The 144,179-nt window shown below is 38.9% G+C and overlaps 1 protein-coding gene and 1 long non-coding RNA gene across 6 annotated transcripts; both read left to right on the forward strand.

Annotated features, from left to right (window-relative positions):
- The first annotated feature begins 10,056 nt into the window (after window positions 1-10,056).
- Window positions 10,057-87,080, forward strand: prkd1 (protein kinase D1). 4 transcript variants are annotated; one of them, XM_082516534.1, is made up of 22 exons: window positions 11,146-11,255; window positions 12,203-12,296; window positions 27,453-27,591; window positions 41,953-42,084; window positions 42,173-42,342; window positions 42,426-42,449; window positions 42,747-42,957; window positions 45,680-45,757; window positions 47,858-48,059; window positions 48,145-48,268; window positions 49,191-49,268; window positions 49,614-49,781; window positions 53,710-53,821; window positions 54,716-54,768; window positions 57,972-58,044; window positions 58,988-59,094; window positions 61,520-61,681; window positions 62,876-62,974; window positions 70,275-70,435; window positions 70,681-70,787; window positions 76,875-76,960; window positions 79,158-87,080. In XM_082516534.1, exons 1-22 carry the CDS (start codon window positions 11,194-11,196, stop codon window positions 79,386-79,388), a joined length of 2,673 nt encoding a protein of 890 aa, XP_082372660.1. In that variant the 5' UTR covers window positions 11,146-11,193; the 3' UTR covers window positions 79,389-87,080. The 4 variants fall into 4 exon arrangements, with proteins under 4 accessions (XP_082372659.1, XP_082372660.1, XP_082372661.1 ...); XM_082516535.1 differs by lacking the exon at window positions 11,146-11,255 and adding an exon at window positions 14,098-14,150 and having other exon boundaries at window positions 12,279-12,296; XM_082516533.1 differs by lacking the exon at window positions 12,203-12,296 and having other exon boundaries at window positions 10,057-11,255.
- Window positions 87,081-89,855: 2,775 nt separating this feature from the next.
- LOC309695975 lies at window positions 89,856-92,954 on the forward strand. Of its 2 annotated transcripts, XR_014273278.1 has the most exons (5): window positions 89,856-89,895; window positions 90,017-90,632; window positions 90,991-91,143; window positions 91,508-91,598; window positions 92,204-92,954. It is a non-coding gene; the product is annotated as an uncharacterized lncRNA (long non-coding RNA). The 2 variants fall into 2 exon arrangements; XR_014273279.1 differs by having other exon boundaries at window positions 89,865-90,632.
- Window positions 92,955-144,179: the final 51,225 nt, after the last annotated feature.

Below are 144,179 nucleotides of genomic sequence, written 5' to 3' on the forward strand. Positions count from 1 at the left end.
ATTTTGCCACAATGGTGTGTGAATAACTGAGAGTAACCAAGTGGTGCGTGAGTGTGTTTTGAGGTGTTGCAGGAAGTCCAATCATCCTGAGGTTGCTCAGTGGAGCGAGGCAGACATCTACAACTTTGAAGGAGAGAGAGGGACAGGAAGGAGTCCCTGTCATGTAAAAGCAAAGACATTTACATTTCATTTTATTTGTTCAACAACTTGTGCACCCTGTTACCTTTTGTTTTTGACAATTTCTTTTTGTCGGCACCTCCTGCTGAGTATTTGTTTGGGGTTTCACACATTGATGTACATCCTTGGTCTTTTGTTTTTCCAGGATGATTGCTTGTAGAGTCAGAGGGACTTAAAAAACAAGCAACTGCTGTTTGTGATGATGCAACACGGTTGTCTTATTCGTTTTGTCCATATTCTGTACATTTTTACACATCAGACTCAACTTAGTTTTGTTTGTTTCAGCCTCTTGGTCAGTTCATGGACTTCTGAACCATACTGCGGACTCACTTTAAGCCAACTACTCAGTGGTTGCCCCCTCTCGAAAAGAAAAGAAAAAAATATATATAACAAATAGGAGAGGTTTCACTGCTCACAGCCAGAGGTACATAACTGAGAATAATGTTTTCACTGACATTATAAAAATTACTTTCATGTATGCTGACCTCATAACGTAAAACTTTGTCCACGTTTAATATGAGCTTCCATTATTTTAGCAGTGAAATAAGAAAGTGCACAGTTGCAATAGTATGACAACTTTTGCCAAGTAATTGTTTGTTTTCATCTGTGCATCCCTTCCATGATAGAAAGGGTACCTTATTTTCAACTATAACTATATGCAATTTTGTGTGTTATATAATGGGATATAATTAGCTTAGCACGAGCCTTACTTGAAGAAAAAAGGTGAGTGTGAGCAATGGTGTTTACATCAGGCAGTGCCCCTGAAATAAAATCCCTAGTGTAGTTAGCAAATGTCCAATCCATGTCAAGTTCCATGTTTATTTTTCTAAATTATAACAAACATTCAAAATGGTTCATTTAAAAATCACATCACTTTTTTGGGATGTAATTGAATGCAAAGCTAGTTCCAAAGAAAGTGCACCAACTAAACCAGAATTCTCCCATAACAGGCTTTATTTGGTTCTCTGTGCGGAATCAGGGAAATTCCCACCCCCTGCTGCTCTTCTTGTCCTCTTTCCAGCCTTTTGTTCAGTTTGTTTGATGCACTATAAAAACACCTTCAGAAACACATTTCGCTCAAACATGCACATCTCTCTGGTTTTTCATTCAATAAGGTAAGACCCCCTTGTGTCACATTCAGCTCCACACTAAATGAAACTTGCAGCGGGATTCTTGTATCACTCCATGTGGTCCAGTTTCACCCTGGTGGCTCTAAGTTGTGACTCTCAGCCGACATGTTTTCACACCGTGGGCCTCAGCTGCTGATTTCAGGTCCTGTCAACTTTTTGGGCCCCCAGATGGACCGAGAGAACTCAAACAAACATATCTGCTCCGAGTTGTTAATGTCACAGTGTGCTTCACACATTATATGATAGTGACCATGGAGGAGACAGTTCAGTGTCCAGAGCTGCTACAGTGTTGATCTCACTTTACTATGGAAACAGTGGACAAATCTGAGATACTAGTGTAACTGATTTGTTGGTTGATTGGTTTTAATTGACTGACTGAGTTTTTCTTTAGCAGTTTTGTATATGAAACTGATTTATAAGCTGTTGAGGAAATGGCAAACAAATTATTAGCATATAAAGGTAACTGGAAGTAGATAGCTTTGCTGATGGGGAAGACACATTCTGTTGTGGGCATGCATGTATTAAGCTATTTTTATAACGCACGCAAAAAGTGAGTGGGTCACTGAAGGCAAGTATTCAGGAAGAGCTGTCAGGCTTGGAGTGGGAGGATTTCCTAAAAGCAGACTGTCGAGCTGCTGACTCACCTCGTATTATGATTCAGTTAGAAAGATTCTTTCATTTGTCTCTAACTCAGAAAACAAATGTGTTGTCGAGTTCAGGGAATAAATCTATGGCTTTACAGTTAAAGACAGTTGGTAGGGCTTAGGAGATGGAAATTATGGAACAAATTTGGATCATATGGTTTATTTTCTGTGAATATCTAATTTCGAGTTGACCCTTGGTAAAATGCAAAATGTATATTTGTGCTGCTGGACATAAATGAACTGTCTCAAGAGAGAGCTGGATGGTCCAAGACAGAACCTCACATTATTAATGAACCTATTTCACATCATTCATGGACAGAGGTTACCCGCTCTGTCCATGAGTCTTCTCCTCATTACCCTTTGAGGAGTTGGTAGATCAGTACCATAAAACATTAAGAAATAACTTTATATTAACAGAAAATCACCATAGAAATGTTCAGAGAGGCCATAAAGAAACAATGTTTCTAACTTTTATATAAGTAATCTACATTTTTGAATGCACAACTTGTAATTAGCTATTTTCATATTGTAATCAGCTTATTGCATATACCTTTTATTTATATACTGACCAAAATATAGAAAATGATCCAATCGTTGTCTGAAATACTGAATATTACCTTTAAAGGTAAAACTCTGGGAGTGGGGGCAGACAGAAAGGCAAGCACAAAGCACACAGAGAGGAATTTTAATGAAACGAACACAGAGAAGGGAAGCTACAGTTACACCATTTCTACCACCTTATAACAAATGTGAGAGACAAGTAATTTCAGCAGCCAACTTAAATAGAACATGGAAAATAGGAAATCCAGAGGTCAAACAAAAAATTATATTAATATTTTTAAACTAATCACAGTTTATTTGGGGGAGATTTTAAACCAAAATGAATTCTTAAAAGTGAGTCAATGCTTTTTCTTATATTCTGTCAAATATAAACACATTGGTTAACGCTCATAATTAATAAGGCTGAAGTTTAAAATAATGAAATCAATGTGGATATAAGTACACCCTGAAGCCACACTGCTTCACAAACAAGGGTAACCACTGCAAACAAAGTATGCATATTTCACTGATAAAAGCTACTTTAGGCTTTCCCCTATTTATAAAGTATCACCTGATATGTAAAGAGGAAAATTGCTCCAGGATGTTTAAAAGTCTGGGATTTTTTGGCATCAGAATTATTGTCTAAAGGCAAAGAAAGATGCCCAACGGATTTACTTTACCAAATCGACCAACCCAGCCTTGCAGTATTCGTCTATTTGATTCACCTTTTATTGTTTATTTTATTTTAACCTGCTAAATACGGGACAGACTTGACTGGGGAAAAGAAAGGGGAGAAAGAAATGGGGAAAGAAAAACAGCGGGGAAGAGGAATGGTGATAAAGAACAAAAACCAACAAAATAAGCAGACAAAAAATACATATATCAATCACCTGGATCACCTATTGAGAAAGAAAAAAGAGAAAAAAAACAAATGATCTCAGTTCCTTTGATCTCAGCTGTCAGGCAAGTCAGCGTCAAGTCAGTTTAAATTCTAATTATGTAAGTTAGGCATAGTCTCTTCCTCTAGCACAGTGAAAACTCAGAGCAGCTCCTCGGGTAACGAGGTGACCAGGCTCCTGGGGTGGTTAGCCACCTGCTTCGTCATTGAGAATCGCAAAGCAATTTAGATAAGAAACTGAGCTTCAATGGAAATGCCACGACAAAGGAAGACGCCTTTAAATCTGGTCACCTCCTTACTGTGAGGAGCTGCTCTGAGTTTTCATTGTGCTGGACAAGGAGACCATCCCTGCTTTGTTCATTTCAGCTGAGTTTAATCCAGGAGCACTTTGGAACTAAACCAGACTGAACACTGACTTGTTTGACTAAAGCCAGCTATAATAAGTCGTTATAAAACCTCCACTAACACACTCACAAAAAAATAGGTATAAATGTGCATCTAAAGACATTGTTGAACCATTAACAGCTCATAAATAAAGTTTTTTGCAATTTATATAATATTTTATTAAGAAATTGCTAAAGTATAAAAATACTGACATTAAAATGTAATATAAAAAGCAACACCAAACTATGATTATATCCATTTATATCCATGTTTTTAACTGACATACTGAGAAGGAGTCATGCTTTATAAATGATGAAGTATTACTAATACCTTATTAATGATTGTAGTTATCATAAAATGTTACCAACTTCTCCCATCGTGAAGTTTTCTGCCAAAGCATCATCTGCTACGAGTCATCAACATTGTCCTGCTTTAGCAAATGTTTCTAAAAATACAGATTCTTGCAAACTGTGCATTTTCAGCCTGGATGGATCCACGGGGAGATGAACTCTGGCACAGTGAATCGCTTGCAAGTAAACGCAGAGTGGAAAACAACATGCCAGAGCTGAGTATGATTTTAGAGATTTGTATTTATGACTGTTAAAGATGAAATGTTGTTGGATGTCACAAGCATTCTTAGCAGAACTTGTGATGTAGTCATAGCTGGACAGCACGTCCTCTCTGCCAGACTGAAAATGTAATCTAATCATTCCCTCTTAGTTCATTTGTCCTTCATAAGGGACACAGTGTACCTGGATCCATTTACTTTTAAAAATGATTTATAACAAATACCCAATTCTGGAACAAACTGTTTGCTTCTGTGAATTTGAATATGCTGTGTGAGTGTCATTGTTCTTTACTGTGCAGAGCAAAGTTTGGCTGAAATTCCAAAACTGTCTGGGAAGTTGCTCCTGTATGGGCACGTTTCTCAGTGAGCCTGAGCCCTTGTCATGCCAGCTCACCAAAACATTGACCTGCTCGGGGATGTTCTTGGAAACTCAGAGTGTGTTGGAGTTTCCCACAAACTCCAACACCCCCTTGCTCTAAGAACTTACTTAATACTTTCCTGTTTTTATAGGCTCCGACACTAGTTTTTAGTGCTACGGGATGCAACATGATACCTATTTTTTTAAATTGTGGTCCTTTTTAGGACAAACAATGATTGTAAAATTTACTTTGTGATTGAGAAAAAATCAGTAACTGTGCTGTGACTTTCAGTTTAGATCCAAGCTTGTCTTTTTACATCATTTAAAAACCTTTAAATGGTTTTCATGGCAGAGATGAAAACGCTCAGTTTAAGGATCACAATGGAACATTTCAGCAGGTTACATCACTGAGTCTTTCTCCATCTTTTGGTATTGCTTACAGTGAGTGTATTTTTTCTCTTAACCCCTTACATACATTTAGACTTCTGGTTGTAGCTGTCATACACAACTGCTGCCAATTATCAATTCAGGCCTACTGAATTCATAAATGACACTTGCCTCAGTTTTGTTTGACTTATTTTGTCTCCTATTGTTGTTTTCCTTGTGTTGTCATGTTCCTAGTGGTTGCTGTTTTCTTTCTGCCTGCCTCTAAGCCTGAATTTAGCATAGCATGACTTTTCCTGCCTCCCGGCTGTGCATGCATTAGACCATACTTTCAGCTCTCAAAACATGACAGTTTTTAGCTTGATTTTATAATTGGGTTATAAAACACTGTTAGAGACTGCAAACATGCTCAGTAAAAATATTGGGTGTGTAACAGACTCTTATTACTGCACACGTTCTGACACGTCAGAGCAGAAAAAGGATAATCAACAAAATGAAACTAAAATTATGCAATTTAAGACTGCTGGCTACTTGTGGTTCCAAAGGCATTTAAAAATAGAATGGGAGGCAGGGCCTTCAGGCTAAAGGTTTTTCAGCAAGAAACACACCCTTCCTGATTTTGTTTGTTTTTTGCATATTTGTCACATTTAAATCACCAGAAATTGCATATCAGACAAAGATAATCTGAATAAATACAAAATAAAGGGAATAATTTACAAAGGGAAAGGCTGTACAAACCATCCTGGCCCTATCTGAAAAAGTAATGCTAATGGACTGATTCTTAAATAGCGCTTTTCTACTCTCCCGGAGTACTCAACGCGCTCTATAGAACATGCCAAATTCACCCAGTCTAACTTTCTTAGGGCTTTCATACTTCGATGAATGCATCGGAGGGCAATTTGGGGTTAGTATCTTCCCCAAGGATACTTGGCATGCAGAGGAGCCAGGGATTGAACCACTAACCTTCTAATCCGTAGATGACCTGCTCTACCTTCTAAACTACAGCCACCTCAATTGCCCACTCTTTCTAACTAATGAATTAACTCTGATTAACCTCTGTTTTTTTTTAAAAGTTGAGTTAATTTTAATTGCCACAGCAAGGCCTCATTACTCCCAGAACTGTTGAAGACATCGCTTAAATAAAGCGTGTCTGGAAAAATTCTGGAAAGGGTTAATCAAAGTATTTCAAAGGCTAAAACCTGGAACAGAAGTGAACCTTTCCAGGAACCTACCAAATTAGTTCAGACCAGGAGGTCACAAAAAACCCTTGTAGATGACGCTAAAGAGCTGCAGGCCTCACGTTCCACAGTCAAGCTCAGAGTTTATGATTCAAGAATAAGAAAGTGACTGTGCAAACATGCAATCCATAGGAATCTATGGATGCCTGGATATAAAGTTCCAAACACTTCTAACCAAAAAGAACACAAAGGCTCTTGACATCTTGATGATCCCCAAGGAAGGTTTTCACAAAGGCCAAGATAGAATTGAAAAGCTTTTTTCCCCTTTAATAAATGAAATGATAATTTAAAGAACTACATTTTGCATTTACATGAATATCTTGTCTAATATGAACATTTGCTTGATGATCTGAAAACATGTAAATGTGACAAATATCCAAATAAATAAATCAGGAAGGGGGCAAATACTTTTCAAAATCACTTTGACTGCATTGGCACAGGGTCATAAAACTAACACCAATCCAAATTTTACAATCAGTTTTAGGAAATCCTTCTGACATCTCTTGTCTGATTATATTATTACAATTAAAATGATATTTTATAATAATAAGCTAATGTTCAGTGCTACTGCACAGACCCTAATGGCTCTACAGGCTCACTACATAAAGAGGGAATTTTCATTTACCTTTATTTCTTACAGAAAGGCTTACGGTGTGTAATTATGTGCTTCCTGATAATTTAGAGGATGTTATCCATAACCAAACCAAAAGTAAAGGAAACATATGTCAGCAAAACCTGGAAAAAAATACACAAAAAATACAGGGAAGTCCTGACGTTTTTGCAAGAGTAACAGTAATCCAATCATATGCGTTCACACATCTACAGTATGGATTCATTACATGTAACATTCATTACATTGAAGTTGCTAAAAATAAAATGTTGTACTTTTAACAACAATATGACATCAGAAGGGCTCAAATATAGGGCTCAGGAAAAACAGCAGTACCTGCCTAAAGATACACGAACAGCATGTTAACATGGATTTATTGTCTTTCCAGTTTCATATATATATATATATATATATGTTTTGTATATGTTTTTGTTAAAATGTCTGCATCTAACACATAAATGTACTGAATTTCACACTTTGCTGATAAAGTGCATGGAAAGAGAGGTAGAACCTTCACAGATGAAGATGAATAGGTAGATTTATTATTGTTGCTCAGGGGATTCAGAATCATTGAGCAGGGTTGGTAAACTTGAAATCACACCACATAATCCCCTATAGCCAAATTTCTTGCATGAATGTGGTCTCGCTATTTTATTTAATTACATTTCTGTATCCACTGAATCTTTTACAAGTTAATATTAATTATATTTAGTTGCTTTGACCCTGTTGGTTGTTTGCTACGACTCTTCCTCTCTCTGGAGTCACACATTTGCACTTCCCTTTTTGGCACAATGCCTCTTATGCAAAGCTCAACTTTAAAACTCTAGCCTTAACCTACACCTGATCCTTAGACTCAATTTGAACTCTCACCCAGCTTTTTGAACCTCTGTCCGCAAGCGAGGACCGGGATGTTCTCGTTTTCCAAAAATATCCTCCGCCTCATGCTCAGAAACTCAAATCGGTCCTCACAAAGATGGACACACAAGTACACACATACCATATGCCACAATTCTGGCATCATCCTTGGTAATAAACGGGACTAAATGGAGGCAAGGTTGAAGCGTAGGAGGGCTGGCTGAAGTGTGTCTTTGTGTATATATATGTGCATGTCTCCTAGCAACCAGTACCCTTCACTCTCAGTCTGCAGTGAGCCGACAGAACATTATCAAGCTGCAGATGCAACAGGTGCACTGTAAAACATGCTGCTGGAATGAGGTAGAGAAGACTTTATTTATTGTCATGATTAATTTCAAGTTAAAACAAATAGAATCCTTTAGTTTTAAAATTAAAATGAGCATATCTGCCTATTTTCTTTGAACCAGTCAGTCTCTGTCATCTATTTTCAAAATGTCACAAAAGAATTCCTACTGGATCAATTACTGAATGTCATTCGGTAATTGAGCTGTTAAGAGCATCATTACCTGGATTTGCTACAAATTCAAGTAAAATTCCCAACGATATCTGGCAGCGTTAAGGTGTCATGCTGCATCACATCCTCTGCCCACCAGTCCAACACAGTGCTTTACTGTAAAGTGACCCCAGTCCAACAAGCTCACCTGTTTGTTCTGCACTAATATGTTGAGAGCTTGAATAACACAAAGTTAGTATACTTAACTTTGTTTTGCAGTGAGCAGTACTGAGCTGAACATTATGCTCACTTCTCTTCTGTAATGCTAGCTAGATGCTGAAGCACCGCAACCACAGCCTATGGACATCTTCACCAAAAATACTGTTCCAGCTCATTCCAGCCCAGTTAAACCCCTGAGCATAGAGCTATGAATGATGTATAAATTATATGGTTTTGCCTCTTTCATCACTTTACATGTGATAAGCCACCATGATGGATATGCCATCCCACCATTTAGGCTCAGTTTGATGTTCAAAGACATGCAGCGCTCTGAAATCGTCCTTCAAATGTATTAAACCTGAAATAAAGAGCCTGTTTGGGAAATGTAAGGAGTTGAAAGTACAGATATTTAAAAATAAAGATAAATACTGGAGTAAAGTGCAGATATCTGAAAATATTATTTCAGTACAGTACTAAAGTATTTCTACTTCCTTAATTCCCACCTCTGTATTCCAGCATGTGCATATTTAGTAGACCAGCTACTACTCACCACCTGATCCTGTTGTAATTTACCTCGAACTGTAATGTTTGTTTAACCCCGAACAAGTGATTTTGATGCCTAAGTAAGACTCACACACTACTCTACAACTCCGACCTCTCTGTAACTCCACAGTAGGACATTTACAATATTATTCATAGTCTAACAAGCATAGACACTAGTGTGGTTCTGTCCCCAGTCTGTTCTCAGATCTATAGTTTATTCAACTACTGGAAGTCCTACTTTCTATAGTTCATAAAATAAAAACAGGGGGAAAAGGTGACTAAAATGATCAAATTCATTTTTCACCTCATTTTCTTAGGTTCTGTTAACATTTTTCAAATTCCTATTAAATACCATGTTTTTATGTTAATATTTTAGGTTTTTAAGCAGGAGGGTATCTCGCATTTTTATTAAATAGAGAAGTAAGAGTCTGTCATACTTCAATAAAAAAAAATATTATTTAGTCAGTCCATCCATCCATTATCCCATTCTCTTCCACTTATCCTTTTTTTTTTTTGGGGGGGGGGGGGGGGGGGGGGTTGTCTTAAGGCGAGAGAAGGGTACACCCTGGACAGGTCGCCAGTCCGTCACAGGGCTTTTAGTCATTTAAATTCAGTCTTATTTATATAGCATGAAATCACACTAACCATCACACTTTATATTGTAAGGTAAAGACCCCACGATAATACAAAGAAAATGAATGCATCCTTACTTTGTTCTTCACCAAGTCTATTTTTTAATTGTATTCTATTTATTCCCTTCTGTCTGCGGAGACTGCAATCCATTAGATTTAGGTGGACAAAATTAAATTGTTTCCAGTGGCAATAATCTCTGTCTTGATTAAAGAAAATCACAGACAAAATTATGTTACATGAAAACAGATTAACTTTATTACAAATTCCATTTCTGGTACAGTCTATGCTTTTCTGCACTGCAAACCAAAAAAGAGGCTGCATACAAGAAGAAAGCAAAATTACCTTTAAAAAAAGATTAAACATCCTACATAATTAATCTAATCGTAAAAAGCCATCTCAACATTACTGGGAATTAATGGGTCTATGGCAAAATGGCAAGCCCAGACAGTAACCTGACTGCCCGACACTTACCCGAATCAAACCAGTGAGGAGAGTTTCAACCTGTGTTTTGCCTCCTCTGCACTTTACTAAAGTCACCCTAACCCCCCACCCCCCACCCCATACATCCATATTAGGGTAACAAATGCCTTGTCAGCAAAAGACAAACTCAAGAGGTAATATTTCACTAGTTTTAGATTAGTATATCCAAAAATCAATTTCTCAACCATAACTGCATATATTGTTAAGAAATTAGTAGTTGAATACAGTAATAATTACTGGGACAGTAGATGAAGAGAGGATAGACGGAGTAGAGACAGAATTTGGGATTTTGAAAATCTGCAAATATCTGGATTTACATAAGTGAACAGAACGCACAGTCTCATCAGCTTCTGAATTCTAAACCTCTCCATTCATCCATCATTCATCCACCATCCCTCAGTCCAGGACATTTCCCTCTCTCCTCTCCTTTCCTTTACTCCCCTCCTCCTCCTCTCCAGCCACTGTTGACGTCCATGGCTCTGTCACCCGCATCACCGGTTTCCACGCTGCTCTCTGGTCCAGTCATGTAGTCATTATGGCTCTTCTAATTGCCTCTGTGTTCACACCCGCGCTGTTTGTCTTCTCGCGGCTCCCTTTCTTTTTTCAGTTAGTTTTATTTTAGTTAATCAGTCGTCTTTTTTGTCGGAAACTCTTTTTATCCTCTTGCACTTTTCTGACGCTTTGGGGAGTTCCGTGCGTCCGAGCCTCTCGCACCTCTCCACGGTGTAAATCCCTGCTCTGGCTGCTCCACCTGGACGTGTCGCTAATTTCCCTATTCATTCACCCGTGCGGTCGTTTCACGTCGTCGTGACTCCTAATTGTTTCTTGGCAGAGTTAGAAACCGGTGGTGAAAAGGCTCATATGAGTGCGCCTCCGCTGATCCGTGCGCCCAGCCCTCTCCCGTTCTCAGGGGGCACAAACAACACCAACACCGGCGCCGGGGGAGGGGGTGGTGGTGGTGTAGGAGGAGGAGGAGGAGGTGGTGGTGTGATCTCCTTCCACATCCAGATCGGTCTGAGCCGGGAGCCCGTGCTGCTGGATGCCGCGGAGTTCAGCCTCAGTCAGGTCCGGGAGGTGGCGTGCTCCATCGTGGACCAAAAGGTAACTAAAGAGTTTAAACCAAGTTCTAAAATCAAGTTCTAAAATCCTCTAAGTCCTGACAGAGTAATCATAATGTAAAGAAGTTACATTGGTGACATAAATCTTTCACGGGTTTAAAATTCATTAAATATAGACCATAAACACAGATAATTTCATTTCACGCTTTTCGTCTCTCTGATCTACTTTAAACTTGCCAAGTGTTTTGTTGAGGACCAAAGGAAGTGCAATAAGGAGTTTGGATTTTTCAGTGGGTTTCGTGACCTCACAGATGATGTCACAGTCCTCTCTGACCCAGTATATATTTTAGGTTTTTTTTTTTAAAAAGGGAAGTGGACACTGCACTACAGTATTTAAAACGAATATGATCTACAGATCATAATTTTTTTCTTGAATTTTTAAACACTTTCTGGTTTGGTTTTCTTCCTTCAATAAAACAAACAAACAAAAACATTTGAAGGTTAATGTTGTAGGTTATTGTTTGTTTTAGTTTATTTTTTAATTGGGGGTGTCAGACATATATTAATCAAATTGACCCGCAACTGGGTACAAACCAGCCACTGGATTACTTTGCAAATTAGGAAGTCATCAATAATGAGTAGTCAGCCATCAATAGTGGGAAGACATCCATTTCTTAAATAAAATGCATTGCTATTCTTGGCACAGTGGTGCCAGCTTTCAGAACTACAGGTCAGACTCCAAAGAGAGATTTATCTCACATGTGTCAGATTTAAAAGGATTATTGAACAAGTTGTTGGATAGTTCTGGGAACTGGAGAGTAGTTCAGAAAGGGATACTGGTTATCAGAAAACTAGTGGATAATCTGTACAAGAGGAAAGAGAGTGTTATTTCTGGCCAATCTTAATATCGGAAGAATCTTGTGAAGCAATGGAATTGCCTTACTTGTGGATTATCCGGACATGAATCATGGAGGAGGTTATACGTTACAGGCAAGTATCCAGCAAGAAGAGACAAGTGGTGGTGGAGAGTGGGAAGGCAGGTCAGTGGGGTTGGAGGCTTGAGTGGAACTCACTGGGAATACAGGTAAGTCAGAAATCACATCCACAGAGTGAGACTGTGGGTGGTGTAACAATCTGTTGTCCTTCCTGGATGATAAGGAAATTCAGAACAGGTGTAGAAGGCAGAGAGAGTCATGCCCAAGGGTAGACCAAGGGAAACATTTACTCATCAATCCTGTATCAAGAAAAAGGATTAAAAAGTGAGTGAGATGAGCAGGGAAGGGCATTAATAAGAATTTACCAATTCCGATTCCGTTACGGATATCACTTATTGATTTAATTCTTTTACTGATTCTCATTAGGTTCTCTTTGGCTTTTAGACTCACCACCATCGCTAAGCAGCATCTCAAAGGCATTACAGTCATGCAGATTAATTGCGTGCTGTGTAGTCAAATGTTTGTGCATGTTGGAGGTATTTCTCATCTTTGTTGTGATCAGTGTTGGGCTCATCATTCAACAAAGTAATGTGTTACACATTACACAGACAGAGCATTCACATTCCCAACGCGTAACATACCGACGATTTGTCGCGGTCCAAGGCGTGTCATAGTAACGCGAAAGCTACCCCTCCGTGTCCTTATTAAACGCTCCAGATTCCTAATTGAAGTGAATAGAAAGCTGCTTCGTGGCTTTCTATTTGCTTCCTTTTTATTCTCTTGCCAGCTTTCTATTGCAACCCTAACCATAATCTTAAATTTATAGATTTATTCCAACCTGCTCTCATGCCTCAGAACGCGCAACATGCTGATGATTTGTCACATAGTGTCTGCATGTTACGTGTTGGGATGAAAACGTGTTGACACAGAACAGTTTTCTTAAAAAGTAATTCAAAATATTAATTAATTCCAGGAGAAAGTTTTTACACTACTGGTTACATTGAAATGAACTAAAACACATTGTCTCATAATTACAATTAAACACAGTCTACAGTACCACATATCAGCACAAATCTCTATCCTAACAAGGACACACATACATGATTTTTCTCTTAGTATTTAGGTATGAAAACAAAACCAACAGAACAAAGCAAACATGAAAACCAGCACAAAGATACTTTAAAACAATCGCCATGGTGATTCTATATTAGAAACAAGAACAGGTAGAAATGGAGGCAGCAGTCTGACTGCTCATCACTTCTTGTTCTTTCTTTTTTTCCTGTAGAAGTTCAGGGTCTGGCTGCTGAGTTGGCTTTCACTCAGCTTCAACATAGCTCTTGGCTAGTTTAACAATACAGTAGCACGTTGTTTATGCTTGCAAAGAGCCAAAGTTATGTTAGCAGCATAATGCAATTGTTTCCGTCCTGGATGTTAAAATAAAAGTAATGTTCATATGCAGGTGTTTCACCTCACTGTTTTTGCACTTTTTGTAAAATAACTTTTTGAAACTGAGAACTCAGTTTTACCCTTTGAGAATACCTTCAAAACTTATAGATGATGGTGCAACTGTGAAGGGCTTGAGAGAGTCAGAAAAAAATACTATGTCATCATAAAAAAACTTACTCTGTACCAGTTATTCAGCAGCATAGACCAGAACCTTAAATCTGAGCCACAACCCTTACCTAATGAGACTGAATCAAGCAAATACCAAAAGACTGAATATTGAAAAGGCAATCTCTAAATGATGAAATGGGGATTTTAATTTGAGAATAGAAGCTGGAATTCTTGAACTGAGGATCAATGAGAAGAAATCATCCAAGAGGTGACACACAGCTGGAAGCTTAACTTTATTCAACACAATCCATCAGAGAGTTTCAAAGACTAGGTTGAAAATGACGTCTTTTACACCTGAACATTAAAATAACAGCAAAGTAACATTTTGAATTCCAGAAGGATGCCACTGAGCCCAAGGAGCAAAACTGGCTGAGTGGAAGAGATCAAAGGTGAGTGTATGCAGTTTGGGTTCTCCATCACTTGAAGGTGAAAGTCGACGGCATTTAGAAAAGGCATAACTGCGTCACATCCATGTTGCTGGTAGATGGCCAAGGATCCGAGCTTCACGGAATTTTATGCTTTTCCTGTGGAAGGGGAGGTGATGCAGCAGACTTCCTGGTTCTATTTTGCTTGCACGTAATTGTTTTAGAAGGAGCAGAAACAGCAGGAATGGGGGTTTGTTGAGGAGGTGGACTGACTTGCAGTCCAGACTGAGTCATGTCTAATGCAACAGCAAGCTCTCATATTTTCTCATGCACTATGATCGGGCAAGAAGATGCAGAGAAGAGTACTTCTGATGGGACACAATACAGGAGCTCCCTCTACTAGAATTTCACACAGATGAGGATTCAAATGGCTCTGGCTGATCTTGATCAGGAATAGGTTCGAGGATGTCACTAAGAGGGGGACACATGATTAAAAATGTGATAGCATGACAAAAGAAACATCATAAACACCACTGCATGTATGAAAGGCAGAATGACAGAAGTGGTTTGTGATTTAAACCACACAGAAGTGAGTCTGATTGGCTCAGTTGAGGAAGAAGATGATTGGACTGGAACAACGATGCCAGTGTTGAGTTTGACAGTGTGGGAGAGCGGTAGTGATGTAAAGAAGCTGAACACCTAGGGAAGTGGGCAGATGATTGCAGAGCTTAATACTGAACTAACACATAGGCTTAGAATAGTAGAAAGGGGAATACTGTTGCTATGTCACTTTCCACACCTTTACAAATCAGTTTTTATACACTATACAGGTTTGTTTCCAGTACAGCAACTTTACCTCAGGAATGCTGACTAGTTGTGACAAAGCTTATATTAAGCTTTGTTATATACGTCAACAATAATAAGGATGGTGGTTTCCATTCGATTCTTTCACCAGCAGATGAAACAAAATTTGGCACAAAAGAATTTAGTATATCACCGAGGGTAATTTGTTTAAGTTAATTGCTGTTAAAAAAGATTTATTGTTGACAAACAGTTTCATGAATTGTTTGTTTTAAAATAACTGTATTGACAATGTATCAGATGCTCAAATAAGGCATTCGAATGTATCCATCCTCGCAAACATGGCTGCATTTTTAGACTTTTGATACAGTGTTTTTTATTTGTTACATGCAGCAGGAGATTTGAGGTGCAGCAGCAAGCCTTTGCTGCTGAACAGACTAACACATGAACACACAACATTTCTCTGATGGCATGCAGTGTGTTTAGCAGTTTTTCGCTCTATGTGTAAAGCCTACAGTATGTGAGTCTGGAAAGGAGTGTTAGTCAGTTGGTGACTCACTCTGAGGCTTGTTTCTCATTGGAAACATGATTAATTCTGCCTTTGTTCACTCGCTCTGCAGGGGTTTTTCTGTTTTTCTGGCTTTTGCTTTATGAACTGAATTGAACTGCAAAGCTGTTACCGAGCACTCATAATTAAACCACGCTGACACACACACAGACAGTGTCGATGTCCTTATGAATGTGATAGATGTCCTATTTCTCACATAGGCAAGCAGAGAGAAATCTCAGAGGAGTTTATGAATGCAGGCGTGTTTTTATTCTCTTATTTCCACAAATAACAATAATGTTGTTGCAAATTACTTTTTCTCTTTCTCCAACACCTAATCAAACCAACGTCCACTCCAAAAGCTACAATGTAAAACATCAAGCCCTTCAGTATCAATATAATTGCAATTAATGTCTATTATTTTATCTTAATTTTAATTTTATAAATGGGACTGGGTTATATATACCAGTGGCCCCTTAGCTGTTGTGCGTGTAGTGCATTCCAAAGTGTCGTGTATTGTAATCACATCACATTTTTTCAGTAATGCAGCACGAAGTTAAGTAATTACATTACAGTTAATTGTAACTGTTGACAAAAAAATTGTAACTGTTGACAGAAAGTTACAAAGTTTTTTCTTCCTGTGCACTGGGTTGTATGAGCTGAGCTACAGTTTTTGGGGAGTAGAGATACAGACAGTACTTTTATTTTTATTGCACAAAAGAACAAGAATGCAATGGTAAAGTGCAAACTGCCTCTAGGACAAAAACAATTGCATTGTGTTCCTAACACAATTCTTTGCAAACATCTGCGCAGATAGCATGCTAACAAAAAGCTAGTGAAAAACCTACAGGGATGTTATAGCTAAATGTATGCTGGCCCCAGCAGCCAGGAACTAAGGCAAATTCGAGTAATAAACACAGTGATGAGCAGTCAGGCTTGCAGCATTGTAGCCTCCATTTCTACCAGTAGAATCACTGTGGGATGATTTTTAACTGTGCATTTTGTTGTCAGTTTTGTGTTCATAGATAACAAAAACTAAAAGAAAGATCATAAATATGTCCTCGTTATTAATTATGTGACAATGGGTTGCAGGTCATTTTATGGAGTACTGTGGAAGTAATGTAACAGTAATAGACTTACTTTCACCAGTGAGACCCCAACACTCTGATCATTAGTAATAAACGTCCATAATATGAGAGTAATATGCCATGCACAATGACATTCTGTTGTGATAAAAATATGACTTGTGATAGAGGAACCAGTTGAATTTTGTGTTTTATTTCTATAGTGCATTTCATCATTTCAGCAGCAGAGTCACTTTATCAATTCAGTATTTACCAGGAATAATGTTAAAGTGGGAATACAATAATGGTCTTTTTATGTCTTAGGTTGATGTTAGAGTAAATAATATTTGTGGTGACTCAGGTCAAACGATTGCTTTTCTCTATTTTTAAGCTTGTTGAATGCGTGTTTTTAAGCACTCAGTTTATTTCAACTGACTAACAAAATGTTTAAGATGCTTAAGATGTGTAAGAAAAGTTAGGTTGCATTTTGCCATAGTTTTGGAGTGTAGTAGATGTTACCTTCCAGGTGTCTTAGAATGTACTTATGCCTTACAATTACATTACATTATATGTTCTGGCTATGTTAAATAGTAAAAATTCCGTAATAATTGACAGTGAAGATCTGATTTGTCTGCAAGCGCTTATTCAGATGAGTTCAGAAAGGGAAAGAGAATGTTGCTAGAACTAGGATCGGGTTAGAAGACCCAAATGCCATGTTGCAATACTATACAGCTATGGTAGCCAACGTTTCAAATGCAGATTTGACAGGTTTGTGAGTGTACACTTTATCCAAAACCTAGTGACGGTTTACCCATCTCTGCCAGTGGGTGGCTGTAACTCAGGAGGTAGAGCAGGTCACCTACTGATCGGAAGGTTAGTGGTTTGATCCCTGGCTCCTCCAGTCTGCATGTGTATGAATGTAGTTAGGAAGCACTCAGTTTAGAGAGATTGGGTGAATGTGGCATGTTGTATAGAGCACGTTGAGTAATCCAAGAGAGCAGAAAAGCGCTATAAAAGAATCAGTCCATTCACTGTCTGAACAGTGTTTTGTCATGTTACTTTTGCACTGTTATGTTCCGGTACATTGTTATTACATGGCTTGATTAAGGTACACATTAGGCTGACATCTGGGCCAGCACAGGGCCAGCAGTGTGTCTGCAACTGGCCCGTGGCTGCACACAACTTACACATGGCCCACATACCGCAAAGAATGACGGCCCTTTGGTGGCCCAAATCAGGGTCTGCCAGAGGTAGTCCACACATGGGCCGGCACAGGACCACCAGTGTGTCTGCAACTGGCCTTGTGCTGGCCCATGTGTAGGCCACCTCTGGTAAACCAGATCTGGGCCACCAAAGGGCCCTCATTATTTGCGGTATGTGGGCCATGTGTAAGCATATTGTGTGGGCCAGGTCTGGGCCATGCCAATTTTGCTATGTGGGATTTTATAATAATAATAATAATAATAATAATAATACATTTTATTTGAGGACGCCTTTCAGAAACCCAAGGTCACCTTACAAAAAACACAATTAATAAAAGGAACAATAGTCATAAAATACATAAAATAAGTTAAAATTACAAAACAGAGCGTGACAACAGATAAAATCAGCATTAAAGCGAATAAGCCAGTTTAAACAGATGTGTTTTGAGCTGTGTCTTAAATACGGAGAGGGAGTCAATATTTCTTAGTGCAGGAGGAAGAGAGTTCCAGAGCCGAGGAGCAGAGCGACTGAAAGCTCTGTTCCCCATAGTGATAAGGTGTGAGGACGGAACAGTAAGATGAATAGCAGATGATGATCTGAGAGTGCGGGAAACAGTGGTGATATGGAGCAGGTCACACAAATATGAAGGAGCAGATTTATGGATACACTTGTATGCAAGAAGTAAGATTTTAAAATTTATCCTGGCTTCTATGGGCAACCAGTGAAGCTGCTGAAGAACTGGGGTAATATGAGCACTTAACGGAGTGCAAGTTATGACCCGAGCTGCAGAATTTTGAAGAAGTTGGAGTTTATGAAGGGACCTTTTTAGGGAGACCAAATAGGAGGGAATTACAGTAATCAATACGGGATGTAATAAGACTATGGACAAGGATGGCAGACAATGTGCTTACACATGGCCCACATACCACAAAGAATGAGGGCCCTTTGGGGGCCCAGATCTGGTTTGCGAAAGGTGGCCCACACAAGGCCAGTTGCAGACACACTGCTGGCCCTGTGCTGGCCCAGAGCAGTTTCAGCTCTGGCCCTAAATGTCAGCCTAATGTGTACCTTAATTAAGCCATGTAATAACAACGTGCGTAATAGTGCAAAAGTAACACGACGAAACTCTGTTCAGACAGTGAATGGACTGATTCTTATATAGCATTTTTCGAGTCTCCCAGATTACTCAAAGTGCTCTATACAACATGCCACATTCACCCAACCACACACTTTCTCTTAACTGAGTGCCTCCTAACTACATTCACACTCACGACATGCAGACTGGAGAAGCCAGGGATCAAACCACTAACCTTCTGATCAGTAGGTGACCTGCTCTACCTCCTGAGTTACAGCCACCCACTGGCAAAGATGAGTAAACCGTCACTAGGTTTTGGATAAAGTGTACACTCACAAACCTGTCAAATCTGCATTTGAAACGTAGGCTACCATAGCAGTATAGTATTGCAACATGGCATTTGGGTCTTCTAACTAAAATAGGAACATAAATAGTGCATCATTGCCAGACCTGGCCCACATCTGGGCATACACCCTGCCATGACACTAGTCAGTCAGAGGTGACAGCTTGATGCCGGATCCCAGCCAGAGCTGTTTTCTATGGGCCTGGGCCACATAAACCAAACCATAATCGGGCCAGATATGGCATGCCATCGCATAAACAGTGGCGTCATTGCCAGACCTGGCCCACATCTGGCTGACATACACTCTGCCATGACACCAGTCAGTCAGAAGTGCCAGCTTGATGCCAGAGGCCTGTTTTCTATGAGACTGGGCCACATAACCCAAACCACAATCGAGCCAGATGTGGCATGCCATCACATAGACAGTGCCATCTATGCCAGGCCTGGCCCATATCTGGATGACATACGTCTTATCATGCCAGAAGTCAGCCAGCAGTGCCAACTTGATACCAGATTCGGGCCAGACCTACTTGCTATGTGGGAAGTTGTTATATTAGCATCAGCATAGCACCACAGTCTGCACAGTTTAAAAGTGATGTTGGTATGAACGTTTTTTTCAGTCTTGTTCAAAAACATACCATGCACTGTGGTCAATGGTAATGTAATGAACAGCTCTATGAACATTATGATATAGCATGCCAGAAAAGACTTTGGGTTTCACCAAGGATTGGTTTTCTTACCATATACCACAGACACACACACATGCACACACACACACACAATGGACGCACACACACGCGCCTCTGCCACTCTGTAACAATAATAATGAAGCCGAGTGTGCTGTGTTTCTGTCGGTAGTGGTTTCTCCTTGTTGCCTGGCAACTGATGATGATTGCAGCTGTGAAGTGTCCTTCTGAGGGCCATTATGAGACACACACACTTTGAATGAGACAGAAGATGAACAGATGTATGTGTGTTTTCTGTCCATGTCATTGTCCTCGCTCTTGCTCTCTTTCATCTCCTTACTTTTTATTTATCCATTCATGCCTCTTTATTCTTCCGTCTTCTCTTCATCTCATTTTGTCTTCCATTATTTTAAAAAATTTATTATTTTTTCACATTTGTAACCGATCATTCTTGTGTTTTGTAAAATTTAATTTTCACTATCAAGTAGAAATTTTTTAAAAAGCTGTTGGACAAAGTTTAACCTGATAATGTGCATATGCACACTGCCATGGGTCTGGTCTGATGCCCTTTTATAAAAAATAAATATTTTGTTTTTTGTTTTGTTTTGTTTTTTAAATGAAAATCATGCAGTGGTGCATAATCTGATTAACATATATTATTCATATTATTTATAGGCACGTAAGCAACCAAATTACACGTTAGACTATTTAGATGTCTCATACTTATTTGCTATTAAGTTTTAACTTTAAATTGTTTACAAAATTTACAAATAGTAATGCATTTAGACTGAGACTTTAAATCATTTTTGATAGCAGTCTTGTTGTGTTGTTAAGGAGCTAATTGTAGATTTTACTCACCTTTGCAGGAACATTAATTTTTATAAATACCACACATGTAGTTTTCTGCATTGGGTTGACTTTGAAGTCGAGTTCCACATATGGATTCAAGTTCCTACAAGTAAAACAAGTGCATGCACATTTGAAGATTATTTCATGTTCTGTTTTTATAGTGACAGCCTACTCTTGTCCTCATTATGTTATAAGGATGGATTGCTGTGTTTATGTTCAAATGTAACAGCATCCATGGGCTCTTTTAACACCCCCGTGTTCCTTAGCAGCACCATCACAAATAAAATAACTAAATAATATCAGTGATGGCTCAGTGACAGCAGGTCCTTAGAATTAGCTAACCTAACAGGATTCAGTTGATATTAATGTCACTGATCATTCTTGTGCTTTTTTCTTGTGCTGAGATAAAAATAGATACGTATTTCTATATTTAATTAAGTACATGCTGGACTAAAGGGTTTGCCCCTTTCTGGTACGGCTTTTTAAGCCCATCTGCCTAATCATAAAATCTTTACAGCACAGAGGCACGGTGGTTAGCACTGTTGCCTCACAGCAAGTAAGTTCTGAGTTTGACTTCACCGTGTGACTGGGATCTTTCTCTGTGGAGTGTGCATGTTCTTCCCATACTCTGACGTCCTCCCAAGTGGGGATAGGTAATTGTTGATTCTACATTGTCCATAGGTGTGATTGTGAGTGTGAATGGTTGTCTGTGTTATCCCTGGGTCACACTGGCTACCTGTTTATGATATACCCTGCCTCTTGTCTTATGGGCTTATGTCAATAACCCTGATGAGGATAACCTGAAGAGAATGGATGGGTTAACTGACCTCAGTTAAAATATATAACTGTTATTTTTAAGTAGACATTATATATTGATATATTGATTAGACAAGATGGACACAGTTTCCATTAAAAAAAAGATCTATCCATGAGTCCATGGATCGGATCCATGAGTTATTGTTTTTTAACCACTTATCCAATTTAGTCATGAGGGTCCTGGGCCCTTTTTCTGCTGTCATAGGGGAAAAGGTGGGGTACATCCTGGATAGGTAACCAGCTTATTATGGGGCATAGCTGAACCTAACTTACTAAAGTACTACATTCAGTATTTGTGACAAATTTTGGCCTATTGATTGATAAAACTTTTTGGTTTGGTTTTATTTTTGCTTTTTTGTTTAAACAGTTGAACCTACAACGGCTGTGAAAAACATGTCAGTTGCTGAAAAAGAACAGGTAGCACACTGCAGTGTTTGTTCCTCAAACACATCCAGCCTTTGTTTATAAAGTTATGAATGCAGTTGGGTTATTCAGGGTTACTGCTGCCAATGTGGACCAAGCTATGGGGTTGTATAGGGACTGAATGGATTGTAACAACAACCAAGACATCTGATTGTCCTGAAGTATCTCTCACAGGATCCCCTGAGAGATGCAGTCATATGTCCGCAAAACACATGCGGATTGGTTGGGCAAACGCCCACAAACACTCGAGAGGACACTGAGCTGGATCAGCATTTGACAGCCAGGATAAAAGTTGTATTGCTCTTCCTGAGTTCAAGGTTCAGCTAAGAGATGGACTCTCCTTTCCAGTACTATGACATACACCTTGAGGCTGAGTAGTGTGGTTTGGCAGAGCACACCCTCCAGTCCCTCTTCTTAAAAATGGGAACTATGACCTCAGTCTGCCAATACAGAGGCACTGCCCCAGATCTCCATGTGATATCACAAAGGGGTATCAACCAGGAAAACCCTAAAACATCCAGGACCTTTATGAACTCTTTAGAGTGAGCCTTATCCACCCAAGGGGTTCTGCTACCAAGGAGCAGTGTTGGTCAAGTTACTTGAAAAAAGTAATCAGTAACTAATTACCGATTACTCCCCCAAAAAGTAATCCCGTTACTTTACTGATTACTTATTTTAAAAAGTAATTAATTACTTAGTTACTTAGTTACTTTTTAAAAACACGATTTACAACCTGAATAGGTGATAAAGCGATAGATCTTTCAGCCCAATTCTACTTTTTCTACATAATCCATCATACAAAATGTAATCAAATGGAAAAGTCCCTTTTTAAAACTTGTTTTATTAGTTTTAACTCGATATATATGATCCACTGTTGATCTGCACACAGCTGTTGTCACGAACGTCGCACTCGCTTACGTCACTGTCATGAGACATTCTTGCAAAAAAATCATGGTTTTAGTAACGCAGTAACGCAGCGTTTCTACGGGAAAGTAACGGTAATCTAATTACTGTTTTTGCAATAGTAATCCCTTACTTTACTCGTTACCTGAAAAAGGTAATCAGATTACAGTAACGCATTACAAGTAACGCGTTACTGCCCATCTCTGCCAAGGAGTTAACGATTTCAGTGACCTCACCTCCAGTGATGGGCAAATCACCCACCTCATCTCCAGACTCCGCCTCTGCTACAGAAGAACTGAGGAGATCCTCAAAGTATCCCTTTGACCTTCCTGAGTTGAAGTTAACAGCACCCTGCACACATTATATACTGTGTGATTAGAGAACTGTATTCCCCTTCGGAATAACCTGATAATTTCCCTGAATTGCTTGGAGACCAGGGGAACACGCTGCTGTGGTGGTTAGCACTGTTGCCTCACACAAAGAAGGCCCTAGTTTTGAATCTATCATCTTGCTGGGCTTTTCTGTTTCCTCTTGGTACTCTGATTTCATCATATGGGCGTAGGTTAATTGGTGATTCTAAATACCCCATAGGTGTGAATGTGAGTGAAAATGGTTGTCTGTCTCTCTGCGTTAGCCCTGTGACAGACTAGCGACCTGTCCAGGGTGTACCCTGCCTTTCACCCTATGGCATCTGCGATAGGCTCCAGCCCCCACCAACTCTGAATTTGATAAGTAAAAGAGAATGGATGGATGGAAGCTTCAAGATTGACCGAAAGTCTTGTTCCATGGCCTCACTGAACCCCTACTATTGTGATTCGGCTACTGTAAGAGCTGCACACTGCTTGGTTGAATATCTTTTTGTTGAGTACCACACCAAAGACTCATTTAGCTTGACGGCTACCTTCACTTCTGTTGTCTGCCTACTGGTTTGACAATTACTACACGGGCGCCAGCAAGAATGTCAAGAATTTTCACTGATGGAAAATTCAGACTAGAACAAAGTCCAGCCCCTCCTCTAGGAGACTGGTTCTAAAACCCATGCTGTGTGTTGAGGTAAATCCAACTCTTAACCTCACACACTACCTAAGACTCCTTCCTTCTCTGCTGGGGATCGTATTGCCAAAGTTTGACCCTCAATGGCTGCAACCAAACACTGCACCCAACCCTTATGATTCCTCCTGCAGGTGGTGAGCCCATATCATGTAAAACCAAAATATTGAATCAGTTTTTCATTCATAAATATATATTTTTTCTGCTAAGTTTAATTCACTGTCAAATTAGCATTTTTCAGTATATACAAACATTAACTTCTACTTCAGAATCTGATAGTGAGGAGTACTTTAACTCCAATACATCAGTAGTCCTAAAAATTGGAACAATGATTCAGGGCATGGTCTGGAGTAAAGAGATTAGAAAAATGAGAATACATGCCTTAAAAATTTGGGGAAATAAAATAAGCTCATGGCGAAAATTATAGAGGAAGTGACATCAGGACCTTTATCACATGTTCTTAATTTAAGAAATTTTATTTTGCTTTAGAGATATTTGTTGGACAACAAGATGTTAAGAGAACAGTCAGTCAGGCTCCAGCATCCACGATGCTGTAGTTCAACATATTCAGCACAGGAAGTCTTGAACTGAGCTGAATTGGATAAAGAGAGCTGGAGGAGATGGAAAGGAATCGGCCCTGAATTCCTGTTGCCATGACAACAACGGCGACACCGCTGCTATGGTGACACCACACACACATAATGATGCAAGCGTGCTGATCGAAAGGAAGGTTCAGGGCAGTATGATAAAGCGTCTCCACTTTTTTGTTCTATTATGTTCTTGCTCTTATGTACCTCATTTTCAACTTCTTTCCTCTCTGTTTCCTCTCCTCACCCTTCTCTCTCCTACTGCTGTCCTTGAAATTCATCATTTAGGGTGACAGAAACTGCTAATTCTTGCATGTCAGCTTCAAGGAGTGATGCTAATGTGGGCAAAATATCTTGTTGATGGCAGAAGTCAAACAATAATGACTAGAATGTTAACAGTAATTCAGGTACAAGGGACACTAAAGATGGACTGCTGTAGAAGAAGAACACACTCGGCCAAGAAGAAGATACTGAGGGCAGTGGCTCATCAAAACTGGATAATTTGGTGTAAATGATATGAATGCAGGGAATCCTCCCCACCTTTATTCATTCTGACCGCTGCTGCTGCTGTAATGGTGCGCCGATATTGTTTTGACACACTCTGAGTCACTCTATAGACTGAGGCTCATGTTAACAGCAGCGCCTGAGCGCATGACCATGTCCATATCAGAGTGTTTTTCTGGGAATGACAGTAACTTCTCTGTACTCCCATAGCCTCCACCATAGGTGGAAATTTCAGAGTAAAATCAGGGGGACACAACATTCCAGTATTTTTAGAGCTTATTTAGAAAAAATAAAAACTAACATTACTTACCAAGGTAGTAGTGCCGCTGTGTGACTTTATTTTCACTCCCAAAACTTAAATATGGATAAGGAGTTCATACCATTGCCAAATCCTTACTCACTGCTACTCAAAATCTAGTGCACAAAAAACACACAAATATACAGTGTCTGTCCTTCTCTGATATTTGCTCACACAGACAAGTTTCTGATCATGAAGGAGCCAGAAAGAAAAGGCAGAAAAATAGCTGTAGCTGCAGTGACACACTAACTGTAGGTTACTCCAATAAAACTTCCACGTCGTACATCAAATATTCAGTTTTCTGACTACCAGACAGATCCAAGAGTAGAAGAAAATGAATACTACAAGGTGTATGGCACTCGTGGGTAATTCTTATACATATGCTGAATTCATAATTTTATAATTTATAAGGAGAAAGAAAGAAAACAATGACTTCCTAACCACATAACTGGAAAAAATGGATGCTTTCAATCACATTTCAGTGCTGTGGTATCTTAAAAAAATTTGATTTGGTCTGACCACATATGGAAGTGACGTATGTAAAAAAAAAAAATAGAAGTTTGATATAAATCTTTGTTTTCATGTATGCTATTGTATGCTATGGTGTGTGTGTCTTCTTCTACCGTGGAAGAGTGTTTGTGTGTTTTTGTGGTCGATAACAATCTCAGTGGTGTTCTACACTTGGTCAATGTGTTGCTCCTTTCAGCAGTGCCTCATCGATCTTTAACATAACAGCGAACTGCACCTTTAACTTCCTGTGGTTACACTCGGCTGCGTTTGTGCGTTTGCTCACATACACCTGTCTTTGTGGGGACTAGTTTGAGCAATTAATCTTCTGTTTGTGTTTTTAAAGTGACAACTCCATGTAGAGTCGAGGCTTGAAGTCTTACTGATTTTAACACCTTTTAGCACTTTGGCAACTCCAACACTTTTAGCGATTTAAGTGAAACATCTGAAACTTCTCCTGCAGTGTTATCGTCTTCTGTATCCAGTGATTATGAGACAGATAGTCCCTGGGCACAGACCTGTGAATTGCCCCCCACCCACCAGAGAGGAACCAAAGACTGAAATAGAAAGAACAGCTACAGATTCTAGAGTTGGGTTTCATATCTATTCCACTTTGTTGTGTGTTTCTCTGTGGTTACTTTGCATTTGTGCCCCTAGTCTCTCGTTGCTTTGGTCCTTTTTATTTATTTTATTATTAATTATTATTATTATTAATTTTTTCAATTTCATGGCCTGCATGGTTTCCAGCAGAACTGGTAGCAGTACAGTTAGTGGGAATAGCACTTTAAGGCAGTTGGAGTTTGATCTGACAATGGAAACAGCCGAATGCCATCCATCACTACCACAACGTCACATGATATGTAAAAGAGACGATAGTTAGCAGAAACTAAACTTTCAAAATAAAAGTAACATTGTTTTCCAGTAATAGATGATGTTGATATAATATAATATATGCAGCTTTAATACAGATTTTGTATTCCTGAAATGGAAGCCTGTCAAAAATGTAGCAGTTTGAATTAAAAGTAGTAGATTTGAATCAAATTTACTGTCAAATAGTAGGAGGACTATCAGGCTGCTGTTTGTTATTATATCATCATAACACAATTAGGAACATGAATATCTTTGATAGAGTTCTGTCTCTGCAAATTTACAACATCATTGTATTTGTGTTAATTTATTTGGTGAGATCGGTCTGTCCATCTCCTTCTGATGATAATCTCAGTCTATTATTAATCTGTTGATAGAGATCAAAGCTCTTCTCTTTCTCTGCGTCACTACTCTTCATTTTTTTGTCTCTTTTCATCAGCTCTCTCAAATTTGAATTTACTTTGACGTGATCGCAGTAGAAAGACAGGCTCATGCTATTTTAAAAGTCTGTGTGTAAAATGTTTTTATTTTCAGAGCAGTCAACTGATGACATTGTCCTGATTCACAGCTTTGTGCAGGAACCAATTGTGCACAGATAAAAAGCTCGTACAGAGACACAAAATACCCACATGAAATGACCATAAGGAGAAAATAACAGAAAACTGTTATAAAGAGAAAAAGTGGACATACTAGATCAACAAATCCCCATATTAGCAATTATGAAAAAGACGTAGTTACAACTAACATAACTTTTTTTGAAATACAGATTTTGCTGAGATAATATGCCTTTCTGTCTCTATTAGTTACCAGAGTGCGGCTTCTATGGGATGTACGAGAAGATCCTCCTATTCCGTCATGATCCTACATCAGACAACGTGCTGCAGCTACTGCGCTCTGCTTCTCAGATCCAGGAGGGTGACTTGGTGGAAGCCATACTGTCAGGTAAAAGCAAGGAGGGGTACCCATGTCAGACCACTGATGTACAAAAAATAAACTGAATCCGTGCTCTGTACTTGTTTCCTTCGTAGCTTTAGTTTTTCTCCAGCCTTAAAGTCTTCTGTTATTGTTCCAGAAAACATGTTTTTTATCATTATAAAATTATAAGTGTGAAGGAGCTTAAGAGTCATGTGAGCACAGTAACAATGAGCTTAGGACAGACAGATAAATGACTGTACCCCTGGGAATTTTGTCCCATGTAACAGTCACTCTGTATTATATGATGGCAATATTTACGTCATGAGGTAAGGAACAAGATCACTGGCTGTTTTCTGAGCACATCCAACTAGAAGCTCATGGCCCAAACATTGAAGGGTTACCACAAATAAACACAAATTTTAATCAGCTTTATGCTATAATGAAATGTTCCTAGAATTTATGTAACACAGTGCTTCTACCATCACACCAGAGTTGGAGAATCAAATCGAATGCAGCCAAGTCCACACTAGCCCGGATAAATTTGAAAACAGCGTTTTCGTCTGAAAACACTCCGCGTCCACATTATCGTTTTAGTCAATTTCACAGAGTTGTGCGTCCACATTGAAACAGCCGAAAACGTTTACATTCCAGTACTGCGCATGCGTGAAGCGCAAGACGATTCGACCTGCCTCATTTCTGTCTGCTGTTTATTTACTTTCTGGCTCTTTGAAACATTGCTGCAAAACTTTGAGGAAAAGCACAGAGTGTTTTAAATGGACTAAGAACGAAGTGGAGTTGTTGCTGCGAGTAACACAAAAGTACAAAGTTGCAAAAGCGAGTGAGAATTAAAGAACTTGAAGAAAAGCTATCTGGAGCATGTACAGACTGATATTAATCTTTAATAGGGCTGCCAAAATTGAGAGCAAACAAACCAACTGCTGTATAATGCCCTCCGCTATCTTAGTTTAATTGGTCTCATGACTGCATCACATGACTAAAATGCATCATCGTTTTCGAAAAGGCTCCGGGGTTGCTGTCCACACTGCGACACGAAAACGGCGTTTTCAAGTGTATCCACTTTGGAGAGCGTTTTCAATGCGCTGCATTTTCCTTGACCAAAAACGCCGTCTGTGTGGACGGAAGGCCAAGACGTAGAGAAAAAGATGCGATTTCAAACAAAAACATATTAGTGTGGACATGCCCTCTTTATTTATATACTACAGAAGAAACTCCAACAATCAGACAACCAATTCTGAGCAAGCACTTGGTGACAGTGGGAAGGAAAAACTCCCCTTTTACAAGAAGAAACCTCTGACAGAACCAGGGAGGGGCAGACATCTACCGGCATGGTGGGGGTGAGGGGAGGAAGATGGGACAAAAGACACACTGTGGAAAAGAGCCAGAGATTAACAATAACTCATGTCATATTAAAGCTGCCTTGGCATCAATCATTCTCTTCTAACCTAGATGTCACCATGCTGTAACTGTAATCTTAACTGAAAGCTATTCTAACCTGCCGATAAGCTAGAGCTACATGTGTTCTTAAGTTTTTCCAACTTCTCTTACTCAGACTGTGTAACTTAGTCTCTCTTTGGGGAAATGTTTGTGTGCCCCACAGGGAAACTGACATCCCATAGTGTACCTGTGGAAACATATGTATTGTACTATGTCTCCAAAATAATCTATCTCACACACACACACACACACACACACACACACACACACACACACACACACACACACACACACACACACACACACACACACTTGCCTTATTAAAAAGAACAACAGCAAAAAAAGCAAGCTCCATGTTCAACAACAACAGCATGTACTGTTAGTGTAGTCTGGTTGCCTGAAATGAATTAAAAAATGTCCAGATGTGTGTAATGATTATCTCATTTTGGAGAATTCTTTATTAGGCTTGTCTTTCTGGCTGTCATCCAGCTCAGGACTCAGGTGTTCACACGATGCTATGCTAATGGCCCGACAGCTGCTTCTCCCTAATTTCCTGCCTTTCTTTCACCATCAACTGTAGTATGTGTGAACATTTGCATATCGTTTGTCTACATTTGTGTGTGTTTGCTTTAATTAATATGTTTACATTTTTCTCTTTGTCTACAATTTTAGCTTCTCTTTAACAATAAATTTTAATGGTGATAACAAATTATATATTGTGTACTATAACACTGTACTTAGCATACTATATGTGCACAAACTTTTGAAGATAAAAAAAACCCCAAAAAGCCAAAGAAGTGCAAAACAGGTGTTAGCAACATTGTAATAGAGGAAATGTATGCACTGAAAAAATGGCATCCAAAGTTAAACAAGACAAACATAGAGAAAGTAACAGAGAAAGAAAAGGAATGAAAAAAAAAAATCAAATCTACACTGTAAAAAATGAATGCAAATCCATGACTGGCACCACAATCTGTTAACAGTTGGGAGCAGGTTCAAATAGTTTTTGGTTATCAAGGAAAGATTGGCAACCAGCTCCCTACTGGAAGTGTTTTCCCCCTTTCCCATTTTTCATCCATGGTTGTGATTTATCTTGAAGGAACATCTATAAAAAAAATGTAATAAGTAATTAAATATGCTCTCCACTGTCACATAGGGTTTTTTTTTTCTTATGTTATCAATCAAAGTCGGAAACTGCTGGTTTTTAGGTGGGAGTCTGCATGTTATTCCTCCAGGGTACATTCTCGTTGAGGGTTTAGGTATCCTACCGGAAGGAAACCCTGAGGTAGACCCAGGATTCACTAGAGAGATTAGATCTCTTAGCTGGGATGGGAATGTGTCACCATTTCCCCAGATAACCTGGAGATGTGTAGGAGGAAGGAAGTCTCAGCTTCTATGATTAGCCTGCTGTTGTCATGACTGGTAAGTGGGGGAAAAAAAGAAATGGATGGGATGGATGGGAATTTTAAAAAAAAAGTTATTCTGTGGAAAAGTATTCCCCATCAGTCTTAGCATCAGTATTCTGAGTATTTTAAGATTAGGTTTTAAGTTTCCTTTTTGATAAAGATACATTACTAAGTTATGTTGCAATAGGTGTAGGCTGCGGAGGCTTCCCAAGAGTGTTTCTCTCTTACCTTTTTCACTCAATATGTGTTTTTACACCACTCTACATTTAATCATTAATTATTATTCATCTCAAGCTCTCTTCCGCACTGTCTTTGTTCTGTCTTCCTCCCATGATCCCCAACTTTTGGCAGCAGATTGCCCCAAATGGCCTGGTTCTGCCGGAGCTTCTTCCTGTTCCCCTGGAGTTTTTCCTTCCTACAGTCACCAAAGCTTGCTTATAGGGTGTCATATGATTGTTGACTGTTTTTGTCTGTATTATTGTAGGGCCTTTACCTTACAGCATAAATCACCTGCAGGCAACAGTTGTGTCATTTAGGGTCAGTCTTTTTAAAGGGGCATGGACAAGAAGGAAATCAAACATGCTTCCAAGGATAATATCCTACCCTGGCAGCAATATGGAAGCAGTTTAAAGGATGGATGCAAAGTGAGAAAATATATTTGTCTGAGAAGCGATCTCTTTATAGTTAGTGGCCAGCTGATTGTGCCACTGGGATCTGTGGTCGGTCTGGTGAACTACAAAAGCATCTGACTTAAACAGGCTCTTCTCCACACAGTACTTGTGGCTAACAGGTAGATTGTGCCATTTCAATGCTGCTAGCCAACAATGAAGAATCACTTACTGTTTAAGGGACAGAGTGAGGGTGGACAGTATGGCATTGTTTTTTAATATAAAACTCATTGCAGCACGGGACTAACGCGTTATTAAGTAATGCGTTACAGTAACTACGTTATTATTGTGGTAACGAGCACGGTAACTAGTTATTATGCCAAAATCAGGAACGTGTTAATCGTTATTGGGATTTAGATATGGTCGTTATTCGTTACTTCGGGTGGTGGCTATCGCGGAGCTTCCACAGATTCAGTAACATTAGCAAGTGGTGGAGGCCAGCAGGTGGATGAGAGACCCGAGGTGGCCATCGGTCCGAGTGTGAACTGAACTTCAGGTAAGAAGTTATGACCTGCAGTCTATCTGGGTCAGATATAAACCAAGTTTAGGTGGAGTTTATTTTCGTTGTGCTGACTTTTTCCGTACTGCGTACTAGCTAGCATGATGGAGTTTCTATACAGCTGGGTGGGTGCTATGAAGTTAATGATGAACCGTTGAACTTTATTTTGTTCATAAGGTTAATTATTAGAGTTGCCAACCGTCCCGTAAAAAACAGAATCGTCTCGTATTCAGAGAAAATATTACGCGTTTCGTATTGAGGTGAAAAGGAACACAGTTTGTCCGGTACTTCAGCTACAATGAAAAAGACACAAAGGTGGAGCTGCACAGCTGCCTCTTCTTCTCTCATTCTCTCCCCTCCCTCTCCTGTTTCTACTTCAATCATGAAAACTGATCAATGATCAGCTGATCGGCTTTTCTCTCTTGTTTGTTTATCGCCCGCTTTGCGCCAGAAAGAGGAAACCAGCCGATGTCGCGTTAAACAACAGCAGCACGTTTAAGCTTGATTAGCTGTTGTTAGAGTTTATTTAATATTAATTTCTAGTATCAGCTGATGTTTGCTGGAGCCACAGCTGTAAACCTGCTGGTCATGATGTCGGTTTGGATATTTGGTGAGAGGGAAACATGAAGATGATCTCTGTTTCTGAGAAACAAATACACCAGGATCCTTTTTTATGTAGCTGACAGCTGGTAACTGTGCAGGGCCGGATCTAGCAAAGTTTTGCCAGGGGGGGCAATTAGGGCATTAACAGGGAGAGAGGGGCACAAAGAAATACTTTTCTTTCTTATTCTCATTTAAAATGTCTCACTTTTAAAAAATAATTATCTGAATCTTACAACAAACGATTGATAGATTGATACATATATACCATCAAAACAGTGTACATCACTGTCACAACAGCGTTTGTTTTCATTCAAAGGCTTTATGATTTTTCCTATAATGGCTAGTCAAAAAGCCCGGGCCAATTTTTTGTCCCAAACCAGCCCTGTATGCAGCCCATCTTCAGTCTGGTGTTACCTACATCTTCCTATTCGGAAGGCAGAATTTCCGAGTTCTGAGTACAATCGAAAGCACCACGACTGCAGTTTTTGTGTTGGATGTAAAAAGCGCACATCATGCTGTGACGTAGGCTAGAATCATGGCAGCGGTCAATGATGGTCCAGGTGTGGGATTTCTCTCGTAGAAATATGCACATTATTTTTTCCTTTCTATTGGTAGGTGGCACAGGGCACTTGTGGCAAGTAAGCAAGCTAGAAGACTGGTAAAGTTATGGAAGCAACACATTAACAAGAGAATTCTGAGTAAAACCAAATTTACTTTCCCTAGTAACTAGTTACTTTGAAAGTAACGAGTAACTTGAAGTAACGGAGTTACTTTTGATAGAAGTAACTAGTAATGTAACTAAGTTACTTATTTAAAGTAACTTACCCAACACTGAGTACCAGTGACCCCCTTAGACTGCTTTTTAGTTTTATTTTCCTTGTTTTGCATTGAATTATCACTTCTGTCACTAGTTAGCTAGCATAAAAGAAAGTAAGTCTATTAGCAGCAACCAGCCAACCAACCAGGGAAATCACACTTTGTACTCACACAACATGCCGCTAGACATGGGCTGAAAAACGGAAACTTTAAACATTTACCTTTTAAATCCAGCTTCACAGACAGTGTTAACTCTGTGACAGTTTTTCAGAGTAGGGCTTGTGTAAATTAGCTTTAATACTTGTAGTGTAGTGTAATATCCATTTCAATGGTAAATTATTGTGTTATAATTGTACCAGATTTAAAGGACTGACACAAAGGAACTGCTTGCTGAAACAGAAGCAATGAAAGAACTTTAGGTGCTGAAAGTGTCAGTTACAACAAAAGCTCTAAAGCTTGGTGACATGCAGTTCAGCTGAAAATAATAAATTGGAACTGGAAAAGGTCCTAAAGTGTAACAAATACATACACGCAACAGATGACATTCAAGCATTTAAAGACACGGAAGCACCGAAAGTTGCCAGCTGAATTAAGCACTAATGATGTGAAATAATCATTTTCTTTTTGTATCTTTTAGCATTCACGCCTGGTATTTTCCATCTTGTTTACAACACCCTACATGTTTGACTAATCCTTCGTACCTTCCCCTTCTCTGACTCAGTCCTCTTTAACTTGTCTCTCTCTCTCTCCTCCTCCGTCAGGATGCTGCCACTCAGTTAAAAACACATTTGTTAACAGCTCCGTGCCAGTCTCAGCAACAGCTGAAAATGTGGTGGAAACAAACAGGAAATTAACACAAAACAGAGATGCAAACTCCAACAGAATGCATGTTCTGTCATATAGTAAGCAGGGGTGGACTAAAACAATAATAAAGGCTCGGGTGGTACACGAAGCAAAGCAAAAAACCTTTAATGACCTCACATCTAACCCAAAATTAGCCCCCAGTCGTGCCATAGTTCAAGCCTAAGGAACTGTGTTTCATACCAGGTCACAGAACAGGGAGTAACTGTTCTTTTAATATAATGGTACCATTATGTTTGTCCATTATATTAATCTACAGTAAACAAAAGCACTAAAGCTTAGTGAGCAAGATCTCCATAGTTGTCCACCCAGACACTTAAGCTTATTGTCCAGCATTTAGCTGCATTTGTGGTAAAGCTGTTTTACATTTTTTTTTATTATTTTCTTAACTTGCCAAGTCATGGTACATTCAAGGACCTATAATACTGTAAGTCATTACATTTTTTTCTGATTTCAATCTGGCTCATCTTTCATTCCACATCAGCTTCTCATGGACATCTGGACCATTTTCAGTATAGCTGCTATTAATAGATCACTTCATGGAAATCATGTTATGTCCCCTTGTAATTGCGCATCTGTAATATGTGCTGGATTTTTTCCAGTGTGTGAAAACTGTAATCTTTCCACTTGATTAATTTTTGTTGTTTACAAAGTTGCATGGAGCCAAGTGTGGAAAGAAAATGAATGAAAATGCTCACTGTGCTATCACATGCTGGCACGTACAACAGCTCAGACATTTCTGCTGACCTTTAGGAGCCGGCATTTTCAGTCTCTAATCCTTGAACAGTTGCAACAATCATGAGCCCGGTTTTCTGCCTTACCTGGAGCCTGCCGGCCTTTCAGGTTTTGAAACTGTGAAAAGCAGCTCTTATTGCTACAGATAAGAGCAGTTTTTTAGCTGCTTGCTAATTAATATCTTGTCATGTTGACTCTTAGCAGGCAAAACATCCCTGGGTCAATTTCATGACATATTTCTTCTGTGAGCAGTAACAGCGTCAAAAGTAGAACACAGCACCAGCAAAAGTTATTGAATGAAATGTCTCCACATCTTTTTTTTTTTTTTTTATTTGTTTTATTTGCAGGGTGCTGAAATGTTTATTTTACTGTACATACAGCCTATTTTGACATATGAAAGCAAACACATGAAAGTAAACTTAACACACCGCACCTGCTTATGCCACCGCCGCTGGTCTACACTTTCTTCCCCTGCAGTGTTTGTTTTCTAGTTGTAGGATAACAAGTTAGCAACGAGCACTCCTAATTCTACCACACAGCCATAAACACAGGCATTTATATCCAAACAAGGGCTACCTAGGAAACCTCACTCAAACACACAAATACATGCACACACATGCACATAAGTCATTTTCTGAAGCATATAATAACAGTTTGGGAGCTTGTTCACACATCCAGACGTATGTTGGCCCTCCAAACAAAAGCCATAAACAATAATTTGAATAAATGGAGGTAATTTCCTACAGCAGAATGTCTAATCAGAGCTGTATTCTACTGGAGGACCGCGACACAGGCCGAGTGTGTGTGTGTGTGTGTGTGTGTGTGTGTGTGTGTGTGTGCGGGGTTGTGTGTGTGGGTGTGTTAATGTGTGTGTATGTAAACGAAAACGAAAAGGCGATAGAGAATCGGAAATACATGCAGAGAGAGAGAAAAAGAAAGAAAATGACCGAAAACTGTGTACCATAAACTACCCATCCTGCCTTGCCAAGCCTGCTGGCCAACTTAAAAGACATTCAGTCCATCTGTGCCCACTAAGAGCCTCTCCTACCTCCAAAACATTTACAAAATACCCACTAACAACCCATTCATTAGTCTTTGTCTCTGTTGTTCTGTTTATCTCCCTCCCTTCTTCTCTCTTCTTCTATCTCCGGCTAGTTGAATATATTCTGTAGTTTTCCTTTTTTTCCAACAAATCCCATGTGGCGCTCCAAGTATCTACTAACAAATGTGTGTGTGTGTATCAGAACCTGATACTGACTATTCCTTTTAGCTCCACTGTTATCCCGAAAAATCTCAGGGAGCCACACAGTTCCTTTAACTAACTCCTACTAGCAAAAGTTTGCATTACAGCAGTTATGATTTTCGTCAAGGTGAAATAATTTGGGAGAAAAGAGTAAGCTCTGACATCCAAGTATTTTTGGCAATTACGCCAAGGAGAAGCAACATTATGGAGACACCATAGTAAGTGGGCCCCCTCCCCCGACACTAAACGTTGGTGGCAGTGTAGCAGAGTAAGCAGATGGTTCATGGAGAGTTTGGATGAGATGTTCTAGACAACATGGATGAGGAGGAGCTGGTGTAAAGGAGCGACAGATCACAATGAATTAGAAACAGCATGGAGTGGAAACCAACTGGCTCTGGGAACCCAGGAAGGTTGATTATTGGACAATTGTAGTGATGCTGAAATGTTGAACGATGTAAATTTAACAGCATGGGGAAAAGGAAGTGATCAGAGAACAGATCTTTGGTGAAATTGTTAATTGACAACTCACTTCTTGATCAGACTGCAGGTAAAGGTGGCTTAACTCAAAATGTGTTAGAAAACCGTGTGAAAACCATGAGTCACCTTTTCCATTTAGATTTGGTTCACTTCCATCCGTAGTCTTAGGTCTGACAGATCTGACTGTCCTGCAGTACAAACAGGTTGAACACTCACATCGGTAATAATGCTACTCCACCTATATCTGTATAATCAGCACCTGTTGCCAGCCATTACAAGCCAGTTCAGTTCCTACACACTTTCTCTGGGAGATGGATCACCTTGGCAGACTGTCTTTACAGGAAAGTCCTTTGAAGAGGTGCTGACAGATGTATGTGGTTAAGTGTCCTGTCATATTTTGGAATTTTGAACAAAATCTGCTTTAGTCAGGCCATTCAAGTCAGGATCCCAACACCCGTGTCTCCAACTCTACATCCACCCACACCCCTATACAGGAGAAGCATCCAATGCTCTACAAAATGTGCCTTCTTCCTCTATGTATTCGTCATCATGTAATCAATTAGGTGTGTTTGATGCACTTCATCTTTACAAGCATCCTCCATGTTTACTCCTTTCTCAAATTCACAACATTTTTAGAAAGAATTCAGGCAGGAAAAAAAGCAAATCAATTAATAAACAATAAGTAAGGTTATTACATATAACATATATGTGGCACATTTCAACAATAAATTTCTTACAGAATTACATCTGACTGAATCAGTCTCAGCAGACAGAATACATGATATATCCAAACCCATGCACTGGCAGTATTGAAAATTTATATGCAGTGTGTTAATAATGTAGAAAAAAAAGATAATTTCATAATTGGTTCTGATTTGCTGCCAATTTACACTGATAGTATTAAAACTAATAGACAACAGATTAGAAAATAGATTATTGGAGTTTACTATGATAACACCTATTATCTCATCAACTTAAAGTAGGAATTTGTTGAATTTGGTTTGTACAAACATTGAGAAAGTCAAGCAAGAAGACACAATTAAGTTGGCTAGGTTTTTTCATCTTTTACCACAGCCCCCTATATATTTACTTATGGCTCCTGTTATATCATGTTTTGCTACACTATCAGGGGTGCATGTTAAACCCAGCGTTTTACATGGATTTCTATCAGGGTCGCATTGACTGCCTCAGTGTTTCTAGGTTTAAATGTATTCTTTTTTTTTCCCAGTCAGTGTGGCAAATGCAACGCTATTATTATCATATTAATTTGACACATCTAGAATAAATAAATATCTATTTTATCAACTACGTTATTTACAGGAAATTTTTATTTTCTTAGTTGGGAATCTGACTTGTATAACAAGTTTCAAAAATATGTGTTAACTTTTTGTAAAATACAATCTAATACGAAAATGTCAAAGTTCCTATACTCTTTGAGCCAACAGGCGTTAACAATCTAAATAACGATAAACATTTTTCCACCCTAACAGGTGTAATGGGAAATGTTAATCAAGCACAGGCTTTACACACCCACTCAATCCTTAAAAAAAGGTTTAATGTGAAGATATGTGAATAAGGTCTAGCATGAAACAAGCTTTAGAAATGTGGCTTGTCTTTTTCTCAAATGTATAAGAACACTAAAAGTAAAACTTTGTACATGCTCCAAAATCAAAAAATATCAGATGTCAAAAGAAATCAAAGAAACAAGAAATTTAATGGAGTCTAAACTATAAGTAACTATTAATCCCAGTTCATGGGTAATCTCAGTTACCCATGAAGCTTTGACAGAAGTACAAAAGTAAAATAAAATAAAATCTGAGTGGTAAATGTTTCTGGTTTATCTGGTTTATCTTTTTTCAGTATTTCTTTTTTCTTTATTTCTGAGACTTTCTTTTCACATTTCTCACCCACATATTTAATCCAATAAATAGGCAAAAACAAGTTGTAAATATTACAATTACATTTTTCTAGTTTTTATGTTCAGCTGATTGGCCAAAGTTGGCTGTTTGTAGACTCAGCAGCTACTGACTAAAGTTTGCATTCCTTAAATTGCGCTCTGTTTTAATTTCTTTTTTTGAATTACTACCAAACTCCTTTGGAGCTACACATGCCAGTTCTAAGTCTGAATCAGTAGTTTGGTGCCAATGACTGTAGTACAAAGTGAGCTTTAATGCTTTCTATTTAAAAACTTTAAATGTAAAGCTGCAGAGTCAGTAGCTGTTTCTACCAGAAATCCCATTCACTTTGCCCCTGTTTTCATTGTCTTTTTTTTTGTTTGTTTTTGTGATATTATAAAAACAGCAAAAACTGATTCTTTGTTTGACATTACGAGTGTCACAGCAGGGGTTATCGGCACTGCCTGTACACCCAACTGGGTTTTTGTCAAAACAGCTGGAGGATATTTGGGCTCAGATGGCTGCTGTGGCCAAGAGCCCAGTCACCCCAGATAAGCAGCTGCTCATCTCTGAAATAAAATTAAAAGCATGGAGAAACACTGGAAAATGTGGAGGAAAATATGGTGCCACAGATTGGTTTGTCAGCAGTGATTAAAAGTCTAACATTCAGGATTGCTATTATGTTGGAATGTTCTTATTTTTCACTTTCAGTTTTCCTTGATTTGAATATTGTTATCCTTTAAGTGGGAAAATTGCTCATAACTTTATGGAGTGTTCTCAAGTCGGAAAAACTAATGTTTTGGTGACAGTTCAGATGCACTGCAACACCATCAAATAGAAATGCTGTAGAAGGACATTAAAGGAAATGGAAGTTGAATAAAATCATTGGAAATAAGAAAAAAAACACTATGGAAGCTGAATAAAAGAAAAAAAACACCACATAGTTTAAAAAAAAACCTTAAAAAAACACAACAGAAGTGTTTTAGGTGAGACAATAACATGACGAAACAGTTGTGGAAATGACAAGCTAATACTAAACAGCTTCTTACAACACTGATGAAGCTTCTGCTTTTCTTAACCATGTATCAGTGTAATCCTTTCGTCACTTTCTTTAAGTTGTGTTTTGTGAGATTTTGCTGAAAGTTACTTTTATTGATCCAACTTTTTGATTTAACTTTTGTTGTGATTTGTGTGCTTTTGCAGCATTTTTCTATTTGCTGGTGTTTTCCTAAGTTGCAGTGCATTTGAACTCTCAAGTACACCATAGAGCAATGTGTATAAAAAGGGTTTCATCTGTTTATTGAAATGTGGAATGACTCATATGTATAATGTCAGAAATGGAGTTTCAAAATGTACTGTAACTGCTCCCAGTCCTTACACTAAACCACTGAACATAATTTTACTACGTATCATGAGTATTGATAGTTACGGTACAATACAGTAGTAAGTTCATCGCTAAAATTCATCACTAAATACTGCAACGTGTTTGTTAAAGAACAGTACACTTTTTCATTTCATGCAACACTTCAGCTGCTTTCACTGCTGATATGTCTAATGACACTTTGGCAGACAACATCACATTTAGTGTGTGTATAATGTATAATGTCCACTTACACTGACTCAGGTACATCTCAGGTCGTTATCGTAGAAATCCCTTTAAAAAATTATGCTTATCCTTCATTTGAAGTGACACTTTCTCTTCAACTGCAAACTTCATAGCTGACATGTGAAAATGGATTTCAGGTGATGTAACAGCGTACAGTCCAGCTCACATTTCAGCTTCTTATGATTAAACCCCATTAATTTCAGTGCATTCACACACCATTTGTCTTCACTTTTCCACTTCTCCGAGTTTTACATTTTATGTTGTGTTATATGTTTTCAAGTGACACTTAACCCATGTTTTAATGAATCTCAAGGTTTATCTGCAGTTCTTTTTTTAACTGCCACTTTTACTTCCTTAGTTAATACACAAAGAAGTAAACAATGTTTAAGAAAGAATATATTTATTCTTTCTTTTAACCTTTATTTTTAACTGAAACAGTTCAACACAAATATGAAAGTACAGTGTGTACTGACATTTCAGTTTCTTAAGCACTTACATTTCACGTAATGTTTTTGTTTTGCAAATATTTGAAAAACTTTTGTAATATGATTTCTGATGCATATGTACAGCCATTCATTAGTGTGTAATGTGTTACCCTCACAAGTGCAATTTGAGGTTCTACTTGCCTGAGGACAATTTGATGTGTGCACTGTAAGTGTCAGGGACTAAAACCACCGATCTTCTGAATAGTGAACAACTTTTGCCACCTCCTGAGCACCAGCTGCCCTAAAGTTTTTGTCATGTTTACACTTTACTGGTGATGGGGAACGAAACGGCTCTTAGAGCCGACACTTTGACATGGACAACACGAGCCGACTCCTTTTTGGGAGCCATGGGTTTTTTTTTCCTTTCTCTCACCCTCTCTCTCACACACACTTTTTTCCCGCTTCACTCCGTACACGAGCCTTGTGCTTTGCGCTGGGCAGAGGGGGGAGGGGCGGTAGTTACACTCGCAGTAGCACAGGAACAGAGCGGGAGGGAGAGAGAGAGAAAGAGCCAGGGACAACAACGTCACATTAGAAAGGTATAGTAATCATCCGCAACTATTTTCAGTTGCAGATGATAAAGGATTCAGAAAGTTTATTCATGCAGGCCCATATGACAGAGAATGTGCATGTTCTTTTTGTTTTCATATTTTTTCATATTTATATTTAATTGTGTTGTGGTTTGCAGTGTTTTGTGTTGTTTCACTTTAAACTTGTTTAAAAGGAAAAAGCTGAAAATTTAAATAGTTAAAGTTGAAATGTAAATAGTTGGTTTTTGTATTATACGATTTATTTATTAAATTTTATGTGGAGTGAATAAATAAAAGTATATTTACGGTGGCCCCTCGAGACAAAGCACAAAACTTCAAAACATGTAAAAACTCCAAATCACGTAAAAACTCCAAAACACAACAGAAGTGCTCCAGGATGCTAGGGGCAGTGTTGAGCTTTGTTACCTAGTGGCCACACAAGCCAGGAAGTATCAACGACCGGATTTGGTGTGTGGTAGTAACAAAAATTAACATTTTTTTTAAATTATTTGAATACATATGAGTGCTTGTGTATAAATACACAAACAATACACATATGCTTTCAATTGTGTAATTTAAGTGATCTAGGTAGCTCTGTTTTGGAAGTTCAGTTAACGCTAGAAATGTGTTTTGGAGTTTGTACGTGTTTTGTCTCTGGGGGCCACCGTATATATTTATATATAAACATATATAAATAAAACCACTTTTTTTTACATTAGTAATTCCTTTTGTGAATAATTTTATATTGTTGTCAATAATTAATTAATTAAAGCAACAAAACAACCTGAAGAGCCAGTTGGGAGCCGAAAGAGCCAGCTCTTTTTAGTGAGCCGAGCCGAAAGAGCCGGTTCTCTAAAAAGATCCGGAAATCCCATCACTACACTTTACCTGAAATTTAAGCTCAAGTCATTGCTTTTATTTCAGATTTACATTTCAGCTGACCCTTCTATACTTCTATTTTATTACTTACACTTAAACTTTTTTCAGTTTTCAATAAGTGCAACTACAACTCTTTTAAGTGTATCAACCCCCTAGTACACATATAACCTTACTTGACAGACACAAAAACTTGTAGTTGGAATTCATTTATATCTTATAATTTTCTACAGCTTCAGCCACAGTAGAGGACTTCCAGATTCGTCCACACTGCCTGTTTGTCCATTCGTACCGAGCTCCAGCCTTCTGCGACCACTGTGGGGAAATGCTGTGGGGACTTGTACGCCAAGGACTTAAATGTGAAGGTAAAATATCCTACTCCCATAAGATGAAATCATGAGAACATTATGGCTGAGGTAAAATTTTAAAAAGAGACACTATCCTTTTCTCCAGGTTGTGGTCTGAATTACCACAAGCGCTGTGCCTTTAAGATCCCCAACAACTGCAGCGGGGTGAGGAGGCGTCGTCCCTCCAATGTCTCATTGACAGGCGGGATAATCAACATCGGGCGTCCGCTCTCTGCTGAGCCTTCACCTCCCCACTACAGTGATGATGCTTTATTGGTCAGTACAAAAGCACAGACCTGTGGAACACAGTTTTTCAGAAATGTTGAAGTAACTTTTTTTGTTCTTTTTTTGTTGTCCAGTCTCCAGTCAGTCCTAGCATGGAGGTAAGTCCTCCCATCTTTTTACATAGAAATACTTCTCTAGGGTCATTTTTACTTATTGCATAATAGTGAACAGGCAGCCAAGTTAAATTATACTGTGCAATTCATTCTCCCATCTGTTAGTCTATTTATCATATAGTTCTTGCAGGCAACGGTAACCCCAGAGCTGAGAAACCAAACTCTAAATCTGCTGCCATAAAAAATCATTTTAAGTGTGACTTATCATGGAAAACAGGTCCACTGGCAAAAACTAGAAACGTATGAAAAACTTTGAAATGCTTTGCTTGTTTCTCCCAACAGCAGAAGAACCAGTTAGATTACTTTCCTGGTAGAGAGCGGCGATCCAGCTCACAATCATATGTTGGCCGTCCCATTGAGCTTGACAAGATCTTACTGTCAAAAGTCAAAGTTCCCCACACATTCCTGATTCACTCTTACACCCGGCCTACTGTCTGCCAGCACTGCAAGAAGCTGCTCAAAGGCCTCTTCAGGCAGGGCCTGCAGTGCAAAGGTGAGCTGTTGTTCTGAAAACCTGCTGTAGATGTTTTTCAAAGCTCTAGATGTCAAACTTAAAACTGTCTCTGCTTGTAGCACAGCTTGTCCAGTGTCCAAAACATTTTGCATTAAGATGCTTAAAGAAACCTTGTCCTTTCAGAATCATTGAGACATTTCTTTGGCTCAACCATGTAAAAACTACCAGTAGGTTTACTGTTTACTTGTTAATGTAACCATTAGATACTGTAATACAGTATAATACAGAATAATGATTTGCCATGGTGCTACATGTAATGTTGCTGTAAAAGGACTAGTAGAGAGACTGAATACTGAATGTGTAAAAACATTACCTGGATAAATAAAGACTCTGCTGATTGTACTATTAAAATATAGAGTTTAGATAATGTAGGTAGATTATTTTAAGTACCTGGGATAAATTCCAGGCAACAGAAGCAGTGTTGAGGAGAGGTGAAGAAGAGTGTGCAAATGGGGGGAGCTGTTAGAGACAAATGTCAGGGCTGATTTGTTACAGAAGGATAGTGAATGGGAAGTTTATGAGATGTTCGCGAGACTTGCTATGTATGGTTAAGACACAGTGACAAACAGATAGGAGGCCAAGCTGGTAGTGGTAGAGTAATGAAGATGTTAAGATTTTCATTGGGACTGAAAGTTAGTAAATTCTAGGGACAGCTCAGGTTGAGTGGTTTGTAGACAAAGTGACATAGTGCAAAGGAGGAATAGCAGATATATTCCACAATCAGTGATGGGAAGGTTACTTTTACAATGTATTCCACTACTGATTACAGAATACATGCCCCAGAATGTATTTTGTAACCTATTCCGTTACGTTACTCAATTAGAGTAACTTATTCTGAATAATTTGGATTACTTAATATATTATCAGGCAATTATGTAGGCAACTAAATGAATGTACTATTGCTCTGTGATCTTTTACTATTACTGAAGAATACTCGCCATACCAATACCAACTAGATTTTTAAATCTTAATATAAATGAGTAACAGTAGGGTGGACATTAGGTAAGGCTGCACTTTTTGCAGCGATCTCATATAGAAAACTATTGCGCGCATATTTTTTCAGGTCCGCGGCTCCGAACTGTAGTAAAGGGACCTCTGGCTAATACGTCGGGTTCCGTGTCGGGCTCGTAACCGAAAACTAGCTTTACTTTGTTGTCTGGGTCAACTTTGCTAGCGAGAGACAGAGAGAGGCGTTGAAAGGCTGCTCCAACGGAACTTATTGTTTCGGAGGAAAACATGAACACAGTGTACAGTCGAGTCTTAACAGCTTACTTACAACTGGGCTACACTGCCCATGAGGCTACATTCTCCAGGGCTATGCCTGTAACACTCTGCTCATATTGCCTTCATAATAAATAATTTGTTGAAAAGTAATTTTTAAAAATATTTCTTCACATCATTATGCGGGCGCAAGTACAGGTAACATGGGCCGCGAGATTGACACACATGCATTAGAGCCTCTTATTGTGTGTTTTGTTTGAGTTTCCACCGGCGTGGAATTACCAGAAATAGAGAGGGCATAGCCTAACAAATGAAACAGGAAAAGACCGCTGTGTAATCCCTTTAATTCAACAAACTATTCTGAATACCACCTTTTTAAACGGTAACTGTAACGGAATACAGTTACTCTTATTTTGTATTTTAAATACGTAACGTCGGCACATGTATTCCGTTACTCCCCAACACTGTCCACTTTGTGATGTTGACTGGCTCTTGCTGGGAGGTTACTTAGCATTGGTGTTGTGTGACACATCTTTTTCAGCTCTGGGTAGGTCTGCTCCTGTGCTATTTTTCTCTTGTAGCTTAGAGCAGCGGTCCCCAACCTTTTTTGCGCCACGGACCGGTTTATGCCCGACAATATTTTCAGGGACCGGCCTTTAAGGTGTCGCGGATAAATACAACAAAATAAAACTAGTACCGGTAATGAAAAAAAGAAGATTTATTCATAGCACATGTGAAAAGACCCAGGAAAACCGAGTTAACGATAAAAACGATAACAAAATAACGCTGAAAACCGATAAAAACCCTGAAAACCATACATTTCACACCTGAGCCTCAACTCTCGCGGCCCGGTACCAAACGATTCACAGACCGGTACTGGTCCGAAGCCCGGGGTTGGGGACCGCTGGCTTAGAGTACACCCTGGATGGATCTTTGGAGAAAATCCATCCTAGTCACCAGAGCTTTGTTTAACAGTTTCTAGAACCTTGGTTATAGACATCATGTTGTACGCCCTTTCATTTAAGACGTCTGATGATGCAGTTCTATATCTCCCTGTTCCAACATAAGTGCAATTATGTTGGAACAGGGAGATATAGAACTGCATCATCAGACGTCGTAAATGAAAGGGCGTACAACTGGTGTGCAAACCAGTGCACAAATCAAGTAACATAAAGACATGGACAGTCTTGACCTCAACATGATAGAACACCTTCAGTATAAATGAGTGGGGACTGTGAGCCAAGGTGTAAGGTTGCAAAGGTTGGGCCAACATCAAACCCTATGGATTAAGAATAGGATATCCCTCAACTTCATAAAGGCATACGAGGAAATGCTTTTAGCAATATAGTGTAATCTGGCCGTTTTGGAGTTTTAACTGCATCATGTCTTCATCTGTATTAAGATTTTGAACAGTTACTGTGGAGCTGATGTCAAAGCCTCTTCCTAAGCCTTGTGTTCCTCTTTCTTGTTTCTCTCTCAGACTGTAAATTTAATTGTCATAAACGATGTGCGCAAAAAGTGCCAAACAACTGCCTGGGAGAAGTATCAAAAAATGGAGGTACCTACCGACACACAAACACATTTCTTTGTTTTTGTATTATATGAACACAGAGCGTTACTTTAGCCACCGCTACAACATCCATAAACCCCATCATAACTTAAAATTTTATTTTAAAATCAGGCTTGAGACTGAATAAAAATGATGCTTTAATTTCTTTTTCACACACACACACACACACACACACACACACACACACACACACACACACACATATATATATATATATACATTCATGTATCTTTTCTGTGCTTATCCTATTTCCCTCCTGCCTCCATGTTCAACACCCTTTGCGCAATGTAGTCACCATCCCACCACTGCACACGTCTAACATGTCTAAACCTTGCCTCTCTAGCTTTGTCTCCAAACAACTCAACCTAAGCTATCACTCCGTTGCATTATTAATTCTCATTCCTAATTTTGTCCATTCAACCCTGACACTCATCTCCACCAACACCTTTGTGCACTGACCAATGCTTTGGATGATTGATCCCTGGTAATGGACCAGTCATGTACTTTAACTCCATTTGCCCCGGTTTCACTGTTACTCCTACCTGTCTCTCATTCACACATGTATTCAGTGTAAAGGGGCCAGAGCAAGAAGGGGCTGTAGACAAATACTTTCTTGGCAGTTTCCCTAACCACGTCAGCTGTACTTTTCCCAGTCATCTGGCAGTTCTTCCCTACAACCCTTAACTCCTTCCTAAATGCTGCATAACATTCTTCCTTCAGCTTCCATAACTTAGTCCTTTTCTCATTCCCTTACTCTTCTTGAGTTCCAAAGTCATCCTGCAGACTACCACCTAATGCTGCCTAGCTAGATTTCTGATACTACCTTGCAGTCTCCAATCTTTGTCATGGTCCTTCATGGTCTGTTTGCTGTTTTGGGTTTATGCTGGGTTGGGCAGATCTTGGTATGACCAGATCCAGGGTTCACTCTCCACCAGATTTTATGCCTCCTTTAACTGGTAATCTGGCTCCTCCGTGTCTCCTGTGGTGACACAAGCTTTCAAGTGTAACACCTTCATTGCCATTTGTCCCCTGCCTTAAGAGCAGCTCCACCTCCAGTGTCCCCTAACTGTCTCTGTCAAACTGGTCTTCTCCTCCTGAAATCCTTGATCAAGAAACTCTCAATTTCAACTCACCTGCCTCTTCACCTTCCTACGACTCTGTCCCCCTGCAAGTATCTCTTCCAGACCAACCAAGTAGGCAGTCAAATTCACTCTAAACAACACTCTCTGGAGCTATTCTGTGGATTATCCAAGGCTAACTCTCTCAGTGACTCAGTGACAGGTCCTCCTACCTGCTTTGTTTTGTCAGGAATCCGTGTGTTTACCTCCCCTTTCAACTTCTCACTTACTTTAACTCAATAAACCTGTTGAACTTTAGACTTGTCAGTGTTGGGTCCTGTTTTGCAGCCTTGTTAGCTGTATTGCCAATTTAGCATATGACGCCTTCTACAAAAATCAACCTCTGTGCACCTTTCTCCACTCTTATACGTCACCTTTTGTTTTGTTTTTTCTTAAAGCATGTGATCACCACTACTACCTGCTCTTCTGCAATTCCTTACATCATACTTTCCCAACACCTCATCAGCTCCCTACTCTTCACATACATTTCTACTGAGGTCTAATCACTACTGTCTCATCTCTGGGATACTCTCTACAGGTTGTTGAATATATTCTAAAATTTCAATGATAACATTCAACGTCACTCCTTCGATCTAGTTTCAAACTCATGATAGTGTCTGACACTCTTGACCTCCACAACACCACTTGTGGGCTGACAAGACAGCTGAACTTTTTGAAAAGTTTGTGTCCCGTTACTTCTGGCATGAGAGTAAAACAGGAAGCCATAAAAAGACCAACAGTCAAACGTGGTGGTAGTAGAGTGAGGATCTGAATGACTTTCTGTAATTGATGGAATCTTGAATTCTGCTCTCAACCTAAAACTCTGAAGGAGAATTTCCTGTCCTGAAGCTTAGCACACTCGGATTATGTATCAATACAAGGGTTTGAAACACATTAGCATAACACATAAGTCCACCTCTGAATGGTTTAGAAACACAAAATGAAGGTCCTGAATTCTATTGTTGCATAGAACTTCTGAGCCCAGGTGCAGAATCGGATGCCCTCATGGTGGAGGGTTGCCTTGATGACCATGATATTGACAGAGGGGGTAGCCTCTTGGATGACATGGATGAAGCGCTGGCCTCAGAGAGTGGCTTGCTGCTAGAGGCAGGACCCAGCGATCTCTGTGACATGCACGACCCTGACCTAGATGAGTCCAACCGAGCCATCAGGTACTCACAGAACAATTACACACAAAGAAAAATATATAGTACTGAGATGTTTCTGAGGCTGTGTTTTTTTTCGTGCCCCTTAAAGCCCCTCCACCAGCAACAACATTCCTTTGATGCGAGTCGTCCAGTCTGTCAAACACACAAAGAGGAAGAGCAGCAATGTGATGAAAGAGGGCTGGATGGTCCACTACACCAGCAAGGACACTCTGGTACATCTTTCTTTTTATGTTTAACAGTCTATTTACCTCACCAAATTTGTGTTGTGGATGTTGTCTTACATGAAGCAAACAGCTAGCGCCCTCAGGGTTTTTTGTTTGTTTGTTTTGTTTTCGTTCTGTTCACTGGTTCGGATGTTATCAGGCTTTGCCTCAGTCTTAGCTTTGTCATCTACTCCTTTAATTTCACCGATTCCTCTGTCTTTGTGACATGAAACAGTGGCTTCGCAGTCTAATGATTAGTCAATCAGCACCCTGGGGAGAATTCGTGTAATTGTTAAATTTTTCCCAATTACTTAAAGATGGTACACTTTAGAATTATAATTTAATTCATAATTAAATTATAAAAAAAAGACCTGAACCATGTGGAAAAACACAGTTTATTCTCATTACATTTCAAGAACAAGCAAAGAATCCAGTTGTGATGCTGTTTCTGAAGTCTTTGAGTGAAGGATAAGAGGACTCAGAAACAGGACAGAACGCGTTGCAGATATTTCACTATTTGTAATCAAAGTGCTGCTTCCAACTTTGTTTGACACATTATTATAAATATACACTTTGAATCGTACAAAGATTGTCTTAAGTGTTTGTGCTTCTTCCTATTTAAATAACGGAGATGGTAGGAAATATCGAAGAAACAAATAGTGAGAAATAATAAATGTTAAACTCATTCCTAATAGAAGCAAGAGTTATTTCTGAGAAAACTGCCACTTGTGGTTTGAGGATGTGTTGCTGTTCTGAAATTCTTCAGAGTGTTAAAAACAAGTTGAGAGGCATTTACAGGTTGTCATTGTTTGTCTGCTTCATACTTATTTGCTCTCTTTTCTTTCCTCAGTTGTTTTGCTCTTTAATGTCACTCTTTTTTCTTTGTGGTATTCCCTTATTTTTCTTCCTCTTCTCTCTTCCAATGTTTCAGAGGAAAAGACATTACTGGAGGCTAGACAGTAAATGCATTACGCTGTTTCAGAACGACACAGGAAGTAAATATTACAAGGTAAGACCACTACCTTCCAGCAGTTTATTTGTTGCTGCAAAGTCATCACTGCAGGTGTGCCTGTCTTTTAAAGACTAACTGCTAAGTTTACAGTAGTAGTCTTTTTTGAACTTGAGTCTGCTGAGAGAGGCCTGATATACCTATTCTACTTTCTAAACTCAGCAGTCTGAGAGCAATGTGATCTACTGGTATGAGATATATGTTAATTCATATTTGAATGTAAATTACTTGAAACACAGCACACCCCTCAACTACAGATTCAGGAGGTACATCATGTATGGTGTACTGGTGCTGATACTGTAAACTGTATTCCACCCAGACCCCTTTACTTCATCCTCTCTGCAGGAAATCCCTCTGTCTGAAATCTTGTCTCTGGAGCCTGCTCAGAATTTTTCTCTACTTCCTGATGGAGCCAATCCTCATTGCTTTGAGATCGCCACGGCATCACTGGTTTATTATGTTGGAGAGAACCTGCAGAGACCTGAATCATCTGTGACAGGCAGCAGCATTCTGGTGAGATGCAGATTTAATCTGATATGATGCAAGATAGGTTCTCTAAGATCATAATTAGATTTGATATTATTGATAGATTTGATATCATCCTTAATGTGCTTGCATGATATCATGCAAACACTTTAAGGAGAAATGTTTTTCAACAAAGTCTTAAATCGGATACGTCAGAGCTGGCAAAATCAAGACATTTGTCACATTTGTTTTTCAAAATTTTGAAAAACTCACATTTACATGAAAGATTTAAATTCACAGTTGATCAAATGTCACTGAGTACTCCTTACTAAAATCTCTTTTTCTCCAACTCTGTTCTTTCTTACATCTTTCTTCATTCAGTTCAGTTCAGTTCAAATGTGATGATTATTTGCAGCTAGCAGGTTGTAGCCATCAGTAATAGTAATAAATCACACAGTAATAGTACATCGAAGATACTGAAGTGGGACATAACTACCATAGCTATGGTAGCTACCATAACTCGAACAAGGTAGTTGCAGTAGGTTAATGTTAGTTTTTAAATAAAGAACTTACTTCCAGATGTTTCTTTAGGTTGGAGTCTTTTGATGCTGAGAGCAGCTTGGTTGCTGGCAAACAAAGTTTGCATTGCACGGTCAGATTTTGCCCATCCCATTCTTCTCATGAAGTGGTGTCAGAATTTCCAAGTAAGAAATGCCTTCCTGCCCGTTCACTGCTGGCTCTGTTGTGCTGGCTCTGGGTTCATTGTGTAGCTGACACCACCAACATTAACTGGACGCTCACATTAGAGCCTCTTATTGTGTGCTTTGTTTGGGTTTCCGGCAATGTGTGGAATTACCAAAATTAGAGAGGGGATAGCATAACATATGAAACAGGAAAAGATTGCCGTGTAATCCGTTTATTTCAACAAAGTAACTGTATTCTAATTATCACCTATTTAAGCAGTAACTGTAACAGAATACAGTTGCTCATATTTTGTATTTTAAATACGTAACGCCGGTACATGTATTCTGTTACTCCCCAACACTGGTGACATGAAATAATAACACCCCTCAAATGCAATCATGTTAAGAAAGATATTTGAGAGATATTGGTGTAAAAATTAAGGGGGTGAAAGTTTAAAAAATGTCAGCTATAAAAATATTAAACTAAAAGACAGAAATCGAAAAAGTGACGTTTCCCCTCTGTGGTACATGGATTACAGTCTTCTTCTACCATTCATACTTAGTTATTTCTGCAATGAGAAATACTTTCAAGTTAAAATTTTACATAACTTACTTTAAAAAAAATCAGAAACTACTAATATTTTTAAAGTTTGTTTAAAGTGATGAAGTGCGATTTTAAAAATCTTTTCAGATAAAGTTAGATCAAAGTACAGTACTAATAATTCCTATATGTCTCATTCAGGATTCAGACTGCTCTAAAGACTTGTTTTTTAAACTCTTTGCATTTGTGAATTTATGTTTTTCTGATAGGAACTAAATAACTAAATATTTAAAATAAATATATAAAAACAAAAGACAAAATAAAAGCATGAATTCTCCATTCAATTAGCCATGAGGGCTCCCCCTGTCTTCCTCTGTGGCCGAGTACAAGCCCCTTAACCCCAGAAATGGGCCCACTGAAGGTTGCCAGGGATTGGCAGATGCAAGTGGACTTGGATCCCACAGAGATCGTAGCACCTACTCTGCGACCAGACCTCGTCCTTTGGTCTAACTCCCAAAAACTTGCGTATGTCATTGAGCTGACGGTACCATGGGAGGAAGCAATTGAGGAAACATTTGTGCGTAAGAAGCTGTGGTATGCCAACTTGGCAGCTGAGGCAGAGGACAGAGGCTGGAAGATCAAGGTGCGCCCGGTGGAAGTGGGATGCAGGGGCTTTGTTGCCAGTCCAACAGCAAAACTGCTTAGAGAGATTGGGATCAGAGGACAGGCGCAATGGCAGGCTATAAGAGAATTGGCTAACACTGCTGAGAGGACCAGTCACTGGCTATGGCTAAAAAGTAGGGGTGGGTTTTAATAATCGATTCATCGATTAAAATCGATTCTGGCTTGGATAACGTGATATCGATTCATTAAAATCCTGAATCGATTTTTTAATATAAATGTATTTTGCCCGAAATTCCAGAATCTCAGGTGAAACGTCACAAAATTTTGACAACCACCAAACAGCTAAAACAGTAAATGAGAGCAGGTACACGGCTTCTGCACAAAGACGTAAACACAAAGCGCGGACCCGCGGATCAGAATCAGTGAGATGTGACTTTCTCATCCGACGGCACGGACACGGTCGGGGCTGAAAGCCAACAGCTCGCTGATTCTGATGTTTCGGCTGGTCCGCGCTTTGTGTTCGCGCCCTTTTTGCGCTGATTCTAAAGCTGTTAGTTTTATCTCTCTCCAAACAATATTGACTGAACCAGCAGCAAAAGAAGATCCAAACTACGCTTCACATAAACATCGTCATGAATTCACTCTTACTTTTGCTGTTTTGCTTCCACCACAATAAAATCACACTTCATGCACAGCTCTCTCTCTCTCTCAGTGTACTTCAAGAACAGTTTCCCGTCTATCCCCGAAATCTGTTTTCTGCATTATTCGCTTGCTTGTTACGCACAAGACTACCGTTATTTACAGCGCTGTCGGCTGATGTTTTTTTTCCCTTTTACTTACTTCCGAAAAGAAAACCTAATTTCTGCCGTTCAATAGGCTTCTGAACTTTTTAAAATTATGCAAAATGCAAAACGCTCAGCTGTGTCTGTAATAAAACCGCTGTAACTTCAGAGGTAATGTTCATGTGCTGGTTAATGGTTTTCTTTGGTTTTTGATGTACTGTGGAATATTTTTATAAAATCCCAGGCCAGGAAAATCACCTTCATGTTTTTCTGTGTTTTATCTTCAGCTACTTTGAGACAAAGGCATCTGCTGTCATGCTCACACCTTTGATAAAGTCTCGAAAGTGTCAGCTTCCTTTTTATAGATACAAAAATATGTAAATGTACTGATCTGAATTATAATATTTCTGACTGTCTGAGGCAAAATTTCCCAGATTCAAATCCAATTGAATCGAATCGTGGATCGAATCGATTCAGGACCTTGTGAATCGGAATCGAATCGATTCTAGAAATCAGTGACGATACCCAGCCCTACTAAAAAGGGCTGCCTTGGGTAGCAAGCCCAGGATTTATCAACCCGTGGTGTGCCTACCTCAACAGGGGCGTCAAAGGGGTAAAATATAACATTAGAAATTTTGCTGGTTGACTGATACAGCTGTCTCAGGGCCTCCTGGGGACTGTGCAGTTAACCTCATGGTAGTGAAACCAAAAGGAGGAATGAAAGAAAAGAAAAATATTCTGCTCTTCTCCCCTCTGCTCTTCCTCCCAGTGGGGAGGTAAAGCGTACAGCCCGATCTGGCAGGGAGGTGTGGGAAGCCAGATTGGGCGCCCCCCTTCCGGCTATCCTCTCTGCTCTCTCCTATCTTGTCCCTTTTTGTCTTACTTCTCTCTATCACCTTTTCTATCCCTTTGAAGAAGTGAGGCTCCATAAATGTTAAAGAGGTAAGTATTATTTCTCAGTTTCAGTGATGAGATAGAAGAAAATAAACTGTAGAAAACTAAACAGAAGAAAGAAGAAGAAAAATAACAAAAACCAGTGACACACTGGCAGGGCCTTCTTAGATGAGGGTGCCTAGTGATAAGGGCCGAAACACCCGATGAATCTAAGGTCCACTATAAGATCCCTAATCCCTAAACCTAACCAAGGAAGAAAAAAATGGCAGATTAGCCTGGGTAAAAGACTGAAAGCTCAGGCACACAACGCTGTATGCCGCTGATAAAGTTTCTGAGCTGCCTTTCCTCATAACAGCCAAGATTTTCTCCATTTGAAGCAATGTATTATCAGGGATTGTAACATCTAGTCCTTTTACTGAATCAAATTGTGAGTACCAGAATTGTGATTTCAGGTCAGCGGTGTTGGGCAGGATGTGGCTCGAATGTGGGAAATGGCCATCCAGCATGCTCTGATGCCAGCGGTTTCTACAGGAATTTGCCACAGTTCCCACCGCAGTGGACACAGTACGTTGTTGTATTATTGGCCTGTTAATATTACATGTATAAGTTAGCATTTTTTGAAGATTTTTTCTTTCTATCTTTTTAACAAAAAGCTTAAAGGGAGTTCAAATAAAAATGTGCTGTTACAACCACTTGATTTCAACAAATTAAGTGATGAACTAGTAGCAGACAATCTCAGCCACTCATTGAAAAAATGAGTTGAAGTCTCAAAGCTGTATACATGTACAGGGTCACACCTATCTCAACCACATTAAAGTATTTCCAGCACAGTTTTCACTTTGTCTCCAGCCAGAGACTATTTGGAACAGATAAATCACAAATTCAATGTATGATTTCTTTCAACTCAAGTATTTGTATCCATGTTGCTACTGAATTCTCCCAGAGAGTCTCAGATCCATTCAGGGCCAACAACACCCACACAAAACCCATCAGAGATATTTCAGGCATTTCACTGACGTCAAACCATCATGACTAACACTTCAGTGTGGTCGTAGTACCTTTTATGATTAAAGAAATGTGTCTCAACTAGCAGATTGCTAACTGGTTCACATTTATCACATATTTATTTCTAATGCACACCAGAAGTGTGGCTTAGAGTAAACAAGTTAATATCCTTTTACAGATGCCCTGTTTTTATTGTTTTTGCTTCACAGAGAGATGTGCATCCGCTGAAATCTGTCCTTCTGATGTTGATGAAAAAAAATCTCATTTCAACTGAAAGACTGTGTTTCACAATGTATATTATCTCAGATGCTTTTTTAATCATACAAAATCACAACAACAGTCAACTTCACATTGATAGGTAAAGACCTCAGAATAACAGGAGGATGCTAATTCACTGTTTTTTGTTATCCTGTTTTTTTTTATTCTAATCTTACTTGTGTCTCTCATTAACAGAGGAGATTTCAATCAGTATTTCAGTTTCCAACTGCCAGATCCAGGAGAATGTGGTAAGAGAAAAAATACAAATACACACACACACACACACACACATTTTTGGATTGCTTTTGCATAAAGTCTGTGGCTCCATAATGTAGTGGATAACATATTTGCTTGTTAAGCCAAAGCTTTGTGGTTTGAGTCCAGCTGGAAAGCCAGATCAGGAAGTAAGGCCATCCATTGCAGTGATGACCCCTTGTAACAAGGGTGTAGCTTAAGGAAGCTTCTTCTTCGTGCACCATATTACAAGGTTTAATTCTCTTGTAAAGTGTTTTCTGGCATTTGAGGACAAAATGAAATCGCTATGCGAATAAAAACTGTTCAGTGGAATTTCTTAAAATTTGGTTCACACATTCATGCACCCATGACATCGACGACATCAGAATACCAAGAGCCTCTAAAACTACTGACATGGCCGTCTATCTCCATGTCACCCGCTGGTTAGTAAAGTCCTTATGTTATATCATGAAGCCTTGTGCTGAGCATTTTCACCTTTGCTGTCTTGGTGTTTTGAGACTTGAGGGTAATGACTTTTCTCTGACAATTTCTTAACCAATGAGGATTCCTTAACTAATCTCAAACTAGCCTATAAAACCATCAGGAAAGTGATGTCACAAAGTAAGGGAGCCAACCAATTTTTATTTGAGATCAAAGTAATAAAGCTGAGAAACACTGAATTGCAGAATGTCACTGGCAAATAAACTTCCTTGCAGATACCTGCTCTGTAAATAAGAGTTAAAGAAAGTGACAGTGTTCTTTCAAGATCTACAAGTTCACAGGGCAAACAAAGCATGTCACAATCTTCATCAGGCAAGAGTGCATATTGTGTTTTTCTCTCATTTTAAATGAGACACTGACTTGCTTTGACTGAACCTTTGAGACATTTTTGCACCGAGGTTTCACCCGACCTTCCACTAACGGTCAGTCAGTTAAGTCATGTGGTAGGATGTGTCCCCCTAGGCATGATGATATTGGACAGCTAATGTTTTACATGGATGACCCAAACCTGAATTAGATGTTACATCAGCACCATGCTTTCATTCATGCTTTATTTCCTGGCACTCCAACTGACACTGCACTCAAACCAGCATCAGGACATGTTGTTTGTATACCCACACTTATAAACAGAGTCCCCATCTTCAACCTCTGACAGACAACACAACATCCTGTTCATACTCAAATCACCTCCATCCAGTTCTTTTTTTTCCTGCTTTCTGTCACTTTCTTCTTAATTTGCATTTGAAGACTTCTGGGTCATGTTGCAGAGATTCCCAGAGCGTGTCACTATGCTTGAAACACTACATTTACATCAAAAAGATTTACATCAGGCTCCAATATCTGCAAATTCTATTCATTTTTCTATTCATTGCATTGCATATAAATGCAACTGCAGAGAACATCAAGTCCCATTTCTATGCAGACGTGCACCTCGCCGTCTCCAAGGTGAGCACGTCTTCAAACACCTCAAATGGAGATTACTGTGATTACTCACTCAGCCAAACGGTTTCCATGGTGACGATGGTAATTACGCAGTGAGCTCGGGGAAGGGGGAGGAAGTTTATAATATTGTATTTCTGTTCTCTTTGCTTGAGGTGTGATATTAGGCTGTCAGCTAACAGGGGAGAAAAAGGAGATGTAATTACAGACAAATGAAGGAGAAAATATTTTGCAGCTTTGGTGTCAAAGCTGTGGAGGATCACTGACGTTGTGTATTTACACTGAGAGAGGTGCACAGTAGGCTTTCTCTACCAAAAAATTAATTCCGGAAATCTTCTCTGCCAGGTGATGAATTGATGCATTCACTTTTTTTTTGTTGAACCCACTTTCTGTGAGCCTCCCTTGCTTTCCTTCATTGCAGTTTTCCATTCAAGGAACTTAACCATGACCTGAAACTTTAATTACAGAAACTTGCAGTTTCAGGCTATTTTAAACCCGAGAAAGGTATGTTTTATGGCCCAGAGTGCATAAGAATGTTTTACAACTTGTTGTCATAGACTTTATATATAAAAGGACCTACGGTGTCTCCTGTGTGTGAAAATGTAAGTCAAGTCAAGTTAATGTTTATTTCTGTAGCACACGTAAAACAAAAAACTTAATAGAGAAAAGTACTATACAAGCTATACAAATGATGACTAAATTAGCAACAAATATGTGCTAAAATACACAGTCTCAGTAAGACATAATCAAAACAACAAACAGGGTTTACACAGTAAAAGCTATGATATACAGCTTAGCTAGAGCTGAAAGCCAAAGAGAATACGTAGGTTTTTAACCACATTTTACAAATCACAGGGTGACTGGGTTAGCTCTTACGTGCAATGGTAGGTGGTTCCAAAGATTAGAGGCTGACACCAAAAACGCTCTGTCACCTCTATTTAAGCCTGGCTCAGAGAACATCCAACTTAGTTGGTCTGTAGACCTAAGTGCTGTGGTCGGAGTGTAGGGCTATAAATGTTTAGTTAAGTTGGGTGGGACCAGTTCATTGAGACTGAGACATTGTTTCTTTCCCAGTAGGTGGGGGGGGAACTTCTAAATTTTAAAATGAGTTGTATTGGCACTTAATTTGATCTATGACCTCAGGAAACAACGAGGAGAATGAGGTTATGGTCTCAATCAGTAGTTTCAAGATTTTTATTTTTTATCATCTTTTTATTATTAGTCTTTTGTAGGTTGTGGTCCCCGTTATAGTCAAACAGAATCCCAAAGAAGGTCATGCTTCAGGATGGACCTATTCTGTATTCCAATTGGTAAAAGTCACTTGTGATGTTAACACCAGAGCACCTCAGTAAAAGCACCAATGGGTGACGTCATAGCGGACGGTGTTTGCTCTGCTAACTTGACTAAAGGATTTTTTTTTAGTTTCCATCTTCTCATTTTGGATCTGCATATGTTATGCTTGGTTTCAAAACATCTGCCATCGCCCAACAAGCATTTCCTAATGCGTCCATTTGTAAAAAGACTGAGGACAAAACATTAAACTTCAGTTCCATCCTCAGGGTGGCATGCCCCTGCAACCAGCTCTTTTATCTCCATGGGCTCATAGATTTGGACACCCTGAACTTCAGCCTCTCCCTGCATCCATTATCCTTTGGCAGGGGGTTTAGGCTTCGCTACACTGGTCTCAGTCATTTATTTCACTTTCATTTGACCCTTTTCTTGGACCCCATCTGATGATTTATGAATTGCTACTCAGACTGTGTTTTGTGTTTTCCAGGACATCAACTCAGTGTATCAAATCTTCCCAGACGAGGTTCTTGGCTCAGGACAGTTTGGCATTGTGTATGGAGGTAAAACGAACGCATTCTTCATCTATGAGACTCTGCACAGCTAAAAACACAGGAAATATTACTTGGTTTTAACTTAGAAAGAGAGACAAAAAATCAGTTGGGCAACATGAAACTTAATCACAATTCGTTTTTGTTGTTTCAGAAAAAGGTTTTGTAAAACGTGCCACAAAGAGCCCGATTCATTAAGATGAAATGTAACCTCTGTGAAACACAGTGCAGGGAAAAAGTTCAGTGATTTTGTTTGTCGACATAAAACTGCAAAAAAATTGGAAATTTCATCTGTGGTGCCTGATGTTTAAAAAGTTCAATAATCCTGAGAAATATCTTTAAGCATGGGATAAGATCAGGGAGTAATTGTGACCGCCAGGTCCACATGCAACAAAAAGACATGATTCTGTAGTAGAAATCACTGCAGCTTTATCTCAGGGCACCAGCTTCACTTACTACAGTTATTTAATTCTGCTCTCTTCTTCCAATCCAGTATCACAGAAAAATTATACGCACACACACAAGCACACAAGCTCAAAACTCCTTAGCTGAGGCTTGGCTGTCGTTGTGTTTGCCAACACCATACCCATATCACAGATATGTGGTTAGATTTTGAGGATACTAAAAGTAAGACCATAAGGATGTAGAACTTTCTGTATTCACAGTGGTGCTTAAACACATATGTTAATAATGATTATGTTGGTAAAGAAAAGCTCCCATTAAAAGGGGATCCTGGAGGACACAAGGTAAGATAAACTTTGGAAACATTCTTCAGATGTCAAAGTTTACCTAACCAACGCTCCAGAAATCGAGAATATTGAAGAATATTACATTTACAGTGTTTAAACCCATGAAAACCAATTCTCACATTCAGGTTCTTCAACTTGTTGCTTTGATTACATTCTGGAACAGCTGAGTGTGTTTGTGACTCAGATTGGGGTTTTATTCCACGCAGGTAAGCACAGGAAGTCCGGCCGAGACGTTGCCATCAAAATCATCGACAAACTCCGCTTCCCCACCAAACAGGAGAGTCAGCTGCGCAATGAGGTGGCCATCCTGCAGGTAAACACACACACACACACACACATCCATGCTGCTCAGGATACTGTTGGCAGGGAGTAAAAGTTCCTGTTGTGAACCGTGGCAACACTGTAGGGGTGTGACATCTGAAAATATTCCTGCTCTGCCGCCGCTGCTGCTACACACACCTGCACATAAAACACACTTGAGTTCACCTCAGCTGATATCTGTTCTGCTTGGCTGCTCAGCAGACTGGAGCTGTTTGGGAAATGGCTTCCTGCTACCTTTGGGGTCCATATCAGCTTTTTTGGCATTTTATTTGAATGATTGTTGTAGCCGTTAGGGAAATGGGTGAGGATGCTTTCGGATCTTTGAATCTTTAATCATTAATATCGTTTCTATAAGAGGCAAAGTACAGTGGATACAATTTTACGTTCTTCATATTAGAGAGAGAGTTGTGGTCAGTGTACACTGGCACATTTACTTAAGCTTATTGTATAAAGTCATATCATGTTCACCCAAAACAGATTTATCCTCGCTGAAGTGACATAAAGTAATGTCTATGAGCTTGGAACAACCAGAGCTCTTCACAGATTGGTTGGATGGGATCGTTGAACCAAACAAGCACGCTCATTTATACAACTGCAGCGTCTACATAAACCACCCACACATATTACAGTATGACAGTGTTTTTTTCAAAATATAAGCCGTGGCATTCCTTTATATAAACACTCTCAGAACTGCGTGTTTCATGCCTTTCACTTAGCCAAGTCATGCCAGCACTGCTTAAGTTCAACATCCTGGCGCTATACCCATCCTGCTCTCTCTTCTTCATCTTATGAGCATCATGTTTTTGCTTTGGTTTGCTAAATATAAATTATAATGTGAGCCAGGACAGGAAGTACAAGTAAAGAAGTAATATATTTGCCACCGTACCTCCCAGGGAGAGAAGCAGGCACACTTGTTCTTGATCAAATACATCTATGATAACACGATATTATGCTCTCTGTTTCCCAAAAATGACAACATAAAAGCCATAATAATTTAAATATTAGTTTATTGAAAGTGAAAATAGCAAAAACAGCGCTATCCATCCTCCGAGGCCATTAAAAATACTCACAAGTGCCATCGTGATTGTTAATATTCCATATCAGTGGCTTATTGCAAACCAGTCAGTGCATTCAAAGCAATGGTGGGAAACCTTGCATCTGTGGGATTAGGGACTTCGACATGTATTTCCCACGTTTGAAGCACGCTGTCCCTGTTTCGCAGTCATCTATTGCAGAGCAGAAGTTGCATCTCTTTCCCTTCTGTCTCCTTGTGTTGGCTTCTTGTGTGACGTGTTGATCAGGGCCAGGCTCAGATTGCTGTGCTGCCATTGCCACTGCTGCTAAAGCTCCCACGCAGGGAAGATGGTGTCATTTTTGCATGCAAAGAGTCATGAGGGCCTTTGACATAAATGTTTCCTTTGCTGCCTCAGAGCTATCTTCATCGTTCATCTTGGAAGATTAGGTGAAGCGTTTTTTGAACAGAAAATCTTGATGTTATAACTTTCCCACTCTTAAATTCACAGCTCAGATGAATTTATTTTATACTAATATTTACTTATATGTAAAACCCCTCATTAGATCTCTGTTTTAATCTCAGATTAGGATAAAAGACTGTAACGTGTTAGATTATTTTGTTACATATTGTGTTTGTGTCATGGCAGTCTCTGACGTCTGACTTCTGTTCCTCATGTGCATCATATGTGATCAGTCCTGTGCTGTTTTACTATTTCACTGTTTTGAGACTCACCCATAACACTTCAAAGACCTTTAGGTGCCTGTCATTGGAACCTAGACGCATGCAGTGAGAACACAGACAGTTCTTGTGACAGTGTCAGGGTAACTCTTGAAGTCTGTTATCACTGTCCCTTAAAAATGTTACAAAGACATGGCATGTACAGTTTTCAGAGTTTCAAGAATCCTCAAACTCGTTGATTTTCGTTCAGTCAAACTGAAACAGCCTCAGTGTACAAATATTTTTACCACCTTTAAAACTGTATAAAATGTTTCATTAATATCATATTTGAACTTTAAACCATCAAATTTCAGAATAAAAGAAGTACACCTAGTTCTTCTGGTGTCAAAAAACAAAACAGGTCCAATTTGTCCCAAAAAGCATGCAAGGGTTAAAATGAAGAAGAAGGTGCTTGTGTTGTTAAATTTAGATGTGGACATAACTCTATTCACAATTCATCTTAATCTGTATTCCAGTTTAATTAAACCATCACTGCATACAAATAACATAAATGCTAAAAAGTATGCAATTCATAGTAAATACTTAGGATTAAAGCATTTTTATTACCAAATATGGTAGGTTCACCTGAAGAAATCCAATTTTAAAAATCTTTAACTGAATCTCCCACCCAGGAGATTGTAAACTGTTCTTAAACTGTCTAAACTGATCTCTCTTGTCCTTTCAGAGCCTGCATCATCCAGGGGTGGTCAACCTGGACTGTATGTTTGAGACACCAGAGCGAGTGTTTGTGGTCATGGAGAAGCTTCATGGAGACATGTTGGAGATGATCCTGTCCAGTGAGAAAGGCCGACTTCCTGAGAGGATCACAAAGTTCCTGGTGACACAGGTGATACTTTGCCTCAATTATAACATCACCCTGTCTGACCCTAACTGTAAAAACAAAGTCACAAAGGTTTGGGTCCATAAATTTAGCCTTTGTTAAGAAAAATCCAGTGACAACATCCAGGACAAATGGTAAATGGATTGATTCTTATATAGCGCCTTTCTACTCTCCTGGAGTACTCAAAGCACTCTGTACAACGCCTTCGATGCTTGTTCCCTCCTGGGAACACGGTGGGTCTGAGCCCGCGCTGGAATGGTAGCGCTGGGCAGGATGGCTACTGTGTTTGCTGTGGATTACTCCTCACCCCCCACCCAACCCTGTGGCTTGTCACGTGTTCCATAATGTTGTGCTGTGGACATTTATGTAATGCTAACGATCTCCGACCTGTATCCCCATGTGATGTCTGTGTTGTGTGTGTAAGGTCGGGTGGGGGGGGGGAATCCTATTTCACTGCACGTGGCGAATAAAGCCTTGATTGATTGATTGATTGATTGACCCAATCACACCCATTCTCACCAGCACTTTCTCTGAACTTAGTGCTTTCTCAGTACATTTACACACATTCATACTCCGATAGATGCATCGGAGAGCAACTTTAGGTTAGTATCTTGCACAAGGATACTTGATATGCAGATTGGAGGAGCCAAGGATCGGACCACCAACCTTCCGATCAGTAGGTGACCTGCTCTACCTCCTGAGCTTAGAGTGTTTAATAATCATGTTACTGCTGATAGGAATTACTGGAAAAATTCTGATTGTATAGGTCTATAATCTCTGCTCACATTCAGCCAAATGATGCAACACTGATCAGACACTTCACTGTGCACATGAACAATGGGTAAGAAAATGAATAGAACATAACTGAAGGCAGAGACTCGCAAACCAGCAGTAACTAAAGATGGATTCAGTAAAGGCCTGGCAGAGCATCTCAAAGGGAGGTTGTAAAGTTCAGACAGTAAGTGAGTCTCATTTGTGTTATGTTGCATTGTGCTTTTGTCAGTTATGTTTGTACTTTTGACTGGGGACTAAAATTGAAATTAAAACTGAATTGAATTGAATTACGGCCTGATCATAGTATTTTAGTGTTCCCCTTGCATAGATTTACTGCCTGACCGGTGCCATTAGCATTGAGTGTTTGACAAGAGGTCCAACATTATTATAGCAAATGCAATCTGTGTTTTTCTGTCTCACTGTCAGATCTTGGTGGCGTTGCGTCATCTCCACTTCAAGAACATTGTCCACTGTGATCTGAAACCTGAAAACGTCCTGCTGGCTTCTGCAGACTCTTTCCCCCAGGTAGTATGTTTATGTGCTTGGACAGTACCTGTTTTTCAAATGGAGATGTGTATCCACCCTAAGTTTAAGTATCTCGGGGTCTTGTTCACGAGTGAGGGAAATGGGAGATCAGCAGACAGATTGGGGCTGTGGCTGCGGTGATGTGGGTGTTGTACCAGTGCATCGTGGTGAAGGGAGAGCTGAGAGTATAAGCTCTGGATTTACCCGTTGATCTACGTTCTCACCCTCAACTATGCACACAAACTCTGGGTAATGACCAGAACAACAAGATCATGGATACAAGCTGCCTCTCCCTTAAAGAGCTTCGCAATCAGCGATGGGGTTAGAGTAGACTCGCTACTCCTCTACATCGAAAGGAGCCAGTTGATTAAAGTGTTTGTGACGAAGTTTTCGGTGGAAAAATGCAAGCGCTTCCAAAAGAAGTCAGTTGATTGGATGGGTTATTTGTCAGTTATCCTAGGTAAACCTCAAACAATCAGATCAACAGAGCAAGCATGTTCTGAACCTGAACTTGCTGAAGCCAGTTGGGAAAGCAAGGCACAAAGCGTATCTTTCAGGCATTGTATGGTGGACTGAAATGGAGTATTACTATCTTAATGTTTTAAACATTAAACCCAATATCCTCATCAGCACTCACTGTTTTTCTCAATTCAGCTGCTGGCGTGTTGCTGCAGGTGCTCTATCATGATTCAGCCTTGGTTCTGCATATTATTCATGACAATATGTAATAGTAATAGAACTGCTCTGTCAAGTAGATGTTTTTGCTAAGGCTGAAGATGATATTTGTGAGACTGTTAAATAGATGTTGTGTTTCCACCCAGGTCCTGTACCGTTTAGATAATATTGACTACCTTTATTCAGGCTTATGCAAATAATCTGTTAAAGGTTTCAAATTCTCAGTTATTAATATCTTGTAACTTTTAGTATAGCTGTTTAAAAGTTGTGTCAGAATTCTTCTAATTTCTAATTTTATCTGAATTATCTACAGAAAAATTTGCATGTCTTGACAACACTGGCAAACAACAGTAGTAAAAAAAATGATGTGTGTTGAGTTCCGAGCTGCAGAAAGAGTGAAGTTATGCAGTGATAGAAACAGAAAATACAAAACACGCACACGTATTAGTATTTGTGGATGCAAGCAATAAAAGTTGGACATAGACACTCCATTAGCTGTCAGTGTAACTATTAGCAGCTTCCTTCAGTGTTCGGTCTTTAGAAATAGCTGTTAGTGTCAGACAGACTAACTGTTAACTCTAGTGATGCATCATTTAGCTGTTTGGCTCATAATTCCTCACATGATACTTAGTGTGTATCATCTGCACAGCCTGTTCCTCTGAAATATCATGAAACAAACAAAATGCAAATATCTGGCTCCGGTTGGAAGAGATGTGTTAACGTTCGCGTGTCAGCCGGTTGCCATAAACAAGTGAAATCAATAATTTTAAAGAATAATATGACTTTTATCAAAATCCTCTTTTTTATCTTTCTCAGAATCAGTTGAGGTAATTGGCATCAGATTTATGTCTGTGTTAGTAAAGAGAAAGTATGTAAACTAGTTTAATACGACTGGGAGAAAGAGAGATGTTGTTGGCATAGCTGAATAAAACTGTCAGTTACAGTTCTGTTTAGTCTATATAACTAATGTACACAGTTAGTTTGTGCTACAGGTAGCTAGAAAGCTAACAATATATTTAGCATATGTTAAGAAAGGAACAGTGTTGGTCAAGTTACTTGAAAAAAGTAATCAGTAACTAATTACTGATTACTCCCCCAAAAAAGTAATCCCGTTACTTTACTGATTACTTATTTTCAAAAGTAATTAATTACTTAGTTACTTAGTTACTTAGTTACTTTTTAAAAACACGATTTACAACCTGAAGAGGTGATAAAGTGATAGATCTTTCAGCCCAATTCTACTTTTTCTACATAATCCATCATACAAAATGTAATCGAATGGAAAAGTCTCTTTTTTTAACTTGTTTTATCAGTTTTAATCTTTTAACTTTATGCATCAAGCATCAAGCAAAACATTATATGCAACATTCTCTGACTTGAATAAATTAGTTTAACATTTAAACCTATTTTCTACACATTCCAGCACATAAAATAAAATATTTTTTGTGTTTTCACTCACTCTTTCAAACAGATGCAAGTAAAACACAGCAGAAAATAAATAAAGTCAAAGACTCAGCGGTCCTTTTGCTCTATTTTCACCTGTAAAGCAGGAGCAGGGTAGGCGGAGGGTTACCCTGGTGCAGGTGTGCTGCGGTCAGTTGAAGAATCCGCGCGAGTGTCTCTGTGAGTTTCCCATCACGTCGTAGCTACTCCGTGCTTGCTCGGAAGTTTAGGGGTTTTTTTCGCTGTAAAAAGAAGTTTTCTTCCCACGCACGATGGACGCTAATGTTTTTGTCACTTTTTATGGAATCAAACTCAAAGTAAGGTCAGTACTTCCACACTTTAAACGCTGCACGCTCATACTCTCTCCCGCACTCGATATATTATCCATTGTTGATCTGCACACAGCTGCTGTCACCAACGTCGCACTTGCTTACGTCACTGTCATGAGACATTCTCGCAAAAAAAATCACGGTTTTAGTAACGCAGTAACGCAGCGTTCCTACGGGAAAGTAACGGTAATCTAATTACCGATTTTGCAATAGTAATCCCTTACTTTACTCGTTACTTGAAAAAAGTAATCAGATTACAGTAACGCGTACCCATCTCTGGAAAGGAATATTAAGTAGGTCAAAAAGTTTGAACTCAAGTTTGATATTTTGAATCATATAGAGAGAAAACACATTCCTAGCCTGACAATGGAAAAATACTCACTCAGCTTTATTGTTATGACACAACATTTATGTGACAAATGAATACTATAGTAACTTCTCTGGTTCTACACTATAAAAGTGCAAGTCAGCAAATGTCAAAATGAAAGATTTACGTGTCTATGTAGCGCTTACCTTTATTTGAACGCTGAACAATTTCTTGTTCCACATGGCGGCATAATTTACCTATCCAGAAAAATGCACAAAGAATATTTAAAAATACATGTAATTGTCTGTACTTTGAAATAAAGTCGCTTGGGGGGGGGTGTATGGATCACAAGTCTGTAAAATTCATAGTTTCTCTGTATATTATTGTTTTTCCTCCACGGATAGATGATCCAAGACCTCCCAAAACATTTTTGTCCAGTTTTGTCTGTTATAATGGAGTAAATTTTTGTCAGCTAGAGAATAATAGTCAATTCAGTCAATAATGTGACTGAAAACTATGAACATATGATATTTCTTTTTTGGTGGGAAGTACTATAAGGTCATAAAACACGGTAAAATCACATTATTTATAGTTTGAAAAGCTCTAAAAATGAGGTAAACTACTACTAGAAGATCTGCTAGATCACTGTGGCTCTGTGACTACTGAGCTCTACTATGCTAAAAGTTATAAGTTAAGTTTTTATGTGTTATATTTAATATAGAAATAAATTAAAAACACAAGTATGACTTAGTTGATGCATCTGATGTATGCCTAAAAATAATTTGCATCACTTGAGATGGTTTCAGGTGACTAGAGCATCTCAAATTTCCAGGCATCAAATGTAATTTTTAGAAACCAAAACCAAGCAATGCATATGTAAACATTTAGTATAACTATTCATTCATATAATGTGCCAGTTTCATCAGCCTACCATTTTTAGTTATGACCACAGGTGTGGGAATAGGTTAGGGTGAAAAACTGAATTTCCTGAATTCTGGAAGAACACTAAAGTTTGAAAATGCTCTGCCCAGATGCTGATTGATGAGATGCAACAATGTCACTATATCACATAACCCAGGGGTCACCAACACGGTGCCCGCGGGCACCAGGTCGCCCGCAAGGACCACATGAGTCGCCCGCGGGCCTGTTCTAAAAATAGCTCACCATAACAACTTACCAGTAAGCTGCATCTATTTTTATTTTTTCTTGCTATTTTTTTTTTTAATCACAATTGCATTGGCGTTAATTTGTTAGAGATAATATATAAAAAAAATGTTTATTATTAAATATTAGATCATGATCTAATATTTAGTGTTAGCTGGTCTCCACGGAAACAGTTGCCGTGAAGACCAGCAAAGGCAAAGGTGAGGAGATGAGGAAAACATGGCGGAAAAAAGGAAGAAAACATATAATTTTCACAGTGAATGGGAGGAAGAGTTCTTTTTTACCTCTGTGAAAGATTCATGCGTGTGTCTCATTTGCGGGGCAACTGGCAACGGCAAAGCGGCACAACGTGGAGAGACATTTCCGAACGTGTCACACAAGCTACCATGCTAACTATCCAAAGGGCAGCACACTGCGTGCGGAAAAGGCCCGCGAATTAAAGGCAGGTTTGAGCAAACAGCAGTCTTTTTTCACGAGACCGGTGAAAAACTCTCAAAAAGCAACCGAAGCCTCATTTAGAGCTACACATTTCATGATTAAGAAAAAGAAGGCATTTTTAGACGGGGAGTATTTCAAAGAAGCAATGATGATAATTGCAAAAACTGTGCTTAAAGACGAGAAATATGGAAACGATGTAATCTCCACTCTCTCTGATGTCCAGCTGGGGGCAACTACAATTGTTAGAAGAGTGTCGGCTATGTCCGGGAACTTGGCCGATCAGTTGGATCAGGATCTGGCAAAGTGCAGTTGGTTTAGCATCCAGTGTGACGAGTCCGTCGACAGCAGCAGTACAGCACAGCTGGTGGTCTTTATCCGGATGGTATTTGATGGTTTCTCCACAAAAGAAGAACTTCTGACACTACTGCCGCTAAAGACAACAACGAAGGGAGTTGACATCTATAACGCGGTGAAGGAGTTTTTCGCGAAGAAAAAGGTACCGTTGGAAAAGCTGGTATCAGTGACTACCGACGGGGCTCCTGCTATGATCGGCCGACATACGGGATTCATCGCTCACTGTAAAGGTGACACAGAGTTCCCAAACTTCATGCATTACCACTGCATCATTCACCAGCAGGCGTTATGCGCAAAGGTGATCGGCTTCGAGCACGTCATGACTCCCGTCGTGAAGATCATAAACAGCATCCGCTCCAGAGCTAAACAGCACAGAACATTCAAGGTGCTATTGGAGGAGCTGTCAGCTGAATATGGTGACCTGCTACTACATACGGAAATCCGATGGCTCAGCAGGGGACGGATTTTGCTTCGTTTTTTGTCACTTTTGGGTGAAATCAAGGAGTTCATGCAATCCAAAGGGGAAGACACATCTCTGCTGGAGGACACTGAGTGGACACTTGACCTTGCGTTTTTAACAGACATTACTGGGAAACTGAACCATTTGAACTGTGAGCTGCAAGGCAAAGGTAAGACTGTTGCTGACATGATTAGTGCTTTAAATGGATTTAAAGCCCAGATGAACATTTTCTCTGTGCATTTACAGAGAAAAAAGGTGCTGCACTTTCCCTCTGTGCAGATGGTGCTGAAAGACAATGCTTCTGCATCTGAGACTTTTGACAAAGTTGCAGAAAAGTACACTCAAGTCATAAACCGACTTGGTCAAGAGTTTGAGAACAGGTTTTGTGACCTTGATCAGCTTGAGCCATGTGTCTCATTTGTTTCCAATCCTTTCATGAATGTGGACACAACATGCATTGCTGAGCAACTAAGTTCAATGTTCAGCTTGGATGCTGGACAGGTGGAAATCGAAATTGTAACATTGCAAAATGACGTCCACCTCAAAGCCTATCTGGGTGCACCAAACTTTTGGTGCCTTGTTGACACAGAAAAGTACAGTGGTGTGTGCACAGCAGCTATGAAGGTTGCCAGCCTGTTTGGTTCAACCTATCTTTGTGAATCAGCCTTTTCTGACATGAACTTCATCAAGAACAAACACAGAACACGCCTCTCCGATGCACATCTGCAAGACTCACTCAGAGTTGCAGTGTCAAGTTATACCCCAGATTACAACACACTGGTGAACAGCATGCAATGCCAGGTTTCCCACTAACAGACAAAGAAAGCCATATTAGATGTTCTCAGTGGCAACATTACAGTGTCATGTCAAAGTTGAATTTAATTATTGAAAAACAAATGTGTTTGTTAAGTGTAACATGTGACAATTTGCTTTAAAATGCTGCCAATTTGGTGAAAAGTTCTGTAAAATTTGAAAGTTGATTTTTTGTATGTTACATGCATACAAAAATAATGTATGTAACAGTGCATGATTTGTTAAAATTTGTTAGTGGTAAGTGAAAATGTTGTAGAAGTGATCACTTCAAAATGTAAATACTTGCAGAGATATATAGAAATAAAGCGTTGCATATTGATATTTATGTTTCCTACCTTGTTTCCTAATTGCATTCTTTATAATTATGGTGAAAAATAATTAACATAGTTAGTGTCCGTACATAGATGAATATCATTAATTATTAATGATAACACATAATTAAGTTAAACTGAGGAAATTTGTTATTTGAGAAGTGTGTGTCAAACTGGTAGCCCTTCACATTAATTGGTACCCAAGAAGTAGCTCTCACTTTCAAAAAGGTTGGTGACCCCTGACATAACCTGATAAATCCATGTGGTTCTACAACCTTACAGAGAGACAATTTTGATATCCACTGAAACCACCTTGTGTGGTTATTGCTCGATAAATAGTTATTGATTTTTCCTACATTAAGACTCCAAAACTAAGTCTCAGTATTTGAGTATCAGGATGTATCAGGATGGAGAGACAGCCCATGAAACAACTCGAAATACATTTAGACAACGATGTGAGATTGCATGTTTAGGTCTGCAAAAGAGAAATGATTCATCACAACCTTGAAAAGAGCCAACATATCCATAATAATTTCCATCTTCCTCCTGAGTGTGAGTGAATCATCCAGCAAGCTAACAGCCAACAGTTTTTTTTAACTTTTAGTAGCTTCGTTACACTTAGAATCAATCCACATGTCCATTTAAATACTAACACCAGGTTCTGGCTACATGATATTTCTTTCTGGCTAGATGGTTACTATGTTAGATCAGGTGGTTAAAGAGTAATAAATTCCTGTCCAAGACACTGATAAGCCTCACATTATAAAGACAAATGAATGTCAAATGTGTCACACTACACAGAAAAATTGACTGTTTTAGACATTTTTTGTGACAAACCCCATGTTTTTACTACATATCACTGCTATAGTCTAGTATTACCAGTCTGACAGTTGTGTAGGTTAAGACCATAGATATAATGCTGTGAAATGACCAGCCAGCTTTTACATTGTTTTACTTTTACCTCCACTACTAACAGCTTTAGTAATTTATATTGCTCCTGCTGCAGGTGAAGCTGTGTGATTTTGGGTTTGCTCGAATCATTGGTGAGAAGTCATTCAGGCGTTCAGTGGTCGGAACACCAGCATATCTTGCTCCTGAAGTTCTGAGAAATAAAGGCTACAACCGCTCTCTGGACATGTGGTCAGTTGGAGTCATCATCTATGTCAGGTAGGATGATACCTTTACTGATAAACATAATAGTCTGAGTAGATTTTGGTTTAAAATTGTATTCTTCTTTCTGCTTGTCTATTTCTGAGTTTTTCCTTTATCTCATCCTTCTCCTTTTTTAGTTGTGTTACTGTAAACACAATGTAACATCTATAGGATACTATCTATACTTTAATGAATTTCTATTATTATGAAAAGATTAGTGATAAATGTGCAAAAAACTAAAAGTATTTATGTTTTTGCAGTCTCAGTGGGACGTTCCCTTTCAATGAAGATGAGGATATTAATGATCAGATCCAGAATGCAGCCTTCATGTACCCCCCTCACCCCTGGAAAAAAATCTCCCAAGAAGGTGTGGCATGTTGCTGAGCCTCTCAACCAGAAGTCTACAAGACCTAAAGCTAACCCACAGAAAACCTACTTCATTCAAAAAAGATCTGACATGATGAGTAACATCTATTTGTGACATAATTGTCATATATATCTCTCCACAAAAATGTCCAAACTATCCTGGACGAGCCCCCATTTATGTTTTACGGCCTGGCTCAAGCCCTGTGTTTTCTTCTGCTTGTTACTGGTCCACCTGTGTTACCTCTGCGTGTCTTCCCTATGTTGCCTCAGCGTTATCTCTGTCAGCTTTCCCTGTTTCCCAGTTCCTCATCCCCCGGTTCTGCTCCACCCTCAGGTTACATGTTGTGCTTAGTTTTCCCAAGTTTAGGTGTTGTTAGTTTTCTCTGTTCCACCGGTTTGCAGTATTGTTCAGCCGAAGCCTCGCTGTCCGTTCAAAACATTCTCCTGCATCCGTGTCTGCATTTGGGTCCTCATTCTTCTATCATTCCACATGTCTGTTGCCGCAGCCATGACAAATATGGAGACTAATACCAGAATTTAAATGAGAAGAGGTTTTATTATTATATATAGCACCTTTTATTATTTATGTAACACATTAGCTAAAATAGCTGGTAATACTAAAACAGAGACTACTGTGCCTCCATGAAAGCCTGCCTCATATATGCCTTTATCCACACCTGACTAGGTGTGGTCAATTAGCAACAGCTGAACACTCCTTCACTACCACTTCAAAGAGATTAGGGGCTGCAGAGGGGCGCAACAAGCTAGGTTAATGCATGCATCACTAATAAAGAAGCCTATTCTTTCAGCCAGCAGAGGATAGCTTCCCTGGTTTCAAAGATGAGCTGAACATTGCTGGTGTCAGTTTCTTCTAAAGCATTTTTACTGGAATTATCTGAGAAAAATAGTTGCAAGGTTCAGACTGTCAAAGAAATCAGTGCTCTAGTTTTGGTATTTTATTAGCCTGTCATTAGCTTGTATGTTATGGACACTAGTTGCTAACAGAGCTTGCTAGCCTTAGCTTATGACATGGCACTCTGGAATCTTATCCAAATATAGGTCGTGTCCAAATTCATGGGCTGAGGACCCAGCCTTCGCGGTCTACGTGGGCCGGGTCGTCAGAAGGTCGGGTAGGCCGGAAGTAAACGGCTGGGGAAATTGGATGGTCTAGCCTTCTGATTAGTGTCACCGCTGTCTCGGTGGAGTTTAATAAACTCGGCCGTCTGCTCCTTGCTATCTAAAATATAACAGGACACTGGCGTAAATTCTCGACCGTCTCATACTTCTGTTTAATCAGTTTTCTATTTGACGTTTAGTCAGCTGTGTAAAAACCAAGGAGGGACCCACCCGGGGGATTAATAAAGTTTTATTTTATCTAATCTAATAACTTTAATCTCAGCCAAACCGATTTACTCACGAACAAACAAAACACTGAAAAAAGCCCAACAATAACATTTTTAGGTTTTCTAAGTGACTTAACCCGAGTAGCGAAAGTCCGCGGTGATCTGAAAATGATGTGCCGGGAGTTGTGCCGTTCTCGGCCGCATCAGTGACCCTCGAGCTCCCGGTTAGCTATCGAGCTGGTGGGTAGCAGACGTCTCCGAAAACGTCGAAGCACTTTTGCAAATATGCGATATCTTGATAAACCGAGCAGATATTTGATGTTTACACAGCTACTTTCTCGCCTAAAAAAATGTTAAAAGTTTATTTTGTGACCCAGAAAGATTAGTATGAGTAATTTTAAAACTTAGTAGCGGCCGCCATTGTTGGAAACTGGAGTTTGGCTGGGCCGCGCTATGAATTCTGGGATATGGTGGGCCACGAAGGACACACCCGACCCATCCTTCAAATTTGGGGAAAAGGAGGACGCATTTGTCGGCTGCATTCGGAGGAGTCTACGAATTTGGACAGCCTTCGGCGCGTCGCTGTGACGTAATCGGTCTACAAATGCGGCCTCAGGAGGATGCAGCCCATGAATTTGGACACGACCATAGTCACTTTTGACCAGTGTTGGGGAGTAACGGAATACATGTACCGCCGTTACGTATTTAAAATACAAAATATGAGTAACTGTATTCCATTACAGTTACCGTTTAAAAAGGTGGTATTCAGAATACAGTTACTTTGTTGAAATAAATGGATTACACTGCGGTACTTTCCTGTTTCATATTGTGGTGGGTCAGGACTGTTTCGGTTTTGTTTGACAGCTACGTTCTGTAGTTCCAGGCGGCAGCGTTGCGGTTGCCATGGTTACAGGGTGACGCTTTCGCTCTGCGTGTTTCCTGGGTGAGAGAGCGCCTTTTTGTTGTTGTTGTTGTGCTAAGCTAATAGGCAGAATGCAGAATGTAGCATCATAGGCAGTGTAGTCCGTGCTGCAGGGAGAATGGACTGCCATACTCGTTATGTGTCTGTGAGCGCGAGGTGGGAGAAAAAGGAGAGTCGAAAGGTACGAGTTGTCATTGAGCAAAAACGGGAGCTAGAAGCATGTAAATATAATAATAACCACTGCAGCCCAGTTGTAAGTAAGCTATTAAGACTCGACTGTACGCTTTGTTCGTGTTTTCCTCCGAAACAATAAGTTCCGTTGGAGCAGCCTTTCAACACCTCTCTCTGTCTCTCGCAAGCAGAGTTGACCCAGACAACAAAGTAAAGCTATTTTTCGGCTACGAGCCCGACACGGAACCCATATTAGTCAGAGGTCCCTTTACTACGGTTCAGAGCCGCGGACCTTCAGTAATAGTAATAAATCACAGCAATAGTACATTCACATAGTTGTAAAATGTAAGATAGTATGTTAAGTAATCCAAAGTATTCAGAATATGTTACTCTCATTGAGTAACGTAACGGAATACGTTACAGAATACATTTTAGGGCATGTATTCTGTATTCTGTAATGGAATACATTTTAAAAGTAACCTTCCCAACACTGCTTCTGACACTAAAACTAACAAAACAGCAGCCAAAGCATTAATACCAAAGCTTCAAAATTTAGAGACCAATACCTGTTTATTTCTATGTCTGGATTTTTAAATTAGAATATATTAAACAGGCAGATTCATGTCTGCGAGACTGACTGAAATGTTGAATGTGTGATCAAAGATGAATTGCTTGTTTCATCTTTCTGTATGACACCATGTATGACAGCATACAAGCAGAGGTAATTATGTTTTATGTTGCAGTATAATAACTCCAACATTTCCTTGAAATCAGTTCAAGCCATTCTCTGCTGCTGTATGACTCATGTTGTTGCCGTCATTGTCTCTAAATGTGTCTGCCGTGTGTGTTGGCTGGAATTGTCCTGTTGACTATGAGACAGATTTAAAATCGCCTGACTCACTCACTCCTAAACCGGATCCCCGAAGTGCTCTTAACCTTCCCTCCACCTCCTCATGCTGCCAGAATGACTTGAGCTGTGCTTCAAAATAAATACAAGCCATTTCTGTTGGCCACAGGAGGATTAAATGTCAGGGAATAAACTCTAAGTGCGCCAAGAAATGTGCGTTTGCAAAGATCAGTTTTAAATAAGACCCTTTTGCCTACAAGCATACACAATTCAAGTTTTTAAATGGAGATGAAATAAAGTTTTGAAAGTCTACCACATTTATGGTCATGCAGAGGTAGTCTTCCTCCCCCAGGAAAAAAGTATTTTGTTTTACCTTTAAAGGTATAATGGCACATCACTGTGCCATTATATACCAGCATTACCTTAGTGGTACCCTCTAAGGTATTGCCATTGAGCCCTTTATGGGGCAAAAACTTTGTATGCTTCTTTTTTGTAGCTGGTGGTGCAGTCATGAAACTCTGACTACAATTCTGCACCTTAATGAAGGGGACACTTGTTACCCATTCATTGATGAAGGTGCTACTCTTTAACTGCCATTACCTGAGACTCAATAAGATTGCATTAGCCAACCTTCTTGCACATCCCAAATAATACAAGTTGTTTTTAAAGCATGCTGGGGCTTCAGATGATATTATACTAGTACATTTATAAAATATAATTGATATAAAGAAGCAGCCAAAATTAACAGAAGTATACACTAATAACTTTTTTAATATCTGCAGCTTTTAATGATGATGCAATCCTCATTTCTAAATCGTAAATTGCAAAGAGAAAAGACCGAGCTCTCTAGTAGCAGGTCTATTTGTGATAAACGGAAAAGAAAGACCAAAGACAGAGCACTGTGTTCACACATTAGTGCAAGGATATTTTGTACACTGCTCAAAAAAGTTAAGGGAACACTTGAGAATTACAATATAGCACAAAGTCTGGTAAACTTCAGGTATATGTATCTACCCAGTTAGAAGGCATAATCTATTGTGAACCTAGTTCACTTCCTTTGATCCAAATAAAAGCGATAAAGGATTCCTTGGAGAGGCAACAATAGGGAAAATATTAATTAAAGTTGATTTAATTATTGACAATTATTTAAATTGTTTGCATTTTACAATTCATTCATTTGTTTTAAAAAAATGTTTAATTCCTACATATGCATATCACACTACATGAGAGATATATGTTGTATAATTTATCATTTACAGTTATATACAGTTCATATCCTCTCTTTCACTGGGATTGCACTACTTCATATTTAGGTTTATTTAGGACCATAAATATTTGACACAGATTTTGTTATTCTCTGCACATCACCATAGAGTGCAGCTTTTAAATATTTAATTTAAGGCATTTAACAAAATGTTGCAGATATTATTTCAGGGATTATAGTTATTTTCATTTTAGCTATTTTATAGGGCTCAAAATGACAATCTAAGATAGCTTTAAACATGAGAATTGTTTTTAATACTGTGATGAAAAGCCTTTGCAGTCAGTGACTGATTGAAGTCTAGAGTCCATAGATATCAACAAATGTTGTTGCTCTTTTGAAATGCTCTACCAGGTCTGTCAGCAGAGTATCGGCCTTAACACTTCAGAAGTCATTCTGCTACTTTTATCAGGATTAACAAATACTAATGACCTAGTTCCAATGGCAGTTATACATGACCATGACATAGCATTGGCTCCACCATGTTTGACAGATGATCTGCTTGACGGCATGAGAAGTTCCTTTTCTTTTCCATACCTTTCTCTTTATATAATTCTGGTTAATCTTAGTTTCAAAACTTTTGATCTCTTTAATAGGATTTGTTTTTGTTTTGCTTTGTTTGTTTTGGGGCCCTTCTGACTTCTTTAAGTTTTGTGGAAAAAAGTCCAGTTGCTTTCTTTCCAACCTCCTTAGATATAACCATAACCTGGATGACTGAGAACTTTATAGATGTTTTTCCAAATGTCACCAAGAAATTCACACATCCATGCCCTTCTCTTCCCCACTGCCCTCTCCACTCTTCTCTGAACCCCTTGTCAACACAGGAATCAAATATTCTATATCTACATGACAGAATTTTCTGAAATCTATACTTTAGGTGGATTTGGCTTAAAAGTAAGGAAACAACTACATTTCAAAATAGGGTATGGATAGGGTATAAAAGGTGTCCCTGGGATGTCGATCTGGTCAAGTAATAACAATAAACTATTTCTCATTATTTATTCACAGTTGTATGTCTTTAAATCAGGTTTCTTGTGAGACTAAACACTGCAGTTCAATAACTGTTTAGAATGACTGTAAACTAACATTGTTATTCTTTGGCCTTTGGTTTGGATTATCCAAATTATGAGGTCATGAGACAGGTCTGGGAAACAGGAGAGAGCCAGTGCTGCTGAGGAGTTAAGGAGAGGTGAATGTATGTGGTAAAGAAACTTGAAGAACTAGGAGAGTCCATCAGTTTGTGGAATGAGGATCTTAGGTTTGTAGGGGGGGTGGGTTCATATGGTAGTCCATTCATGTGCATAATACCAAGTGATGGAGGCCTCTGTAGACCTGAGGGGCCTTGGGGTCCCAGAGCTGTTCAGACCACTGACCCCTAAAGAGAGGTTAACATCATGTTAGCTTTGCTCATTAGCCCTGACTGGCCCATGACCATGGGTGGGCCTCAACCCCAAATTCTCCTCCTACTAATACTCTGCACTTCCATTCTCCCCCTGTGTTCCCTATGTTCTTTCTTTCTTACATTCTTGCATTCCTCCATGCAGCGATTGACCTGATCAACAACTTGCTGCAAGTGAAGATGAGAAAGAGATATAGTGTTGACAAGACACTAAGCCACCCCTGGTTGCAGGTAGGAAATCAGTCATTTGAATAACTCCATTAAAATCAATTTGGGAGCATTTTTCAAGTTCAATACAAATCTGTAACATAACAATCAAGAATCAGTCAATAATACATTTCAGATTAATATAGCATCATCCAAATCATATAAAGGGTTCACTTTATATGATTACTGTTTCAGTTAAGATTTAGAGCTTTCATTAACCCCATATGTGTAGCATGTAAAAACATTTTGGAGTTTTGGGAATTTTTTTCTTTTTGTTTACTTAACATCAGCAACCTTAATCCATCTTGTTTAACTAAACTTTATTGTCTGCAGGCAAAGTAAGTGGGGCCACATTAAGGTCACAGCTTCTGGAGTAATCAGGAAATGCTGTATTGTGAAAAGGATTTCATTCTGGTATAGCAACCCGACTAGACTTCTGACACACATGAAGTTCCAAACTGAATTAACTGAATGAGTTGAGAACATGTAATCTCACATTCTTTGAATGATATGTAGTGAATAAGAATTAAACATCTAGTTGTTGAATCACAATGCATTTCACTTTGGTATGGGATAAAAACCAGAGGCACAATTCCACAATAATGCTAATGCTGCATTTTATTTGCTATCTGTTAGATTTATATCTTATGTTGATGATAATCAGAAAATATAGTGTAGGTAAAAAAAACAAACAAACAATTTTTGTGTTTACAGCCAGTTTTGCTTCCCCCACTGAGCCAGAAAATCTGTTCATGTAGTTATGGACCAGTTTAGGCGTGAAGTTGTAGTGCCTAAACTGTTCGAAAGTTTAGGTGCTACAACCTCAGAAGCGTGGTCACCTCTGGTTTAGAGTGTGGAACAGTTAGGAGATCCTGATCTGATGATTGGAGAAGATTGGAGAAGTATGATAAAAACTATTTTAAAACAGAGTGACAGGTTCCAGGCTTGAACTTTGATCTGATTCCACTGATTTTTGCCAGGAAAACAATTAAGAAATTTCCACAATCATCAGATGATGTTGTAGGAAAACTGCACAGAGCAGGCGTAAAAAGTCTGTTGATAGTGCTAAAGAGGAAGCTTGCATTGCACTTATTATTGTTAGTCAAGCCAAACAAGTAGGATGTTATGCATATTTTACAAGTTGAGTGAATGTGGTTAGTAGGTCCTTTATGTGCTGCGAGTGCACATAGAAGGTTGTATTTGGTTCAGCTTTTCTGCAGTCTGTTCTGTGATGATGAATATAACCACTCATCCAAGGGGAGGAAATTACAGCATGAGCTAATTTGGATTTTTACATTATCAAGGGCTAATGTACACAGATTATTAAATCAATTCAGAGTTGAAAATCTAGCTGCCCAAATCTAATTAAAGATAATTTGCATCTACCTCTGTGAAGACAAACTGGTTGTAGAACAGACATGAAGAGCGAGTTTAAGGATAGGACAGGAGCAAAAACAAGGTCCAGGATGTGTCCAACATCATGAGTTGGACCATTAACCATGATGGACCTAATAAAACAATTTTGCAGTATTAACATATCTGGTGGCATGCAAAGAGATTTGAATACTCTGTAAGGAATTCAGTAGGGGATTTAGGAGGTCACTAGATAACAATATATCCATCCCTTCATTCTCTTTCAACTATCACAGGATCACAGGACCCTGAACAGGTCGCCAGGCTGTTGCAGGGCTAACACAGAGAAACAGACAACTTTTCACATGCAAATCCAAATACAGGCATTTTGGAACAAACAGTTAACCTTACTAACTGCCTATGGCCTGTTTGAGGAAACTGAAGTACCTGGAGCAAACCTGGGCAACCATTAGGAGAACATGGAAGCTCTATAAAGGAAGTCCCTGGTTAGATGGTGGATGTGAACCCAAAACCTTGCTGCAAGGCAAAAGTGCTAACCACTGTCCCAACTGAAAGTACACTTGCTTTGTACACTTATAAATGATAGTATTTTGAATGACACTAATCAGAAGTAAATGGAACACAATTATCTATATATTATGTATTTGTCACCACAACCAAAGTTTGTGGTTTTCAGACTTTCACCACAAAGTTTTCAGACAAACGCAGACAACGAGAAAATACAACCAGCCACCCATTATCTGATTTCAAAAGTGTTTGCTATTTGTGTTTTTTGTAAAAGAGAAAAGACAAGATAATGGTGTTATTAAATTATTTAGGCTATGGGTGTGTTCATTTTCTCCGCCAGGACTACCAGATGTGGCTGGATCTAAGAAACCTTGAGTCTCGGATAAACGAGCGCTATATCACCCATGAGAGTGATGACCTGCGATGGCATCATCACGCCCAGCTCAGCGGCCTAGACTACCCCATGCACCTAACCAACAGCCCCTGTGGTGAAGTTGGACAGGGGATGAAGCGTTACAAGGAAAAGGAGGAAGAGCTGGAGACCCTCAGTGAGAGGGTGAGTGAACTATGAGGAAGTAAGAAGACTTATTTTCCAAACAACATGAGAAACAATGACTATCACAAAATGAAAAAAGCACAAAATGAAAACTTACAAAAAATTAGATCCTTACTTTACTTCCATAAATCATAACGAATCTTATTCTAATTAATCTAATTAACAAGTAGTTGTTTCGTATTTGCAAGATAAGGCTCTTAGAATTACATCTGTAATGCTAGAGTCACTGCATAATTAGGAGTTAACAATTTTGTATTTAATTAGAAGGTCCTTGTGTTATTTATCCCATAGTTTTTTTTTCAATAGGGTTGTGAAGCTCAAACTATTTATTACCTTTACAAGGCACAGAACTTTCAAATATATTTGAGATTATTGTTATATGTAAGGATCTTGTAATTATTTTTATGTAATTACAAGTCTTTTGTTTCCTGATTTCAAAGAATTATTCTCGCAATTTACAAATGCAACATTTGCTCCTTTTAAATCTCGTAGATGAATAAGCACCTTGATAAACTCACCCTATCCCAGAATACCAAAACAAAAATCCTATGTTAAGGCAATATTGATTTTTGATTAAGAGGTGCGAATTTTTCAAATGACTTCTTAATTTTGACTTTAAAAAAGTTAACGTCATGCAAGATAGTATAATTACGAAATATACAGTGGAGACACATATGATCCACTGTTGTAATTACTGGATCATTATTTCATGCAATTTTTTTCCCTTTGTAATCTTTATCCTTATTAAATGTAGTAAAATAAATTTAAAACAACATAATCGTTCCATCCTTAATTTGTTGCTATGAAACAAAAATGTCATTTCTCCATGAAGAGCTACAAATTACAGTACTGGGCAGAAATCTTGAGACATCTCTCAATTCTTTATGTTTTGCTTGGGAAATGGCAGATCTGTGCAGTGATTTATAGAACAGAATTCTGTTGAATGGGAACAGAATGTAAGGTGAAAACACCTGTGCGCACACTGCTTCAGTAATGTTGAGGTCTGGGTTGTGGCTAGGCCAATTCATGGCAGGTGGGGCTTTTTCTACCAAAGTATGCTTTACTATACTGACTATGTGTTTAGGATCATTGTCGTCCTGGATGATGACGCCACTGGCAAGTATAATAGTGCATCAAAATCTGATGCAACCATATTTTCATAAATTTTGGTAAGATCCCAAAAACCATCATCTGACTGACTGATCTTTTCCTATTTCTTAATGACATGATTTCATATACTGATGATCTGCTGTAGATAGTTTTGAGGTCTGCCACTTCTTCTTTTGTACTCCACATGTCCTGTTTCCTCCGATTTCTTAACCTTCCTGCCTTCTTGGGACCTTTTTGTGCCACTGCTATGTGTTAAATGGCTGCCATTTCCACTGTGTTCAGTGGAATATAACCAAACTTGCCACAGGATAGTTTTTACCTGTCAATGTTAATATTCCAGTGTGAATTCCTTAAATCAGCCTAAAATGGCTGAGCAGCAGAAATCCCCACACCCATCACCCTGGGGACCATTTTCTGCCCATTGACTTCCATTACAAACGCTATTTTTCAACCCCAAATTATCATCATATGATTTTATTTTTTCTTCTTTTCTTGGATGTCAATGAAGACTCAGGGCCTTGAAGTTTTAATTTTTAAATTGCAAAAAAAATGCAAAAAAAATAATGGCAGGTCAAAATGTATGTTGGTGCCAATCTTTGGTCCATCTAAAGGCCTACTTATAATGACAATCACATATTACTTCAACTGGTTTTTTGTGGAAATATTTAGTTTCGTTTTTTGGTTTTTGGGGCTTATAACACAGGGCGCTCATGTAATAACACTGGGATTTGAAGGGTTAAAACAACGAAAATATAATTAAAACTTTACATGAATATTTCAGGGAGAAGTAGTTTTACAAGGTTGGCTAATTTAAAGTGGAATAAAATATGGATATATGGTCTTTTTATGGCGTGGCTGAGAATGGTCCATAGGGTGATGGGTGTGAGTTTTTTAAAGGATGGCAGGAGGGTTAAGGGAACACTGAACACTGTATGCCAAGATTTGCCAAGTTTTCTGTGAATTTTTCTTTCCGAATCGCCTCGTTGGTGCACAAGTACTGTTTTATGCCTGCAAGCCTGTGCGATCTTTGCCATTTTCATAGAACAAACTAATGACGTAGGGAAAATGACAACAAAGTGCTAAGGATAAAGTGTAAAATTGGTTCTGTACTAAGTTGTCTTTAATGTGAAGATACAACACCGGTTCATGTGTTACGGTCTATGCCTTTTCTGTGATTCGTGGGTCATTGTTAAATGGCTCATCAAACAAAAGAATATTCTCCTGAAAATGATCTGGACTGGACTGAAAATGAGTGAACAAGCAGCCATTGTCCAAAGAAAAAGGCCTTCAGAAATCCTGGAGAAATACAAAAGACCAATTACAATCAAGTTTGGGTCCTTGGAAGCAATATATAAAGAAATGAGGGGTGGCTCAGGAAATTTGCACAGTAGCGTATATGAGTTATACTTAGAAAATAAAAAGATGAATGTGAATTGTTAGGAACCACTACATTTTTTTCACCATAAATCATAGTAAATCACTGAAAATGACACATCAGAAAGTGTGTCAGAAGGCGATCATAAACTAATATTTAATTTATACTGTACAAACATGAAACTTGCTATTTAGGGCTTGTCACATATTCACGAGTTTCCTGCAGCTTGCACAAGATTTTGCAGATGTGGAAATAAGCCATGGCTTCCTTCACAACAAATCCAAAACAAAACACAGAGCTCATTCACCATCAAAACTTACCAAGTGTTTACACTCATATCGTCAGATTAAAGTAAAGAGTATTCACTCTGGATGTTGTGTAGATTAAATCCTTACAATTCTTTAAAAATGTATATACATTATTCATTATAAAAAAAAGTTCTAAACTTGATTTTCAAAAAAGGAAACAGCATTTTTCTTCAACCTTGACAAAAGTCGTTTCTTTTGCTCGTCATGTAAAATTATTTAAGGTAACGTTTGTCTTCTGTCTGATAAACACAAAGTAGAAGGACAGTTGATCTTCACAACTGAAACATAATTCCTAATTTTCCTTTGTAGCAATGAAAAGTCACGAGTTCGGGTTTCATTCCAAAAAGAGATATCCAAGGTACTGTCATTAAGTCATTTACAGATAAAGTGACTGCTCAGTGAAAAGTAATTTACTATGATTTGAGACGTTTTTACTTTCCCCATGTTTTCCAAAAATGGATATGTAGCATTTTGGAATGAAAATCCTCAGTTGCTAAAAACACACTGCCAGTGACATACCAAAAACAACAAGATAAATGTTTTAATGTGTCAGTATTTTTTTTTAACAGTGGAGCCACAAATGTCTAATCCAAATGGGAATATATGATTACTTTGATACATTTGCATTGCTGTGGTTTTCTTTCTTTTCCTATGAGATGAGATAAAAGGTGATGTGTCTGGTTTCGTTTGACAGGAAGTTCACTTGAATGCTATGTTTTGCCTTCTGTAAACAGTATAAATGTTAGTGTCTCAGCACAATCTAGGACCCAAATACATGCTCTTTTGATTTTGTAAGGGACAACATCAAGGCCATGTTTTCACCTAAGCTTTTCAGGAAATGCTCCATCTTTAGCTCAACATTTAGTTAACCTTCTGAATCTTTTTGAAACATTCATAGAAAATAACACACAAACTAGTTTTCATCTCCCTGTTTATGGTCTTGACTGTCCACCTCTGCCTTGCTTACTAGTAAACATATGAAAATATTTAATATTTAAAATTTTGGAATTTGAATAAAGCTTTAATCAGCAGGTTTCATGTCTTCTTTCTATACAGTTGAGAGACTGGAGCTGATGCATTCCTGGTAATATGCTGTATGTTAATACTTAGCAAATACCAATTTATCCAAAAATACTTCTATGTAGAAACTTTTTTAAGACTGAGGATTAAAGGCTTATACCATCTTTTGGACAAAAGACAAGCCAGTCCCTGTGTCAAGATTCCATTTCCTATCTCTGTTTGTTAACTAAATTACTAGCAGAGGATAAGACGTGTGGAGCATACTTTGAATCAGGTGCGAAAGATATTGTGTAGGACAAGATTTTGTTGACAATGTGTCAGAGATCCTGTTCATACGACGACCTTTTTGAAGTACCAGTGTGTTTTACTTCTCATTCAAAATTTCTCTCAATGGACCCCCCACAGTCATTAAAGCAGTTTTGTCACCAGTTTGCTTAACTCAGGCACCCAGTTCAACCTCAATCCTCGTATCTCCTCTCCTAGCCACCTCCACTTCCCATTTCAGTTCTTCCTAGTAGAAAGTCAAGCCAAAGGAATCAAAAAGCTACCTTTGTGCACTAGCATAATTGTTTCCTTCTACTTTTTGAAGCACTTCCTCAGATCCATGAAGATCCTTATCATCTTCATCAGTGCAGGTCGCTCTGGGTCATCTGGCAATAACTTATTTAGCTGAAACAGCAGAATGTCATCCAGCCAAAACATCTGGATATTTGTTAGTTAAAAATGCTGCTGTTCTCTTGATCCCATACTAAATAAATACTCCATAAAATTAGGACAAGTTTGCATTTATCCAGCTTATTAATATTCACACCAGCAAGTAAAGAAAATTACCTTAACTTGATGTTTTTACATCAACCACTCTTCCTGGGTTTAAATACTCAATCTTGCCATTCAGTCACTTCGGAAAGGCATTTCCGTACTCACATATTCGATGAGGGACCAGTCGCTTGTGATCAGCTCAGTCTGTAAGGATGGATATGTTGGACATCTTTCAGCTTTCAGAATTCAGGAGAGAGCAACTGTGGTACATGGGTACTATCGCTACTACCAACTGTTTACAGAACAAGCCCTTTGTGCGCAAGGTGGTTTGTGCCACTGTACTGAAATAACTATCTACTGTTATTGTAGTGTAGAGGTTAGTAGCAACCAGCGTTATCGCTGTACCTCAGAATTTGTCCCTGAAAAAGAATTTACTTTTTTGAGACACCACCTTCAAATGAACATACACTGATAAAACAACTAACCTCTTCTCAATTGATTAACCATTAATTTGGGGACTTGAATGAGTAAAACAATCAAATCAAGAAAAGTTATTAATATATCAGACCCACAAAATATACTAAATGAGTTATTTGAAACTGGTTAATAATTAAATTTAAAATTACATTTAAAGTTATATCTGAATCAGTAACGATGAGGGATTTGAGAATTGTGTCTACCAGCCGTGGTCAACATCCTCCTATACAACATTAATTACACCAGGATATGTATTAATGAGAATTTATTTACAAAAGTAATGACTGCAAACATGCAAAGATCTAACTAAGGACTAAGACTAAGAGAACAAAGTATATGTGTGTTTGGGGGACACAGACAGAGTGTTTGTTGACTATGTCCCTGCAGTTCTGTAAGGTGGTTGAACATGTGGTCAAAGCCAAATAAAAGGTGTGATCCTGCTTACATGTGTTGCTGTTGTTGCCCGTGGTAAAATTAGCTGCTGTGTCTAACCAGCTAACCTTCTGTAGGACATGCATCGCTGCAGTCAGAAGACTGTTTGCAGAGCATATGATAGAGAGGTTGAGGGAGTGAAGCAAAGCTCTCAGGTCCACACATACACCCATGGCAATCTTTTCCATAATCGATAATTATTGATGACAATTCCTTTTTTTAAGCTTGGTTTTGTTTTGCTTTGCTTTGCTTTGTTTTGTCGTTTTCTTTGTTTTTCTCCCCCGCAGAAAAAATGGTGGCCAGCAATTACTGCAAGTTGATTTTAGAAGGTTATAGTTTATCGGCCTGAGTTCTGCCCAGACAATAAATAATAGTTTAGGAGAGGGCTCCTACCAGGCTCTGCAAGATACTTGTTTACTGATAAGCAAGGCAAAGTTGAACACCGGTTATTTTAACCTGTCCCACACAGAAACAAAGGAGAACAGTATGCATTGGTTTTTTTTTTTATATCATGATACTGCCATTAGTCTTAAACATAAGGGCTGTTTCTCTCAAGACTCTATGGCATCATCTTCTTTGTGCCTCTTTCATACAGATCAAACTTCTGTACACTCCAAAATTGGCATTCCAGCTTTAACTGGAATTGAAATGTTAAGTGTCTTGTCTCTGTAAAGGGTTGACTTATAAAGCATTCAATTAAGTATTTTGTTTATAACATGCTTAAACCATTGTACATGTTTTATTGTGAAGAATCTGTAGATGACTGCAAGCAGAAGTAGAGCTCTAGGTTATGTACACTTTTTAACTAAGCGAAAGTTTGATACAGAAAGCAAAGACTGTTAAACCTGATAATTTTCTTACAGGTATTAAGCCTTTCTCAGAAATTAGGTATTAGATATTTGTACTTGTGTCTCTGGGAATTTCAGAAGTTTAACTTGGTTTAAAAAAATAAAACTGTTAGTTTTCATGTTACAGAATCCAAAAATCTTTTATTGCTATTTATTTCAGTGCTTGAACAAATTAAAGAAACACTTAAATCAGTGATCACATGGATCTTAATTACTCATTCTTACTATCAGTAAGTAATTCTTACAGATATACAACGTAATTTGTTGAGAACAACGGGAAAATCATAGGAAACCAAAATCATCAACGCATTTAGGGCTGGATTTAAAATGACACCAAAAATCCAAGTTTAAAATTGAAATCATTTACTGATCCGACTTGCCTTGTAATATGGCTCAATAGTGTTCATGGCCCCTGTGGCCCTTTCCAGCTCTTTTTGTGGAATGGCAAATCTAGTGTTGCAGTAGATGTGCCATTTCACAAACTTAAGACTGTGCTGGGAGACACAGAAGTACCTGTATGGGCTGCAGGTACTGTCTCATGGTACCGGCAGTGACAAGGACACTAGAAAAAAGCAAAACAGGAGAAAAATCAGTCAGGAGGGATAAGAAGATGTGAATGGTGTGCGGCCGCCATCTGCAAAACAATTCCCCTTTTGGGAGTTGTCTTGTTGTTGGCTCTCCAGAGCACCTGTTAACACTTTCATTTGCACCAGATCAGGTGAAACCAGTTTATGCTTCCTAATTGGACAGACTGATATATCTGTAGTTAATATTACCACATATAATGCTTGAAAAAAAAGACAAATTCATGTTTTTACACTGTAGTATTTTTGTGGATTTAAAAAAAATGTATATGATGTGAGAATTCATTGTTTTGTTTTTTCAACCATTCCACAAAGATATGGTAGCTGTTTGCTCCTGCGTTCTGCTAAGCTAAGTTAGTCATTGCTGTGCTTCAGCTTTGTATTACAGACTGAAATAAGATCCCTATCCATTATTATCTAACTCAGTGAGAACAAACACGAGTATATACTTTACCTGACTTTACATAAACTGTCTACTTTTAGTACAATCTACTTAACTAGCTTATTTTCATTTTATGAACAATCACTGAAGATTTTGATATTCACCAGCAGTGGATATTGGATGAAGTGTAGTTATATTAAAATATAATGAAGAACTATTGCCTGGCCTGTTGGTCAGAAAACATGAAATGTATTAGTAGAAGAAGGTCTAAAGGTTTTCTCTGAATGTGTTTCGCTTTGAGCTGTTGAAGTGTCTGTCAATGTGCAGAACGTCCAGCTGTTTCCTGATGCTGTATGGCTTCATCCCTTTGCTGTCTGCGCTCTGAACAGCCTGCCTGAAGTGCTCACAAAGCATTTGCTATCTACAGAAACTTTAAAGATGTATTTTTTCGGACCATGTTCAAATAAAGATATTTTAAAATCTTCTTGGTAGTGTGTTGAGTTTTTTTTTCATTAACTCAAATCCAAATATATTCTGCTTCAAATAGCCAACTAACATTTCTACAAGTCAATCATTGGATGAGATTTTTATGACCAGTACGTAAGGATGGCAAATGCCATAATGTATGAGTTTGTACAAATGAAAATTTAAGGTTAAATACAAAGGCAATTGGATTTTATGTGTATATTAGGTTCCATTTAGTTTCTAGGATTACCTAAATCTCACATTTCATCATCATTAGTGGTTTCTACTACGTTATGCAATGAACCCAAGGTCCGGCACATGGTAGCCGGATCTCAGTTGCAAGCTGTAAAAGCATAAACTGAGAGTTACAACCAAGTGGTTAGGATCCTGTATGAGAACATCTTTGCCACATATGAGTTAGAAGTCCCCAGTTCTTGATGGGAGATACAGCCAAATATGGCTGGAACAACAGGGCTATGGCCCTGAGGGATTCACCAACCAACCAGACATATTGGTTGTCATCAAGCAGAAACCCACAGTGATGTTGCCAGAAGACTTGCGTAGCTCAGGAGGTGGAGCAGGTCATCTACTGATCAGCAGATTAGAGGTTTGATCCCTGGCTCCCCCAGTCTGCATGCCAAATATCCCAAGTTGTTCTTTGATGCATCCATGGGAGTAGGAATGGTAAGCAGTTAAAAGCATAGAAGTTCAATTCAATATAATTTTATTTATATAGCGCCAAATCACAACAAAAGTCGCCTCAAGGCAAGTTAATGCTTGTGTGAATGTTGCATGTTGTATAGAGCGCTGCTACTAGGTTTAAGGAAGTGATTCATCTACTGTTTAATCACAGTGGAGGGCAGCTACCTAAACTCTTCTCACACAGAGGCAGATGTTGTTAAAAATGTTACATCCTCCTGGATACTGTGGCTCCTCTGAAAGTATTTGATAAAACACATTGATAAAAATCTAAATTCTAATTTCCAGACTGACTGGAAAACAATCAGTCATAGTTGTGTAGCAACAAACTTGTAGAGTTGCAGAAATAATTTCCAAAGCTAGGAGCTTCCTCCTACTTCCAGCTGTTCTGCTAAGCATATAGATGCTAAGTACTAACTACTCTTTATATAACTTTTCACAACATTGTTTTTATTTTTGATTATGATTAGACAATGCTCAAATATTCCTTATTTTGCCTTTTCCACACTTATGCTGGACGAAGCATAAGAGGCTGCCGAACTAGAGCGCCCTGTCAGCAGACTTTTTGAAGCCGCCTGGTTTTTTTCCTCTGTTTTCTGAGTTTGATGGTAATGGCTGGTGGCAGAAATGAGGCCTCGGGGAGGCATAAGGGGTACGAGGAGGAAACAGCTTTTTAGAGAGACAAGTTGAGAGGGTCAACAACACTGACACCAAGTAATCCCTCTGTCTGACACAGAGAGGTGAAACCAGAAGTCAAGACTACTGACATGATTGCGGCATGAAAATCCATTTTAATTTGTAACGTACATTTTCAAATAGAAATAAAAAACATTAAATCTATTTTATTCTGCCTGAAGTAGAAACACAGTGGAAATGTAGAATAGAGCAGCAGCAAGAGTAGCCCTGCTGCTGTTAGGAACTGTTTTACTTGCTGATGGTGCCAAACCAGTCAAATGATGCTATTGCTAAATATGCCAGAGACAAATAATAATATAACAAGGTAACCCAGTACCTACAGTAGTACTGTTGTAGAGTACTTTAAAAGTGATTTGAAAAGGTCCTGTTAATATTGTCCCATTACAGCTATTGTAACTACCATGGTGTAAATACACTGTACTGTACATGCTGTTGACACCCTTACTGCAACATCTATTAGTAGTAACAGGCACTAATAAAATACTCTAAATGCTAGTATTAGTACTATATGTACTTCTACAAATGCCAGTAATTTATGACATTAAAACACAGTATTACTTATTTTTGTGGATGCTATTGCTGAATGCAGTGAGACAATCATCTGATGTGAAGGTCAAGGGGCAGAAGATCTCATTTGGTGCCCAGACAATGAAGCACCCATTTGATTTGTGGTTGGACCTGACTTTGTGAAGCCTTTTTTCTTCTGATGCTCTATGTCTTTGTGTAAGTTCTCAGACAGATACATAAGAAATAAACACATTCCTTAGATGAATTCACACGCTTCACAATTAAAGCTGATTTTGATATAACAATTTGAGTGCCTCAAATGCATGTATGTTGCTGCAAAGAACCAAGAAAATATGCTTAGACATACTTTAAAGATGCTTAGACACAACAGTCCAGCAGCACAGAAGCACACAATAGTTTCATAGTGGGAACATATTCAGTGTCTGAGCATATAAGAAGGATATTCACAGAGATGTGAAAGTGATACAAAATGTGAAGTGCGTGCTCTTTATGATACAAAATGTGTGATCTTTGAACTTTTGGAAATAATAGGTCATTATGATTTAATCCTATTACACATTTGCATGGCTTTTTGTCACAATTTATACATGAATTATTGAGTTATCTGCAATGAAATTACTGTCCCTTGTGAACACCAAATTCTGATTGGTTTATCCACAAGTCCATGGGAGCATTTTTGCTGTTTGGAGAAAAATTGCTAATGGTGCTACTGAGTTAGTGTCTTCAGAGGAATGGGACAATGAAAAACCCACAAACATAAAGCCTTATCTCACAGAAGGAGCAGCTTAAAGATGTGAACATACACTGAAAAAAAGGGACTGGCCATCTCTTGGATTTATGTAAGCATCTTGCATGTATTTAACACAATTGCCTCATGTTTTAAAGTTAAATGTAACTATATAGTGTAAAAACTACATGATATGCAGAAAGGGTGTATTAAATTGTTCATATCATGTTCAGGTGAAGTAAGTCAATAAGATAGCAACGTTAAATCTCGTGAAACCACGCGTGATTTCATCTCGCGGGCTTTGGATCGTGGTTTAAAAAAGGCATCCATCTCAGTCAAGTCGAGCAGCCAACTCTACATTTTTGGTATGTCTTGATTTTTTGAATTAATATTTACCATATTTCAGCCAAATGTAGTTAAACGTCTAGAGTGTCGCCATGTAACATGCTAAAAAAGAGCCGTTAGCTTATTTGCTGTTTTATCTGTTGTCAAAGAATTGGCGCTTTTTCATTTGAATTTGTCTTTGGCACAAGAGCCGTAATATCACATTAAACCTAATTACGAGGCACTCATAACATAATTTGGTTTTCTGTGTGAATAGATTTGCCAACTGACTCTTCAGTTACATTGTGTATTTACTGCACCATGGTGTTAGTGAGATTTTGGACATTGAACAGCTTTAGCTAATATCATCAGCGGCATTATGCTAGCTTACATCCCTACCCCTCCTGGCCTCACCTGCTGTCCTTTTGTTTTTGTTTTTGTTTTTTTTGCTGCACATTGAGAGACGACCTCTATTCTGCATTTCACCAGGAGTCAGCTGATGGATTGTGGGTTCAAGGTGTTATGGTAAGAAAGTATATTCTATTTTCGTTTCTGTAACTTAATTATAATGGGTTTTTTATAATTATTAGGTGCATGCATACTCACCCTATTAATACAACTGAGAAATCCAAAATCTGCCATAGGTTTAACTTATACCTGTATGTATTGCCAGAAAGGTGATTACTGGACTCGCATTAATGCACACTTGAACTGAAATGAGGTTGTAACTTGTGGGTTGTTGGGTTGCAAATCAGAAACAAACATCTTTGGATTTTTTTTAATCCCATAAGATCTGGAAACACAGTTTTTATTCAACAAAACATTACTGATTAACCAAGCACAGTGCCTGCTGTTATTTCAAAATAATTTTATGTCATTTCAGATAAAATGCAGCATTCCAGTGCATCCCAACCATGCCTTTACAGTCAAGGTTTCTGTCGGAGCTGAGTTTCTCTCTGACAGTCTGCTGAAAGTGTTTGCAAAGTGATCGGGGGAACAGGGCACAAAGCTAAAGGATGTAGCTGCCATTATGACAGTAAGAACTTTAAAATTCTTTAACTACAAAGTGTATATGTATTGCATTAGGTCAGTAAAATTTTTATGCTACATCCATTGAAACAGTCAACTATTACCTGTGAGTAATGATTCCACTAAAAGGATGCCATAATTTTCGTCATGCATTTACTGGCCCACTGAGAAAAATTTATCTTTTTTTAAAAATAAATGTTCTGGAAACTATATATCCATAAAGTTGATGTCAAACAGGAACTTTTGATATTGCTTTGTAGATGCTGGTGTTGCATGTTGACTGGTTTAAAAAGTCAAGAGTTTTTGTCTGGGATCATTTTCTTCTGTGCTACTGAAAAGTTCACAAATCTCTGTTTTCTTTGTTATAATAGTCAAGGATGACATTAATGCTCGGAGTCCCTCATCAAAGTGCTCCGCATCTGTGTGAAAGACAATTGCAACATCTTGGTGCAGGAGTTCATGGTGAGTGTTTTATGAGTAGATTGTGGATTTGCAACCTTTAAAAATGCATTTAGTTATCCACTTGATCCTCATTGGACTGGTTAGGACCAGTAGTCCTCTTTAATAATTTGAAGTTCACATGAGGCCTGGTAGTGAACTCGGCCGCCGGCCCTTGAGGCCCCACCCCCACCCCTGTATTAGGGGTCACATCAGTGTGAAAAAACTTTAAATTTGTCATTCTAATGAACAAAGGAAAATCCCACCAGTATTTACATTAGCTTTTGTTTGAAAAAAAAAAAAAAAAAAGACCAACTGACCAACAGCTAACCAAATTGTGGGGCTGAAAGTCTAAATTCTAACATCTTCTGAGTGACATAGCCTGGATTTCTGATGGGCCAGTGTCTTTCTAACAAAAACTAATGTAAAGCATTTGAAATTATGATGTTTTTCACCCTCTCTTAGAAACTCTGTTAGACCATGAATGGCAGCATGGCAGGCCACTCTTTGGCTATAGCTATTTACTATGTTGCTTGCATTGGTTTAAATTACTCTAACATTAGAACTGGCAGATTCAAAAGAGATGAGTTTAAAAAGGAATATTAAAGAAATGTTTTGTGTTTAACCAGGACTTGACTGAGGCCACTGCACAGATTGAGAAAACCACAATGAACATCTGTCTCCAGAGATGCGCCAGGCAATGACTTTTCTGATGTTGTTCTTCAAGATCTGGATAACGTGACCTTTGCAGTAGCCATGCTGTTTGGACCTTTTTTATTCCTTCAACATGAGTTACCCATCACAACTCTGCTACACTTTTGAGGTGATTCAATGGGTGGTAATGGAGTTGGATGCAACTCAGCTCTCAAGAAAAGCTCACAACTAAGACAAAACTGCTCCTGCAACGAAGCTCACTGTTATGCATGTGAGGTGACCAGCTCTAGGTGAGAGGACATTTAAATCTCACACTTGTTCTGCTGCATTTTTGAAGCTCAATTCCAGGAACGGATCGCAGGGTTCATTTTTATAAACTCTGCAACTGCCATGAGGACGAGCCGTTTTTTGTTGTTGTTTGTTTTTCCTTTTGCTCTGTACAAGTTCTGTTTGTCTGTTTGGCAGCATTTTTAAATTTCTCTTTGTATTTTTTCTTTCTTTTACTAGTGAAGAGATGTAGCGTGAACAGTTATACAGTCTAAATATCCCATATGGGTCGTGTGAAATGGTATTTTCAGTTTCATTCAGTTGAAGTAAGGAACGTTGAATATTTCTAAGTGTGCTGTTTTGAACCAAGATGTCACAGTATGATCAGTGCTGTAATTTTTGACAGTCACTGTATCAATGTTATTTTTGCGTCTCTTGAATAAAGTTTTTGACCTGCAAGTGCTAATTTCTTTAGTTATTGGGGTAAAATGGGTAGTGTTAATAGGAAGGTGTTTGCCAATTCAGTAACCTAATTTAATGTTAATGGAAACTAACATTACCTCAAATTGTTTAGTTATAATTGTTGTTTAACTGAATCTTGATGTCAGAGGCCTTAAATAGAATGTTTTGTATTGTTCTTTTCCAACATTTTTCAAAAGAAACAGTCTAATTTCTTTGCTGCGATTGATTCCAGAGAACACGGAAGAACTGACATTATTTAACTGTTGATTTATATAGATTCAGTAGAGGAGTAATGTCAGTTTAATTCTTTACCTACTGCAGTGAAATTAGACATGTTGTTTTGAAAGGTTACTGGTGGATGCCAGCAACCATCTTGGAAGAGAACAATATAATCTGTTATAAGGCCTCCATTTGAAAATTGTGTATTTGATACTAGAATATAATAGCAAAATGTAATTTGAAGATAACATGTAGTATTTAAGTGACCAAGTAGTATTGGGTAAAAGTTATTGAATCGTGTTGGGATAACGTGAGAAAATTGTGAAGGATTAAAATATTCCAAGAGCTCAAATTACTTCATCAGAACATGTTTAAGTCACATTTTATCAACACAAATTGCACAGGTTTATTGAACATGAATAAATTGTGTTAATTTAACTCAATTGTTTAAGTTGCTGCCAAAGCAAAACATCTGTGTGCAACAAATGTCCACCATTGAATTAAGTAAATCCAACAACATATTTTTTTCAGTGTAGATACATGTTAAACACTGGTTTAACACTGATTAATGGATATATTTCTATTTGTAACTGACTTTCAATCCTTTGTCTACCAGCTGAATGTATATATATGAGAAGTAGTGTGTCTATCTTTATGTACACAAAGTTTGTACATGTTTTACAGTAAAAAATGTGAAAAATATGTTATTTTACATATCACTGTTACAAATGAAACTTTAATCTTACTCAGTTTAAACCTGTCTTACAAACAGACAAAGCACACAACTCCCCGTCTTACCTTAGCTATGCTGCAATACTCTGAAAAAAGCAATACATAAATGCAAAAACACATAACAAAACTAACTAGTAACACATGTCATAAATAATGATATTTTTCTGAGACTGTTTACAGCAGTAATATCATGAATTAATTTAGTTTGCAGCTTCAAAAATATGAAATTGTCTTTTTCTTTGTCAAATATCTGCATAAAGTGTTTAATTTGAGGATTTTTAAATGTTGAATGTTTTTCAAACAAAAATGAAAACAATTCTCATATATAAAGATTTATCCAATGGTGTGTTGTATTTAATAATCTTTATGTGTTACAAAATGTATCAGAATCCTTCTAACGATTAAAGTTTGAATTTCTTCTCCTTTTTGTATTTTCAAAGTGGCATATTTGCACAAAAAGCACAAAAAAGCCTTTCTACAAGTGTCTGTTGGTTCTTCTATCGCCACAAGATGGCGCCCCATGAGAGGCAACAGAAGTGTGTGCGTTTGTGTGTGTGTGTGTGTGTGCGTGTCACTGTCTCCGTTTACTGTTTATGTGTTTTTCAGTGTTTCTGTGAGGATGTGCACATTTGTGTGTGTGTGTGTGTGTCTGTGTGTTTTATGCTTTCGTGTGTTTTAACAGGTTTTTGTGTCTGAGCGGTGTGTGTCTGTCTATGTCTGTGTGTTTGTTATGTATTTTGCTGTGTGTATTCCTGCGTGTGTTTTCTGTGTTGTTTTGTTGTTGCCGCCGAAAGCGCCTCCCAACACCTACCGCGGTGCTTGTTGGGACACTGGGGGCCACATGAACACGAACACACACATTTAAGAAACAGCAGACAACAAAAACAAACAAGCCTCCCTATATGCCAATTAAAAAACACAGGGACAGAGAGAGAGAGTGGGAGAGAGGGAGGCGTGTTTAAGACAAAAAACTGAATTATTTTTGAGAGTCTGTGAGCAATTAAAGAAAAACGACAGTCATCAGGCTGAAATCCGCCAACTCTGAAAGTTTACTTGAAAATGACCAACAAGCAAACCTTGAGACTTGTGGATTTTAGCTTGAGAGTGAAGTCCAAACAGCCCACATGTGGTTCAGTTTGGTTTCTGTTTTTTAGGGTTTTGTGACTTTGTTTTTTATTTTTAATGCAGCAAAACACCCGTTGATAGCTAGGCTTCATGTTTCTACTCTCTCGCTCTCTCTCCCTGTACGCACACACACACACACACACACACACACACACACACACACACACACATTGAAAGCTGTCACATGTGTGTCAATGAGGCGAGTAAAAGCAGCTGCAGGAAAACAGAACTGAATTCCTTACTTGATGTCTGAATCCTCTTTGTCTTCAGACAGAGTGTGTGTGTGCGCACGTGTGTGTCTGTGTTTGGATTTCATTCTCAAAATCTCAAAGTAAAGTCCAGTAGTAGTTGGTATTAATTTCCAACACTGAACCATATTAAATCACATCTTGTGTAACATACATAGATTTTCTAAGCCAAACAAGTCAATCAGGTTGAACTTCAGTTCACTTTGTTTATAAAAATATATATGTGTGTGTGTGTGTGTGTGTGTGGGTGTGTGTGTGTGTGTGTGTGTGTAAACTTTTTTTATTGATTGTGTGGTTTGAGATGATTCAAACTGCCTTGCATTAGTGAATTTACTTAAAACTCTTTTTTTCTGATGTCATGTTGTCTGCTTCTAGGTTTATATCTATTAAGTGTTTTTTATTTAAAAGATTCATATTATATATATTTATAAACTACTAAATTTATATAAATATATCTCACTATATATGTAAACTGTTTAACAACGAAAATGTTTTTTATTCTAAAAGAAATGTCAAAAAAATAAGTGTGATCGCATAATGATGTTAAAAGAAGTGGTTTGTATCATTTCTATTTTTACATGTTTATTTTTTAGGGACTAATTTGAGTTTTTTTTTAAAGCTTTAAAGCTTTAGTTTGTTTATTTCATTTAAATAAAAAAAGAAATCAAGGTATCAGAATCTATATCCACCATAGTCACACAGTGTTGTAGGCTTGGTTGTTCTTAAATCTCAAAGTAAATAAATAAAAACTGGATGATGAAAAACATCAGACAGTTGAAAAAGTAATTACACCCAACCCGCTAATATTGTGATCAGCAAGACCAATTATATTAGGAAATCAAATGGACCTGTATGATCACACGGTGTATTATAAGTGTTACTAAATTCACTGAAATAGTCTTTACACTGAGCTGAATTTCTCTGTCCTTCTCTTGCTCGTTCAGTCCCTTCTGCTTCCGTTTTCTGTCTGCCGATTTGTTTCTTGCAGCAGAAAGAACCTTCAGTCCGTTCTCCACATTCTTTGTGCTGTGGCTCTCTGTGTTAAGTATTTGCCTGCTGAGATGGCAACCAAATCAGAAAGAAAGCTACATGTAGCTCGTCATCGATGATTCTATATGTACAGTCAGGGAATTCAAAAACTCAGGAAGGTTTAAACAAGGAATAAAATTCTGTTAATCAAAAGAAAAATGCATGTTTATTATTTATTATTGTTTTATTATGAAAGAAAGGTTTAAATTATTTACAATGGTGAAATAGAAAATATATTTTAGGACTAATTATGACTTGTGTAAAAGTTTATTTGTGTGTGTGTGTGTGTTTTCTTAAATCTTATTTTATTAATATTGTATTTAATTCAGCAGAGGCTGGTACACACCACATTTATAATTAATTTGCAAAATATATATGTATATAAATATCTAAAAATAATAAAATATTTGCTTCTTTTTAATAAATCGTATAGATAAACACCATATATCTGTATTTATTTGCAACATATCAAAATGTTTTAATAGATAATAATTTCTTAGATTATTATTTAACAGATTATGCTTTTTTAGGTTATTTTTCTTTTTGTCTTTATTTTAAGATTTTGTTACAAAGCTGCTTACAAGGGTAAACTTTACATTTGGGAAGAAATGCAGCACATTATTTAATGATGATAATAATAATAAATATTTAATAAATTATTACTTTAAGTATTTAAAGTGATAATATTGTAAACCACTGAATTGAACTGAACCGTATTTATTTGATTTCTCTACAGTTTGAGCTATTAAAATGTCCTGTAAATTCTTTTTTTTTCCTGTAAATTATTCAAAGTTTATATTTCAGAGTACATTTCTGAGTAAAAATAACCTTGCTTTCTGTACAAGTGTTTTTTACATTTTTATTTTATTCTAGCCTTTATTTATAATTGAATCTAATTCGTATGTTTTCTTTTATTTTCCTTTCCTTCTTCATTTAACTGACATTACATTCTGCACACACAGCCTTGCACGTACATTTGCTTTCTGCTCTTTCATCTCCATTTGCTGCTGCTGCTGCTGCTGCTGCTTTTAGTTTGGCGCTCCTGCCTCGTTCTATTGTCTCTACCTTTTCTTTCTATTTTTACATGTTGTGTTCTCATGTTATTCGGAGCGGTGAGGCGAGCTGTCAGCTCAACGCCGCCAGGCAGAAAAGTCTGCAAACCACAAGCCACCATATGTCTCTTCCTCGCTCTCTGTCGTTTTCTCGCTTCATTACTCTCTTTTCGTTCCCTTCAATCGTTCATGCTCTTACCTCTTTATTATATATTTTTTTAGATCTCTCTTCATAGAAAACAGAACAAGACACTTTTGCTGTACATTTAAATGCACTAATAATAAAACAATACATGGATATTGATTATTCTGCTGTGGTTTAATTTTTTTTGTCAGCTAATCAGAGATATAAACCCGACTGACTGTCAGCATGACGGTATCTGCTGTTTCTGCATACACCTCACTAAGACAACAACTGTGGATCGGTCCGCTGCTCAAAATAGTCCCCTTAAATCTAGTACTATTCAGTCATTACTTTATGATAATTCGCACTCCACATATTTATCAAGTAAAATATAAACTAAACTAATAAAGCTCTTCAAATCTGATTCTGATGCAAGATCACTAGGTGAACTAATAATGCAGGACCCCCCTTGTTAATATAATACTTAAGAGCTGCAAATTCCCCAGTAAGTTTGCAATTAATCAAATTACCAAAACTAACTGACAAGCAGTGAACCCAGAGCTTCTAGGACCCCAGGGAGTCTCACACAGTTGCCCACTTTGTTTAATATCAGGCTCTGTATACACAACCATGCTGTGGTGTGACTTTAAATTAAAAAAAAAAATTAAATAAATAAATAAACGACAACCTCCTATTAAACATCTTGAGTTGAGCACTTTGATGTTGTAAACACATCTAATGTGATGAAAAAGTGCACACACAACATGAGACAATTTGTCCACATTTTCATTTTTTAAAACATAAGGTGACTGTTGACTGCAGATTATTTGTGGTTAAATGTTAGCCATATTGTGGATAATTTACAGTCCTGTTTCATGATATAATAGCTCTATTTTGTTTTAAAAAAGAAACATTTGAATATTTAATGGGAAGAAAAAGATGCACACTTCCCAAATCTCAACAATGCCTAGTGCACACTTACAAGTCTCAAGCACAGAGGAACAGCTAGGTGGCTAAAGAGTGGTCACCTGTACAGTATACTTTTAATTTATGTGTATGTTTGACAACCACACACTCACGTCCTGAGACTTACTACACCAGTTGTCTGAGCAAATTCCAGCTCACACCAACCCCCCCCCCCCCCCCCCCCCCCCAAAAAAAAAAAAATGCAACGTGTCCAAACAGAAACTGTGCAAGGGTGCATAATGTTTTCAATCACTTACACATATACAGAAAATCACTCCTACTAAAGTAATTCCCACAAATAACAAACTGTAGAAAAATGCATTTACATTTACAATTCTGCATTATTGATGATTCCCTTTTTTAGATTTACAGATTTCAAGTTGTGAATTGTGCTTCCAAATACTTCAGATGCTTCAGGGTGGCCTCATATACTATAGCTAAATACTGAAATAGTTTTGATGTTTCATTTGTTTCAGTTAGATCTGCAATAGTAAACTCAAGGCTTGAATGTTTATTGTCAGAGTTTACCTGGCTGGTCACCCTGACTCGAACCTTTGTGGAGGTCACTAAATTATGCTACTTAGATCCAAGACATCTTATTTTTTTAAAATTAGAATGATAAAATCTCAGTATCTTCAATAGATCTGTGTGTTTTTGTAAAGCATGAATAATCCATGAATAAAAACACTTTTTAAATGTAGCTGCAATAGCACTTTTATTGTTTTCTTGCCTCTTTTTTCCTTGCGAAATATGTAACAAACATTCGCAATACAAAGGGAGAAACAGGAGAGAACTGTTCTCTCTCTGGCTCTTTATCTCAGTTTTCAGCACCTTTCAGCCTCTTCATTTCTCTGTTTTTTATTCCGCTACTGTCTCGCACAATTTTTCTCTTCCACTGTCTCTTTGTCTTCATCTTTCACTCTTTTATTCACTCCCTCCTCTTCATCTGATCACCGTCTTTCACTTTTCTTTCTCTCTCTCTCTGACTCTCCAGCTCCTTGCACTTGTCTATTCTCTCTCTGTCTCTCTCTCTCTCTCGATCTGGCAGACAGAGGGATGATGGGTTTGTTGCCGTAGTAACTCCTTCATTCAGCCTCTCTCTGTTGGCACCAGCAGCATCACCCAGTGACGACATACAAATACAACAGTTTTCCCACGTCAAATTGATTTAGTTGTGTCTGTTAGGAAACAAAATGAGACTAGACAACATGAACACCCCTCCCTCACTCTATCCATCCCTCCATCTTTCCCTCATCCATCCATCTGTCCGCTATACTCGCTCACATGTTGATTACACACAGCACAAGCAAAGACAACAGAAGAATAAAAACAAATGAACTGAGCCTCACAATTATCACCCCACCATCGACTCATTTTTCCTCTCAGAGTGCCTGCTTCTCCTCTCAGATGTTTATTGTTTCATCGAGATGAGATGAGACATTATTGACTGATACGCAGAGACAAAGAAAATTACCTGATGCACATACAGAAAATAAACAGGAACAAGGCATGATACGACACGCTGAAAGGCAAACTCTTCCCCCAACACATAATAAAGTGAGACAGTGCTGATTTTTTTTTCCATATATGTTTTCATTTCTGGTTAATGTTTCCAGACAATCTTCAGCACAAGTACACAACAGATAATATTTTGAGATGACAGATGCATGATAATCTTTGCTATTTATTTCATCTATGTATCCATCCAGCCGTTTTCTTCATGCATTTTAACAGCATTCAAATTTCAAACAATAAAAAAAAATAAAAAATACAGAAACATGAGAAATCCAACACCCTGTTAAGGCAGTGGCAACATGTCACAATTTTGACCTTAGTTTATGATATTTTCCTGACACTATCGAGATTATATGCCCCATTTTATAAACATTAATATATGTGATATATTAAAGATTTCTTCACAAACGTCTTGGATCCAGATGTGGCAACAGAAAGACTCCCACCAACATCCCACCATTTTCTTCTACATTTGAAACTTAGGGTGCGTGTAGGATGCAAACTCAGGACCTTCTTGCTATAAGGCAACAATGCATCACCACCATGTTATCCATCCATGCATCCATTCTTTTCTGCTTATCCTTGTCAGGGGCGTGGCGGAGCTGGAGCCTATCCCAGCTGCCATAGGGTGAGAGGTGGGGTACACTCTAAACAGATCACCATCTTGACGCAGGACTAACACACACAGACAACCATTCGCACTCACATTCACACCTATGGGCAATTTAGATTCACCAGTTAAACTAACCCAGCCAGCTGTCTGTCTTTGGACTGTAGGAGGAACCTATGGAATCTCCTTGGTTTAGATTCCTTGGGGTTAAGCATACTGGGACAGTTCTAGAAGAAGGCAAGCCGGGACTGAAGAGACGATTACACTGACTGTCCAGTGCACTGCCATTAGCTTCTCAGTTCAACTGTCTAATGTGGATTAATTAAATTAAGTCTATCTTACACAGTCTTTTCATTTCTAGATAGTTTAGTTATGGATCTCGTCACTACCAAAGATCCTCCAACTGTTGGTCAAAGCATTTACATAAATGTCCATAGAAAAGCCTAAGATTTCAAGCTTAGTTTCCAGATCTCCTTGACACCAACTATGTGAAATAAAAAAAAAAAACAATTAAGATATTAGAAAAACACAATATATGCACTAAAAACAAAATGTGTCAAAAAATACCTACTGAAGACAAAAAACGGAGAATAGACACCCCTATTACGTCAGTTTAATCAAACTACAGGATACACAAACATGATTTCAATCTAGTGTAATGTCAGGAACATCCTGATCATGCCTAGAATATCTTCCACCAAATAAATACCCCGAGATAGATGTTATGGAAGGAGATGTCCTCCACTGAAAACAGGAATCATGAGTCAGTGAAAAAACACCACGCATGAGGAGCATAGATTTCCAGTCCTGATTACACAAAGTCTTTTTAGAAGCATGAGGAAACTTTTGATATAAATTACAGAGCAGTTATGCATTTCACTACCTTGAAGAAATACACAAAAGAAATATAAAAATACTTCTGTGACTGAGCCAAGAACCTCTGAATAACACACCCCAGGGAAACACGGGATCTGCAAAATAACTTGTTGGAATGAAGTTAATAATAAATACTTCAAATATATTTCTAAATCGTAACAAAAACTAAAAAGCAACCACCTAAAGCATCTTTATGGTTTTTTTTTTCTCATTCCATGACCAAATAATGGGCCCCACTCTACAATTAGCTACATGCAGCATTAAATATAGGAGCAACACTAGACCAAGACCAGTATGCACTGCAGCTGCTTGTTTATGACTGTGGCTAAAAATGAAGCCTAAAGTGGCCTTAACTTCCTCTCTGTGTGATCCAGTGGATGTTAGAACACTTCCTTTTCGCTTCACGTTTTTTCTTCAGTCCAAGCTATCCCTCTACAAAAAATTCCTGAGTCAGACTGACATGTGGCCTCTCACTCTCAGCCAGACTCTTTCATGTTCTGTCAGCCGGATCGATTTTGTGTCAGTGCTGTTGTTATGCTCCCAGGGGAGGTTTAGAAAGGAGTTTGCTAGTTTTGAATACACACCAGCTGACCGTTTACAGTGTTTGCTGGCCACAACAACTGAAAACCTAAAGATCTGTGTTTGTAAGAATATGTGTGTGTGTGAGAGAGAGAGAGGGGGAAGACAGCGAAACACAACAAAGATGGCAAAACAACAGCCTGATAAAGTAATAAAATGAGCAAAATCGTTAGTGGTTAAGGATGAATGTGGCTCAACTCAATCACAACAACCTCGAGTGTTTCTGGATAAAAAATTACAGCGACATCACAGAATGCGTTGTTTGTTTGGCATCATCAGTATTAAACTAGTTAAATGAAGATGCCTAAATATAATCAAACAATGGATAAAAATGAAATGATAGACACAAACTCATGACCACCTTAAAGACCAAACCAAACAAATACTTTTAGGAGTTATATTGAACTGTGCCTCACAAACCTTGTTAACCTTGTAAATTAATGTTTTAAATATGCAGCATTTTGTGTAATGTTTTCATGCTTAGCTAACCTTAGCTAGCAACAGTTGACTTGTTTACTTCAGTGTTAGCATTCACATTTTCCAATTATTTTTATGACACAGCTGACATACAGCCACTCATTTTTTTTAGTAAAGTGTATAAGACCTATGCTAGTTAGCATGGATATCAGCTGTTTATTTTTTTCCACTTACAACTCATCACAGAAGGGGTCAGCTCCAAAATAACAGACTGTATATCAACGATGTACTACCTTTTGTTATCTATTTATAATTCCTGATTAAGGGGCTAGCAGGTAAATTTTGCGCTACACATTTAGTTTACCCATAACCAATGAATACCTTGAAAGGTAAGTACAAATTTCAGTCATCCAAAATTATCTCAGATGAAAAAGGATAAAACACATATTGAACTCAACAAATTTTCCATAGAGATCACAAAAAGTATCATTATTATTGAGTGTATAAAGTACACATTTGATGCAGAATTGGCTGATATATTAATGCAGCAACATCTCTATCTGTCTATTATGTGTTGTTGAAAGGTAACTCCACATACTTGTTCACTGAACACTTTAAACTTCCTTTAGACCTTACAATATAAAGCATTTTGAGGGGGCTGTTGTTATGATTTGGTCTTGTATAAATAAATATTGAATTGAACTGAACCAGAAATAGTCATTTATAAAAACCAATGGGAACTGCATCTGAGACTGATTTGGGGAGATGACCAGCAGGAAAAGCAGAATGCAAAATTGTGCTTTATGAATTAAAATGTCACTTTTGTTTATTCTTAAGGAAGTATCCATATAGGGAGAAATCAAATAGAAAAAGTCTTGTTCAGTGGTAGAATAATGTTTCCGATCTTGGCCTTTTCTCTCCTCTCTCGCTCAGTTTAAAACAAAGCATTGGCTGCTGTCAATCACATGGTAATAGCCAGCGAGGAGAGGCAGCAAGGTCGTTATGACTTCATGAGGCGTCTGCTCACGAGCTGATTGGATGAATTAGTGACCGTAATCGTTAGCGGCCATGCTTCAGACAGACTCTTAATGTCTTTGTATTAGCACTAATGGAATGCAATTTCAGTTCTCCCTCTGCTCTCTATCACCCTGCCCGGCCATGATCCCAGGAGCACTGCTGGACTGTCGTCTAGGTAACTGTAATCACCGTGCCGACGCCCGGTCCCCATTCCTCCTCCTCCTCCTCACATGAACCCCTCAGTGAGACAGAGAGAAAATTAGAGATGGCTCTTAATAAGGATCCTGGTGCTAAAAGAAAATGACCAATACTCTTCGTCAGGCAGGGAAATGATTTGAGCTGCAGCCAGTTTTGTGAAAGAGCAGCAGGGGAGATTAGCTCGATTAAGGCCAAATCAGACCTGCTTCCAATTTGATGAGAGAAGGGAAGATAATAGCTCTCAGATTGGTTTCTCATGCAGCTCCGGCGTTCACTAAGGGAATTAAACCAGTCTTTGTCTCTCTGGCTCTCAGGGTGACTCCGCTCCCCCTACCAATCAGATGTGAATTAGAAGGCTAATGTAACCTTTTCTCCCGAGAATTACCTTCATATGCAACTAGTTTTCATTAGCTAAATAATTTTTGTGGATTATTTTTTTCGACTTGTACTTATGGCTGCAGAAAATAGTTATTTCCGACTTTGGCTGACAGGCTTCTGTTATCTTCAGAACTCCTGAAGTACAGTTCTGTTTAATTTACATCACTCTAGAGGAGTAATATATACAGTGTCACCCTGCAGGTACATAATACAACAGTACTAATGCTTCACTTTCTGTTATCCCTGCCACACATAGATTGTAGGTTTGTATATGCTGACTTTGTATTCTGTCACTTTGGTTGAAAAATAATTTCCACTGTTGTGCCTATAGGGTTACTGTTGCTGTCTGCTCACCTTAAATGGCAGGTGGATATCCTTCATGGACTTTCTAGCAAGGTAATGTTTGTGTACAGCTCTCATCCTCATATCAATTAGAAATGAAACTGAAGGATAAAAAACTTGCTGTGACAGAGACACAAACTGATGACCACTTGGTCTGCAGATACTGACTTCTACTGAGTTAACAGATCAACAGTGTGATCACTGATAATACTCATAATTAATAACTGTCATGAATGTTTGTGTTTTTTAAAGCATATGGTGATGGTAGTTTTATATATTATGTGGCTGATAACTTATATCATTTGCTAATGAAAAATCAAATTATGTCTCATTTGCTTACTTGATTTTAAGGTCCATTCACTGACTGGACCACTGTGGTACGTGGAAAGAGTGTCACCAGTTTTTGCCATTGTACTGCAACCAGATTTCACTGGCATTAAAATGTTACTTTTTCAACTTTGTTGGCTGGGACATGTTCATGTTGAAAAAAATCACGCATTGATTCAACTATTTATTTATTTCCAACTATTTATTTATGAGTGACTTATGTATGTATGTATGTATATATATGTATATATTGTACTATTCTTAGTTAGTGTATTGTCTGTCTTGTCTTAATGTTGGTTTAAAATGGAGCACTGTAACAAAAAATAATTTCCCCCAGGGATCAATAAAGTATTCTGATTCTGATTCTGATTCTGATTCTCTCAGTTCTATATCGTAAAAGTACTTGAAGGTGATATGAAATCATCTATCAAAAAGCAAAACTGAAAATCAACCTTTCAACACCACAATACTCCTTAACATAATAACAAATGAAAAATGCACTAGGAAATGAGGGACTATTAAAACACAGTCAAACACCATATACAGTGGCAAAGTATTTGGTCCCCTTGAACTTTTCCACATTTTGTCACATTACAGCCACAAACATGAATCAATTTTATTGGAATTCCACGTGAAAGACCAACACAAAGTGGTGTACATGTGAGAAGTGGAACGAAAATCATACATGATTCCAAACATTTTTTACAAATAAATAACTGCAAAGTGGGGTGTGCGTAATTATTCAGCCCCCTGAGTCAATACTTTGTAGAACCACCTTTTACTGCAATTACAGCTGCCAGTCTTTTAGGGTTTGTCTCTACCAGCTTTGCACATCTAGAGACTGAAACTCTTGCCCATTCTTCTTTGCAAAGCAGCTCCAGCTCAGTCAGATTAGATGGACAGCATTTGTGAACAGCAGTTTTCAGATCTTGCCACAGATTCTCGATTGGATTTAGATCTGGACTTTGACTGGGCCATTCTAACACATGGATATGTTTTGTTTTAAACCACTCCATTGTTGCCCTGGCTTTATGTTTAGGGTCGTTGTCCTGCTGGAAGGTGAACCTCCGCCCCAGTCTCAAGTCTTTTGCAGACTCCAAGAGGTTTTCTTCCAAGATCGCCCCGTATTTGGCTCCATCCGTCTTCCCATCAACTCTGAGCAGCTTCCCTGTCCCTGCTGAAGAGAAGCACCCCCAGAGCATGATGCTTCCACCCTCATATTTGACAGTGGGGATGGTGTGTTCAGAGTGATGTGCAGTGTTAGTTTTCCGCCACACATAGCATTTTGCATTTTGGCCAAAAAGTTCCATTTTGGTCTCATCTGACCAGAGCACCTTCTTCCACATGTTTGCTGTGTCCCCCACATGGCTTGTGGCAAACTGCAAACGGGACTTCTTATGGTTTTCTGTTAACAATGGCTTTCTTCTTGCCACTCTTCCATAAAGGCCAACTTTGTGCAGTGCACGACTAAGACAGCAGCTGTAGATTCCCCCACCTGAGCTGTAGATCTCTGCAGCTTGTCCAGAGTCACCATAGGCCTCTTGGCTGCATTTCTGATCAGCGCTCTCCTTGTTCGGCCTGTGAGTTTAGGTGGACGGCCTTGTCTTGATAGGTTTACAGTTGTGCCATACTCCTTCCATTTCTGAATGATCGCTTGAACAGTGCTCCGTGGGATGTTCAAGGCTTGGGAAATCTTTTTGTAGCCTAAGCCTGCTTTAAATTTCTTTAACTTTATCCCTGACCTGTCTGGTGTGTTCTTTGGACTTCATGGTGTTGTTGCTCCCAATATTCTCTTAGACAACCTCTGAGGCCTACACAGAGCAGCTGTATTTGTACTGACACAGGGGCGATCGTGGCTCAAGAGTTGGGAGTTCGCCTTGTAATCGGAAGGTTGCCGGTTCGAGCCCTGGCTTGGACAGTCTCGGTCGTTGTGTCCTTGGGCAAGACACTTCACCCGTTGCCTACTGGTGGTGGTCAGAGGGCCCGGTGGCGCCAGTGTCCGGCAGCCTCGCCTCTGTCAGTGCGCCCCAGGCTGGCTGTGGCTACAATGTAGCTTGCCATCACCAGTGTGTGGATGACTGGATATGTAAAGCGCTTTGGGGTCCTTAGGGACTAGTAAAGCGCTATATAAATACAGGCCATTTACATTAGATTGCACACAGGTGCACTCTATTAAGTCATTAGCACTCATCAGCCAATGTCTATGGGCAACTGACTACACTCAGACCAAAGGGGGCTGAATAATTACGCACACCCCACTTTGCAGTTTTTTATTTGTAAAAAATGTTTGGAATCATGTATGATTTTCGTTCCACTTCTCACGTGTGCACCACTTTGTGTTGGTCTTTCACGTGGAATTCCAATAAAATTGATTCATGTTTGTGGCTGTAATGTGACAAAATGTGGAAAAGTTCAAGGGGACCAAATACTTTTGCAAGCCACTATATGAATCCATGACATGTGATTAGAGGCTTTGAAAGAAAACCTTCAAGCATCTTCCTGCTGAAGAAAATTGACATTGAACAGTGGTCAAGAATCTCAGCTAAGACGATGATGAGGAAAAGTCAACACGTTCTCCATAGAGCAATATCACCTTTGTGTTGATTTTTGTTTCACTTGTGCAAAATTGTATGTATAGATTTATTCATTATACAGATGGAATGTATTTATTATTTGGATAGAAAAGGAGTAAAATATGGACATTGTTTAAGGCACGCATGTACTTCTTAGGGAGCTTGTGTAAAAAAATAATAATAATTTAGGAGAGGGTGAAACTTCTAGATGTGACCTTTGCAGAGATAATCAGAAAATGGAGATGAGGATGTGATCTGAGAGAACTGCCAACCGAGTGGAGGAGAATAAGCAAGATCATCTGCCTACAGCCACGACGCACTTGGCTGCTCTTTTGTATACATCATAGTGTGTGTGTTGAAAATGACTGCAGAGTATTTGATCCCAGCTGTTTATAGAGCAGTGATTTTTTTTGCCAGTAAGATATCATGCAGGTTCAGCTCATATCTTTGTTTCTATAGCTATCTGGGATGTATGTAATCTGTGGAGGGAAAGAATCTTAGAAACCATCTTAACACTAAATGTTGACATTTAAATACCACTATGTTTGTGACATTGAAATATTAATATTCATATAAATAGTTTCTGAAGAATGCACTTTAGATCCTCATCTTCTGACTCAACTCATGGAGAGATTGTGGGACGATAAAGACCTGAACTTTCTGGTGACTTTTCTGAGATGAGTTAGTACGATCTCCTACCTCAATACATACACATCAATATCCTGTAAGACTATATGCCCTTGATATGCTATATATAGCAATGATGAGAAAAGGGACCACAAATAAGTGTGTGGTACGTATCCCGTGTCTTATATTGGACACTTTGTTTTTTGTTTGTTTGTTTTTGTTTTTTGAGCTACCACGCAAATTAATTGTATTATTAACGATCAAGCTACTGAGCAATATATACGGTGGAGGAAATAATTATTTGATCCTTTACAAAGAAATGAACAGTCTCTATTTTTATGGTAAATTCATTTTAATGGAGACTATCAACAAAAAAAATTACATAAAAGTTTTAAATTGATTTGCATGTCATAAAGTGACATAAGTATTTGTTCCATAAGCAAAGCACGACTTAGTCATCGTGGAGAAACCCAGTTTGGCAAGCACAGCGGTAAGATGCTTTTTGTAGTTAGTCACCAGGTTTCCACACGTCTCAGGAGTGATTTTACCCTCTTCTCTTTACAGAAACTCTAAATCCTTTATGTTTCTTGCTGCTGCTTGTCAACTAATAGCTTCATCTCACTCCACATATTTTCTATATGCTTTAGGTCTGCAAACTGGCTTGGCCACTCCATAACCGTAATGTATTTTTCTTTAGCCACTCCTTAGTTGTCTTGGCAGTATGTTTTGGGTTATTGTCATCCAAGAATCCTGTTCTTCAACAACTTCTTTGGCACCCAGTAAAAAAGTGCATTAATTACAGGGTCCTGCTTCTTCCTTGTTATACTTCTTAATTCAAGTCTCTCCGTAGTCTCAGACTTCCGTATCCCTTTAATCTTCCCATACCCAGAGATTCTCCTTCTCTGTCTCATAGGTTTTAGAGCTTGCAGCCTAAAACCTGAGCTGAACACTTAACTTTGGGACTCTCCCTATCTTTAAAGCTGTTCATAAAGCACATGTTTTTAATTGTACAATTTTTCAAACTGTTATTTATTTTAGGAATACAGCAGTTTTGGTATTTAATGACTTGTAAATGTCCTTGAGTGTCCTAAAAGACGCATTGGAAATTAAATGTATTTTTATTGGTTTTTTTTTTGTCAACTTCATTAAAACTACAATAAAAATTTGCAAAATTTTCATTTCATTTCATCATTTCTTTGTAATTTAGAAAACTTAGAATCTCAGCAGGGGATCAAATTATTATTTTCCCAACAGAAATACAATGCCGATACTTCACTCAGGCATGCATATATATATATATATATATATATATATATATATATATATATATATATATATTATATATATATATATATATATATATATATATATATATATATATAATATAAAGGTAAAACATATATATATATATATATATATATATATATATGTTTTACCTTTATATTATATATATATATATATATATATATATATATATATATATATATATATATATATATATATATATATATATACATATATATATATAATATAAAGGTAAAACATAAACTAGGCGAAAAGCATCAGATGTGTTGCATCAAAAGCCCAGGAAGAAAGGTGGCAAAAAAAAAGATAATCATTTTATTAACATCACTGCTCCATCACTGAAGTGTGAGTAGATCTGATATAAATGTAAGTTCATAGTCCTCAAAATTAAAACCACATTACGATGTGCTTTACACATGGCAACAACTTCCTGGCAAGAATAGGCATAATGTTTTGAATTTGATGAATGTTTATAACATGTTTTTCTTTGTTTGTTGTTTTTTTAATCAATTTATGGCATAAGATGGACCACTTTTATATTCTTTTAAATATTATATATAATGGTTTAGTGTATCCTTTACTGCAGGAGATAAAAAAGGACACACAAAAGCCCATTGTCTTAGTTCTTAGAGAATGTGACCAGCTTCTTGTGCCTTCCATGCCGATACTTCACTCAGGAAACTGCACATTGTGTATGCTATATTGTGGTACTTTGTTTTTGTTTTCACATTACAAATAACAGTAAACTTTACAGCCATGTGACAGCAGGGTAAAATCTGAACAAATTCTAAAGTCTGAACAAAGCAAACAGATGCAGAACAAACAAAGTAAGGGCATATAATGTGTCAATATTGTTACACGTAGCCAATATATCTGTTTTTATTTAGTTTGGTTCCTGCAGATGTAATTAGAAAAACACACTGTTGTACCATTGCAACAGTAAAAAAATAAAAACACAGAGGTTTAAAGTGCCAAATCTATTCCCTCTTAGAATAATTTAAATGCATATGCACGGAGTTCAGTGAAAATGTGTTGTCGAGATGTTTTTCAAGTTTTTGTTCTATTTTAGGGACAAGCTGATGAGACAATGATCAAGGCTGATGTCAGGGTGTTTCAGTGTTTCTCGGTTTAATTGAAAGTTATGTTAGAAAAAGTAATTTCAGCAGCAAATTTAGACTTTGAAAAGTGTCTGAAGAAAAACAAGTCATTAAAACTCCACCAGCCTCCTATTCTCACTCAATTAGAATGTGTTTGGTGGAAATAAGAATGTAATTACACCAAGAATCTGCTGCCATCAATATTTTCTAAATCCCAGTAGCAATAGTATACATTTATTTGTTACCATTTGTATGTACTACGGAGTATCAGTCATTCTGAAAACAATTAAATGTGAAGTTGGCAATGCGTTTTACAGGAGCTTGGAAAGAAAAGCATCTGGACTTCTTTAGGTTGCTTGAAGACGTTTCACCTCTCCTCCGAGAAGCTTCTTCAGTTCTAGGGTCAATTGGTGGAGAGTCCCAGATTTAAACCCACGGGAGTATCCCCCCAAAGAGGGACAAAAGGACCCCCTGATGATCCTCTACCTAATCACATGAGCCAAGGTGTGAAAATGGGTGTGGGTCACAATCAGCCAGGGTTTCGGGTGAGCTCATTGTGCAACCTAGCCCCACCCTATCATGATTTCCTGAGGTCAAAGCAAATTGCTTCCCTGAGCAAAGACCATAACATCCCTATATTACCAGCTGACAAGGGAAGGTGCACCGTGGTCCTAAACACTACGGATTACCACACAAAGATCACTACTCTCCTCAGTGACAACAATACCTACGAAGCCTTAAAGCGAGACCCCACAAGCAGCTACAAAAAGAAAGTTATGGTTTGCCTTCAAGACCTTGAAAAGGACAAAATCACTGACCGCCTTACATATCATCGCCTTTACCCAGGGAATACCATACCCTGCATTTACGGACTTCCTAAGATCCACAAAGAAGGTGTTCCACTCAGACCCATTGTCAGTAGCATAAACTCAGCTACCTACAACATTTCGAAACACCTTGCTACCATCCTTGCACCACTTGTGGGGAACACCCCACATCACATCAAGAACTCCACCGACTTCACCAACAAGGCCCAGAAACTTACCCTGGATTCAGATGAAACCATGGTGTCCTTTGATGTAGTCTCTCTCTTCACTTGCATACCCACCACAGAGGCAGTGGAGACTGTCAGAAAACGACTACAAGAAGACAGCTCCTTGAAAGACAGGACCAACTTCACACCCGATCAGATTTGCACACTGTTAGACACTGTTAGCCTCACCACTACATATTTCAAATACAACGAGGGTTTCTACAGACAAAAACATGGCTGTGCCATGGGCTCCCCCGTGTCACCTATTGTAGCCAATCTTTACATGGAATGGCCTGCATTTGTAAATGGCCTGCATTTGTATAGCGCTTTTCTAGTCCATAGGACCCCAAAGCGCTTTACACTACATTCAGTCATCCACCCATTCACACACACATTCACACACTGGCGATAGCAAGCTACATTGTAGCCACAGCTGCCCTGGGGCGCACTGACAGAGGAAAGTGGAAGAAGTGGAAAGAAAGGCTCTTGGCTCTTTCAAAGGGAGAGTACCCAGCCACTGGTACAAATATGTAGATGACACCTGGATCAAAATCAAAACACAGAAGTGGAATCCTTCACTGCGCACATTAAGGCCGTGGATAAAAACATCAAGTTCACCAGGGAAGACACAAAGGATACTGTAACTGTTTTCCTTTCCTGGACTGCGCTGTGCACATTGAAGAGAACGGCAACCTCAACATTGAAGTTTACCGGAAGCCCACACACACGGACCAGTACCTCCTCTTAGACTCCCATCACCCTCTGGAACACAAACTTGGAATAATCAGGACCCTACACCACCGGGCAGAACATGTTCCCTCTAAGCTTGAAGGGAAAAAGAAGGAACACACACATGTAAAGGAAGCACTTGAAACATGCGGTTATCCTAATTGGGCGTTACTAAAGTCAGCAAAGAGGCACAGAAAAGAAGATCAGACACCAGCGAGGGAGGATAAGAAGGACAGACGCAACAACATTGTCATCCCCTATGTAGCCAGTTTATCAGAAAAACTCAGGAGAGTTTTCTCCAAGCATGACATCCCAGTGCATTTCAGACCCAGCAACACACTCAGACAAAAACTGGTTCACCCAAAGGACAAAGCTCAAAAACACAAATTTAACAATGTGGTGTATGCTGTACAGTGTAGCGAGGAATGCCCAGACCTCTACATCGGAGAGACCAAACAGCCACTTCACAAGCGAATGGCACAACATAGAAGAGCCACCTCCATGGGACAAGACTCAGCTGTTCATCTGCATCTAAAGGACAAAAGTCACTCTTTCGAGGACACCAACGCTCACATTTTGGACACAGAAGACAGATGGTTTGAAAGAGGAGTGAAAAAAGCCATTTACGTCCACTGTGAGCGACCATCTTTGAACAGAGGCGGTGGTTTACGACACCAACTGTCTGCCATCTATAATCCAGTTTTGAGATCTCTTCCCAGACGCCTTAACGACATCTGACCTCAGGAAATCACATGATAGGGTGGGGCTAGGTTGCACAATGAGCTCACCCGAAACCCTGGCTGATTGTGACCCACACCCACTTTCACACCTTGGCTCATGTGATTAGGTAGAGGATCATCAGGGGGTCCTTTTGTCCCTCTTTGGGGGGACACTCCCACAGGGTTTAAATCTGGGACTCTCCACCATTTGACCTTAGAACTGAAGAAGCTTCTCAGAGGAGAGGTGAAACGTCTTCAAGCAACCTAAAGAAGTCCAGACACTTTTCTTTCCAAGCTCCTTAGACTACGATGACCTGGATGACTGAGAAGTCAGCCAGTAGCTTAAAGAAAACACACACACATTTTCTGTATTTGGTACAAAAGAACCAATAAAAGTCTAAAGCTAAATATAGTAGTGTTCCAGCCACATTTGAGTATTAGTATTCACATTATTAGTAATAGTATTAGTAGTAGTATATTTTTTTTGTCATTTAGTGCCAAATGAGGTGTAGCATGGTGGTGCAGTTGTTTAAACTATTGCTCTGAGTTTGAACCTTTTGGTCAGCTGCAGTCTTTCTGTGTGGAATTTTCATGTGGGTACTCCCACAGTCCAGAGGCATGAGTACTGCATTAGTTGGTGAATCTCAGTTATCTGAGTCTGAAGGATTTTCTGTCTCTCTGTGTTAAGCCTGTGATGTACTGGTGACTCGTCTAGGGTGTACACCCTTCTCCCCAAGAGTCTGCTGGGATGCCTGTACAGACAAACAGAAACTGAACCTTGACCATGAGCTTGAAGCTTGTTTTGTTCAGCTTGAGCCTCAGTTTTTTGCTGTATTTATTTCTTTTAAACCATTTTCACTCCTGGGGAAACAGTTTTCTAAAGGCTTTTAAGCTTCCTCTTTGAACACCTTGAGCAATTGTTTCAGTTTCTTGGATTTGGTTCTACTTTTGTGGTTTAGTGATGCAGGCTTCTCAGTCAGCTTCACCAGTTTTTTACAACATCTCAAGACAATTGTGTTTTCTTATATGGAGGTCTGCAGACAGCCAATAGTGAGTTGAGACAGTAATTTAGAATTATTAAGATTCACTAGCTTCTTCTGTAAGGTAAGAACATCTTTGGACCAGGGAAGGGGGAAGGAAGGAAATGTAAACAAAATGAAAACAGAACTCTGGGACTAGACCTGACCTCTACTTTTTCTCCGCCCTATTCACATGAAACATTCCTTTTCCCGTCTCATGCTGTCTGCTTCTTTCCAGTCTTTCTCTCTCTCTCTCTTTTTTTCCCTCTTGGTCAGATTAAACAGTCTTGTGACACTTAGATAGGCCTCTGGTTGCAGCAGGTGGAGCTATAAGCGCTGTCACATGTCAGTGGTGGGAGCAGCAGCTGATTGGTCAGTGTAGTAAGCCAAGGCAGCTTTACTGTCATGTTTCCCCAATTCAAACACCTTTTGAACCAGCTGCTTTGACAACCATTAGGCAGCAGCTGATTGGAGCTGACTGAGGCAGGTTCAGACTGGGCCTCCACTCGTCCTCACACTGGACTGCTTTGGTCTAAACAGTAAACATGCTATGCTGATGAGGTGATTTGACTTTCTCCATTTCTAAAAATACTAACTGTAGAAAACGTTTTATGTTAAGTTCACTGGAATTAAAACAAATCAAATTAAAGCAACTTTAATATGAAAGTGGCTCTCACATCTTGAGCCTAAACCCTCTCACCATTAGTTACTGTAACTAAATGCCCATTCAGATGGTCTTAATATTACAGGGAAGTGCTAGATGGAATGTTCCCTGGGGTCCTTTGAAATTCAGTGGAACAAGTCAAAGTAACATCAATAAACATGATGTTTTCACTGTTTAAAAAGTTCAGAAGTTCACTGACAATAATTATATTTTATTTTTACTTTTTGCAACATCAAATTAATCTGGCAAAATGTATTTGTGTATTCACAGATATAATTAAAACAGGACCTAATACTAGCCTTTTCGACTGCTCTCAGAATGACATGGGGAGAAATATGAGGCTAATGAACTGATTCTTCTGGTTAAGAAATTACCAACACGAGTGACTAAAATTCATATATTTAGATTAAGATACAAAGATTCATTTTAAAGGGAACTTAAACTTGTTTTTCCCCAAAAGTGGGGAAAAAATATTACATTCATATTGTGATGGATTTGAAATTTGAAATGTTTAATCATTCCTTGCAGATCTCTTTAAAAAGTCTTTAAAACACTAAAGTAGGGTAGGTAGTAGGTACAATATATTTAGTTAGTTATTATATGCATCACAATAAAGTGGTCACAGAGCAGATGTAGCAGATATCCATTTTGGCCTACATTTGTAAGGTATCTCTGGAAGGAAATGGATCAATAAAATGCATACACTACATGTACAGTTTTTGTACATGTAAATTAATTAATGTAAATTAATTTTAGTATGTAGGCTAAACCCACTTGTTTGGATGTTGTTCTGACATCCAAACAATTGTACAAATGTGAAATTACCATGTGGATCCACATTATCCACAGCAAGTTTCTGACAAAAACATTGGTTTCCTGGAACAATGTGATTTTAAATTGTTTAATATACTTTGTATCTGCTTATTGATAGCAGGTGACTGCTTCGACAAGGAGTGAGGTTGCTGTAGCACAAAAGAAACTAACTACGCTTAACTAGAACTAAAACAGCACTTGATTTTTATTCTCAGTTGTGTTTGTCTATCCATCACTACCATTTCTTTCCCTCGGCACCTGTGGGCCAACCAGCAAGTGAGATTTCATAGTTTATTTTTTTATTTGTTTTATTTTTTATGACATTCTTTGGAACCAGTTTGTCAACATTTGCTTGTTTTAATTTTTTTCAGTGATAGCAAACTAAAATAATAATAATAATAATAATAATAATAATAATAATAATAATAATAATAATAATAATAATAATAATAATAATATGTGTTTTATATGTTAGGTTTCACAGAATAATGGCATATTTTAACATCATTGTACTTTTACTATTTTAAAAAATAAAAAATAAAGTACAACTTTACTTTATAATCAATTTTGACCTTTTGGCTAATGCATTTTGCCATCATTCTGACATGCTCATGGAGTTTGATAATTCAGCAAAACAGAAGCATGCAAGCACACATAAAGAAGTGTAATTAAATTAGTTTTTCATGTAAATTATTAAAATAATTTATTATATTATTATTTATTTTTAACTGATCAGTAAGTTTAGTAAATGAGAAGATAGGGATTTGTAATGATATCCGTTTCTAGGTTAAATACTTATGCTATGTGATTACAATAATTGCATAAAATCAGTAAATTACTTAAAATAGAGAAAACAGTCTAAGGAATTTAAAAAGAAAAAACAGAAAAACTGTGTAAAAACAGTGATGAATAATATATTTTCTTAACGTTAAAAATGTTGTAAAAATTTTTTTTGATTTTTTGTGCCAAACAAAAGTAACACTGTGTCTGTATTGCAAGTATTGCCTGTCAGTGACAATAAGAAAAAACATCTGACACATTTCTGGCTCCTTTCAAACACTTTTGTTAGACTGAAAAAAAGCAAAAAGACTAGTTGCTAATTAAAATGAAAACTTACCATTTCATATTCCTCCATCACGACCACCCTTAACAGTAACCTCACCTCTACCTCCTTGGTCTTCTTCGTGAATAATAAAGATCATTAATCAGTATCTACGGGAGTCAAAATAATGGCAAGATAAATGTTTTAATTTATTTTTCATTTTGTTGTTAAAGTTGCTGAAATAATCTCAACGAACAGAACTACACGACGGACAAGAAGAAGTGCCCATTTTTTAGAAGGTATTTAAAATCAATTGCATGTCTGTCATGTAACACTGATGGAGGCTTTCTGCCAAAACATGCAGATTATTCTGCACCAAAAAAGTATTTTTAGATCATCATCATCAGGCTACAGGAGTCAGGATAAATTGATTCTCCCCCTCCTGAGAGGTGAGGCAGCCACACTTTGATTTTTCTTGATCAGATGTCTTTTCCATCATCTCCATCACCGACCTGCAGCCAGCTCTCGGTGTCCCTGATTTGCACTTTGATTCAAGCACCACTGGGTAAAGCAAATTTCATCAAAGTTGTTTCCTGAATAAAAAATGAAGGCGTTTATTTCGCTCTGCAGAGCGTGGCGCCCACAGCTGATGGAGAGGCTCAGGCTGAACCCATGTGAGCAGAAAATGTCACAAACACCAACAAAACCAGCACTGGTTTCGTCCAACCATCCAACCAGCAGGTTTATGGGAATCTGAAATTTGAGAAGAGGATGAAGGTCAGCAAATCCAATCCAATCCAATCCAATTTTATTTATAAAGCACTTTAAAATACCCAGCACAGGAACAAAGTGCTGTACAGAAAATAAGTTAAAGCAATAGAATAACAAAAAACAGCAAATTAAATAAATAAAACACATAAGACATAAAATTAAAACAGCCCTATGTTAAAGCAAAAACAAGATAAAACAGCATCGAATCACCTAAAAACAACTAAAATAAAAATAAAAAACCAACATCTCACGTGGTGTCAAAGGCCAAGGTAAAGAGGTGGGTTTTCAAGAGTGACTTAAAAACAGATAAAGAAGTGGCCTGTCTAATCTCTAAAGGAAGCTCGTTCCACCGTTTGGGAGCTGCTACAGCAAAAGCACGATCTCCTCTAAGTTTACGCCCAGTCCTGGGTATCTTCAGGAGCAGCTGATCAGCTGACCTGAGAGAGCGGGTGGGTGTATAAGGCTGTAGCAGCTCAGAGAGATAAGATGGAGCTAGGCCATGGAGAGCTTTAAAAGTAAATAAAAGAATTTTAAAATGAATCCTAAAAGAAATGGGCAGCCAGTGAAGTGAAGCTAAAACAGGGGAAATGTGCTCAAACTTTCGAGTGCCAGTTAAAAGACGAGCTGCGGCATTTTGCACCCTCTGTAGATGACTAATATATAATGCACTGACCCCTATATAAAGTGCATTACAGTAATCCAGCCGAGTGCTAACAAAGGCGTGGATCACTGTCTCAAAGTGCTGCCGTGAAAGAATTGGCTTTATTTTTGCCAGCTGCCTGAGGTGAAAGAAGCTAGATTTTACCACGGCCTTAATTTGATTATCAAACTTTAGATCACAGTCCACTTTGACCCCCAGGTTTGTGACAGTTGGCTTAACATACTGTGCCAGGGAATCTACATACACATTGGGGGTCTCAGTGGGGCTGCCAAAAACCATCACCTCTGTCTTTTTATCATTGAATTTTAAAAAGTTAACAGACATCCAAGCCTTAATGTCATCGAGACACTGAAGTAATGGCTGTGTAAGGTATCTGCCTTTTTTCTTTAGAGGGACATAGATCTGACAGTCATCAGCATAAAAGTGGAAAGCAATGCCGTGCTTTCTCAGTACAGAACCAAGAGGAAGCAGATATAAAGAGAAGAGGAGGGGGCCTAGAACTGAGCCCTGTGGGACACCACACAAGAGGGGAGCGGAGGACGACGCATAGTCACCAAGGCTGACACAAAAAGTTCGCCCCGTCAAGTAGGACCTGAACCACTCCAGTGCTGTGCCCCTAATGCCCACCCAGTGCTCCAAACGAGAGAATAAAATGGCATGATCCACGGTATCAAACGCAGCTGTCAAATCTAAAAGCACAAGAACAACACAGTCCCCAGCATCAGTCGCTAAAAATATGTCATTAAAAACTTTTAAAAGGGCTGATTCAGTGCTATGAAAGGGTTTAAAACCAGATTGGAAAACCTCTAAAACATTTTGCTTTTCCAGGAAGGCCATTATTTGGCTGTAAACTACCTTTTCAAGAATTTTGGAAAGAAAAGGTAGTTTGGAGATAGGCCTGTAATTTGCAAGAACCATAGGATCAAGAGCAGGTTTTTTAATCAGGGGTTTGACTACTGCATGTTTAAAATCTTTAGGGACAACACCTGACATCAGACTATGGTTTACCAGCTCAAGCACCAAAGGACCAACTGTAGGTAACACCTCTTTTAAAAGTCGAGGAGGGACAGCATCATTTGGAGACCCTGCAGGCTTAAGATGACCAACAGTCTCCTTTAAAAAGGATAGAGTCACAGGCTCAAACCTGTCAAAGACAGCAGAGCAGGAAACAGAGACTGAGAGGTCGTGAGCATGAGGAGAGATTTGAGCCCTTGTGGAGGAGACCTTCTCGATAAAAAAGTGTAAAAAATTTTCACAGGCTTCTGATGAGGGCTCAATACAGTCAGTATATGGTGCATTAAGAACAGAGTTAATAGTATTAAATAAAACACGTGGGTTGTGGCAGTTTGACAAAATAATGTCAGATAAGTGTTTTCTTTTGGCATCTTTTACAGTTCTTTGATATCGACGCCAACAGTCCTTCAGCATCTGGAATGACACTTGTAGTTTGTCCTTTTTCCACTTGCGCTCAGCTCGACGGCAGTCGCGTCTGACAGCTCGGGTCAAGTCGTTCAGCCAGGGCTCAGATTTAGTTTTAGGCAGTCTGGATTTTAATGGAGCCACAGTGTCCAAAGCAGTCCGACAGGTAGAATAAAACCATGAGCTCAGTTCCTCAGTCTGGCTGCATAAAAAATCCGGGATCTTACAGATCTGGTCAAAGACTGTTGAAAAGTGTTCAGCAGTGGAGGAGTTAAAAACACGACAGCGCTGAGCAGCAGCGCGAGTTTTAACTGAGGCACAGGCAAGAGGAACTTCAAACATCACAGGACTGTGGTCAGAAAACATCACAAATCTCTATGTTAAAAACAGAAAAACCATGAGATAAAACAAGATCAAGCGTGTGTCCACGTTCATGTGTAGGACCTGTCACACATTGCACCAGATTAAACGAATCAATAAGGTTTAAAAAGCCCTTCGCCATGGGCATGTCAGGACAACACACGTGAATATTAAAATCCCCAGCAATAAGAACACGATCATATTTTGGCATGAATTCAGCCAAGAAGTCAGCAAAGTCACTCACAAAGTCCTTATTGTATTTTGGAGGCCGGTAAACCACCGCACACAACACTGTGTGAGAGCAGCCCAGCTCAAACACAGACAGTTCAAAGCTGGTGAATGACGGGGTTGATAGCTGCTTACATTTAAAATGACTTTTAAAGATCGTAGCTATTCCTCCTCCTCGGCCCAACATACGTGGGGAATTAAAATAGCAGCAATCGCCGGGTAGAAGATCCGAGAAGATGCTGCACTCACCGGCGCTCAGCCACGTCTCGCACACACAAAGAAAATCCAGTCCTCGGGATGTGAAAAAATCCTTCAGGATAAACGTTTTGTTCGCTAGGGACCTAGCATTTACCAGGCCAATCCTGGCGGTAAGCAGCGGATCCCCGTCGCTAGCCGTCCTAGAAGCCCGACACAGAGGCCGCAGGTTCCGCAGATTCACACCACGTCGGCGGGGGCGAGGAGAGCAGGGTTTTCGGGACATCCCATCTAGGCCGATGACAGGTACCAGCCAGGCACAGACAGGTTCCAACGATCGCCGAGAGAAACAGAAGTTTGGCACCACTCCTTGTTTTCTGGACAAGGGCTTAAGAGAATACCTTAAAGAAGCTTTCAGCTTCACCAGGAAGCCAGCCCTTCGACCCCGGCGACGGCACTTTTGCCGGAGTGGTGGATCTGGAACACGGCACAGGTGAGCCGGGATCTCCGATATTAGCGGGGGCAAAGTTTTATGTTCAGCTTGGTTCCACTTTGCCCAGCCTTTGACAGAAGGTCGGAGATCCAGTAGGGTTAGGCGATCATACACCAAGAGAGAGTTGGCATTTATTACAATAGTCAATAAAATCAAAACAAACAAACATAACACTAGCAGTGATAGACGGCAAGCCACACGCACCGGCGCCATCTTGGATCAATACCCCTAGAACTTTTCCCAAATGAATCAACATACAGTACCTAAGAGTGCAGCAGATTCATCCTTTTTTTGGATATTTGTGCTTGATTCCATCTCTTTTCACCATGCTGTTTAAGACCGAAGAGGAACAGACATCAGCAAAGACAAAATATGAATCTTATAGGAACATGTCCCTGTACGTGTATAAATAGTTTTGTTAAAGTGAAGACTTATAGTCCTCGCTTTGGAGTCACACTCTCAGAAACAAGGTTTCAGGTACAGGTAAAATCCTTATAAATGTACAAACTAAGGCTAATTACTGGTTGTCAGACTGTGTGGACAACTGTGTGCCAACACAGTTGACAAATATTAAATGGTGATTCTACATTAGTCATACAGTAGGTGTAGATATTAGTGGTAAATGATAACGTTACACAAGTACTAGTCCATTCCCAAGTAACAAATCCATATTTACTCCTAGAAAGATGCATTTTGCTACCTTCAGATTCCTCCACTGGTGTAGTGGTTAACATATTTGTTTGGAAAGTGAGCAGGCTCTTTTGGGATTGTGTCAGGAAGGACCTGTTGTAAAATCAAACATGTGGAGATACCTGCTGTGGCAAGTAAAAGCGGCTTTATTGTCACCAGAAGGCCATTAAGTTACAAAACAGAAGAGTTCAAATAAGTAATCCCAGTAAAGGGTAGAAAGGAGGTACCTTACAGGGTTTCAACATTCCAAGCTCTTAATTTATCAGTTTTTTAGTGTATAAAAATGTAAGGTGGGTTCTGAAAAAACATTACTGTTGCTGAAAAGTGAACATGTTGTTTCGAAACTGAATGTTTTGGTTCTCGGTTTGACTCCAGGAGATTGATATTTAATCTGGCTCTCACTTATCTCAGGTTAAGATTAAGGTCGTGGTTTATAAAGTGTATGAATGTGTGTCTGTTCTATCTTTGTATTGGCAGGTTCAAATCTGCTTGTTTTTGCCTTTAATATGAAAAAAGTGCACAAATCAAAAATATGCTGCCACAAAACATACTCAGCACAAATATACCTGTGATTCGCTTTCTTCTTCTGTGGTGTCGTCTGCAGTATTTACACTACATTGGAAATGAAATTATCCCTTCTGAAACAGAGCTTGATTAAAAGAAGATGAGATAAAAAGAAAAGAAAAGGGGCAAAAACAGAATGAGTATTTTCAGGTTGGGCTGATCTTTGCCGATCTAAATACTCTCAGCTTCGGGTTTGCGATGTGCAGATTTAAGGCGTGTATTCCCTCAGAAGCATGCATTGCCTTTATTCCCCGTCTGTCAGTCTTCGTCACTTTTATTAAACGATTAGTTAAGAAAAGAAAAACACAGTGATTTTACAGCAGGATCTCCAGGAAGCGAGCGGCGGGCTGATTGCGGTGCTGCCCCTCGCCGCTGACGGCCCTCGTCGCCTGAATGCCAGTAATCATTTGTCTGATTTGATATGAAGAAGAATGAACCAAGCAGTGTTGATTAATGCTGATTTGGATGGATGGAGGGATAGCTGGACCCCCTTCTCCCCACCACACCATACCCACCACACCAACACCAGTATCTCCAGCGCTGACGACGACTTGCTGGAATATTATTACACACTGACGCCCTCCAATCAGCTAATGGCTGGTTAGCAGAAAGGAAGGAGGAGGATTGTCAGATATCTGAACTCTGCTGCAGGAACAAAGGCTGTAACCTGAGCACACAGCCAGCCCTGTTTAGATCCAAACAGCCAGAAAACGACAGGAACCAAGAGAAAACCCAGCTGCTGCTCTCTGACAGCCTGCACAGAGCAGTGGTTACAATTGTACAATCTGTGAGTGTGCACATTTATTTTAACTCCTGCACACGTACGCTACAGTCCTGGAAAAGGGGGTCATGTCTTTTGTAGTCAGCTGCAACACAGATGCCTGATTTGGTTAGAAAAAAAATGTATGACCAGTAGAGGGTATTTAGGGTTGGTCCCAGAGTCTGCACGTCAAACCATTATCATTTATTTAGTGTTCAAGACACATTTCTAGAAAGTGATAAAATGTCATATTTTAAAGTTAAGTCATCTCCAGCTGCTGTGAGAATAGTGCATGAAATGTGCGCTAGTACAGTGTCACTAACTGGTAAACTAGATAATAGAGCTTTCTACTGTGTATTTAATGTTGTAAAATGTTGTATTTTAACCGAAACCAGAACACTTTCCTTTGCATAAGCAATGAAACTGTTTCATTTACAGTAAGTGGTTATTACAGTTACAGTTATTATATGTGTTTGATCTGACTGCAGAAACCAGACTCACTTTTTTCCCTATCACTTTAAAATCTCTCTAAGCAGTAGCATTGTGAAGGTGAAAGCTAACACCAGGTAGCCCACCTGAGTAAACACAAGATGGTGAAGATGAATGTCTGAAGGCTTTCTGTTAAAGGAACTATGAAGATGAAAGAGGGAAAAGAGTATATAAGAATACAACTGAGTAACAGAGTAACTAAATTCTTGTATGTATGTGTATATGTATGTATATATATATAAGTGTATGTACTGAAAAAAAAATCGATGTTCTGAGGTTAATGATTAGTGATATTAACGACACAATATTAAGCTTGCATCTTTAAGAGAAGTTGTGTTTTTTGTCTTTCTATTAAAGTAGTCTAATCTTTTTAGGAACACCAACACAGAGAAGTTCCCAGTTTGTAGTAGCATTGCTTGTGAACATTACCTAAAATATTCAACATGTTCCATAAACAGGTTGGTTATTTGTAACCACAACTTCATTCTCTAATCTTTGGATGACAGAGTGGTAATCAACTACTCGTGCGAGCAAAGTTGTTCTGCAAAGGATTTATACAGGGACATTGCTCATTACTGCTAAACAATGAACAAAGAAAAATACACAAGTTTTAACCCTTTAAAGCCGGTCGGAGCGGACACGCTCCATTTTGCGTAACTATTTTTAAATCCTGGCAGCTCTGCAACCACGTGAGCTAGCGCAATAATTTTTTTTTTCATATGAAACCGGAGGAGTTGTACTTACATCTTATGACATCAGCTTGTCCTATGTCACAGTGTCCTTCCACATATAGCTTTGCAAAAACTGCATGAAAAGCACTTTTAGCAACAAAAACATAATATTCCAGAAACACGCTTTGCCGATCCGATCAGCTGTTCATAACACTTCCTACGTCCATCAGCGTGAACTATCGCATGTCCGCCATGACCTGCCCGAAACCGGAAATAGCAGGTATGAAATAGCAGGTATGACCTGCTGTACCTCACAGCAGGTCATATTATTTGTCAGGTAATCCTGTTGAAATTGCTCTACAAAGCACTAACAGATGCCACTTTGCCCAGGTGAGGTGTAGTATATGACTTTGGTTACAGCTGTCTATCCGACATGTGACAATTAACTCCAATGTCAGGAAGGATGAAATATAAAGAAAATCTTTAGCACTTGCTTTAAATGTCGGACCTAATCATAGAGGCCAAAAGCATTTTGTATAACAGGCTTTAAAAATGCTTTTTAAAACTATAATTTTAGAGATTTTGATACAAGTCTATGCGAACTGACTCACTTTGGGTTGGGCTCAAATATGAAGGCAAATATGTTGCAAAACACGAGCACCTTTAGACATCGTGTGAGAATTTATAAAGTGCAAAAATATTTCAAATAAAATCCTACAGTGCATGTCATATTTACACGCAGACTGAATGTGTAGTCACAGAATACAAAATTCAATTCAATTCAATTCAATTTTATTTATATAGCGCCAAATCACAACAAAAGTCGCCTCAAGGCGCTTCATAGATACAGAGAAAAACCCAACAATCATATGACCCCCTATGAGCAAGCACTTTGGCGACAGTGGGAAGGAAAAACTCCCTTTTAACAGGAAGAAACCTCCGGCAGAACCAGGCTCAGGGAGGGGCGGCCATCTGCTGCGACCGGTTGGGGTGAGAGAAGGAAGACAGGATAAAGACATGCTGTGGAAGAGAGACAGAGGTTAATAACAGATATGATTCAATGCAGAGAGGTCTATTAATACATAGTGAGTGAGAAAGGTGACTGGAAAGGAAAAACTCAATGCATCATGGGAATCCCCCGGCAGCCTACATCTATTGCAGCATAACAAAGGGAGGATTCAGGGTCACCTGGTCCAGCCCTAACTATATGCTTTAGAAAAAAGGAAAGTTTTAAGCCTAATCTTAAAAGTAGAGATAGTGTCTGTCTCCCGAATCCAAACTGGAAGCTGGTTCCACAGAAGAGGGGCCTGAAAACTGAAGGCTCTCCCTCCCATTCTACTTTTAAATACTCTAGGAACAACAAGTAGGCCTGCAGAGCGAGAGCGGAGCGCTCTAATAGGGTGATATGGTACTACAAGGTCATTAAGATAAGATGGGGCCTGATTATTTAAGACCTTGTATGTGAGGAGCAGGATTTTGAATTCAATTCTGGATTTAACAGGAAGCCAATGAAGGGAAGCCAAAACAGGAGAAATATGCTCTCTCTTTCTAGTCCCTGTCAGGACTCTTGCTGCAGCATTTTGGATTAGCTGAAGGCTTTTCAGTGAGTTTTTTGGACATCCTGATAATAATGAATTACAGTAGTCCAGCCTGGAAGTAATAAATGCATGAACTAGTTTTTCAGCGTCACTCTGAGACAGGATATTTCTAATTTTAGAGATGTTGCGCAAAACAAGAGCTTGTAGAAAAAAATCTAACTTTTGAAACGTTTGCTTTACTTTTCTTCTGAATATGTTCACAAATGTGTAGACTGATTTACCCAAAACAAAAAAAACCACACATCCTAATGACCCCTGCAAATTTTCTTTCTTTCGTTTTTTTTTTTAAACTATTTGCACAACTCTTTGATTTCAACCTCTCAAATCAGTGACTCCAAATACCAGTGAGAGATGTGTTGCAAAACTCATACTTATAGTTGAAATGTGAGGGATTAATGAGAGGAGAGGGGCCAGGGGCACATGTCCGCCAATCAGAATGCTAAGGTAGGCTTATTTTAAAGCTGATAGGAAAATGGGAATTAGGTGCAGAGAGTAATTGAGGCAGATGCAAGAATATGTGGAAATTAAGTATGTACAACCAAAACAGTTTTTCCAGTTCTGATGAACTTGAAAGTCAGTATTTGGTATGACCACAATTACTCTTTACCACAGCTTGAATTGTCTTAGAGCTTTTTGGCAGCCTTTTTAATCTATAAAGTTCAAATTTAGATAAATTTTCCCATAAGACCTGTTGCCACTGACATTCAGTCTTATGTAATTTTGGGCCAATTTTGGGCTAGCCTATATGGAGCCCACTAGGGTTTTCTGCAGGAAAGCCAACATGCCTTGCCCATTTAAGAAAAATGAAAGTCCCTGATGCATCACCTGTTTCTCCAGGTTTCACTCCTATTGTTTTGCTGTTTTCCCCAAGGATGTGCTTTGGTTTTTTTCCTCATGCTACCGCAACAGTCACCGGTTCTATAATCCCTGCAGGACTCGGAGCTCTGAGAAAACCAGTGACAGGATTCTCCCAGACAGACCAAGCTGTTATTAAATAACTGATCTGATCATTAGCGCCAGGAAACTTCTGCAAAAGTGCATCTGAGCTTCAAACAGGCATAAGGTGATTGGCCTAACCACATTTGTTAAATCTAAGGATTGCTGGGATGTGCCGGAGGATGAGAATGGAGGAGGGGGAACGATGTCTACGGGGAGTTCCGTGTGGCTCGGCCTGGCATTGGGAATGTTTGCCTTTACATGGCCAAGGAGGCACAAGCCCAGGTGAGAACAGATTGTGTTACAAGATAATTGAAGGGTCAGTGGATTAAATGTGTGTTAGAGCATCAACAAACAGCCCCAAGTGTTCAGCCACAGCACTTTCACACAGGCACTGGATCCGTTCATCAGCTGTTTGGGTGCAGCTGTGTTGTAACACATGAGAATCAGGTAAACGGTTGGTCATTTGTACAGTTTTACTTTACTCAAAGATATTTTTGTAAACAAAAAGAGTAACACAAGCGCTTCTTATATGACAGAGATGATTATTTGCAGAGACAGAAAATTCGGCAAACACTTCAGGGCATGTTGTGTGTTCAGTGTTTATGTTGTGTTATCATCCTACAAGATATTTATTTATTTATAAATAAAATATTATATTAAGTACAAACAAGTTATTTAGGAGCTGTTTATGGTCCATGGTCTGATGAACCATTAATAATAGTGACTAAATACACCATTAAATGTGTGTACATAGAATGAACTGTTTGTTTGTGAGTACGTTAATAGGGGTTTTACTTTTATTTCATCACTCATGGCTAATTCAGGCAGTTCCAAGTTATTAGTTAAGTATTTTGTGTGAGAACCATCTATACCTCACAAAGCAATTATAAATGAAATTAGAAGGTCAAGTTTCATCTTCAATACAGAAAAAGCACAAAGTGATACAAAACATGCAAATATTTATTAGAAGATGCAAACACAACTCACTGACATTTTGCAAAAAACTGAAATGTTTGTTGACTAGAGTCTGAGAATGTTGGAGGGGTCTAAGAGAGAACGAGAAACACTTTGCAGCTGAAGTCACACAGTACTGTAGCCTGAATGTACTAAAGCTTCTTGAAATAAATAAATAAAATATTTTTTTCACAAAGCAATGAGAAATATTCCACAGAATTTCACAAACAAGTGCAAACATCCCAAAACACGATATTAATCTGGCATTCTAAGAAAAAAATGTCCAGAAAATGGATATTTAGAATTTCTTTAAGAATTCCTCAAGTTTAGTTTGCTGTGGTTTTGGAGAATCCCAAAGCAAATAGCAGTTCCATAAATTTCAAAACTCCAGCCTGTATAGAACAGGGGTGGTATTCCATAAAAGAAATATCAATATTCGCCACAATAAATATACAATTTCTCAAAATACTACTCTTACACAGTAGGAAATCCATAACCACTGTTCTTATTTTTTTGAGCTGTTATGTAATCATTAATTAAGATCATAAAGCCTGAGCAATATATTATTTAAAGATTAAATGTGTGTTTAGCATATCCCTGTATGCTTTGTGTGTTTTTTTTTTAGATGTTTGAGTTCAAAATGTAAATGCTTTGTAAGATATAAGTATTCCTCACTTTGCCTAAAAAAACACAAATTACATTTAAATAGATATAAAACCCAGATTAACATACTAACAATCAAATAGCTTATTTTGCAGTTTGTATATGTAGAAATGTACATCTAAATATGTCATTAATCATTTACTTAGGCTTTCTGAATGATACCATAAACCGTTCACAGCTCCTAAGTAACATCTCAGTACTTAATACTTTATTTAGAAATTGTTCATCCATCATTTATAAATCACATTAATTCATTAATTCATTGTTTACTTGTCTTTATTAGTGTATAGTTGTTATAAAGTGTTACCCAATTGTTCAAATACTGAAATGCTGAGCCAAAACGAGGCCTTTGAAAGCATCTACTTGAACTCCAGGTGACTGCACATGTGTTATAGAGCAGAGTCAGCCGATGTGTAACACAGGTTGAGTTATCAGAGGAGCGGGGCATCTTCAGGTCAGTGAAACTTGATTAAACTCTCTGTGCTCATCTGTATCATTTGGGGTCGAGCCACAGAGGCACAACGTAAACAATCCCACGACCTCATTTGGACCCTGAGTTGTATTTCTAGAAGGTTTTGGCCCTTGGGGGACAGCGGTGGCCGCATCAGGGGCCAGCGATACCTGTTGGCCCCTCCCCTCTCTTCCTGATTGACAGATGGCCGCTCCGTTAGATGAGAATGATAACTGGCTCTCTGTCCACAGAAGGGATTTCCTCTTGACCCCTGACTCCCAACCCTGACTCTTGACCCCTCTCAGGGGTTGACACCCCCTCCCCTCCTCTCTCTCTCCTTCTCTTCAGCTCGAAGCCCTCCACAGGTGCAGGTCAAGGATACGTGATGAGGAGAGAAGCTTTTTTTTATCTAAAGGAGAAAAGAGGAGAGGTGTAGAGATATAGATAGGTTGTTTCTTGTTGTTTCTGATGTCATAGAGAGGAGGAGAATGAGATGGAGGAAAAAATAACCGAAATCTTTGTGTTTTTTAACACTACAGTCACATTGTAATCCCACCTCCAGGAAATTATGTTTCCATATAGCAATCATAGGACCTGACCATCCATCCACCCAACCATTTTCTTCTGTTTCTTATATTCAGGGTTGTGAGGGGGTCTTGAGCTTGTCCCAGCTGCTACCCCTGGACAGAGTGGTGGCCTGTACAGGGCTAACCCAGCTACACAGAAAATCTTTCACACTCACATTCACACCCACAGCCAATTTAACCAGTTAACCTAATTACCTGATTAGGTTAATTGGTGATTTTACCAGTTAACCTAATCCTACTAAGTGCAGGTTTTGGACTGTGGAAAGAAGCTGAGATACCCAGAGAGAACCCATACAGACGGGGTAGAACATGCAAACTACACAGAAAAGCCCCAACCCTAAATAGGATTTACTTTTGTTTTTTGTTAATGTTTTTGATATTATTATTAGTGTTGCATCTCATTTTTAGTTGATTATTGATGTTAATGTCACCTGTAAATTGTTTACACATACGGTTGATTAGTTGGGTAATTGCTTGAAGATGTACATTTGCTTTTGCCAGTTGTGTTTTGGCAAAATCACAGGTGTAAAATCTTATTGTTACCGATTTTACACATGACCCAGATATTTTTTTTCTTTGTTCCACATGGAGGCTCCCTCTCAGAGTGAATGTGTCCATATATTGCTTATTTTTGAATTTTCTCTGTTTTGTTTTGTTTTTCTGCAACTGAGGCAGGCTTGTGGCCAGCCTCTCTAAACCTGGTTCTGTTATGCTGTTTGATTTTTCCTGTTGAATTCCACAGTGCATTTGTGCTTCTATCCCACCTCTTTCTGCTCTCCAGAGGGGGCAAAAGTACAGACTTTCTTAACTTAAGTAGAAGTACAGATATCTGGGTTAAAAATAATCCAGTAGAATTTGAAGTACTGAAAGTGAAATGGTACAGTCTCTAAAAATGTACTCAAAATAAGAAAGTCTTGAAGGACAATTCTACTTACAGTTTTTTTTCACAAAAGTAATTGAACCTTGTGTTATGTTAATTGTATATTATTAAAATAATATTAGTACACGAGAATAGAAAAATTATTCAAATTTTAATTCTATTTCTAATAAATGGATAACTAAGAACTAATAACTATTTTTTGTTGCATGCATTGTAGAGGGTGACTTCGCCTCCCCCAAACAGTGAAATATGTACATATTGTATATCAACAATATGTTCACAGTTTCAAACGCTATCATGGTTCATACTGTCTTTATACTACACAGTGTACAGCACAGTACTTGGTGTAGTCCTGATCAAAAGTTTAAGACCACTTGAAAAATAGCAAAAAAAATCATATTTTACAAGGTTCGAAGTGGAGCTTCAACAGGCAACAAGAAGAAATGGGAGTGAGACAAAAACATTTTTTGAGCATATTGAAAACAATACTTAAAGTGAAACAGGCTGTTTTACAGATGACCAAAAGTTTAGGACCCCACCTTCAAAAAAAACCCATTGCAGCATTCTTGATGCAAGCGTTTCCATGAGGTGAGTGGGAACATTTCTCCAAGTGATGAAGACGACCACACAAAGAGCATCTACTGTCTGGAACTGAACTTAAGCTTTTGATCAGGACTGTATAAAGTTGGAATTCAGTGAATGAATCTAAGGAACATCAGCCTAAATATATATATGACAGATATGTTGAATTTGAAATGACTGGCCACTTAAACCACTGCCTTTTTAAGGCATGGTGTAAGCTTTAGGTTCAGATCTACTTCTTTATATGTAATTTGTCCAATTTTTCACATCTCCAAATAAAAACTTCATACCTCGTAGCTTTTAGGGTGAAATTACACTGATTTGAATTTGAAATTCTAAATCTTCTCCTTTGTGAAGCTAGATTTGTTTAGCCTGTGGCTTAGACAGTGATCTAGTAGATGTTAAGAGGTGGCTCACCACGTGCCACTAAAACTGTCACAGGCTGGGTCTCCGACCCAGCACTTTGAGCTTTCTTTGTATTGTTCTCATTTTTTGAGATGTTGTTAGTTTTGTGTTATTTCCTATTTTCCTTTAGTTTAGGCAGTTATTGTTCCTGGGTTTTCTGTTTGAGTTCTTGCATTATTCATCACGTATTTGGTATGTTAAGTTTGTATTGTCATGTCTAGTTTTAGTGTTTCCTGTTTTATTCTGACAGTGTCATGTGTTCTTTGGTCATTGTATTTAGTTTCACTCCTCCTGGTCCTGTCATTAGATTCATGTCAGTCAGCTGTTTCCTCATGTGTCGCCACTTCCCCTGATCACCTCATGTCTGTATTTAAGCCTTTTGTTTTCTTCATGCCATTGTCAGTTCGTCTGTTTATTCTCACCAGAGTCATAGTCTTAGCCTGTTTATTTTTCCACCTCGGTCATAGTTATAGTTTTTGGTCTTAGTACCTTTAGTGTTTTGTTTCTTAGTGTTTTGTCAGTTCAGTGTTTTGTTTCTTAGTGTTTTGTCAGTTCAGTGTTTTGTTTCTTAGTGTTTTGCCTGTTTGCTTTGGTCTCTTGGTTCATTTCCTGCCGTCATCGCAATAAAGGTTCACTTTTCTGTTAATCATTACTATTCCTCGTCATCATCTGCTTTTGGGTCCTGTTTCCGCACACATCGGCGCACCCCGCCGTGACAAAAACAGTTTCAAGACCTTATCATTTGTTCTCCAAGTCTCTGAAATTCTTCTGGAGACATGAGTACCATCCAGCCAATTCAACCAGTCTGAGCTGTCTAGAATGCCAGCTCAACATCTCCAGTGGGTGTTTAATTGGATTGACATTTTAGACCGTTCCTGAAGGGGACAAGTGGACCCAAATCATTATGCTGTTATGCTGTGGTGGCAAATGCCGCCCACAGCATAACAGAGCCGCCACAACGTCTCATAACTAATGGGGTTTTTTTTATGTTGCAGCATGTAAGTATAAATGACTCATTTGAAATATTGGTATTGAAATGGTGACCTGACATCTATAGAGTCAATAGCACCAAGTCATAAACCAATGAAACAGGAAACTATACAGTTCGGGTTCGTTTAATGGTAAATTTTAAAGTAGATTGTCACTATTATTTTGTTTTTACAATATGTTGCTTCTCTGAAAAGTCACCACTTTGCTAGTCTTTGAGAGTTTGGCAAGTATTGTTTTACCTGCCTTGACCTAGTAGATCTTACTGAGCGTAAGCCAGTGGCATACTTAGTTTTGGCTGACTTGATTTGTTAAACGAAGTGGTCGTTATAGAGCATGTTTCTACTCTTTCTGAGCAGTCTAGTATTCACACACTCATTAACGCATTTTTATGCTCTATGCTTAAGCACTAGCTAACATTCACACTTCAATGGATTCGTCAGAGAGAAACTTGGGATGAGTACCGGCTCTACCTCCTGATCGTCTTCATTGTGGATTTCAGGTGTCATTGTACACAGTATTATACTTTATATACTATATCACACTGTCTCTCAGTTTCTCAGCTGCATTCACCTTCACCTCTGGTTTCCAAACACTAAGGTGTGAATGGCTAAAAGAAATTCAGCTTGAAACATCTTTCATCCTTTTATTTTCTTCTAACTTTTGTTTTTATTGTTAGTTGAACTGAGATAACTCAGTTCTCTGATGCTGGAATTATACATGTTCTTTGATTATTATGATTATTTTGCTCAAAATCCAGTTAATTATTCTAGTTTTGTAAGTTGATGTCACAGAGTGAGCCATACAGGAGACACAGAGTTTCCTGTTGAGTCGACAAGCTTGTTGGCTGGAGAGAAACTCTTTCACCTACGTTATTATTATTACTGTAATTATTTTTATTATTATAATTATTCTGTGATTTTGAAGAAGCCTGAGTACTCTCATAACAGGCCAACTCCTCAGTCTTGGAATCCAAATTTAAAGCTCCAGCGGCAGTTGTAAATAGGCTCAGGTCCTCCAGCCGGCCCAGTCCGCCGCTTTGGACTCACCTAATAATTATAATAATTCAGGTTGGTGTGTTGTTCTCTCTCTCTTCACACTTTAAAGTGTTTACGGTAATAGTAGCTCTGCCAGGAGTGGACTGACTCTCTCTCTGTATTAATAAGCGCTGCAGTACTCAGCACAGCGCGTGGTAAAGCTTCGCCATGATTACAGTACGCCATCAAGAAAATTAGTTGTTTCCCACACACAGCAAAGCACAGCGAGGGGTTTGCAACATAACAAGTTGCTTTTGTTTACAACGGCTCGCTAGCTGTTTTCATTATGCCGAGACAAGCCCATAGACTCAGAGCCAGCTGCCACAAATCACACGTTCAATTATTCTGCTTTGCTTATGAGCATCCAAATATTTAGTCCACTTACCGTGAACAAAAACAGTAGTAAAGTGATTACAGCCGTGGAGGAGTCGACTTCTCCTCCGACAGGGAAACAGGAGAAGAAAGAAAGAGAGGAGTCAGGGATGAAGCAGGAGGAGGAAGAGAGAACCTGGAAGCTGCTGATTTTTCTTTTTTGGATTTATGTGAATGCGGAGGCTTCAGAGTAAAAGTGTCAAAACTACAATATACAAATCCTCCAGAAGGAACGGGACTCTCCCAGGAAGTGGAAATCATGCACACCATCAGTAAGAGGAAGGATACAGGTGGAAAAGTAAGAAACAGCAAAGTAGCAAGGAAGAAGTCTGAAAAGAAGGAACGGGTGTGAAGAAAGGAACATAAAAGAGTCACAAAAGTTACAAATGAGTGAGGATGGTTAAAAGTAGAGGAGAGACAGGAAAGTACAGAGGGGAAACAGAAAAGGGGAAGTTTAAGGACAGCAAAAGGAGTTCAGACAGTTAAGGCACATACTGAGAAAAAAACAAAGAAGGAAAGAAGAAGATGACCAAGAAGGGGGAAGAAACTTAAGGAAGCAAAGACCAAAAGTCAACACAAAATAACTACAAGAAAAAGAAGAAAAAAAGAAGGCAATGAAGGAAAATGAGCAGAAATGTGAACAAATAAAAAGAAACAGCTTTCTTCATTGAATAAGTAAGAAATGAAACAAAAAAAAATTAAGTAACAAACTAAAGTAAGAAAAAGGAAAACAAACGATTTCTTTGAGATGTGAACATCAGCTGACGGGATGAGGTGCTGGAGTCGAAGTGGTAGTTTGATGATTCTGGCAAAGGTTAGAAGTCATGACCTTTGGATCATCCCAAGGCTTTGAAGAGAAAGACGAGCTGGCTGAAGCTGAAAGATGTTCAGATCTTCAGCAGAGTTCAGACTCCCAGTAGGCCTGTGGTAGAGGATTACACACTTTGATAGAAAGACTTTAAATATGAGGTGGACTAATCCTTTAAAGGCTTTAAACTCTGTACTAAGACTTCCTCTGAATCCACTATGTGGGCCAAGCAAGGGACAGATACCAACCCAGTTTTAGATTCAATTCCCATTCATGAACAAGAGTTTCCTACAATTATCAAGTCGTGTTTCCAATAAGATCTTGTTTCACCACAAGGCTCAAAAACACCATTCGTCACTGGAACTTCAGAGAAGTTTCATACGTTTCCTTAACTCAAACTTCTTCAAAGAAATTTAGAGCCTGCATTGGCTGGCCTTTGGAAAAGCACATGAAAACTGGCTTTGACACACAGTAGAAATTTAATGACTGAAAAGAAAGAATATATGTTTGTTCACTATGCAAATGTTACGGCTCAGTCATGCTAAAGATAAAATAAGACTGCATCTCCAATTTTTGCAAACACGGGACTTGACTCAGCTGATAGCAAACTGGTATAAAAGTATGGCAACTGAGCGCAAGTTAAATTACCATCTGCAGCAAACATGTCACTATTTGCTGAGGAATTCAAACTTCAACTGACTGGTCCTTATCTTCAAAGGAACCATTTCTAAGGAAATTAAATCACAAGTTCATGGTGACAATAATTATATACAGTCTCCAGTCACTGTGTGAGACTGTACCATTACGAAGAAAACTTTGTCATGTTGAGCCATCCTAAGGCTTATTAGAAGCTTTCTCCCAAATAAGGTAACAAATATATATTTCCAATAATTGGTTCTCTCAGCATGGTACTTTTCGAAACCTCTTCTACTCTGGCTGTAATCCAGATTTAAAGCTCCAGCAGTGGCAGTACGTAGACTCAGGTCGTCATAACTATATATATTTAGTCTCATTCTTTCTAACAACTTTCTTTCTAGTAGGGTGGTGTTATTATAATTCACCCTCCCAGTTTATGGATGTAGCTTGCTAATTAAAGTTGCGAGCATTAGCTGTTAGCTTAGCACTTTGTTATCTCAAAAAGCCATCCAGGGCAAACTTTTAGCATATTCCTGGTACATGGGACATGGTTAGCATATAAATACATTTATACACTTATTTAAGTGGTGATAATATGAACTTTCTTATTTGGTAGGACCCAACTGTTACTAAAGAACACAGAGAGTGTGAACATAACTTTGCACTATGCTATTATAGGACAGCTTAGTATAATTTCAAAATTATGTCTCAAGATGTGTGTTGCAATGAACTTCTCACAGTAAATCCACAAAGTCAAAAGAAAAAAAAAGAAAAAAACGTATCCAATATATTTTAACTAAACTAAAATCTTTGTTTGTTTAAGACTGAAATAACTTTTCAAGATAAGAGATAAACTGATGAGAAACAATAGAAAATTGATGTTGAAGAGCTTTGGATTTTTATACACTGAACAAAAATATAAACGCAACGCTTTTGTTTTTGCTCCCATTCCCCATGGGATGGACGTAGAGACCTAAAATTCATTCCAGATACACAATATAACCATCCCTCCCAAACAGTGGTCACAAATCAGTCCAAATATGTGGTAGTGGGCACATCTGCTATATTGAGATAATCCATCCCACCTCACAGGTGTGCCACATCAGGATGCTGATCTGACATCATGAGTAGTGCACAGGTGTACCTCAGACTGCCCACAACAAAAGGCCACCCTGGAATGTGCAGTTTTGTCTCACAGCAAAATGCCACAGATGCCACAAGCAATGAGGGAGCGTGCAATTGGCATGCTGACAGCAGGAATGTCAACCAGATCTGTCGCCCGTGCATTGAATGTTCATTTCTCAACCATAAGCCGTCTCCACAGGCGTTTCAGAGAATATGGCAGCACATCCAACCGGCCTCACAACCGCAGACCTCGTGTAACCACACCAGCCCAGGACCTCCACATCCAGCAGGTTCACCTCCAAGATCGTCTGAGACCAGCCACCCAGACAGCTGCTGGAACAATTGGTTTGCACAACCAAACAATTTCTGCACAAACTGTCAGAAACCATCTCAGGGACGCTCAACTGCATGCCCGTCGTCCTCATCGGGGTCTTGACCTGACTCCAGCTCGTCGCCGTAACAGACTTGTGTGGGCAAATGCTCACATTCGATGGCGTCTGGCACGTTGGAGAGGTGTGCGCTTCACGGATGAATCATGGTTCACATTGTTCAGGGCAGATGGCAGCTGAGAATGTCCCAGTTCTTGCATGGCCAGCATACTCACCGGACATGTCACCCATTGAGCATGTTCGGGATGTACTTGACCGGCGTATACGACAGCGTGTACCAGTTCCCACGAATATCCAACAACCTCGCACAGCCATTGAAGTGGAGTGGACCAACATTCCACAGGCCACAATTGACAATCTGATAGACTCCATGCGACGATGTGTTGCACTGCATGAGGCAAATGGTGGTCACACCAGATACTGACCGGTTCTGGGTCCCCAGACCCCCAATAGCGCAAAAAACTGCACATTCCAGGGTGGCCTTTTGTTGTGGGCAGTCTGAGGTACACCTGTGCACTACTCATGATGTCAGATCAGCATCCTGATGTGGCACACCTGTGAGGTGGGATGGATTATCTCAATATAGCAGATGTGCCCACTACCACACATTTGGACTGATTTGTGACCACTGTTTGGGAGGGATGGTTATATTGTGTATCTGGAATGAATTTTAGGTCTCTACGTCCATCCCATGGGGAATGGGAGCAGTAACAAAGGTGTTGCGTTTATATTTTTGTTCAGTGTATATAAAATGACACAATATCTTGACACTGACAGTTAGTTTATTAGATTTGTGTGATTTTATATATAAAAAATAATAATTTAAACAACTGCTGTAGAGAAAATGATTTTTTTCTTACTTGCTTAAAACATGAGAAGATAATATAAATGTGTGTTTTTGCAGGGACAATCACAAAACAAACAACAAAAATGAGAAATAGTGTTTGTAACCTCTGAAAAGGCTCACACCTCCACCCACACAAGCACACATCAGAAGACACAACAAAAACCTGTTTACCAGATTATGTTCAGAGTGAGCCACCATGATGGACCTGCAGAAAACCCCTGCACATGACTCATCCAGCCATATCCACACATGCTGCATTCATGGGACTGACAGCATCATTTAGGAGTGAAAGCAGAAAAGGAGAAGAGGTGACAGAGAGGAAGACAAAATAATATTAAAAAGAATATATCAAAAAGTGTTTGGTGGGAGATGGAAAAGCCAAAAAGTGAAGTGAAATCCCCAGAGATGCCACACAGACAGGAGAATAGAAATCTATGAGAGGTTACTGAATTTGAGACAATTTAATTTGCAGTCTAAGACATGTTAATAATCTCGTCTGTCCTTCTGCTCCGGAGGTTAACTCACTTTAACTCACTTTATAGCCTTGAATCGTCAAACCAGCAATGAAGGTATCTCATGTGTAGCAAAGCTTAATATATCTTACTCTTATGTGTCACCGTTTTATTTTCTATTGAAAATATATCAGTGAACCAGATTGTTTTTCAAAAACAACATGTAGTCTCTCAAAATGGGAGTAAAACTGGCGTATATTTAAAGAAAAAGACCCTTTTGTTCATCTCCTGTCTGGAATTATTTTTTCAACGTTTGCTGCTTTTATTCAATGTTCTGTTATGTTTTGTGACAGGACACAAACAAATTCAGGAGAAAAAAATATTTTTGAGCACGATTATTTTTAGGAGAAGCTTTTAATTTTGACTCACATGAAGCCTTGTCACGCATAACAATTTCTGGAGAATGAGGGTGCCACACTTGTAGAAATGGTCAGTAACCACTAACCACTGAAATAAATTAAAGTTACTTTAGCCTTCCTCTCGTGTTAGCTTTCTGTTATCATCTCTTATGTTAGCGGGTCGGTTTTGACCCGTGAATTAAATCAGCTATAAAATATACTAAAAACAATAAGTTATCATCCAATTTGTTTCTCATCTCTTGGTTATCAGAATCAGAATCAGAATCAGAATACTTTATTGATCCCTGGGGGAAATTATTTTTTGTTACAGTGCTCCATTTTAAACCAACATTAAGACAAGACAGACAATACGCTAACTAAGAATAGTACAATATATACATATATATACATACATACATACATAAGTCACTTATAAATAAATATTTGGAAAAGAAACATGTGTAGTTGTAGCAGCAAACAGTGTGTTAAGTGGATGCGTTGTACAGGGAGATGGCCACAGGCAGGAATGATTTCCTGTGTCGTTCAGTGGTGCTTTTCGGTAATCTCAGTCTCTCACTGAACGAGCTCCTGTGACTGACCAACATGTCATGGAGTGGGTGGGAGGTGTTATCCAACATTGTCTTTATCTTGGACAGCATCCGCCTCTCCGACACCACCTTGAGGGAGTCCAGCTCCATCCCCACAACATTGCTGGCCTTACGGATCAGTTTATTAAGTCTGTTGGCATCTGCGACCCTCAGCCTGCTCCCCCAGCATGCAACAGCATAGAGGATCGCACTGGCCACCACACTCATAGAAAATCCTCAGCATTTTCTGGCAGATGTTGAAGGACCTCAGTCGCCTCAAAAAATAGAGACGACTCTGGCCCTTCCTGTAAAGTGCTGTGGTGTTTTTAGCCCAGTCCAGTTTATTGTCAATGTGTACTCCAAGGTATTTATAGTCCTCCACAATGTCAACACTGACCCCCTGGATTGAAACAGGGGTCAAGTGTTTCCTGGTCTTCCTGAAGTCCACGATCAGTTCCTTGGTCTTTGCCACGTTGAGCTGCAGATGATTCTGCTCACACCACGTGACAAAGGAGTCGACCACAGCCCGGTACTCTGTCTCATCATCCCTGCTGATGCATCCAACCACCGCAGAGTCATCAGAAAACTTCTGAAGATGGCAGGTCTCTGTGCAGTGGCTGCAGTCTGTGGTGTAGAGGGTGAAGAGGAAGGGGGAGAGGACAGTCCCCTGTGGTGCCCCTGTGTTGCTAATCACCTTGTCAGACACACACTGTGGGAGACGTACATATTGTGGTCTTCCTGTCAGGTAATCAACAATCCAGGACACCAGAGAAGCATCCACCTGCATCGCTGCTAACTTATCACCCAGGAGGGTCGGCCTGATGGTGTTGAAAGCACTGGAAAAGTCAAAAAACATGACCCTCACAGTGCTCGCCGGCTGGTCCAGATGGGTGTAGACACGATTGAGCAGGTAGATGATGGCGTCCTCTGTTCCGAGACGAGGCTGATAAGCGAACTGAAGGGGATCCAGATGTGGTCTTACTATGGGTCGCAGCTGGTCCAGGATGAGCCTTTCCAGGGTCTTCATGATGTGGGAGGTCAGTGCCACGGGCCTGTAATCCTGGGGGCCACTGGGACGAGGCGTCTTTGGTACAGGGACGAGGCATGATGTCTTCCACATCACCGGGACCCTCTGCAGACTCAGACTCAGCATAAACAGTTTATGAAAGACTCCACACAGCTGGGGGGCACAGGCCTTGAGGACAAGGGGACTCACTCCGTCTGGTCCAGCAGACTTGCCTGAGTGAAGTCTCCTCATTTGCATCTCAACCTGGTATTGAGTGAAGGTGATGGGTGGGGGAGGGGTTTCAGGAATCTCACAGGAGGCAACATGTGAAGAGAGAGGCTGGCACAGTGGTGTGGCTCTGGATTCCAGGCTGACTGCAGGTGAGGTTGTGGGGGTGGGAGCAGACACTGTGGTGTCGAATCTATTGAAAAACAGATTCAACTCGTCGGCTCTATTCTCACCTCCCTCAGCTCCCCTGCTGTTGGTTGGCCTGAATCCAGTGATGGTCTTCATGCCCCTCCACACCTCTCTCATGCTGTTCTGCTGGAGTTTCCACTCCAGCTTCCTCCTGTAATTGTCCTTAGCCTCTCTGATCTTGTCCTTTAGTAACACCTGGACCTTCCTCACCTCCTCTTTGTTGCCCCCTCTGAAAGCCCTCTTCTTGTTGTTGAGGAGGGCTTTGATGTCCTTAGTCACCCACGGCTTGTTATTTGGGTAACAATGAACAGTCTGAGCTGGAACAATGGAGTCGGTGCAGAAAGTTATGTAGTCTGTGATACACTCAGTAAGCCCATTGATGTCCTCGGCGTGAGGCTCACAGAGTGTTTCCCAGTCGGTCACCTCGAAACAGCCCTGTAGTTCCGCTATTGCCTCCTCTGACCACCTCCTAACAGTCCTGGTGGTCACAGGTTCCCTCCTCACAATTGGCACATAGCGGGGGGTGAGGTGAATCAGGTTATGATCTGACCTACCAAGTGGGGGGAGGGAGGAGGAGCTGTATGCATCCTTGACGTTAGCATACAGTAAGTCTAAAGTTTTCTCTCCCCTGGTGGGACAGTCCACATATTGTTTGAATGTTGGTAGTGTATTGTCCAGTGATACATGGTTGAAGTCACCCGAGATCACAATAAAGGCACTCGGGTGCTGAGTCTGTAGCCGAGCTATGGCAGAGTGGATAGTGTCACATGCAGCTGTGGGGTTAGCAGAGGGGGGAACATAAACAGCCACCAAGATGACGTGAGAGAATTCCCTGGGTAAATAATACGGCCTGAGTCCAACAGCACACAGTTCAGTGTCCGGGCAACAAATCCTTTCTTTGATTGTTATGTTGGCAGGGTTACACCACCGCTTGTTAACTAAAACAGCAAGCCCACCTCCTTTACGCTTACCGCTAGCGATGCTGTCCCTGTCCGCCCGAACAGTGTGGAAGCCTTCCACGGAAGCATTCTCATCGGGAATGACCTGGTGCAGCCATGATTCGGTGAAACACATCAGGCTACACTCTCGGTATTCCCTCTGACTCCGTACCAGTGCTGAGAGCTCGTCGATTTTACTTGCCAACGATCGCACATTTCCCATCACGATAGACGGCAGACACGGTTTAAACCTCCTCCTCGCTTCGAGCCTCCGCTGTCTCACCGTCACCTTTTTTCTTCTCTTCTGTCCTTGACCTCTGCATCCCCGATGTGTTTTCCTCCAAATTTCAGCTGGTACTTCTGCGGGCACTTCTGCGGGCCTGGCCAGCGAGCCGGCCGGCATCAGGGCGATCAGCTGATCTCTGGAGTAAACAGTCCGTGCGTGTAGGAGATGTGCCGCGGTCCCGTTCCATGATAAAAGTAACAGTTCCACGGCCACCAGAAGAACAAAAACTCTCTCAATCCACATGATTGAGTAAGAGATAGAAAACGGAGGAAAATACAAGTCAGGAAAAAAAAGAATACGTAAGAAAAAGAGCTAAACTAAGAGAAAAGCAGGAGCGACTGTAACAGGCTGCACGCTGGTTACCTTGTTAGGCTTCCTTATCCATGAAAATGTTGGTTTTAATACTTTTGGTGTGGGCCTCTGGGTCTTTTTTTGTCACTATACCCCTCGATTTCAATTAAAAAAAAATTGTAAAATTAACCTCAAGAGAATCATATTAATAAATAAAAGGTTTCTGTGTTACCTGAGTATTACTGAGGGGTATAGGACACATCTCTTAAATAAATCTGTTTTATTGATTTTTTTCATTTTAAGATTAATAACTAAAATGACATCGATGGTGTTACGGGTCAATTTCGACCCATAGACATTTACATCAAGAAAAGACAAAAAAAGTTTGTTTTTTTTCAGCAGTAGACCTTTAATATAAACTGAAAAAAAGAAAAAGTCCTCTCCTCCTTTGTTTTGGTTATAGCCGTGGGTAATTGTGGGCTTTTTATCACTTCCCAATGATACAGCTTCACCTCAGTTTCCTTTGTGAAGTTCTTGTCCAAGGTCATATCTGGTAAAAAATAAAATAAAATAAAATATCACAGCTGATATTGTGATCCTGCAGTCCAGTGGTCATATGGAGGACCACACATTTTCATTGTTTCTTCTCAGGGGTGCCACTCGCAGCTTTGACTGTGAAAATCTGTACATTCCAGGCATAGTTGGTTTTTGCATCACAGGCTTCCCAGATTTTTCTGCCGTTTTTCCCTTGCTTACTGGGTATATATTGCCGGAAGGGGCATTTTCCTCAAAAAGTGGACAAGACATTCATCCACTGTCACTGGCCCTGGGATGAACATCAGTGGAAGAAGCTGCACCCATCTCTCCCAGACATCCCTGATGGGAGCAAGTTTGTCAGACCTCGGGCTGGTCTCTCTGTTGTCAAATCTGAGGACTCTTGAATCAAAATGATATCAAATGTGTGAAGTGACATCGTTGCCCAGAAAATGTTTCTGCCTGTCGATGCATCCCATAGACGATCAGTGGCCTCATTGCAGCATCTGTACACTCCAGCAAGAACAATGAAAGCATCCAGGTATTCCTCATCATGTCGCCATTGACTTTTTTTCCTTCAAGGTTTATCATAGTAATGATGATTCTTTCTAGTGACAATGGCATAAATATCTCAAAACATCTCTTGATGTCACTGACTTTGGTCAGAGCAAACCTTGTGATTCCAGGGGTCATTTTGATGACATTTGCAGCAGCTGCCCTGCCATGTACATCATGAGGTACTGAGCTCCAAAAGATCTTACCATTTTTGGACTTGAATCTTTCAGCAGGAGTAGCTTCAGCACCAGCGACCTCCACCTCTGATCAGATGTGTCTGTGTCTTCTGGATGATAGTCCACATTGTCTTCCTCCTTAGAAACCTGCCCATCTGAATCGCTATGCTGCTCTGTGTCCTCTCCTTCATTTTCACCAAAAATATGATCCTGAACTTAGCTCACTGTGAATCTTCTTCTCATTTTTTGTATGCTGCAAATTGTAAATGTGCACTCTGGAAGTCAAATGGCCACTCAAATAGTGAATTCACCTCACATGCCCGTGTTTATTTTGTTTTGTTTTTGTGCAGGTATACTGCAAAAAACATGCAAAATAAGAATCCCCTAAAGCTCATATGATTAGGAGAGGCGCTTGCTGTAAGTGTTTTAGCTGACAGTGCACTTATGATTTCAGTTTTGGCTTTAATTATTGCTTTATACTCATAATATTATACCTGGGTCGAAACCGACCCTAACAACACAAAGGTCATAATTTCAACTAGGGCATTTTATAATTTAGTGAAAATAATTTTTTTTATTTTATTTTGTAGAAATAGAGGTTCCTGACAAAGTCAAAAAGCCTTGATACAATAAACAAATGTATGTGATTTTTTTATGCATTTGAAATTTAAAATGGGTCGGTGCCGACCCTAACACGAGAGGAGGGTTAGATGACATTTGAAAATTACAACTCAAATAAGTGCTCAGAGACATTACAAGATGGCTGCCAAGTGGTAAGACTTGCTTCTAGTGGGACTTTCTTCCTTCTTCGCACTAATTTGCTGTGGAAACTGCAGCACCAGTTTTACAAAATTAATGAGCATTAAAAATAACACATTTATTAATTTTTTTTCTTCCACAGTAAAAAAACGAGAAAACTTGAATATCACTAACTTTGACCTTTATTTTTGAATTTTAATTTGTTGCCTGTTATATTGTTATCTAAATGATCATATATTATAATAAAATGATGTATGTAATGTTATATTGACATAAACTTAATGCTTCGTGTCTCTTGCTAGTACATTGGGGGGCACATTCTATGTGGTTTGAAATGTTTTTGATTGGTTGCTTGTTTTGCACTAGTGCCTACATATTTTATTTACTTTTATGTTTCTCGTAGCTGGCTGCCATTCAGCATTTCCACGGTTTTGCTTTTGCTGATTGGGAATGTTTTACACCTCTTTGAAGACAATACAAAGTGTTAACAGTTACATTAAACTTTGTGGAGAGCTGTGGCTTCTCTAACCCCTTTGGTCCCTTGGCATGCATCTGGTAGGCCAGTAATCCTTTCATAGCTGTCCTGTCAGGTTCTGACTATAGTCTGAGTGTCGGTTGCGCAACTTTTAGTCCCCTTTCTAAATTGTTTGGTACTCGACAAATAATAGCTATAGTTCTGGGACTTTTTAGGAAAATGCATTTTGTGTATTTATGGACAATCAGATAGTGCTGCAAGATGCTTTTAGCTTCAGGGAACTTGCAGAGCAATGTGAAGCTTTAAGTGAAAATGGTCCCCCTAAAAAGTTATGTGAGCATCTTACTGTGATGGCAGCAGCAGTCACCCGTCACCCCCTCCAATCCATCCAACCTTCCCCGTGACCCTCACC

This window comes from Aulonocara stuartgranti (genome assembly GCF_965226115.1).
Source record: "Aulonocara stuartgranti genome assembly, chromosome: 19".
Lineage (NCBI taxonomy): Eukaryota > Metazoa > Chordata > Actinopteri > Cichliformes > Cichlidae > Aulonocara > Aulonocara stuartgranti.

What these genes read in the sequence shown, in the direction of transcription:
- prkd1 (XM_082516533.1), top strand. Translation starts at nt 11,016, where the DNA reads ATGAGTGCGCCTCCGCTGATCCGTGCGCCCAGCCCTCTCCCGTTCTCA. An exon ending in GCAGGGCCTGCAGTGCAAAG is followed by an intron (nt 42,958 to 45,679) that starts GTGAGCTGTTGT and finishes TTTCTCTCTCAG; the next exon opens with ACTGTAAATTTAATTGTCAT. An exon ending in GGAGTCATCATCTATGTCAG is followed by an intron (nt 70,436 to 70,680) that starts GTAGGATGATAC and finishes ATGTTTTTGCAG; the next exon opens with TCTCAGTGGGACGTTCCCTT.